The sequence below is a fragment of the Astyanax mexicanus genome, chromosome 5, assembly GCF_023375975.1.
Source record: "Astyanax mexicanus isolate ESR-SI-001 chromosome 5, AstMex3_surface, whole genome shotgun sequence".
NCBI classification, from domain to species: domain Eukaryota; kingdom Metazoa; phylum Chordata; class Actinopteri; order Characiformes; family Acestrorhamphidae; genus Astyanax; species Astyanax mexicanus.
Genome location: NC_064412.1, coordinates 12544926 through 12680000, shown reverse-complemented (window position 1 = coordinate 12680000; position 135075 = coordinate 12544926). Strand labels below are relative to the sequence as shown.

The following is a 135075-nucleotide window of genomic DNA, read 5'->3' as shown; positions in this document are numbered from 1 at the left end:
GTCCAAAACGTTTAACCTTGGTTTCATTAAACCATAACACATTTTCCCACATGCGTTTGGTAGATATCAGATGAATTTTTGGAAAATTAAGTAGAGCTTAGATCAGGGGTGTCAAACTCATTTTGGCCGAGGGCCACGTTGGCATATTGGCTGTCCTCTGAGGGCCAGATGTAACTTATAAATGTAATAAAATGTAACCAAACGTAATATAAAATGAATGTAATTACTCTTTAATGTTAAAAATCGTTTGCTTGTTGCTCTATTAACATAAATCCTTTTAATTTGTCATGTTATGAAATCCAAAAACTCCATCAATCAAGAACCAAACTATTCAAGTGAATAGAAATGACATAAAATACAAGTTATATTAACTTTGATCAAAACGTTTGATACTGAAATAAGGCTTAATAAATATAAAATCAAAAATTGTGAGCTGTTAAGAACATGACAGATTTAGCATTTCCTCAGATTTAGCAGTTCCTCATCCAACCACTAGTAGGAGCTGCAGCAGCAGCAGCAGCATCACAAGCCCGCAGTCTTTACTGAGTCAGAGCTACAGCCCAGCCACGGGCTACAGGGCTCAGCTGAGCCAGTCTGGAGCGTTTTTAAAAATTTTTAAGTTCTTCTGTGTATGAAATAAAGGTTTTAACCCCACTAACCGGATCATACAGCTCTCTACAGTTCATCTTTCAGCCCAAGCAGCTAACAGCAGCAGTTTAGAGCAGCGTCACGGAGGCACTGCTCGGATTACATTATAAACAGGTCAGTTAGCGCGCTGCTAACCTCAGGATGTTTATAACTACGGAGTTTAGTGAACACACCACGGCAGCAGGGTTAGACTGTTGAAGGCTACTGAAGACTATTAAAGATTATTGGAGGTTATTGAAAGGGTTATTGGGGGCAGAAATCAGTAAAGGCTGGTTAGATAAGTGATTCACGTCTTCGTCCTTTGCTGCGGTGAAACTGTGAATAGCGCTGTCACAGTAACATCATTAAAACAGATTTTGTCAGCTATTGTCTTATAAATATTTACACATAACTTATATCTCTCCTAAAAAGCGTTTATTCTGGTCAGTAACACTCTTCGTAACACAAAAGGCATACCGGTCTTTCGCCTTGAAGCACAGCCGTCCGTCTGAATCAGCTTCTCTTTTTCTGGACATTATGGGATAAACATTTCACCCGCGAAGTTACACCTTCCCTCCGGCAGGGTTTCCACATCAATGACTACACTGCCATGTAGTGGCAGTAAGCCGTAACTTCGCAGGTAATACAATCGACAAGCATTGTGGGAAATGTAGTTTTTGGTCAAAGCACGCTTCTGATCCATTTATCATAGACACTAAGATCTTACAAGCTCTCGCGGGCCACATAAAAGGACGTGGCGGGCCACATTTGGCCCGCGGGCCTTGTGTTTGACACATGTGGCTTAGATGTTTTCTGGATGTTTGTTTTGCACAGACATATGAAGAAGTCGGCAGATTGTTGTCACATGTACTACACAGCCAGTACTTGCCAGAAATTCTTGCAGCTCCTTCAGTGCTGCTGTCGGCCTCTTGGCAGCCTCCTTGACCAATTTTCTTCTTGTCTTATCATAAATTTTTGTCAAATGTCTTGTTCTTGGTAATGTCTTGTTGTGCCATGTTTTCTCCACTTGATGATGACAGTCTTCAAAGTGTTCCATGGTATATTTAATGACTTTTGTAGCCTTCACTTGACTGATATCTATGAATAATGAGATACCTCTGATGCTCTGGCATCTCTTTGTGGACCATGGCTTGTGCTGAAAGATGTGGCTACAAAAATATCAGGACAAGCCTACTAGAACAGTTAAACTTTATTTGGAGTTGATCAGAGGCACTTTAATTGTTGACAGGTGTGTGCTGACTCCAATTTAAAGTGAGTTTGAAGGTTATTGGTTAAATTTGAACAAAGCAACACCCCTAGTTATAAAAGGGTGTGCACACTTATGCAACCTCAATATCTCAGTTGTTTATTTTTACTTCACCTCCCTGAAAGATTTCTGTTTGTTTTTCAATTGCATTGTACAGGTTATAGGTCACATTATAGGTAGAAATTATTTGTCTTATTGTAATTTTTTTTACATCACAAAAACCTACCATTTGAACAGGGGTGTGTAGACTTTTTCTATCCACTGTATACATCTTGGCCTGGTGCTAGTTCTTTGATGCTAGTCCTGTGATTATATAACGATGATATAGTCCTGTGATGATATAATGATTATATAGTCCTGTGGCGATCAGTGTAGAGGATGGCTCAGGCATTCTTCCCACAGTGCATTGCTAAAGAACATATCAGATGCAATGTTGATGAGAATTTATGGCCAAACAGACTGCAGCGGATGGATGGCCAGGAAGGTGATGGAGAGAGGGGAGTGACACAGAGTAGTCAGAATGTTACTGTATTGCATTTGTGATGCTTGACTATTTTTTTACCTACTGTAATGTATTTTGTTTTGTTTTTGCAGGTTTTTGTAATTTGTTTACATAGTATAATTGATACATTTTCCTTAGTATTTTCTTTTCTTTCTACCTACAGTAATGTGTAAAAATGTACTTGTAAATAAAAATAGTTACAATTTCCTCAGCAGAAAGAGTGCAGTGTGTGTGGTGTGAACATTGTATTCCTTTAGCTAGACCTCTGCCATAAAGACAAAACATCTAAGCATTTTGACTTGCAGTACTACACAATGCCAAAGGGACAATGCATTTTGGGGGCACTGATGATTTGTGTGAGAAAGGAAATCAGTTTTGACACATGGGTAAACTGTTTTTGGAGCGATATGAGCAGTGATGAGGATCCATGTAGTTTTGCTGCACCGTCCAGTTTATTTTGACAGATGGACAAAATTAATGAAAATGTGCCAAAGCAATTGAGAAGGATCTATGCCATTTTTATGGTACTGACTATTTATATGGGAGAAAGACTTCATTTTGAAGCAAGAATGAACGTTTTGGGAGACATATGACATTTTGCTGGTTATCTGAAGTGTTGTGAAGAACTGTAAGTCTGTTTGGCCAATTTACCTTTTAGTTATAGGAATGTCATCTCAGTTTCAAGAAATGAGCCAAACCAATTGAGAAAAACTGTAATACTGCACAGTGTGCTGGGTTGTATGCTGACATGCACTTACGGCGTCTCCCATGATCTTCTGTGTTCTGTTGCATACTACCGTAATACATTCACCTCATCTACATCAAAAATTTACATCCAACCAATCCAGCTAGCCATTCAGGACACTGCCTTTCTAAAACAACACAGCCACCACAAAGCAGCATGCAACACCGACCAGCTCTACACTTCTAGAACACGTACATGCAGTCTACTGTCTACTGAGCCACAACACCATTACTGCAACCATGACAGAGAAAAGCCATGCAGAAGAGCACAGTGGCGCACACGTTTACGCAGCAAAACTCAGCTCTAACTAACATAGCTACTAACCAACAGCAAAGGAAAAGAGTTGCTTAATGTCAGTTGGAGTGTGTAGAGTGTGTGTGAGTGTGTGTATGCTGCTATATGTCTATGTGTGGAATGAGACAAGCTGCAAAATAAATTCTCTTCACAAAAATATTATCCTACAAAATCTAAACTGAAAATACAAGACTGAAATGGACTCAATCAGTCAATACAGCCTCAGCTCACTTTAAAGGTTCTTCTTTTACAAGTGTGTAGAAAATCTGAATAATCATGTTGGGTAATCATTATTAATCAATGTAAGGAGAGAGATACAAAGGTACTGTGCTGAAAAGGGGCCTGTAGTCCAACGTATACTGAGAGCGAAGAAGAAAATAAAGGAGCAGAGACACATTTGATGTCTGTAGATTCATGCATCAGTCTGTTTGTGAGCGTGCACATATGTATGTGTGTGTGCATATGTCCATATGGTGTATTCAGATGTGTGAACATGAGTGAACATGTGTGATAAGTCCATTTACACAGACCATCTGAAGGGTCTAGTAATCACACAATTGGGAGAAGAAAAAAAAACGTAAACTAAACAAACAGAACCAAACCAAATAATATCGTAACCTCAACTGACCCCACCCCTTTCCCTAAATAAGCCCTCACACCCAACTGAGACCCCCTCACTTCTTATTCTTCAGCTGATTGGCCAACCAGTCGAGGCCCTCGTACAGACCGTCGCCGCTGGTTGCGCAGGTGGCCTGGATATACCAGTTACGATGGCGCAGCGAATGGAGGCCCAGCTTATCTGTGATCTCAGCTGCATTCATCGCATTAGGCAGGTCCTAAAGTCACAGCATTGAGAAGAAGGGGGTTAAAACTGTGAGAGAAAGGCTGTATCATTCAATAACTCTCTCAACAACAGTTTAAATTCCAAGGCCTAACTGCTAAGTTTTATGTAAAAACTAGTTTATTTTATGCCAAACCCAAATTAATTCCATAAACCACAGTTCTCAGTATTGATAAAACTCTAAATCAAATGAGTCAAATTAAATGTGCAGCTCAATCATGTTTTTTTCTTATTGTGATAAAGAGGGCACACGACTGTAAATGTTTTAAGGATAAAATACCAATGTAACATAAATAACCATAATCATTTCATGATTTGTATTTTAACATATTGTTTTATAAATTCTGTCAAAAATAGTTATGAAACATTAAACATTTCAATATAGCGTTTGAATGGTTAATTGGCTGGAACAGAATGGTAGTTTTATGTCAAGCACTAACCCATTAGCACACCTACATTCTGTAAATAAGGTCAGATGAACAAACCCACATTCACATTGTTCTGTGATGCTCACCAGGATGCTCATTAAATGTCACTTTTATATACTGGAAATGTATGAGTTAAAGTGAAGGGCAAAGTGCAGAGTGGAACATCCCCATGGACTCATTTGGGTTAAATAAATACAGAAAATAACTACATTATAATTAATAACAACTGTGAGTTAGAGCAACCTCTTGCTGGCTTATTACTTACTTATTAATCTTAAGATGCATTCTTGAGTAATTACTATAAAATTGTTTGAAAACTGCTGATTTAAACAGCATCAATAATTGTCAGAATGACAGATGGGATGCAGCACAAATGAGGAGAAAAAGACAGAAAGATGACAGTGGCACACCTGTTTGTTTGCGAAAACAAGGAGAACAGCATCACGCAGCTCATCCTCTGCCAGCATCCTCATCAGCTCCTCCCTGGCTTCATTAACTCGCTCTCGATCATTACTGTCCACCACAAAAATCAAACCTGTCAAAAAAATCAAGATAGCATCAGACCTAGAGCTGGGATAGAGCTACATGACATTGGAAAAAAATGACATTCTGATCTTTTGCTGCTCTGCAGTATGTATTGCAGTGCAAAAAAACACATCAATTTTCAACTGATTTTGCTAGAAGCCCTAGTGGAAAACATAGAAGGCTGGTTCTGGAAGGCTTACCTTGTGTGTTTTGAAAGTAGTGTCTCCACAGGGGTCGAATCTTGTCTTGGCCACCCACATCCCACACAGTAAAACTGATGTTCTTATACTCCACTGTCTCCACGTTAAAGCCTGGGGAAACACACACACACACTCAGAAAACCTTTTACATTCGTGTGTTCTACCAAAACATCCTGGATATTAGGAGTTAAAAATGATTTAATCTTCAAAATCTATTCCACAATGATAAAAGACTGATTAGAGAATATTCACAGTCACACTTTCATTATCCTGTATTATCCTGCGTTATCCTGTAAAAAGGGCTTTGAAAAATCTGCCTAATACATTCAATGAATTTGCTGAACAGCAGTAACTGTCTAATGACGCATCCATCCACGTGCCTGCAGAGCTGATGACTTCAGTGCATAGCATCATATTGGCTTTCTGCCTGTTTTTTGCTAGTTGGTCGTTTTGCAGGTAATACATGCTAGCTAAATTACTTATTCTCTATAATGTCAGCGTTTAGAGACTGTATGTTTAATTTGAGATGCACATGCTTATAAGATGATGCTAGTTTTTGCACTGTTTTCCAGTATCAAACAGTGATGTACAGTCAGTGATGGAGGTAGGCATGGGCAACGTGGGCAGCAACACTTGCTGGTGGTGGCATGGAGTGGGAGTTGTCCTTGTCATGTGTAGAATGCTCCATCATCTTAGCACACTTTGCAGCATCAACCAGCAAAGCTCTTTTTAAATATTTTTATGCGATGTGCCGAATATTTGGCAACCGAAATTTTTGTTCCAAAAATGACAGATAATGTTAGTTGAGATAACTTAGCCTTAACATCTGTTTGTTACCAAATGTTTTTTGCTCACATTTGACTTGTGTAGCACTGCTGAGGTAGATTTATCAGAATAGCAGTGCTGTGGTACAATTCTAAATAAAATAGCACTGCTGAGATAGCTAGTTAAATGCTAGCTAAATGTATGGCTAGAATATCACTGCTGAAATAAATTCATGATAAGAATAGCAATGCTGAGGTAAATGTATTGTGCTTTATTGCTATGTCTGATGGGATATGGGAAAGTGTTCAGTAAATATTTTTAAATGGTAGTTTTTCAATTGATTTCTCTTTGACAAGCAATATAAAATACAATTTTTAATTTATTTATCCAATTTTTATTATTATAAAATATACCAAGTTTATTGTGCCTCAAATACTAAGCTGTTTTATACACTCTGTTTACTTACTATTATTATTGTATGACTTTATATTATATGATATAATATATTATATATATTATATATGACTATTACTATTATATGACTTAATTAAATGTTCCAATATCTCTTACTTTTTTCCAGTAAATAATATTTTATATTTAGAGTGTTGAAAAGATGTAAAATAAGGTTGTGCTCTTACCAATTGTTGGGATGGTTGTAACAATCTCACCCAGTTTGAGTTTGTACAGAATAGTTGTTTTACCAGCTGCATCCAATCCAACCATCAGAATCCTCATCTCCTTCTTCCCTATCAGACTCTTCAGCAGATTCCCAAAAATATTCCCCATGATTCAGCACAGAGCTTCTTCAGACCAGCGTACACCTGGGTGGGCTGTGAAGCTCGGTGGTGGACAATCCACAAAGTAGAACAACAGTGAACTGAACAGTTGGTCCAGTTAGGTTCAATAAATGAATGAAGAAACAAAAAAAACCTGATGAAGAGAGAGAGAAATGCATAAATATCTTGACTTGAATATTCATTTATAAATGCAGCCAATATAACAAAGACATACATGTGATCATGCATTCACACACACTCACAAATAGTTAATGAGATGAGCACCCCCTGCCCCAAACCACCCCAACCCCTTTACACACTGCCATTTCTCCAGGCTGTACTACAATCTGTTCATTCTTCTTTTCCTTTTTCATTCACACATCTCTCCAAAGAAGCAAACCCCCCACCAGCACACCCATACAGTTCTTCAAGGCATACATCTTATCAGCTGACCCAATTCATGGCCAACCTAGAATGGATTTAAATTTCATTTACCTTTAATAATGATAGACTTATGCTATTATTCACACTTATTAGGTTTTGCTTGAGGTACATGTACTGTGAGTCTGATACTGGATAACTATTATTAAATGTGAATATACTGAATACTGTTTCTACTTAGTTCTACTTCTGCCTGTTTTTTCCTCATATTACACCTACCAGAATTAAATTCTACATTCCTCCAATCACAACGTTTTTCCAAATTCTGCCTTACCAGAGTACTGATTTTTATCACCTGTTGCCTAGTATTGCTCTGCTAGTATACCTGTTTGTTTTCACTGACCTCTTGCAATTACAGTGGTCTGTTATTATACTAATGATCTTTGCTTTGTAAACTGGTTCTAGTCTTGTCTTTCTGTTTTGGTTGCTTGGTCGAAATTCCTGTTGTTTAGCCTGTAATTGGTTCATATCTCTTCTAGCCATGGTTGTGTTTATTTATCTTTTCATTTAGGTACAGTGGTAATATGACCATAAAATAACATGCAGCAGTTTACAGTTCATACTTTTTGAATTGGTTCATTAATTAACACAAAAGGAACACAGAAAGGAACAAATTAAAAGAACCTAGAATATTACATAATCCCACTGGCCTCAACCTCGGGCAACTACCCAGATGAGTCCTGATGTGAACCCAGCATCTTAGTTCACCCCTGACAGCATAAGGAAAATAAAAAGAAAAAAAGGGATCCCCGTGTTCTTCCTGTCCTCTTGTTAACCCTGGTTCTGGAGTACCCCAGCTTTGCACCAGTTATTGTTTTTAGCTCTAACACTCCACCTTAATGAATGGACTTTATGGATCAGATGTATTGAGAGTGATGCATACACAAAAAAATGTGCAGGATCTGGGTTTGGATTTCGCTCTAGTCTAGGGGTGTAAAACACATTTCACATTGGGCCGGTGTGGATGCAGATTTAATTCCAACCAAGCAAAAACACATATCAGATTTTGAAGGCTACAGAACTGATAAAATACGTGTAATCAGTTGGGCTGCTGGTTGTTTAGGATGAGAGCCTGCTGCCACACCAGCTCTGGTCAATCAGATGCTCTGCTGGTGGTGGTTAATATGGCCGAGTTACTCCTGCCCTGTCCGTGGTGCTGACAGCGCGACATCCAGCTGCATCCTCCCCTGTTTTACACCGTCTACAGATCCACAGGGCGCAAATCCACAATCCAACACCTCGCTGAGAGAGAATATTCCTATAAAAACACTGCAGGTAGCCATGCATTTCCCTCAATACCGGCCGAGACCGGTTTGAGCTGAGTTTCTGTAGCTAGCTAGCTCGCGTGTGCGCACACGCTTTGCGCACAGAAGGCCGTTTTTTCCCTGAAATTAACGCGCATGATTCAGACTCGATCAGCTGTTTTTCCCTTTTAGCTCTTTAATGGGCAAAAACGAAAGAAAACGCTTTAATAGACCAATTGGTGGTCTCGTGCTATTATCCAGGCTCGTGCAGCTCGGCTGTGTGAAGAACAGCCCTGGCGGTGCTACGGTGGTCCATCTATTTGTGCTATCCATCGATGTGTGCTACTGAGCAGCTCTGCGCATGCGCTGACCCAAATGTATTAACGTTTTAATGTGCATTTTTTATGATTATAATACGTTATAATGCGGTTTTTTAGTACAGTGTGATTTTCTGGCATTATAATTTGCTTGAGTTTCACAGAAGTGTAAACAGCGATGATAGCTTAATTTTTTTTTCACCACATCTATTATCTAATATCAACCATGTTATAGATTAATTAAAAGAATAAGAGTACATAAATTACATAATACAAAGACATGTCTTACATTTACGTTTTCTGCTTTCTAATACAATGCTTTCTTTAACTTATATAATAAATATAAATAAAAAGAATGTCTACTGTTTTATTTAGGCGGCTACAATAGCTACAAATACAGCTACGCTATATAGTAGCCAGCTGGCCAGCACGCTATGACAATGAGCAAAAATCGACAGAACACCGGCGCTCTATCCGCACCGGCTCTACCCCCCACCCACAGCCGGAGAATCGCTGAATTTATGCACCGCTTGCCTCAAAAACAACGATAAAAATAAACACACTCACGCACGAGCTTAAACCCAGATTCAAAGAGATCCGCTTAAAAGAAAGAGATAATAATGGAGCAGTACGCGAAGCAGCAGGTCAGGCAGCGTGTAGTGATGCCTGATGATTATCATCAGCCTCCATTCATTCATTCGGCGACATTGAGGAGCTCAGCAAGTGCTGAAACGCCCCATATACGGCCTGCGCTCTGGTAAAAACCTCAAATGCGCCGCGCAACGACGGGTTTCCCGTCTAAAGTGCATACCATCGACAGTCTACACTATAAGGCGTATTTTATTAGTGAGAGAATAGTGATATATTCCTGAATCCGGCTTACCTCTAAGGATGACACCAGCCGTTTTTCGCGTTCGGTGAGGTAGGAGGAGATCCCGCTACAGGCCTGCTAGAAATGCGGGGCTTCTCGCGAGAATCTAGCCCACTCACACTGTGCCACCTCACCACCACCAATCCCCACCACATCCTTCACTGCACTATATTATAACACACTGTGCCGGTCAGGGGGTGCTTTGATAGATGGTCTCAGCTGAGGTTTGATGGACAACTTGGTTAAAAACGTGATCAGCCAGGTGAAAACTTATGCTGGTATGAATGGTATGTTTTGCTCAGATATTTTGTAAATTATCTCTAAACCAATCTCTGAACCAATCACTAAAACATAATTTTGCTGTGCAGTGAAGATATTTCCTTGCTTATTTTGAGTCATATATGTTTTTTTCATGTCAGACTGCTGTTCTGTTGGTGTGAACATGAGACGCAGTATGTACAGTGGAACCCTTTAGAATTTTCTGCATAAATATCCTTAAACATCAGATTTTCCTAAAAGTCCTAAAAGTAGATAAAGAGAATGCAGGCAAGCAAAGTACATAAAATATTATCCTTAGTTATTTTTTAATATTACATATTTGTGAGTGTCAGACAGATGGTGTAAAAATGGAGAAATTTCAAGACAATTGTTACCCTCTGTTGTAGAAAAGAAAATGAAAGGTGGGCTACTCCCACCTCTCGTCCGGGGTACAACTCCCCTGCGTGTTCGTTTGATAGAGAGAGTCAGACGTCACCTCCCAAGAAGTGGTCGACCAACAAAGATCACGCCAAGAGCAAGGCATGTTATAGTAGCCGAGGTCACAAAGGACACCAGGGCAATTTTTAAGCAAGTGATGACCTTTTTCACATTAGCTTTCACGAGTCCACCATCAGGAGAACACTGAACAACAATGGTATGCATAACAGGGTTGCAAGGAGAAAGCCACTGCTCTCCAAAATGAACCTTGCTGCCTGTCTGCAGTTTGCAGAAGGCTATTGGAATAATGTTTGAAAGAGACAAAAAAAAATTGGTTGAAATGAAAAGCGTTATGTTTCAAGAAAAGAAGGCTCCATTCCAGCATAAGAATCTTATCCCATGTGTGAAACATGGTGATTATAGTATCGTGGTTTATGCCTGTTTATGCTACATCTGGGCTAACACATCTTGCCTACATTGATGGAACAATGAATTCTGAATTATATCAGAGAATTCTAAAGGAAATTGTCAGGAGATCTGTTCATGAACTGAATCACAAGAGAAGATGGGTCATGCAGCAAGACAACGACCCTAAGCATTTAAGTCATTGTACCAAAGAATGGTTAAAAAAGAATAAAGGTAATGTTTTGGAATGTTCAAATCAAAATACTGATCTTAATCCAATTGAAATTTTGTGAAAGGATTTAAAGTGAGCAGTTTATGTGAAGAAACCCATCCCAGAGTTGAAGTTGTTATGTACAGAGGAAATGGCTAACATTCCTCCAAGTTGTTGTGCAGAACTGGTCAACAGTACTGGATCATTTTAAACACCACTCCAGCTCATCCTAGATGTATTGGTTGAACCAGCATCACTTCGGAGAATGCAGATCAACCAGTCCTCAAGATATATAGGGTGTGTCTGCCGTGTTACTCTCTGATGAGTCAGTGTCTTGGTGGCAATGTATTTGTGTGACAAAGACAAAGTATTCTGGTTGGAGATCAGTGTCTGAAGCAAACATTTGTCAACATACCAGCAGTTGCCAGCTGTAATTATAATTACATTTGACCTAATTGGGTATAACTATTAAATCAATATGAACTGGTCTGTAACATCACTGCTGCCATTGTCTTGACCAATGAAAGCTACAGTTATTTCACAGACATTAAATCACAGAACAACAGTGACTGAACTGATGATCACATAAAAAAGCCGCTGAGGTTACTGGAATACTTGGGGCATTTAGCCTTTCTGGGAAACAAGTGATGTCACTTGTCATAAACAATTGGCAAGCATAGTAAATGCTGGTGGTTAATGAATTTATCCCAGTTAGACATTTCACATTTAAAAAGCATCTTCTAAATTACTATCTAAACTGTATTGAGTGTTGGAGATAATATAACTAAACACACAACTGAAAAAAAAAACAAGTAAAAAAAAAAAATTCAATTTTCTTATGAAGAAAAAGAGGCACCTCCTACATTTATTACTACTTAAAATGCTTAAAATTAGAGTCATGTGCACCTAAGTTGTAGATTAATTTGAATTTAGGTAGAACAATCAGAAATAACCATTTCCACTGTCTGCGAAATATTCTGAGTGAAAAACAACTGTAAACATGAATAGGTTAGGTCATCCACAGTTATTTTCAAAACACACACATAAGAAAAAGGCCAAACAATTTGATTTTCATTGGATGATACATGCTGCTTTTAAAAAATGTTTTATTAAATTATTGGATTGGGATGTAACTATAACTTTTTGCCTTAGACTGTTGCATAAGTAAACACAAGCAGGTTATTTACATATTGCTTGTTAACTATGGGATCTAGAGTCCATGCTGCAATTTTCCCGAATGTTAGTGACACTCTAAAATCTACTTATGATAGTGGTATGTATCTATATATTGGCTGTTGAGTGTAAGAAAATCTATAACCTAGGACCTTTTCCTAAAAAAATGAGCGTGATGGTAATGATGAGGGTCAGTTGGCCACTTAGCAAATAAATATAATTTATGTCAATGTTGTATAAGCTCTATACATCTAGTCATCATTACAGTACATTTTTACTTTAAAGCATGTGAACATTTTCTTTAGATACAGCGTTACTTACTGTATGTAAGCAATACAAAAAAACTTTATGTAAGTCATACTAAAAATGTTTGTAAGAAATACAAAAACTGTATGAAAGTATGTATGTGGGAAATAATTCAAATTGTATGTAAGTAGTAATAGAAACTGTTTGTAAGTGATATGGAAACGTTATGTAAGTAATAATAAAATGGTATGCAAGTAATAATTAAAAATGTATGTAAGTGATACTGAAAACTGTATGTAAGTAGTAAAAAAAACTGTATGTAAATTATAATAAAGCTGTATGTAAGTAATAATAAAATTGTATGTAAGTAATAATTAAAACTGTATGTAAATGGTAATATAAATTGTATGTAAGTAATAATAAAAAATGTATGTAAAAGGGATAATATAAATTGTAGGTAAGTTAAAACAAAAACTGTATGTAAGTGATAAAAAAACTGTTCGTAAGTAATAGTTAAAACTATATGTAAGTAATATTAAGAAATTGTGTGTACATGATAAAAACTGTATGTAAGTAATAATAAAAGCTCTATGTAAGTAATAAAAACTGTATGTAAGGGGTAATTAAAACTGTATGTAAGTAGCAGTTAAAACTGTATGTACGTGATTAAAAATTGTATGTAAGAGATAATAAAACTGCTGGTAAATAGTAGTTAAAACTGTATGTAAGTGATGATAAGAACTATGTAGGAAATGGTAACAATAAAAACTATGTGTAAGTTATAGTTAAAACTGTATGTAAGTAATGATAAAACTATATGTAATAATAAACATTGTATGTGAGAAATACTTAAAACTGTATGTAATAAAAAAGTGTAAGTATTAATAAAAAAAGTAATAATAAAAGTGTATGTAAGTAATAAAATTGTATGTACTTGACAATAAAAACTGTATTTAGGAAATTATAGTAAAAAGTGTATGTAAGTAATAATAAAAACTGAATGTAAGAGATAATATAAACTGTATGTATGTACATAATAACAAAAACCTGTTTGTAGGGGATTATAAAAAGTAATAATAAAAACGGTATGATAAAAGACAAAAAAAAAACTAAAAGTAATAATAAAAACTGTGTAGCATACAAATTGTATGTAAGGGATAGTAAAAAATGTGTAAGTAACAATACAAATTGTATGTAGGTAATAATAAAAACTGTATGTAAGTAATAAAAACTATGTATAAGGGATAATATAAACTGTATGTAAGTAATAAAAAAACTATGTAAGGCATAGTACGCAGTAAAATCTCCAGTGTTAAATCAGCACTCTTAGTGTTAAATTTTACACTCTCCGGGTTAATTAAAAAAAACGTAAAAACGGTATCTAAGTAATAATAAAAACTGTTATAAAAACTTTATGTAAGTATTTATCCTAGTTGTGTACTGCCACCGCCATCTAGTGACTGAAGCTAGAGGTGCGCTGGTGGTGATACGGCGGCCCTGCGGAGACTTGTGGGATGCAGGCGGAATGTTTGAGGCGGAGACTCCGGGGATCCAGGTGTCGGGACAGAGCCTCGGCTCGGCTGCCCCGTCCGTTATCACCGAGCTATTGAGCTACAGTAACACATCAGCCTTAACTGGCGCCGCGCCGTGCTGTATATAAGTTGGGCGTTTAGCCGCTCGTCTGTGCAGTCTGGCTTAGCGAGCTGCTATCCTTCACGCTGCTTTCTGATTTCTGTAGGAGGATTTTTTTACGGAAGTTAGTTTACTAGTTTTCTTTCTTCTGCTTTATCTGAGTTATTTTAGTAGACATCATGAAGTTTTGGAGGGGGGTTCTTATAGTGGCGCTCGTTGCGTTTAGTTTAGCTGCAGCTGAGGACGAAGAAGCGGAGGTGAATGTGGAGGAGTTGGTGGTGGAAACAGTGGTGAGTTGGTTTTCTTTATTTCTTCATTGACTTGGTTAGGATAGTTTCTCGCTGAGGCTGAAGTTGTTCTGTTTTTGGATTTTTGCTTTCCACCTTAAATGGCGGTGCTACTGCAGAAGGTGGAATGAAGAATTCCATAACAAGACAACTTCAGCTTTTAGTGAGTGCTTTATTTTTTGGTATAATATTCTTTTTTTTCTTATATTCTCATCTACACATATAATATCCAGCCCTTTATGACGTAATTTAACCAAAATAATAGTAACTTTCGTTAAAACACTGTCTTTTTATTCATATATTTTAATTCATAGTTAAAGCCAGAAACATGCACAGTAACCTCAGTGATGGGAGACACGCTTCATATCCATTATACGGTAAGATTGCATATATTATATATGTCTACTTGTTTGCATTTATGTCTTTTTCTTGACAAAACATTGGTGTACACTGTTGTAACACCAGGCACCGCCCAGTACTTTTACAATTATTGTATTAGACTTAAGCCCCAGGATAAGTCAGACTTCATGCAATCGTAAGGTATCGCTTAAATCGACTTAAAGACAAAGCTAATCTCGAATCCAGAGGCTAAAATCTATCTGCTCCACTCCAGCCCGCTGTGTGCAGTGATAGTGTAGCGTTAGCAGCGGTGTTGTGTCAAGTTCTGCTACCCTGTCAAACCGTGCTACCCTAGTGTATATGTTTAATTGTAAAAATACAAATTATTAGAACATGCTGCATACTGTCGGTATGATATTTGAATAGCTCAAATCGCTGTATCAGGATAAAGTTCAGGCAATGTAGGGGATTACAAACATTTATATACAGCTCTGGAAAAAAAGAGACCCCTTTCCGAATCGGTTTCTCTGATTTTGCTGTTTATAGGTATGTGTTCCTGTAAAATGGTCAACATTTCCTGCAAAGGATAACATTTCCCCCAAATTCCAATTAAACATAGTAATTTAGAGCATTCATTTGCAGAAAATGAGAAATGGATGAAATTACAATCAAGATGCTGAGCTTTCAGACCTTAAATAATGCAAAGAAAACAATTTCATATTCATAAAGTTTTTATATTCATAGAGTTCAGAAATCAATATTTGATAGAATAATCCTGGTTTTGAATTACAGTTTTCATACATCTTGGTATCTTGGGTCTTACACGGTTGTAACACTCAAGGCAACGATGATTGTGAGTCCATATTGTACAATGCACCCGGGAAAAAGTTAATTATCAAGAAAAACTAGAGGTGGGTAACCCAGGCCCAAAAGTAAAAATCCAACCCAGGGTTTGCAGCGGCTTTGTAGTTGGTACAAAACCCTGGGGTGGATTTTTTTTTTCTGAACCTAATTTACCCACCTCTAGGAAAAAACACATGAAAACAGTAAAACATTTTGCGCATGCGTACAGCCTCTAAGTAGCACATATCGACGTGTAGCACAACTCGACGGAACACCGGGGAGGTAAGCTGCTGTAGGACCGTATGAATGAGAGAGGAGGAGGAGGCTGTAGTACAGCCGGAGCCACACTGGCGGCGTGGGAATGGTGACGTGTGATTTGGGAGCGTGGAGATAAACCGATTGAGCGCAGGTAAATAAAGCGGCTGTGTCATCAGCAGGGTGACGTGACCTCAGATAAAAAATGTGCTTCAAAAGAAAAAGGAGAAGAAAAAAAGCAGCATTGAGGAGTGGTCAGACTTTCTGCTTTACATTGCTAAAAGAGGAGGAGGAGCAACACGTCAGCATTCTAGTCCAGCAGGGCAGAGGTCCAAACACTGTAGGTAGATAGTATGCAGGCTTGCCAGGTCCAAGAGAAAATTAAACTAGCCCCAAATACAGCTTTAAAAAAGAGACTTAAAATTACGAGTTTCTTTGACTTGAATTGAAAATTGAAAACCTTTAGAATATAATCAAGAGGAAGATGGATGATCACAAGCCATCAAACCAAGTTGAACTGCTAGACGTTTTTGCACCAGGAGTGGCATAAAGTTATCTAAAAGCAGTGTGTAAGACTGGTGGAGGAGAACATGCCAAGATGCATGAAAACTGTGATTAAAATCCAGGGTTATTCCACTATTGATTTCTGAACTCTTAAAACTTCATGAATATGAACTTGTTTTCTTATCACTCTGCATCATTTCAGCCATTTCTCATTTTCTGCAAATAATTACTCTAAATGACAATATTTTTATTTGGAATTTGGGAGAAATGTTGTCCGTAGTTCATATAATAAAAACAACAATGTCAGTTTTACTCAAATATGTACATATAAATAGCAAAATCAGAGAAACTGATTCAGAACCAGAAGTGGTCTCTTTTTTTCCAGAGCTGTAGTCACATGTTTAAAGCAAATTTCAAAACATCTATGAATGTACAACTTTTTATTTTGTAATTTGTTTATAAGGAATTTATTATTAGTATTGGTATTTATCGTAAACTCATCAATAATATTGTAACATTGGTGTTTTATTAATTATTTTATAACAGTTTTATTTCCCAGTCAAGAACATTTAATAACATAATAATTAACATAATTAGCAAAAAAAAAAAAAAAAAAAAGAACTGACTTCTGCTCTTGCCCCTCCTGACCTCTCTTCTTTACTCGTTAACATTTTCACCCATGACTGGCAACTTTAAATTAGTATGTGTATATGTGTTTGAGAGAGAGAGAGCAATCCTGATTTAAACACAGTGCACGCGCTATAAAAAACAAAGTCTGGTTGTGTATTTACTCTGCCGGCCAAATAAAAAGTCGCCACCAAAAAAAAAAAAGGTCACTCTTTCTAATATTTGTTTGGACCACCTTTAGCTGTGATTGTGGCACACATTGGCTGTGGCATTGTTCCAATAAGCTTCTGCAATGTCACAAGATTTATGTCAGTCTAGTTTTGCATAATTTTTTCAACAAGATCTAGCAGCATTGATGATGGTAGAATCTGACCGCTGCACAACGCCTTCTCCATCCAGCACATCCCAAAGATTCTCAATGAGGTTAAAGTCTGGACTTTGTGGTGAACTCTCAATCCATGTGTGAAAATGATGATCTCATGCTCCCTGAACCCTTCTTTCACAATTCCAATCCTGCCACTGTCATATTGGAATATGGCTGTGCCATCAGGGAAGGAAAAATGCATTAACGGAATAACCTGGTCTATATTCATTATATTCAGGTAGTCAGCTGACCTCATTCTTTCAGCAAATACTGTTGCTGAACCTAGACCTGCAGACCAACTGCAGCATCAACCCCACATCATTTACTTAGGTGGGGACTTTTTTTGGCCAGGCAGTGTAATATAAAATGTCACTAAAAAATACAAAAAAATACACTAAACATACTAGAGATTTCAAAAACCACTTAATCCAAAATCATGTCATGCTTACCAGCTCCAAGACTATGAGTAGGAACCTCCAAGAAGGACGTAAAGGCAGTATTAGTGTTAATTTAATTTATATCATACTTCTTTCATTGCCTTTCAGGTTCCTGGCTACTTCTTTGCCTCATTCTTTAGTGAAACATTATTGTGTTTTTTTTTTACAATTGTTCTTTTTTGGTTAGTTACAATTGTGAAGTAGAAATTACTGCACTAATTATATGTTAAACAAACTTAATAACCTATATTGCTACACATTAACCATACTTTAAAGGGTCATTGGACAATACATTTGGATCACTTTGGATAATATTTTAAGCATATAGAGTTCCCAGATATTGTGTGTCTAAATCATCCAAGTTTGAGTTATATGGTAGTTATGGTACAAAAATAAAAAAATCCTTTGTCTCTTTAGTTAATCTGTACTCTACTTTATTTTGCCTTCTCTTAAACGCGTATAGTATGGTAATGGTGGTTTACAACTCTGCAGTGATACTACGATAACAAGACCCTATTGCAATCCTTTAGAAAATGTAATAGTATGTAGTACAGTAGAACAGGGTTCTCCAGTCTTGTATCCAAGGGCCAGTTGAGGATTTAATTCTCCCCAAACAATAGCACATGTGACTCTGCTTGTTTAATCAAATTTTTATGTGTGCCCCTTCTTGGCTGGAAAGAGAACTCAGGTCATCCATACTGACCCTTTACTGTGCTGATGATCTCTATCATAAAGGGTATATTTTGTCTAGTGCTAGTCTCATTTGCAAAGCAAATCTCAACCTAAAAGTGAATTAACCCTGTGGTGTTTAGGGTCGGTTGCTGGATGGGAAGGTGATAGACTCCTCTTTGTCTCGGGAGCCTCTGGTTGTAGAGCTGGGGAAAAGGAATGTGATCTCAGGTATGACTTAATTTCTTCTGACAGTAATATTGACTGCAAGTGTTTTTGATGTTGAAATGGTTGTTGTTCAAAAATGGACAATGGCTATTTATTGCCAGGTTCTCAGGTTCATTTTTAGGTTTTTAACCATGTCTTATTTATCCAACAGGTCTAGAGCAAGCCCTGCTGGGTGTATGTGAAGGGTGAGTGACATAGATTTTGCATACCATAAGGTCATGTTGTTGCTTTAAAGGATTCTGATTTATTCAAACTAGGAGTGTGGAATTACAGCACAGTTAACTGATTTCCCCACTGAAAACACCTACTAAACCTGGTAAACTCTGGCTGAGTTTAAGTTCAAATCTGTGCAGGATCTAGACCTCTAGGACTAGTGTTCTTAACCACTGTTTTGAAGAACACAGTTCCTGAAGCTTTCAGAACCTGTAATTACATTAAAATTGCATAATATTGCCTTCATCAAAATAAAAATCTCTAAAATCTCTGAAATAGTACCTTTATAAAAGCAAATGGGTCTTTCTGTAACTTTCTGCTGTAATGTAACAAAAAAAACTGTTTTTTTTAATGTCCATTTGTCATTAAAACAAAAATCACAGTATTGAAGGGACACGTAAAGCACCTACCACTATATAGGTATATGCTTGGCTAAAGTGTTTGGGAAATTTAGTCCAAGATGATTTATAAATATTATAAATGTATAACTAAGTTTTTGTGTTAATATTAAGTCTGTCCTTTGTATCTCTTCAGACAAAAAATCAAGGCCACAATTCCTGCACATCTAGCATATGGAAAGAGAGGATACCCTCCAACAATTCCAGGTACAATAACAACACTCTGAAAAATATTCATAGTAATAACAGCACAGAAGCGTAATTAAAATATGAACATTACATTACATTACATTATATTTATGATTAAAATTATTTGTGTTGATCTTACAACTGCCTAACAGATCTCATCAGTTTACAGTTGAGATCCTTAGTGGTTTACGTACAGATTCAATACCTGGTAGATTTTTGGGAATAAACAGATGGCATGTCTACACATGTTGTACCAATATTCTGATACCTCATCCATTTTTAGTAACCCTAATAAAAGTCATTCATTAGCAGGGGTGTGCAGAGAATCAGTAGCTGCACGCATTGTATTTGTTTCCAGATATCTACACTGAACAACCAAATGTTAACTTGTTTGATTTGGCATTGCAGTTCATTTTCCATTTCTCAACGGCCACTGCAGCGAACACTTGAAGGTTGTCCCTGCTCCAAAAGATCCAGTCAAATCCTCAATGTGTAGTTAAATGATTGTATTAGAAATTCTAAAGTTAGAAAAGCATTAAAATGCAGCATTATACATACTTACATTAGAGTATACATAGTTCAGAACAGTCTTGCCTACTGTACTGCCATATAGAGAAAAACACTGCAAAATTGCTAGTCTCTCTCCAGTACTGGTAAACCAACCGGTTGCTTTATAGCCCATTTAAATTTGTGAATGGATATCATTCATGCTAGTTGGACAGTGTGTTCAAGTATACAAGGATTTAAGGAGACTTTATTGTCATTCACATCACATGTGGTACATTAGGTGGAATAAAATTGTAATCTCACGGTCCAGTTTACACCCAAAGAGCAATTGTTAAAATAGATAAATATAGATTTGGGACAGCAGCTCTTTCCATCCCCAGGACTTTTTGTAAGTCCTAGTTGCTAGGCTGCCCACAACATTGAATGTGTCTTCTCACTGCCTCATTTACTAATGCGAGTGTGTGTGTGTGTATGTGTGTGTGTGTTATCACTGCCATGTGTAAGATAAGTAATATAATAAAAAAAGATGATATAATAAAATTTAATGGATCTCTATGTGTGAAAGATTACTATGGTGATCAACTATATACTGTAAGCTCACAGTAGAATGGTTGTTACGTATATTGCAATATGTTATAAACATTTAGAAATGCAGCAAACAGACTTGTTAATCTTTTGATATAACTGAGATCTGAGTAACATCTCTACAGCATCAGTGTGACAAGTCTTTCTCTCTGTAGGTGACTCTGCTCTGGAGTTTGAGGTGGAAGTAGTCTCCCTTGTGCAGCAGACTCCCTGGCAAAAGATGGTGAATGATGTCTTTCCACTTGTGTGCCTGGCACTAGTGCCCACTTTACTGGGACTGGTTGGTCTCTACCTCTACAACAAGGCCAACACACAACCCCATGGTAAGAAGAAGAACAAGGACAAGAAGAGCAAGAAGAAATGAGAAGGACACAAAAGGGGAAAAATATTTAAATAAAAAAATGAAAAAATGTGAAATAATTGCCGTTTTGTTTATTTGTGGTTTATCTTCTTTACTTGCTGTGACAGGAAAATAAGGGCGAATAAATGTACAGTATGTTTACATTCATGAGCTTTAGTTATTTTGGTATAGACAAACAAAAAATATAATTTCCATTTGTTTAAGGTAATCAAGAGAATATAATGCCAAAAGCAGGTAGTCATAATATTTCATAATATATGTTCATACTTGTATGTACATGTTTTTCCTTGTAATGTGACTATAATTATTTGCACCAACATTTGTCTTTTGTATCTGTTTAATGTATGATACACATCAGCTTTGTCTTTGCGACTTTATTGCTGTTGGATTTGTTTCTAGGTGTATGTATGTTCTCTAGTGTTGCACCACATGCACTGCTTCTGTGACCGTGTGGCACTTGTGTTTGTGCCTCTGAAGTGAAACTGGATTGTGGTGATGGGTGGGACAGCAGAAGCAGTGGGTTCAACTGGTGTAGGATTTTGTCCCTGTTTCCATCCATGTCCTGCTTGAGAAGGTTCATTTTCTGCCGATTCTCCCAAAAGCCCCTTGACTTGACTTAAACTGCCTTCTGCCTCCTCAGGCTTAGGTGTTCCAGTAGAACCTTGAATTCTGTACTGTTGTCAAACTTTTCCAGTACAGTGTCCATCATTGCCTAACCACAAACCACAATGTGAAATGGCAAATAATGAATATTAAAGTGACAGTGGGGTAATAGGCCTGTTCTAACAGTCTGAGTCAGAAATGAAATTTGCCTCTGGCAGTCAGTGGGATAAGAGTTAGCATCACACACACGCAAAAAAAAAAAACTCCATCTTTGAATAGATTAATTAAAATATTTTTGAACATATATATATATTTCTATTAGTCATGTTATCATGAAATTCTGACCAAATGTAGGGGACAACTGGCATAACCTAATGTGTCAAAAAGTGAAGAATGACAAAAAATTGGACATACAGTGTTTTTTTGTGTGTGTGTCTGACAGAAGCAATTTATTTGTTGGCTGTTAAGCTGTAATAATTGATCCGCTGTTGTGGAATTGTGTCTTTTACCTGGTCCAGTTCTATCCAGCATGTGCACTCTCCTGACTACATAGCTACATATTGTACATATTACTTTCATAATAATTACTTACAAAAGGTTTAAAAGCACTCAAATCAATGGCACACAGTTACAAATGCTTAAAGTTAAAAAGAAACACTAATCTAACTACCTAAATATTAATGTTAGTGGTGCAGAAAAGACACTATACATTAACATTCATGTTATTATTAACAAACTATATTGTTATTAAGTCAATACTGTAAAATAAATAAACTTTTAATTCAGTTATAAACAAACCTTTATTGCATCTAGTATTTGTCCTGATATCACTAAAATTTAGTTTTTGCCAAGCCAGTTGTTCAGTTGATAGATTTTTCTCATTATAATATCAATATTTTAATTTATTCGTGTCTGCAAAAAGGTAGAAATGGAATTATTATCCTTTGTTTCTGGCCAGAATCTGTTTAGTGAGAATGTTTAATTTATACTGTCATTGATTATTTTGTGTGAACTTAGTGTTTTATCTCTGAATTCTTTATGTTTTAACAGAATGTTTAAATTTAATCTCCAAGTTTAATTAAAAAAATTTAAGTATATTTGGCGTATACATGTTCGTATCTACATCACTGACTACATCACAAATTGCAAAAGGTAATTGAATTAACGTTACTTTTTCCCCTAAAGTTGATGTCCGACGTCAGAATTTATTTATTTGTGCACATTGATTTATGTTGATTCAAGGTTATGGTTTTATACGTATGATTTGTATTAAACTTTATAAAATTAAATATGTATATGTTTTTGTGGGAAGCACATTTCACCTAAAAGCATTGTGAGAGTAAATTCAGAGCTCTGACCATTAAAAACCTTAATGAACCTAAATGAACATAGATTTAGTGTCAAAATTTCAAAATTACTAATCAATGCCTATTAGGCCTAATGTTGAATAAAGGTTGTTTAAGGGTTGTTTTTGCATCAACACTAAAAGATGTAGTTCATAAAGTGTAAAATATTACTTGCATCAAGGTAACGACTAAACATGTATACTTTTCATGTTTATATATATTTATTTCCATTTTAAACTTACATCAACAAACAAACTAGCAACAAACAAGTTCACTTATATATAAAAAAGACATCCACCACATTAAAAAGGCTTAATATGGGTTTTCTTTCTACTGAAACCTATTATAAGAAACAATCTTAACATTGCTTAATGAAATGAACCAGAAACACAGAACGTCTCTCTTTTATTTCACTGCATAATAAATGTAATCAGAATCTTGATAAGATAAACAACCCCCTGCACTGTAACTCCCATTACATTAAAATCCAGGAAGGCTGGGGAGTAAAAAGACTGGATGAAGAGCTCCAGCAACAGTATATGATGTATTTTGAGTTTGCTGGTGTAGCTTGAATAAAGACGTAATATTACAATATTAAAGTAATAATAATAATAATAACAATAATAATAATAATAATAATTTAAAATGGAGTTTATTATTATTATTATTATTATTATTATTATTATTATTAATAATTTTAATAAATTCAGTTTAGCACCCCACATTAATGAGTATAATGTTTAGTTTTCTTTAAAATAAAATGGTTTAATTATAACTACATCTTGTTTAGTTAAACTACTGGAAATAACAGAAGGGTGCCCCTGTTAAAATATTAGTGTAAGAAAAAAAAGCAGGGTTTCTGACTGGGGTAATTGGTAGAACTTGTGAGAGAGAAAAGGGGAGGAGCGAGAGAGAGGGGGAGACGAGAGCGAGAGGCTGTGGTGTGGAGAGTGTGCTGAGACAAGAGAAAAAGGGACTATAAAGAAAGTATTAAGAACGAACTCGTGTGTGTCCTTGAGTTTGCGTGTGTACTCACGTCCTCGCTACCTACACTTCTCAAGAAGAGGGTTTACATTAGCATAGAAACAGACTACCACCAACGGTGAAGGTTTGAACATGTTCAGATGAGAAATACAAATAAATTATGTAGAATATATGAAATGTATTCATAAATGTATGAAGGCAAAGTTATATAGTCGTTATATAATAGCTAATTATGGACCACAAGCTCACAACTTTACAGTTCATTACTTTTCTACCAAACTTTGGGGCCAGACAAAACAAGCTTTATTAATATGGCTCCATAAAGAAAATGACCATGTGGTAGGGGCTGTATTGGTAGTGCTTGTTTTATGTGGGTTCCACATATGGATGTCAATCATGGGCCCCATTTGAGATTAGTGTGAGCTGTAATGATAGAACCCATTTGACATGTTGTGTAGTCTGACTGACAATAAATATTACTTTGATGTCCACCTAGGGTGAAATTGTTTTTTATTTATAATCAATATATTCTGTACTGAGCCCACTGGATTTGTAGTGTCACCAGTTTTATTAGCCTGATTTATTATAAGTCCACATATAGAACCATGTGAATCAGTCACTGAGGACTTAAGTAAATCTACAATACTCATTAAAATGATTTTTTACTGGACTGAGAAACTACTCCTCTGTGCATGTTATTTAACTTTGATCCAGGAGATGGCAGTTAAACATACCTAAAATGCCACTAATACCTAAAAATGGGACTTGTCTAACTAATCAACTAATGAATCAACTAACTAATAAAATAACTGCCCTAGCTCAGCTGAGCGAGTAACAGCAGGAAACAATACAGGAAACACAAACAGGACAGAGTTACTGCAGATTCACAGAGCAAATCTAGCTAGATGAAGCACCAATAAGAGTGTAAAACCTGTGATGTTACACACCTAGAAATAATATGTAAAAAAAGTAAAAAATGCATAATACATACATAAAAATACATAATACATACATAAAAATACATAAAATAATCTCATAGCAGTCTTTTCTGCGTACAATCATAATTATCTATAAATTGCAGTTATGGTGCCCATATTCGGTTAAATAAATCTATTGATGAATATAACATGCAAGTCAGACACTCCATATGTGTACACTCTCTTACAATTTTATGCCCCATTTTAACAGAGGGAACCTTATTACTTACCCAAGACAGTAAGAGATTCTTCCATGCTGCATAAGTGAGAATTATTTAAAAAAATGTATTGTATGTTTGGCAGAAAGGCTAAATAACCCTTATTTTCACACACTTAAAACATTGATGTTTAAGCTTTACAGATATGGGGTATATCTGGCATTAATTGTTTTAATGAGAGAGAACATTTTATTTACCACAGAACTGTCCTGAATATGTTGAGTTGCCCAAAACAGAACAATATCCTTCCGCGATAAACAAACGCCTTTAAATGTATTGATTATACATGCGTTTTAGGTATCTGTCAACGATCTAAACAATGTAAATGAAATGTTTCATATTTTTTTGCTTTTTAATCCTTTGCTTTTTTCAGACTTTTTTCAGGGGACTTTTGTTTACAGCGGAGGAATACCGTTACTCCAGGCCGGTCCGCCTGTGCCGATCCTCTTTCCTGCCTGCTGTTCATCATGGTGAGTGCTGAAGCATGCTGTCTAACATCACCTGTGTATTCTGGTCTAGCGTTTATATCCAGAGAAATATACGTTCACGAATCATTGCTGCGGTGGTAGTGCATCGGATTAACCCACTGCAGAAGGAACAGCAGGTTCGTGGGTTTTGTAATAAAGTAAAACATGCAGTGACTGCTGACGTATATTTGAGCATACACAGTTGTAAACACATGGGATATTCACCATATTCACCATTATCATGTATATTTTCCACACAGAATGACCACTGGACCACAGGGAACAGATGGAGTTAGCCCTAACTTAAACACATTTGTTTTTCAAGCATAGACTAGTGTGGGGGAGCACTTCTTTCCCCTCCCATGCATTGCGTCAGACTAACTTGTGTAAGTTCTATGTATGTGCGCTATAGGAGCGTATGTTAAGTGTTTCCAGCTGTGAGGTGTTTTTCAAACATAAAGGCTGGACTTCAGCAATTCCAGTCAGAGAGCTTCGGATCAGATTTGGGAAAAGAGCTCTCTCCCTGCAAAACCGGTTTGCTTGTTAATGATGCTGTTATCTTTTGTACTAATTATTCTTTTTTCTGTAATAAATTTTCTTATATACAAAGAACAGTATCAGCGAAGACTTATTTCATGCATCTACATGGCATCACAGCTCAAGATACTACACTGCTAACAACCGTGCCTTTCCACCAGCCGCAGTCTGGGTCTCAGTATCTGCATCTTACATTAACAAACTCTCTCTTCAGTAAAACAGGTATTGGTAAATTATGTAATGACTTTGAGATTATTCTCATTTTAACATGTCAAAGGCAATGGCTACTGTGTAGCTAGTTAGTGTTTATCATCAGAAGCATGACTTTTGAGTTAAACACATTAAATGTAGTCTTAAATTAGGCTTGACATATAGGACACCATGGGGCCAATGCTTTTTTTATTTACTAGTGCATCTAAAAAAATAGAATATCATATGAAAGTTACTTTATTTCAATATATATATATATATATATATATATATATATATATATATATATATATATATATATATATATATATATATATATACACACACACACACACACACACACACACAGAGTGATCTATTTTAAGCATTTATTTATTTAATTGTTGATTATGATGATTATGGCTTACAGCCAATAAGAAACTAAAAATCAGTGTCTCAATTTTTTTTTTATTACAGCTCTGGAAATAATTAAGAGACCACTTCAGTTTCTAAATCAGTTTCTCTAATTTTGTGATTTAAAGGTACATGCTTGAGTAAAATGCACATTGTTGTTTTATTCTATAAACCACGGACAACATTTCTCCCAGGTTACAAATACAAATATTGTCATTTAGAGCATTTATTTGTAGAAAATAAGAAATGGCTGAAATAAAAAATAAAATGCAGAGCTTTTAGACCTCAAATAATGCAAAGAAAACAGGTTCATATTCATAAAGTTTTAAGAGTTAAGAAAACAGTATTTGGTGGAATAACCCTGGTTTGTAATCAAAGTTTTCATGCACTTTTGGCATGTTTTCCTTCACCAGTCTTACACACTGCTTTTAGATAACATTAGGTCACTACTGGTGCAGAAAGTCAAACAATTTAGCTTGGTTTGATGGCTGTGATCCTCATGTGTGTGTGTTTGGTAAAAATATTATTATTATTATTATTATTATTATTATTATTATTATTATTATTATATTATTATATATAGCTTATTTTTCAAATATTTATCCACATGGTTTCACTTAACATAGCTAAATTGGTTTGAATTTGGACCTTTTACATTAATATTTTTTGATGACCTCAGCAGTGCTCTTTTTAGACAAATCATCCAAACAAAAATAGCTATTGGGGCAGGCCAACATGTACTGATATCATTATGCTATTTTTTAGTTTTGGCTAATACATTTAACAACAGGTTGTTATTAAAATGGTTGGTACATTTGGACATTGGTTCATTTTGGTTCTTTTTTGTACTATGTTTTCTTGCCCTGTCTTTTTCTCTGCTAATACATTGTGTTCCCCTTTTTTTTAATGCCAGACTAAGAAGAGAAGGAACAACGGACGTGCCAAGAAGGGCCGTGGACATGTCCAGCCCATCCGCTGCACTAACTGTGCTCGGTGTGTGCCCAAGGACAAGGCCATCAAGAAATTTGTCATTAGGAACATTGTTGAAGCAGCAGCTGTGAGGGACATCTCAGAGGCTAGTGTATTTGACTGTGAGTTAAAGCTTCTATGAACATTTGCATTCATTTGCTTTTTTTAATCTATGCGTTGCTTTTCTATGTATAACCGCATATTAGTTAATGTCTAACAGAGTATTTTAAGTTATTTTGTGTCCTCTACACAGCTTATGTGCTGCCCAAGCTCTATGTGAAGCTTCATTATTGTGTGAGCTGTGCTATCCACAGTAAGGTGGTGAGGAACCGTTCTCGTGAGGCTCGCAAGGACCGCACACCACCTCCACGATTTAGACCTAGTGTAAGTGTATCTGACAATGTTTATTTTCTTTTTCTGTATTTAAATTTAAATTACAAATGTGTAGTGTATATGTGTACTGAAGATAACACCTAAAAGTAACAGAATGACTTGTGTGCAATTTAAGTGATATATCCTTTGATTATGTGCCTCTACTTTTGTCTCTTACAGGGTGCTGCTCCCAGAGCTCCTCCTAAACCTATGTAAACAATTCATCAAATAATGTCCATTCTGTACAAAAAATGAAATAAAACTGAATATATGAAAATGTTGTGTGAGTAGCAGGTGTGAAGATACATTTGAACAGCCACATGGTTATGGTTATGATTGGTTATGAGTGTTGCAGATTTGTTCTGAGGAGACAGGATTAACAGAACTATGTATTTGTATACATGGAGTATTCATCTTTTTTTATGATTATTATAAGAAATTTGTCATTGGATATCCTTATGCTTTAATAAACATATAGGTAATCAGTAAAGCTACAAATAGTGTCCTAGGATGTTCTTCACAAATATTTTTGATAAACCTAGATCAGATTCGCATATTAAGATTCAAAATAACGAGTCAAATTGGGTCATATATGATCACACTTTCTAACACTGTCCTGTGATGCTCTTGTCACCTCCTGGCCTTGTCTCATGTCTCTGTGTGTGTTCCACGTGACCTGTGCCCCTGTGTTCTGTCTCAGTACTTTTCCACCTGTGTCAATTTGTAGCTCCGCCCCCTAGCCCCAGGTGTTTCCACTTCCCTTGTGTGCTATAAAGCCTTCCTTTGTCACTTGTCCTTCGTCGGTCTTTGCACCAACTCCTGTTGTCTGTCTCTCCGTGTTTCTGTGTTGCTATAGCCCTAGTTCCGTGTTAATTCCTTGTTTGTTTCCCTTGCTCCTTATTCCGTGTTTTTCTCTGTTTATTTCTAGTTCCCTGTTTATATCCATTGTTTTCTTCCTTGCCCTGCTTTGTTTAGTTTTTCCTTGTCTAGTTTAGCTTCTTGTTTATTTTCTTGCATATATTTATCCCTGCCCTGGTTAGCTTAGTATTTATTCTGGTCCTCATTTGTTAGTTTTTAGTTTCTTGTTTATTCTTTTTTCCTTGTTTATGTTCTTAGCTCTGTTTAGTTTCTCTTTATTAGCCTCACTGTTTGTTTGTTAGTTTTATCTCACCTCCGTTTCTTGTTTATTTCTTGTTTACTTGTTTCTTTTGTTTACCGTTGTTATTTATTTAATAAATTATTTATTTCGCCCTTACCTGCACTTGCGTCTGTCTCCTCGTCCCCCTGCCTGGGTCATTTCATGACAGCTCTCAAGTTGATTCATGAGTTAAAACGTTGGACAGAGTGCTTAAGGTCTAAGGCACATACTTGAACATGGACTCTTTTGGGTAAAATTAAAAGCGAACGGTACTTTGCGCACTTGTTACACTTACTCATATATTTTCCATTTACTGATGCCGGACCAGCAGTAGATCACCACCTCTCAGAGCAGTCTTTTACCATCTGGCACCTCCCTTCTTACATAAAAGCCTTAAAAATGCTGAGTGTCACTAAGTCTCGCTGATCCTATTTGTGAGGTGTCTGTTCCTAATCTTATCTCAGACTTTCAGATACACAGATGCTCATTTTGAATTGACTGGCCATGATGAGCTGACAGAATACAGAGGACATAGTCAAACTGATCAGCTTGTTCCTGCGTCTGTTCAAGCAAATCGATCTCTCACTAAAGATTTCCAACCTCAAGTGGAAGAACAGCAAGAGGAGGAAGAGCTGAACCTGCTGACAAATGCGTCAGGACTAGCAGTGGAGGAAGAGCAACACAAGAACATTTCAGCTGCTGGCTTGCTAAAGGAGCTGTTCACTAAAATGGCAGATCATGATGAAGCCACAGAGGAAAGGGAGATGGAAGAGGCACAGGAGTTCCAGAATGAAGAAGAGGCGCTGCTGCATTTTGGTCGGTACAGTGAATCCCGAGCTGCCCTGCCCTGGGAACAGAGAACATTCAAAGAAAAAGTGATGCATCACCTTGATCGGATGTTTCTGGTGTTCCTTGCTGTTTTTTTTGTGATTTTGATTTCAGAAGGTATCTATAAATTCTGGTATGTTACCAACTGGAAGAAGATCATGGATTTTGTTCTGGACTCTGTGTCCTTCTTGTTCACACAAGAAAAGGAGGAGAAGTTGTTTGAACTGTAATGGCCTTTTGGATGTTGCATAAGCGTATTAGGGTAGGCTTGTCTAATGGACATCACCAGACATACAGGTGTAGTTTTTGTACTGTCTGTTTTTGTTTTTGGTTTAAATTGTGTCAGTAACTAAAAAAAAATGTTTTTGTTATCACCATAACTTAAATGTAATAATAAATTGTTAATGCTGAGAATGTATGTGATTACTTATTTATTTATTTAAGTCTTTTTATGTTTTGTTCGAGTAAATTATGATTGCACAAATCATAAAACGTTACAATGTGTGAAAGCAGTTGAGAGGTTTTATGAATTCTATATATGATTTTGTATTTAAGTAACTTTGTCAGTACACTACAAGAACACTTTTGAAAAGCTGGAAACAGGGACAGCCAGAAAGCAAATGGCTAAGGGGTAAGGAGCAAGCTCAAGAGCCATACAGTGGCAGTTTTGTGGGCCCTGCATTCCTGTGACCCCTACACCACCACTGCCCATATACAGTACAAATCACAACATTGTTGTGCTCTTAAAAGTGGCAGTCCGTTAAGCCTGCTAAGCCTAATATATTCTTTCTGAAAACTGTGGGGTTGGGTTGCTTTTTGCGAAAGTTCTTCAAGACACGTCACGCATCTTTTCGTACTTACGTCACATGTACAGCCTCTAAAAGAGTATCCGGCTCAGTTTTACTGAACGCGAGCGGCTGGTGAAGCAATAAAGACTTCAGAAGAGGAAACTTAGAGCTCAGTAGATCATTCCTTTACTCTGACAAAACTTACAAACTCTAACAAACTCTCTTACATTCACTGAAGACATTTCCTTCTGACTGAGCTCACTCTCTATCTCTCTGACGGAACATAACCTGGAATCGGATTCATCTGCTCTGAAAGGAGACCACATCACACCCGCCCAGTTTAAAATGATTCTTCTGCATGTTCGGTGCAATTACTCATTCTCACCAGATAGGGCCCTAAACATGGACATCAGCTTTAAGTTAAATAAATATTGATGAAACTTTCCATTCAGTTAATGTAAAATCAAGAAAAAGGTTACCACCAGAGAAGAATAATCTAATCAGTCAAAGAAAGCATTTAAACATTCAGATGTGTCTTTGAGTGGCCTGTTCCCTACAGAATCCCAAAAAATCATTAAAGAACCTATTGCTTAATGATGCTTGTCTATTAATAAATTAATAAAGGCTTTTAAATAAATATTTTGTGTTATTATTTGTATTATTGATATTCACAACAATCAGTATTAAATGTTACTGATGCAGAAATGTTTACAATCTAAACACAAATAACACCACCATAAGTAATTTTAAATAACTTTATCAGCACACCAGTAAGATGGTGGTATTGCATTTTTAATAAAGAATAATGTACTAATTTTAACACAGAAAAACATTAAATATTTCAGCACTGCAGAGATATATTAAAGTTTTTTTTTTAACTCCAGCTATTAGCCCTTTAAACGTGCTCTGTTTGTATGTCCAGCTTCAGCTCACCAACCAGTACAGCACTCAGCAGTAATGGTAATGTCTTTGTTGTCCAAAAATCGTTTTCTGTAGAAAAAGAGAAATACACAGGTAGGCAGTCTTTGCTTTTTAATAAAATACTTTATTCTACTATTCCAAAGTTAAAGAAATATTCTGCCCAATTGGTTAGTAATTTTTTTAATTCTGTTTTTTAGTCTTTAGCTCCATTCACCCCTATTTATTAAGGACTTGCGGGCTAGTATCAGAAGATTACTAATTAAATCTAACCGCTAGAGGGAGCCAATGAATCCAGAATAAATAGGGTTAAACGTACCTACCCACTTGGCTATTATATCTTTGATTTTGGACAATTAAATGATGTATTTAAAAAAAAGAAGAAGACAAAAACGTATGTTCTCCTGTAAACTTTGCATTACTGCCACTGTATGTATATGCTGTATTATGTGCTGAAACATTTTATATTGTTCGGTATTGAGAAGTACATTTTTTAATTAATTTAAATTATAATTTTTAATTAATTAAAAATTTTATTTTTTATTTTTTTATTTTATTTTACTTAGTTCAACACTTGCCAAAACATAACAGAGCGCATGATTTGGCTTTATGGATTATAGCTGAGGACAATTTTAACATTGCTATATCAAGTAGCAGTGATAGTGACAGCCAGTGTTGGACATTAAGATTATGTCCAACATAATCTTAGCAATATTTTTTTTGCTGAAGTTTGACCAGCAAGACATACCTTAATCTTTTAGAATTAAACTGGAATCATAACAGGGGGTTTGATGATTGGCTCTCCAAATGTGGTAAAAAAAAACTACTACTACTACTAATAATAATAAGAAGAAGAAGAAGAAGAAAAAGAAAAAAAATGTGTAAGAACTACCCAATCACAGGCTACTTTCTTGACGAGACATTTTGAACAGCCAATCAGAGCGCTGAATGCTGCTCCATTATAAGGCTATATCCTGTCAGTCTTTCTCTCCCGTCCGGAATCGCAGCGTGACCTACGTTTCGTGTCTTTCGTAGACTTAAAGTAAGTTTATTTTAGGAATTTCGGTATAATAAACTGCACTATTCACTAACAGCTGTATCTGTACATGAAACTGATGCTTTAGAATCTGGTGTAACTCGGTAGAAGCCAAAGAAATGTGGTAATCATGTTTGGCAGCCTATTTTAGTTAACTAGCTTAGCTAGCGTTAGCTATGTTAGGCTAGCTTGCTGACAGTTAGCGGCATGGCCGCCATACCCTGGCTGTGCCCCGTTTTGTTGGACTGCAACCTGAAAACTTGGCATGAACTAGATAAAACACTGTTAAAACCATGTGGGGAATAATATTAGTAAAATAAGATATTAATCGTCCAGACTAGTTTATTTTAAATGCGGTAGAATGATAAACAATATTAGATATTGGTGCTTTTCTGCTTTTTCTCCTGAATTTTGTTAGCTAACATTAAATATTACATACGTTGTATTGCATTACATTTAGCTGACGCTTTTGTCCAAAGAGACTTACAAATAATGAGGTACATAAGCAATAGTGTAGACAAAAATTTAAGGCATTAAGTAGCTAAAACTGTAATAATAGTTAGAAATTATCACTTGGTAACCCTACATCATGATTTCAACCTTAAAATATTTCTTGTCATGTTCCCACAACAAGAACCAAACATGAATTAGCTGCTTTATCTGATTTAATAATAAAAAAAAAACAGAATTGGGTCTGGGATCTAATGGGTTAACATCACAAACTAACTACCGTCAAGTGCTATTAATAGATGTTTTTCTAATGGTCACTATTTAAAATGCAGTTTTAACTAAGTCCTTATTAGCGAAATTACATGGTAACTATATCAGGAGACTATATAGTCTCCTTTGACTCTCAAACTTGTTTTGTCAGATCTTAGGTTTTCTCCTGTATTTTGTTAGCTAGCGTTAGCTAAATATTATATTACATTACTTTTAGACGTTTTATCTAAAGTGACTTACAAGTGATGAGATACATAAGCAATAGAGGACACAAAAATCCAAGGCAAAAAGTAGCTAAAATGTTAATAATAGTTGAGCATTATAATTTGGCAACTCTAGATCATAATTTTAACCTTGAAATATGTACATGTGGCAATACTTATTTGTAGTTAGAGCTGGACAAGATTTTTTTTTTTTTTTTAATAATTTATATTGTATTGACAGTATACATAGAGTATACCACTGCTTAAAAAAACACTGGCCCAACTGTACATTTCATTAGAGAGTGTAACATTGATTGGTGTGTGTGATAATAGGAGTTTGTCAGTGAGTTAAAACATAACCAAAACTGTGCATCGTAAGTTTGTATTTAAATGCTGTGATAAAATTTGCCATATCAATGCCATATACACCAAGGGCGGTGGCTTTTATACTGTTCATATTGATATCGGAGCTATATCTTATCAAACGAAATTAAGAAATGCATCATGACATTGGCTAAATAATAAGTAAGTTTAAAAATTCCTTTTATGTGAACACATTTTTATGTACATGTATAGGCAAGTGTAGAAAATTACAGAAAATGCATGCATTTTAGTCCACCTCCACTGAGTGGCAGCAAAAAACTTGTAATTGTTATTCATCAGTGATGTGCTGTTTTTTAATAGTCTAAAATGTTCCTTTCAGAATGCGTTACGTGGCCGCTTACCTTTTGGCTGTGCTGGGTGGAAACACCAGCCCCTCCGCCAAGGATATCAAGAATATCCTGGGGAGTGTAGGAATCGAGGCCAACGATGAACGCCTGAATAAGGTAATATTTTAAAATGCCCATACTTTACATACGACATTCAGTTACCCCAGATAGTCTGCTACTGTTTGTTTGACTGCAGATTTTTGTCCTAGGTGTTTGCATTGCTATTTTGTAAAATTATTATTGTGTACCTGAACAGGTGGTCAGTGAACTGAATGGTAAAGACATCAATGAAGTCATGAATGCCGGTATGTTTTTTTTTTTTTTTTTTTTTTTTCTTCTTTCTTCTCCCCCCCTCCCCTCTTAATGCCAGGTTCACACTACACAGCTCAGGTAGTGTCTTTCAGTAGTTCACCCTACGCGACAGTGTGCAGGCTGGGTTAACCCCACAATTTCCCTTTGAGCAACGAAAAACTGTCGGTGACTAAAAAACTGGCCTGAAATCGTGTAGTGTGATCCTGGCATTAATATCAATTCATCAGGCTTATTAAGTAAATGGAACTCTTACTGCAATTTCTGTGAATAAATGATTTAAGCCTGGGATGTCCAAACTTTCTTTGTTGGGGGATAGAAGGAGAAATATATTTGAAGTCATGGGCCACAGACTCTGTAATAAAACAAATAATGAAATATATCACTTTAAATAATACATTTTCCTGATTACTTTCATTTACACACCATTTTACTTGACTTACTATCTTTATCCATCTTTGACAGTGTTGTGTAAACTAAGAATTTTTTAATTGATATTTAATTTCATGATGTCTCTTAATATTAAATTCCTTAATTACAGCAGCTTGTAGACTCTGTAATTGAGCTCTTTCTCCGCTTTTAGACTCTCTTGCCCTTTTTCTGCGCTACAACTGAACACTCTCGCCGCTTTTAGACTCTTTGCTCCATTTCTGACACCTAGCGTTCAAACTTTGAATCTCACATTTTAAAAACCTACTTAACAGCGGGCCCACTTTCATTCTATTTCTAAAATACTTCACGGGCAGCTCCAAAAAAGGAAACGGGCCGCAAATGGCCCGCGGGCCGTAGTTTGGACACCCCTGATTTATGCTTTTGTCTTTCTGTAGGCCTCTCTAAGTTAGCCTCCGTGCCAGCGGGTGGTGCTGTGGCAGTCTCTGCCGCCGCTCCTGGTGGTGGTGGGGCTCCAGCAGCTGGGGAAGCACCTGCAGGTAACCCTTCTGTTTAAGACCTCAGAGCCAAACCTAAACCATTTTTATTTTAATGTTTTATATCATTGAGTGTAACTTTTTTATTTTTTTTTTCCTTTTAGCGGAAGAGAAAAAGGAGGAGAAGAAAGAGGAATCTGAGGAGTCGGATGAAGACATGGGCTTTGGCCTCTTTGATTAATCTTTCTTCTTTTCAGAACAATAAAAATGGAAAAGATGTTTTAAGACTTTTTTGAGTCTCATTATTGATTGGTTTGCATTAGTTATAAATCAATAATAAATAAAGTATATGAAAAAATAACAAGGTATATAAAACTAACTACATTACATTAAAGTTTAAGGAGTCATTTTTGTTCGCATCATAGTGTTAATGCAGCAATTTAGACCAAGATATAATCCTTTTAGACTGCAACATTTGCATTAGTACATACAAATAACTTTTTAACAATAACAATTTGATCATCTTAACTTCTTAATCTTATTTTTATTCTGAAGTAAACAGCTTGATCAAAAATGTATTGCAATTTTCCCTGTTTTAACTAAAATTGCACAACTACATGACAATAAAGTTCTGTGTGCTTATGCTGGTACTGGAAAATGTTGTTTAGGCAAGAATTGACGGAGTTCATCATAATAATGCGCCAGTTGGATGTACTGAAACACTACTTTTATTATTCTTGCTGGCCAGGCTAAGATATTTATATTATAAAGGAAATTTGCTTCACCTGACATGAGGCAAACATTTACACAAGTTTAAAAAACATAAGATAAAACAGCAGTTTGATGGGGAAAGTACCTACCTTCTCAAAGTATTGTTTCTCCCAGACAAAACATTTTTTGTTTTGAGATGAAAGCAATGATTGTAGTCTATGTGGGTTTTCCAGTGACAAACAGAAACAAGCTAAAATAGAAAGTTGTGCTTTGGAATGAGCGGGTAGTGTTTGTTCAGGTAAATGCTCACATTTAAAAAATATATGTATGGCCAGTGTTGTAGAAAAGAAAATGAAAGGTGGGTCAACACCCACCTCTCGTCCGGGGTACAACTCCCCTGCGTGTTCGTTTGATAGAGAGAGTCAGACTGGTGGAGTGAAGTTGAAAGCAAACCAAGTATTATGGTTTGAAATGCTTCAAGCACGAGCTACACAAGCCTCACAATAGATCTCGTGTTATTTGTTAATGTGTTAGTGGCGCGTGGTTAGACCGCCATACAATAGACCCTATGTGTTAGTAAACGCCTTATGTATCGTGTGGGTTAATTTGTCATAATAAAGTCTGTGTTAGTCACATGCCTGATCAAACAATGTTTTACTATATATGTAAAGGATATATTGTGATTATTGGTTAATCTTCTATATAAATGCGTGTAAAATACACTGTGAGTAAAAATGATCAAATGTAAGGTGAGTATTGGTTAATGCATATAAAATACAAGGTTTCACACAATGATTATGTAATTATAGATACTAAGATAAGTAATCATAACTGAAAGATATTTGTCAATACACCCAAAGTGTAATAAACAGTTACTCTTCACCAGCCATGCCAGATATCCTGCACACATACTGACCACAGTTTCTGTCCAGCAGTAGTTATGAGAGTGGTTATGAACTGTACGTAACTTAACCAGTATCATGAGCTTAAAATCTATTTAACTCTTTAACTGTAAATTAAATAGTTCTTAATCACACAGGGTGAGACACTAAAGTTAGTGTATGAATGCTAATGCTAATAGTCAGAAAATTGTGCCGGTATTTGGGAAATATATAGAACAATATAATGAACACATGTTAATGCAGCACTTAACGACAAGCAATGCTTTATAAAAATAGATCAACTGAGTAATTTATTGGCATTGTTGGCTAGACCCAGCAACCTGTAGCCCAGTTTACTCTCTGAGCTTAGTATTGTAGGAGTACCAGGTTGTCTGTCTCTCCTTCTTTTCTTCAAATGAATATATACTACAACATAGAGGTAAGCAGATTGCAGATTTCATCTTACATAGGAACTTTTAAAATAAAAATTTAGTGTGTGGTTATATTACATAGTACAGAACAAGGAAACACACAATGCTATACTAGCAAGTGAGTGTTAAACTTGTAGTTCAAGAATTAAGTATCTTCTTGGGTATAAATACTATGTAACACAGTTAAACACATTTAAAAGAAGACCAAGGGTGCTAAGGCAACACAACTCTTGACAATGTTTTGACACATTCTGAAAAAAACATTTTTTTCCTCATACAGGTCTTTGTTAAGGTCAATAAAATGGAAATGAAGTACTGGGAAAGGTCATGCTTTGATGATAATGGGACAGTACAAAAGTTTCATCCAAAAGAACAGTTGGGAAAAGAGTTTCTACAGGAGCATGAGAAGAAAGAGGGTGATGAGGAAAATGAGAGTGGTAGTAGGATAGTGGAGGAAAGCCTTGGGAAGGTCTCAGAGTTGTCAGAGGAATACTTTCATGGCCTAGAAGATCTACCGTGGAATCTAACCTCACTCGAGCAGTGTGTATATCTCAGTCTGCCAGTGTGGCTACAGGCAGGTATGTTTACCCTTTACAGCCAGAGAGATTACTCATTTATTGACACCATCCATTTGAATATCCTCACTCTGTTCCTACAGAGTGTTCTACAGCTGAACAATAGTGGAGTGTGTTTCTATTCAGTCTGGCTGTTGATCACAATCTTTGCTTTTGGTTTCCATGTCACTTTCTAATTGTTAGCTTCTATCAAATGCCTGTGTTACATAAAGCTTCATTCTCAAACCATTCTAAGCAATATAAGGTAGATTTTTTTAAAGGTAGCTTCAAGTAGCAACTTCCAAATCATTGTGCTTCTCCACTTGCAATAAGAAGAATAACTTTTTCTCCAGCTGCTAATTGCACTATGTAGCTTGGGCCAAGTGAGCAGAATAATGCTCATGAGATCTGCATAAGATAAAACTGCATACATATTTGTGTAAAATCATGTAATGTTATTCTACCGCTTCAGTTTGTATGTTTTTTTTTTTTTTCACTTTTAGGGACAGTTCTGTATGTCTCAGCTTGTACCCCAGAAATGCATGTGTAAAGGGAGTCCTCCTTTAAGGGTAGCTTAACCCTTTCAGACCTTTTCAGACCATGTTTCAGTGTTAAACAAATGAGAGTGCTGTTTTCTGTCTGTAATGTACACAAAATAAGACACTACTATCCAAATATAAAAATAAATCCAATTAACTTAAATGTTATTCCTAAACATGATAAAAACATGTTTTAAATCATAAAGAATTATTAAAAATGATCTTGTATTACTTTGCCTTATTTGTTCTGTAGTGCTGACATGCCTTAATGTCTGAGTTTTTTGTTTGTCCAGTGCAGTGGGCAGGGCTGTTTCTTTGGCTGGTTTATGATCTGGAGCACAGGTCTTAATTAATGTTCTGTGCAACAAAACATTTGAAAAAAATACATGATATCCATTGTAATTAATGCAGGGTCTGAAAGAGTTAAAGTACAAATTCCTGTCCCTGACAAATTCCTGTTGCCTGGGTGCAAGAAATGCCAATTCTCACATAATGATGCTTTAACTATGTGGAAGCTAATGAGTCAGCATGCATAATAATAACCTTATTAATGAAGCCACTGACCCCTGTGTGAATGGGATTTCTCGTAATGCTAATCATGTTGCCTGGTTCGGGACAAATTCTCACCCCTCAGCAATAGCAGCCAATCAGCTTGGAGGTTGTGCAGAGTGCTAAGGAGGGACTGTGTGCTGGTGGGGAAGCCCCCTTTTTGTGGAGATGTGTGTGAGCACAGTAGCCATAACAAGCTGAAAAGTACCTTTTTTGCAACAATGAATCAAACACTATAATTTGTTCATAAGTGTTTTTTTTATCAGATTTTATAATATCATATTTTAAATATGTTTCTTGATAATCCAATGTTTGCTTTCCAGTATTTTCATCTCTCCCCCTTCAAACAAAATGAAGTTTGGAGTTGAAGTTTATTAACTTCCCGGAGCCGACTTGCCTATAGGGCTTTGATAATGAAGTGTAAATATCCTACTGTTAACCTCACTACTTTTTACAGCATGGGCCATTACTCCTTACTGAAACTGAAGAATATACTACAGAGCTAAGCGCTAAAGACGACGGTTCTGCAAATGGTTCTTTTAGTGATGCCATAAAATAATATTTTTTGCCTCTTTTTAAAGCAGCCATGATTGTAAAGAACTTTTAAATTGTTAAAGAGATGTATAAGGTACTTTACATACATATCTGACAAAATAGTTCTTCTATAGTTTTGCTGGAAGAACCCTTTGTAGCAAGTATCCCAATAGTATATGTCTGTTTTTCTTGCACGGATGGAGAAAAAGGGTATCACATTTCTATATGTGTAGCACAAATTGGCATTTTGTTTGGCCAAATTGTCACTTAAAGGGAATGCTGCAATTATACAGGCAGATGGTAATACAAACTATGTGGAAAAACAAAATAGGAACAGATATTTTCAAAGCTGTACTATGGCCTTGCATGTATAAATGCAAAGCAGCCAAAGTGACCTACAGTTGGGATAAAGATAAAAGAGGAAGTGATTTCAAATGAGGGTTCATTCTTGTGGTGCAAAGCCGCAGTCACAAAAAACTGCTCAACTAGCTGGGGTTTTACCAGGAACAGAAAAAAAAAACACATTAGCAAATATGGTTATGGTTGATGCCCGTTCAGAACGGCAGCTGTTACTGGGTTAAATAAAAATGCCAATATAGGATGTGTTCAGGGTCTGTCAGCAGGAGCAGTCCGTCCACAACCACACCGAGGAGAAGTGCAAAGCGTAAAAACCCTAATTACGAGTGTTGGTATTATAAAACTGAAATTGATGTGGAATAAAATGACTAAGTTAACCTTACCTTAAATCACCACTCAGCACTGTGGACACTGGTCTTCTGTCAAGTTGTGCTTATCATTTATATGTGCTGCTTAACCCAGAAATGTTTTAATGTCTTTTTCATAAACATTCTGGTTTTCCCTGGTACATTTCAGTTTAGTTTACTATTTTTATTTATTTGGGTGCTACAAAATTGTTATTGGGGATTCAGATTAACAACAGTACAGTACAGTCTATTAGGCAACTCAAATGTCTTTCCTATTTTTTCTTGCATGGTGCTTTTTGCCTATTGAAATATCTGGTGTTTTATTTAGACAGCATTACTAACAGATATACACTATGGTAACACGTTTTGACAGAGTAGAACAAATTGACAGAAACCTGGGTTTAATTCTAATTTAGCAGTAACTCACCTCAAATAACTAATCAAACAAGTGAAATTAGGTCAAACTTCAGCCAGATTGGAATGAATCACTTTCCTCCTATGAAATATTTCTATAATGACATGAGAGATCACTTCCAGAATGGTGATTAGAAGAATGTATAATTTATGTAAATGATATGTTATATTACGTTTTTATATTATATTATATTATTCTCTGTTTCTAGCTATGCTTTGTAACCTGGCTGGACAGTACGGCATCTGGACTTTCCATAACAACTTCTTGCCTTGCCGCCTGATCTCCTACCTGTTGCTACCCTACACTTTTCCTGCCTTGGTGATGATCTCATTCAGCTACAGGTTAGCCCACATACGCCTCTGCCAGTAATTACTTATTGGTCAGTCTTCACAGAGTAAGACTGCTGACCTGCTATCAGTTTGTGCATGAACCTATAAGGCATGGGCCCATATTCACAAAGCTTGTCAGATCAGGACTTCTGATCTAGGGTCAGATTCTCAGTATTGACTGAGTGATTGGTTCTTATACTGTTGAAAGGTTTTGTTAATATGTGCCCTGATTTAAGATTGGTGATCATGTTCTGTGAAACTTAATAAATGTGGGCCACTATTTAAGAGAATATCAAGTTATCAACACATATTGTTATAACATCTAATGCTACAGACAAACACCACTAATTAGCATTGTGGACATGAAATTAGCATGTATTTCTTTTCAGTTTTGTGTGCGCACTGAACAGGTTGCTGTGTTGGACAAGGTACATTGTTAAGAAGGCTGTGAGTGTTTTGACCGTTCTAACACGGACTATTTTCACCATGCTCTACTTAACAAGACACTTGCTGGACAGGTAAGTCCTGTTTTATTGTAGTTTCTAGGAACCAGGGTGACAATCTCGATACACAGTTCTGCTAGCATAATCCCTTTAACATAGTAGTGAGACAGTTTGACCAAATATATTTTTGAAATATCTTGCAGTCTCCAGTCTTTTTATTTCTCTATCAATATTCTCATTGTAATTTTCCGATTCCTGCTTTTATCTTTGATGTTTTATTAGTTTGTCCACCTTGCCTTTATACTAAGTTTCTGTTCTGTGATTTCCTCCTTTGTCTGCATTCCTTTTAAAAAAAAAAATTTTCTCCTCTGTCTCACTTTGCACTCTGTGCCACGGTGCCTCTCTGCCTCTACTCTGAAGAAGCAATCACACTCAGGAAAGCAGTGCTGTGTGTGCCGCCAGCTGTCCACCACTAACTACTCCTACAGTCAAATCCCCAAACCAGCATCCTTTACTTTCCTCTTCAACCTTAAAATAAAATGTATCTGTCATTATCCAGCAATGGGTGCATGTAAAATAACACCTTCCTCCAACCACTGGGCTTGAAGTAGGTCAGGATGAGCAACCACATGCTTTTACGTGTTGGGTGGTAATTACAGTGCTGCCTCACCTGAGTTACCTAATACAACTAGGAAAGGCCACAGCACTGTCTATTATTCACTATTATTCACTAGCATTCCCAAGGGCTTATATCATTTCCCTAATGCTTATTATGCTTATTTTGCTTTTTCTTCCTTTCTATAAGAGTGGCCTATGTTTTAATACCCAGTATAGTGTGATGATAAATCTCTGTAAATCTCCTTAAAGTCATTGTTTGTCTAGTTATCATCCAATTAGGAAGTTGGTGATTTTTATAAAGTGTTTTCAGATATACCTTAGAAACCTACAAGAAATGTAATAAATATGTACAAAATATATTTATTAATAATATTTCATTGTTATTACATTGTGTACGCCTGCATACACACCTGTAGCATATTTAATGTTTGTTAAATAGCTTACAAGAAGACACTGATACATTTAATGAAAAATAAAAAATAAAAAATATGAAGAATTTTATGGTTTGTTTACTTTGGCTGTAAGAGCTTTAGAGAAAGCGTTTACTGCCTTTGTCACAGTGTTTTTGTTGTGTTAATTTTCTAACCAAGTGCAAATATATTACATACATGTTTAAATAGATTATAAAACAGATTCCATTGGCCTCTGCTTAGGAAAGTGGTTGACACTTTTGCACACAGTACCAAGTCCACTAAGATTGATGATAGCTTACACAATGACCCTAGTTGTAGTATGGGAACTCTCATTAAACAGTAGAATTATAACATGCTAGCAATTTAGCATATATGATATATGATACATTTTACACATTTCTCTCACAACCTTCAACATAGATCAAAGTTTCCAAGCAGTCAGAGACCCATGAAGCTCCTTCAACTCCACGATGAGGTTATATATTTCCACCCGTCCCTCAGTTTTCCTCAGTATTATGGCTTCTGTAAAAAAAATAACACAAAATAGAATTGAATGTTTAGGTTTTACATATTAGTTTCTAAAGGTGTGACGAGATCTCACGAGATTAAAACGTGATGATATTTCTCGTCAGGCTTAAACCTGTCTCGCAGGGAAAAAAAAACAGTTGTGTGGATTTTTTAAGAGTGATCTGGCAGTGTGGATGCTGAGCAGTGAGAGCAGCTCTCAGCAGAAGAGGAAAATTCGGGCATTTGCATAGAAGATGCTTCTGCTACTTTTGAGTTGTATGTCTGGCTGCATTTTGGCTCCAGTGGAAACAATAAACGGGAACAGAGTGACCAACAAGACACAAACCATTTGTAAATACTGTAAGTAAATCGAACGCATGACTGTTTCATAGGCAGTTGTACTAATCCCTTAGCTCTGTACTGTATTCAAAAAAATGTTCTGTCTCTGTTTGCACTTCAAGCATAGTCTTAATATGACTGGTTATGGTTATGCATAGTTCAATTACAAGAGATTTAGGAGAAAAAAACACAAACCATAGGCTTCATATGACTGGTTGTGGTTTGCACTTATTGTTTGAACTATATAAAACCTAGAAAAGTTTTATTTTTATTTTTTTATTCTTATTTCTATGTCTTGTAAAATCAATGTGTGAGAGAAACCAGTCTGTTAAGTGTGCGTTATATGATTTTGTTAAATAAAAGTTTTCAAAGTTTTTTCATTTTTGACATTTTCTTTAACATTTTCGTTTAAAATCTCGTCTCGTTCTTGTGGACCCAATATCGTGTCTCGTCTCGTGATATTAGTGTCTCATCACACCCCTATTAGTTTCATAATAAGTACCAGAGAATTCATACAGTACTTTAAATAGTAAGTCACACATAACAACCGAGGAATACACACAGGGTTCAAAAGGGTAACCTAATACTGCTGCTGACTAAACCACTCCCTTAGAAAACAAATCCATGGTAAAACCTCATATAGTATACATACTCCTATAGTGTGTACAGTACCGTGCAAATGTTTGCCAGACAGACACAAACAAACTAGAATAAAACATTGTTATCAGTAAATCAATACATTTGGCTTTATTTTTTGGAAGATTGTCTAGACAAACAAAGCAATGAATATTAACTATCAGTGTTCACCTATATCTGCAGCTCACCTGATTTACCATCATTTAAACACTGATTTACCAAGCCAAGTGCTGATATGATGAGAGCCATAAATAGAAGGTTAAACATCTCTGACTCACCTGACTCCTTCTTTTTCAGAGTGTATTTCCTCTTGCTTCTGTTTTTCTGTTGTTGTGATGTCACTGTTGTGAGGATGACTCTCACTCTTGTGAGTAAACCTGTCCTTCAAGTACTGGTTCCCGAAGCCGACTATGTGTCCGGGAGCATGGCGAGAGAGACTGGCCACTCTGGCCGTAAAGTCCAGAGTGAAGGCAAACTTCACTAGCTCTGGAGCTGCTACTAAAGGCTGCGCTTCCTGCCTGGGCAGCTCTGACTGTACATACTGGTCTGCCAATTGCTGGAATGAGCCATAGGACAGCATGTTGAAGTATGAGGTGATGGTGGGATTCTCCTTCAGCTGTGGGAGGAAGAGAAGACAGGTTCAGTTATAAGTGACTAAGTGTTTTAGTATGATGACCATGATGATTCATTATGTGTTTTTAATTTTCAGCTTTTGAAGAGCAGTGGGAAAACATTACTTGAAAAAAACATTACCTTAACATCTATGATGTCTCCCTCCTGCTTAATAAGGGCAACAATCCTCTTGATAACTTCTTCCTTAGACACTGAGAAGGCAAGGAAAATAGAAAAGAAATGAGAAGAGCTGTAAAGTCATGTGTCACATTTTGGAACTCTCCAGTATTGCATTATCAGAGCCAGTATTTCAACTCGATTTCTATTTTGAATTTAAAGGAGTTGAAAAATACAGCATAATATATACTTTAATACAGAATCACAATGTTCTCTCAGTCCAGGTTAGTAAGAAGTACTCACTGGATGATCCATTAAGAGACTGATCAAGGAAAGTTCTGTTCTCCTCTATTGGGCTGTTTTTAATCTCATGAACAATCTTCTCCAGTTCCTCCGACATTTTCTCATAATATGAGTTAGTGGGCTCGACTTCGGCAATTGCTGCAGAAACAAACAAATGGACAAACAAATAAATAAAATGAATGAAACTTCAAATTTGCAACAAAGAAGATGACATGACAAAACATGACAAATATAAAAGGTGTTTAAAAAAAAGTAATAATCAGTAATGTGAATGAATATTTGGTGAGATACATAATAATAATACTAATAATACTAATAATACTACTAATAATAAAATAACAATAATATTCTTCTTCTTATTATTATTATTATTGTTATTATTATTTTACTGTATGGCTGTAACAGCTTTTTTATAACGGAGATCAGATTTTGAAATAGAAATGGAATAAATATTGCTACATATTTCCATAAGTGATTTCACTTGATTTTACTTTGTATCTCTTATTTTCACAATACATCAGTTTGGGTATTTTACATTTCCTAACTTTGTTTCGCTAGATTTTATTTCAGAACTATTTGTGTAAAAAATTAACTGATTACATCTCTCAGGTTGGTATGTGTGCATTAGTTGGGTTGCTACTATTATTTTTAAAGTGATAAATGCTTAAACTAGTAAATGACACATATGTAAAATACCTACATTTCACTGAAGTTTCATGGTCAGCAGTAGACAGATCTAAAGTACATGGCCGCCCAGTGGCCTTATCTAGTCCCATGTCCCTGCTGCGTCTCTTTAGTGACAGCTTCCGCCGTTTGGAAGCTCTGCGCCGCTGGATGATGGCATCACCACTAGGGAGAACATCAGGAAAAGGCAGGCAGGAGATTGGGGGACTTGAGGGCTCCTCAGGTGGGATAACTTCTTCAGCTCTTGCAACTTCCTTTTCTTTATCCTCCTGCTTTTCACTGTTCCCTCTAGAGAACCACCCCAGGACACTCTTCCACATTGAAGATTTCTTACTCTTCTTGCTCTCCTTGGGCCTCTTTGCCTCTGTAGAGCTCTCCAGCTCGTCAGTGACAGGGGGATGTGGTAATACCTCATCTCTAAAGTCATTTGACTCTTGTTTCAGAGCTTTGTTTGGTTGTTTACCATCTCGCTTTTCTTTATCAAAGTGTAGGAGCCACTTTTTGGGCTTTCCATCAGATTTTTGAGATGCAGTGGATCCGTCATTTCTTCCGAGAGTGACTTTTTTATTCTTCTGCTTAGATTTGTTCTGTGGTTGTTCCACTGTTGGCTTGAGCTTCCTCTCTGTTTCCGGCTCAGAGAACGCCTCATATTTATCAAGATCCTCCTCTGAATTTAAGGTGTTAAGGTGAATCGAAGTGTCACTGGAATGTTTCCGATCCCTCTTATTCCTCTCATCAAGAGTAATCCACTTGTGTTTTTGGTGCTTTCGGTGATGTGGATGCTGTGCTCCATCGTTAAGGCTTAGGCTTCTCTTCACAAAGACCTCTAGCAGACGCTTGCTGTCCTTCTCACCCACCAAAAGCAGCTGGGGACTGGGCTGTGCAGTCTGATCAGTCAAAGACATTTTTGACAATTTGTGTTTCTAGAAGAAAATAAAAGCAATGAAAATTAACAAACACACTGTTAAAAACAACACATTTTATTAGGACTGGGTATCACCACTGATTTCCTCAATCGATTAGATTCCGAAGTTTATTTGTAATATGTACAATTATAAAATGTTTTCATACATTTATCCGGGAACATCATCGGGAAAAAAAAAATCTGTGTATTTATAACTACTGTAATAGCTTTCTATAATGTAGATTTTAGTCATTAAATCCATCATCCACCACTGTAAACAATTATTACTTTCTAGTTACATAAAACTACTGAATTATTTTGTTTACATTATTTGTTTAATCCTTTTATTAGATTAATTAATACCTTTATACAAAAGAAAATAATTTTACAAAACTACCACAATATTTACACAATAATACTCAACAAACAATATTTTACAAAATTGTTATTAAACATGACCCAATAGTAATGCATCTGAAGGTACAGGTAGGCTTGGATGTCACATTTTAAAGCCCAATTTACACTTCTGTATCGAACCTACCTGTAGTCTATGCGTCTACCCAGCTGAGCTCGTTTATACTTCTGCGTGTGAGAATCAGCTGCGTGTCTCTGCATCACTCTGCAGTTTAAACCGGGAAGGCGGGAATGTGTGGAGGGGGCGCGAGGCCTCGCTGACCAATCACAGCTGCGGCTGTCCACTACGCACGTCGCAGATATATTTCCAGAGAAGTGTGCAGGTGTAGGCTACTTCATAAGTTTGATACAGAAGTATAAATTAGGCTTAAAATTAGGCTTAAATTTTACTTTAATATTTAGACTGTCAGATTTGATAAATGATGTTCTAATGTTCCAATTGATATTAATGAAACCATTAAAAAAATTATTATTATTTGAATAAATTATTCATAAAAACAGTTTTTCATTAAAAAAAAACGAATTTCCAAGGCACCTATATAGGCCTGTCACAATAACAATATTTGTTTGTGAACAATATATTGTCCTGGAAATTATAGCGGTAAATTATATTTTTGTATTTTTAAGACCATTAAATGCCACAAAAATGACATAATAATAATAATAATAATAATAATAATAATAATAATAATAATAATAATAATAATAATAATAATAATATATTAAATAGCATAGCAAAGCATTCATGCAATTGAAAAGACAACACATTTTTCTCCTACTGCAGACATACACTGTGTGTATGGAGCCACAGTTATTTAAGCATTGGTCATTTAGCATGACTTCCTAAAATAATAATTGTGTAAAATACTGTTCACTATTATAAATGTAAACAAACATATAAATAAACTCACAATAGACAATTATCCAAAATTATTGCTGTCATGTCTATTTATTGTACGATAAGTCAATAATGTAATTATTCCTGTGTCGCTCCAACACCCACCAAACCACGTGACTAGTTGTCTAATGCGCCGAGGAGCTGGCAACACCCCCCAGGCAGGCAACAAGGGCCATGTCATCAGCATAGTTTATAAGCGAGATATCTTTCCTGTTATATTTAATCTCATTTGTGTATCAAAGTATACTACCATATACTTTATCCAACAGAACCAGCTTAGCATCTTCCACTCACCTACCAGCTTAACAGGCAAACAGCACGAGCCAGCAGCTGTTTTAACATATATTGCTATAAAACAAAAAGAGCAAAGTTAACACTCAGCTCTTTAAAAGGAAATGAGATGTGGTGCTTACCTCTTCTCTTTTCTGAAGGCTGTCTGTGTGTGAACAGTTCAGAACATATATGAACTTGAAGCCGGTCAGCTGACGGTACTCTTGAGTTTTGTACAGACACATTCCTGTCTATCCGCCCCCACATACTGGCCTGACCAATCACCGACAGGTTGTCAAGATACGTCACGGCCGCTCAGGCGAAACCACGGAACGCGCACAGGTGATGAGGGGAGTTCAGCACTGCTGTTTACCGTATATCCTACTCTTTCTGTACGAGGAAGTTCAGCACTTACATTTCAGAGGACCAGTCATGTTTATTACCGTATAGTGAAACTGTAAACAGGTAAATCCCAGCTGAACTGCTGACTGTCTCAGTATCTCTTCTCTATTACGTCTTTAACACTCCTTCTTACAGTCAAGGACAATCAGTTATAATTAAATTAGATTTAGTATTTATATTTTGTCTCCAAATCCTACTGTATAGATTTGATTGGTCATTAATTTATAATGTACATTTCAGATGTTTTGTATTAGTTCCAACTGTTTTTGAAGTTCTTTGAAATTACATTCACAAAGTTAAATATGGTTTCTGTAATATAGCAATTATAAATTTACAATATAGAGTACCAGTCAAACGTTTAGACTCAGCTCTTGACACACACTGTAAACCCACAATTAGTTTGAACTAATTAACTATGTTTTATGTAAAATTGGATATTTCCAAAAATTAGATAGATAGTAGGGGTGGGCGATATGGCCCTAAAATAATATCACAATATTTCATGGTAATATCGCGATACGATACTCTTGACGATATGACAAAATACTGAATAAAAAAAAATATGGATACACTACTGCACCAAAATGAATATTCAATTTTCTTATTGCATATGATATGATATGGCACACCCCTATCTGAGATATTAAAAAATACAATAAATTTATCAGATTTTTTACAGAAGTCAATGATCCAGAATGTCAATATACTAATAATGCGCTCTACATATCTCCATATATCCAGGATTAAAGTAAAATAAATGATACTGGACAGATAGAATCTGTGTCTAGTAGATATATAATGGGAAATGAGAACAGTGTGAATTTTTCTTTTGCTAAATACAGCAAAAAGTAGTACCCTGATGTGATAATTAGGGGTGGGTGATATGGCATGATATTTCAGGGTATAATATCGTTCACGATATACATTTTTTTTGGAGATATTATCGTGTACGATATGATATGGCACACCCCTAATAGATCCCCTTGGCACACCCCTTGTAGATCATATATATAACTTTTCCAGGTTTACAGTGTGAATATTTATATAATATATATTTAACTAAAATGAAATTTTTAAAAACAAGTAAGAAGAAATCAATAGATTTATTTATTTGGAACACAAGGTACTAAGTAGATTTTGGGACAAAAAATTGGTATAATAAAAATAAAAGAGTTGCCCTAAAAAGTAAGGTAAACTCAACTTATCTGGTCCTACAGTACAACAAAAAAAAGTTAAATCAACTTCCCTTTTGTTGTAATAACTTGCACATTCTCTACACCTTTGCTCTTTATGTTGTCTATTGTATTGTTTTGTGTTGCAGAGGAACATAATTTTGTTACCCTGTGTACCTGTGCTCAGATATAATGACAGTAAAAGCTTCTAGACCTCTCCTCATTTAATGTGTTTTCTTCCTTTTTATGATTGTTTATGTTGTAAATTTAATATTGAAGACTAAGTTAAAGTTATACAGGAACAGATGAAATTTATTGTAAGAAGAAAGTGTCAAACAAACCAGAAAATGTTTTATATTTTAGATTCTTACAAATAGCTACATTTAGGGGTACAGAAGACAGATCTGCACACTCTTGGTATTTTAATCTCAGGGTCTTCATGAGGGAGAGTCACCTAGAATAGTTTTCTCAGTGTCTTGGAGAAGCTTCTGGAAGTGCTGAACAATAGCTGCTGCTTTTCCTTTAGGTTGTGAAACTCCAGCTCATTTCAAATCAAAAATCACCATCTCAGTTAGGTTTAGGTGAAGAGATTGTGGAGGCCAAACACTTTTTTGTAAACTACATTATCTCATATGTGCCCCTTAACTCTTTGCATGTGTTTAATATTAAAATACAATGTAGAAAACAATTATACATCAAAAAGTAAGTAATAAAAAAAAATTATGAAGAATGAAGAGGTGTCAAAACTTTTGACTGGTACTACACTTGTATTATACCTGTTGGGAATAAAGACATATATGCAATTTTTAGGCCATCTAATGACCTAAACATAATATTCTATCTGACATTTCCCAAGCATCTTAAATTAATCAATATCTCATTAGCCATAGTTATATTTTCTTGTGTTTAAAGGTGCCAAAAAGGTGTATAATTGTAGTTACCTTGCCAAGGTGGAACAATGAGAGTAAAGACATATCACAAACATATTGTGAACATTAAACACTGTTGTCTGTTCACTAAGACAAAAATCCAGCAAACTTAAACCCAAAGACTTGACTCATTTTATTTGATTTAAATCCTCAAAATTTACATACGCCCAGCCCACTAGCAAAAACCTTTTAAGGAACAAAGCCGTGTAAACACTGTAAAATGTGAAGGCCAGTTTAGAACATGTGAGAATGTGGATTTTGATGCAAGTCGCACATGACCTCTATACTCTACTCACTATTGGAAAATGAGTTGTGATGTGAACCAGGCCTTGTGATCCTGGATTTTCCCTTTCCCTTTAATAAGGAAGCGAGCAAGTATCTGTTTTGGGTTAAAACAATCACTTTAGGTAGCTAACAGCAAGTAGCACTGAAAGAACAGCCACATTATTGACTCAAAAAAAACTTTAGATACAATAAATACATTGTTCTTGGTGCTTAAAATGAAACCATGCTATGCTATGCTATGCTATGCTACATAGGTCCTGTAATCCATCACAGATACATATAGCCTACCACCCAAAAAGCCCAGCATAAAATGGAAAATCAGTGATTCATTCACAGTCCTAATCAAATAAGTTGTAAATGTAAATGTAATGGACATCTACAGCTGCGTCATGTATTCTATAATGCGTAATGTATAATGTATGTATTCTATAATGTGTTATATTCTGACATATTTTATATTAAAGGATTAGTCCTTTAATAATTTGTTCAAGCTTGGCTAAAATGCGCAATGTATTATGTAAGCTGGAAATAACCAAATAATAATCAAAACATATGTCACACTCACTGTTATCAGAAGTGTAATAAATATAATTGAAAGCAAAATACTAAATAGACCAACTAAACTTTTTGGTATAAGTGTTTAGTGTTGAATTATAACATTTTAAAGCTTTTAAATATTATATCTTCATATTAAAGAAATCTATTTTAAGTTTAAAATGAGGAATTCGTCATTACATGACTATTACATAGGAATGGCTGATTTTTGCATTGTAAAGATATTTTTTTGAAAAACTGTAAAATTAAACACTTTGCAGAAATAGATACTTAGTAGATACTTAGTAATCTAAAATAAAACATATTCACTTTTTTGTTTACTAAATGATTCCATGTGTTCCTGTATAGCTGTAATGTCTTTAGTATTAAATTTACAACGTAAAAAAGAAAGAATAAAAATAAAAGAAAACACATTGAAAGAGAAGAAGTGTATGCACATTTCTGGTACTCTTCATTAAACATAATGTATAAACATATATAATTATATTCCCACTAAAACACAGCTGAACCCAAACACTAAAACTCTGCTCCAGCACAGCCACCAGGGGTCACTAAAAGACATCAAAAGTAGCAGTGACTCAAGTGTGATTTATTGCAATTATTCATCATTATTACTACAGCTTGTGTTTGTCTACCTGATCTGTCTTACTGATCTGTAATCACTGCCTTACTCCACATAGTAAAAGTATGTAGTATACACACTGATTACGTTACCTCTAAACTCCAAAGGAGGACCAGGATGTTGCTCAGTGAGTTTACCTGTCAACACGACTACTGATAAATGGGTTCAGGTTGAAGGTGGATACAAGGGGGAATCATACCTTTGTGAAACTACCATTTCCCTGTCCACCTTCTTGAAATAGATGTGATGACATTGCTTTAATATTAATTTTAATTTACATTCAAAGCTGTTTCATTGGCATATCTTTAAAGTACACATCTAAAAAGAATGTGTATACAATAGGGATAAAAATGATAAAATACATGTATTTTTTGTGCTTTTTTACTGGTCTTATGATGGTATAATTACAACACTACAGTTTTTACTTGGTTCTCCTTAGTAAGTGATTTATTTATAGACAGAAAATAAGATAAGATATATTTACTATAGCTATAGTCCATAATCAACCCCATTGTCTTTATACTTCTTGTATATTGTGGATATTTTAAACCTCATTGACAAGCAAATATAGCAAAGGTACAAGTATGTCCCGTATGTAGGTAAAAAAAACATTTTCCAGTTAATAAAACCCACATAGAAGTATGATTTATTTTTTTACTCAAGTATAACAGTATGTGTTTCAACTTGAATGTAAGTAGTAGTAAGGAATGTAAGGAAAAATACTTTTTAAGGGGTTTAATTTAATTAAATTTGATTTAATAACAGAATAACAGATGAGTGTAAATAATTGTTAGTGCTAGAACCGCAGCACCATCCGCGAAATCATACAAATTACATATTAATATCTTCTTTTTGTATATAATAATTTACAAAGCATTGAAAAAAAGAGGCATAAAAGTGACAGAAGGTACTTTAGTGGCACTTTAGTACTTTACTGCAGTTTGATATAGAAGAATAATGACACACATTGAGATTTTGTTGGTTTTAATTTTAAGTTAAAGCAACCAAATATCATTGTCTTTCACTTCTTACCTGCCAATTTCAGTTTGACATTGACTTTGAAAACCAACTTACAACCATGTCATGAGATATAGTGTCCAACATCCAACGTCAGTCCATGTAAACCTTCATGTGAGCACAGACTGTTTCTGGGAAACACACCACATTTCAGATAAAGCCTTATATGAGGAAGTGTGTAAAATATGAAAATATGAGTTTCATTTTCATTTACCAGTGTATGATCATAAAGAAATATATAATGAGGATTGAGTGTATTTATTCTCTACCCAAGGTGTCTATCTGAAAAGATAGAAAGCGCCTCTAGATCACTGAAGAGTTATTTAGAGGCAGAGAGTGTGACTGTACATCCCAGTCAGCCTGGCCTCGGGATGAGGAATGATCGTCTGAGGTTAAATGAAGCAAAGTGAAAGGAGAGCAGGGCTATTGTTTGTCTTAGACAAGTGGAATTATGATTTATTACACTGCCTTGTGTTACCTTGTATAAAAACAATATATATTTTAATTTATATTTTTAATTTAATTTATTTTTTTAATTGTATTAAAATTGTATTAATTTCATAGTTTGATCACATGGGCAGCAGTATTCATATTAGAGTTCCCTCTAATATAAATATATATTAAATGTAGCTCAATAATTTCAGTTATTTCAGTTATTAACTTTTTTAAAGCTGGCAGTATAATAATGCTGAGACATTTTATTTAGCACACCACATACTTCATTTGTCCATCTACCAGACTTTAAAACTGTTTGATTGATAACAACCCTTTGTCTGTTTTGATATAACATCATGGAACAGAGGACAGTACCCTGGCTGCTTTAACCCAACATAAAAATGCTTTCAGCCATAGCGTTTAGATTATTATTGCTTTATAACAAATACAACAACAAAAACAAAAAACTGTAAAAAAAAAAAAATTAATAAAGAAAATTTAATTTAGTAAATTTACTGTAATTTATTTTTACATATGAGTGAATTTTATCAATTTAAAAGAAAAAAAAACACAATTCTGAATGACGAAATGGATAAAATGCAGGAATGTAAGTATATGAACAAATAAAACTGAACAGAAAAAAAAATCAATTCTTGGATTTATACAGTCTTCAGTCAAATAAATGTTAAAATGGGAAACACTGTACTATTTGCACTATATATGTAATCAAGTTAATAAATTAAATATAACACAAGAATACTCTTAGATATAAATCTTAACATATTCTATGGTTATTTGTTATTTGGTCATAATGCATCCAGTCATATTTTCAATATTATATAATCTTTACAGAGGATGTTTTGAAAATGAAAGCTTTATTTTTTCACTATTTTAGATCAATTTTAAGCTGCTGGGGTTTGTCTTCACTAGACACTAGAGTAACTTGGGTGTGGTCAGGATGGTTTCTGTTTCATTTGTATTCACATAATGAATTTATCAACACATTTTGGTACACTTTTGTCCAAAAAATAATGTTCATATAAATATTTTTGCTGGGCATCTTGTTTAATTTTTGAAAAACGTGGTTCAACATCTGCCTCAGCCTCTGCCTGTTTTTCTCTGAGGTGTATTGAGTTGTAATAAGGACTAAGTCATCAGATCAGCCTGTGACCATTTGAATTATTGAGCAAGACCAAAACGACAGTTAAATAATTAACAAACTGGGTGTAACCAAGGTAGGTGAGAGAGAGAGAGAGAGAGAGAGAGAGAGGGAGAGAGTAAGGCAGGGAGAGAGAGGGAGAGAGCGAGGGAGGGAGCGAGGGAGGGAGCGAGGCAGAGAACGGGAAAAGGAGCAGCAGATGGGAAACTGCTGAGTGAAGCAACAGTGGAAATCCTTTGTGACATCAGTCTCTAATCTTCTAATTTATCATGTCTGTGTATAAATCCAGATAAGAATCCTGCATGAGTCAAAAACATCTAGAATCGTAGTGTATTCTATGAAATACACTACGAAAATGAGTGTTTCTAAGAATTTTTAATTAAAGAGCTTTTGCTCAAAAACCTTGTTTCTCATTTTTTCCCCCATTATACACTTTTCTGTACAATGCTATCATTGTCTTTACATTTTTTCAGAATTTCTGAATGAATAAATCAACAGAAATGCTTGAAAATTACTTGAATCATTTTAAAATTAACTTTAATTTAAAGTCAAATATCTTTTTTTCCTTCTTCAGTAAAGCTTCAGTTTTGAAGATACAAGGTTTTTATGTGTCAGTCAGGTTATACTACTTACATAATAAATAACTGCTTGTCACTATGTAAAAAGGTCACAATGTGTGTGTTTAAAGAGCAGGCTTGCTTATGTCTATTGAATAAAATACATTTATGGTAAATGAATCACGCACCTGCTGGAGAAGCTTAATGTGGAGAAACTTCCTCAGCCTTTATGTGATGGTTTATACAGTGTTCCTTATGTCACCTTGCTGTTAAAATCCATGAAAAAATCCTTAAGTTCTTCCTTACTCTGTCTTATTCATCTGACTCACCTTTGACTACAGGGAAAAGTGACTCAACTGCAAGTAAAAGTTCTGCAGCATCAGCTAAAAATATAGTTTAGTTTTGAGAGGAAAGAAAGAAACAATTTTCAGACAAATAATCATGCATTAGATGTACTTACATTTACATACGTTTGTTATTATTGTTACTGAGAAACTGTTGAAATTAAATGTATTAAACCAGGGAACACAAAAATTAGAAAAAGGAAAATATTAGATTTGGAGTAACTGTGTATTACACCGTGGTGCTACAAGGAGATTCTTGTATGATGGCATTATCTATTCAATAAAAAAGGCATAAAAAGATGTGAACACGAATAACCTTTATATTGTTAAAGGGTTTAAGATTCAAGGATTCAAGGATTCAAGGAGACTTTATTGTCATTCACATCACATGTGGTACATAAGGTGGAACAAAATTGTAATCTCATGGTTCAATGACACCCAAAAGAGCAATTGTTAAAATAGATAAATATAAGATAAAATTAAATAGAATAATGCAAAATAGTATAAAATAGAAATCCAGATAAATACACAAAATAGGGAGAGTAGGCAAGTTGCAGCAACATGAAGTCCAAAGTGAAAGTTGTTTTTTTAATAGATACAATTATCTGTCAAAAAAAATATTTTTAAAGGTTGCTTGTTCTTTATGCCAAAACCAGAATAACATGGAAAATAGAATCTATTTCTATTTTTCACTCATTTTAAATGTTTTTTTTTTTTTTAAGATTTGAGTTGTATGTGACAGTGATGATATTATGTATGCATGGCTGACAGAAGTTGTTTATAAAAAATTACTAAATTAAATTCAGTGCATTTTTTTTTATGTGACTGACCAGACGTGTTACTTTAGCCTATGTAAATGTCCCTTGAAAAAAGTGTGTGGTTACATCAGTGTTGCATGGCAGGTTGTGTTCATGAATATTCATTTCATGAATAAATGTATCATGTATGTCTTATGTCTCGATGGTGTCCTTTTAGTACTGGTGAAGGTTTAAAATTTGGTCAGTTTTAATCTATTTAGTCCTAATTAGAGGAATATTTGTTTTTATTTGCAGCAGCATCTCTTTGGTGTGGTTGTCGTGAAGGACAGGTCTTAAAGGGAAAAGCAGCTTGCTGTGTCACCGACTATTCATCTCTGAGAGAGCCTGGCATAAACAAATGAGCAGAGAGAGCTGGGGAGAGTCCACCTGTCTCTCAGGAGATGTGTAGCTAACAGAACAGATGGAGGGCCCCTCACACATGCATACAAACACACTGGAGACTTCATGGAGATGAGATCACATGCGCACAGCTTCAAACTGCCCTGCAATGTCACACAGGTAATTGAGAACAGAAAGACCTTTGAGGATGGAATGAACATTTAAAACACTCTATTTATTCCATTCAAACCAACAGCTAAATGTAGTATGATGAGGAAATTGTTATGATTGGTCTAAAGCAGGGTTTCTTAAAAATGTTCACCTTCTCCTTAATAAAAACAAATGATTGTGAGTATTGCTTTCTAAAAATAAAATATTAATATTAAATAGAGATGAATAATAATTCAGTAAGTTTATGTAACAGTTAGGTATACAAAGATACACTGGAATACAAAGATGTTCCACGCATGGCTTAGTATGGCTCAAGAACTCCAAATAGTTTACATAATATTTTCTCATATTTCTCATAGTTTCTTCTCACTTTCAGTTCTATTTGAGTGCAATTTTTAAGGAATCCTGGATCAGGGCTGCTGCTAAGGTTTTGGAGGCCCTAAGCATAACTGGTCAGGGAGGCCCCCCCCAAAAAAAAAAAAAAAAAAAAACACACACACAAACACAAAAGGTTTACGCAAAATTTTACTATTTATTAAAATTACACATGTAACTGTGAATATTTACAACGTTATAAGTAAGGCCAATAACAGTGAAGAACAGCACAAGAGTACTATTTATAATGTATAAATAATAAATGAAACGATGCATGTCTATTTTAAGCAGTGGACACGTCATTTACACAAGCCAGCCTTAAAGGTTATGAAATTATCGTTTATATTCGTGGTGTATTTATATCAGCCTGTCAAAATCTATAGAGCTGTCTGATCCTGCTGTCATACAGACCATTTGGATAGTGCACTGACGGCATTAGTCAATAGGTAGGCTACTCTGTTTATTATTTTTTTATTAAAGTCACTAAAAATCTTCAAACTACACTACTACTATTTGCAAACGTGCCACGTGCCTTGCAATACCCAGATTAGTTTCTAGTTAAGCGTTTAAAGCTACCAAATCAGCAAAGCCAACGTTACTAGCTCAGGCAACACCACTGAACATGAAGTAATCAAAACTATTTAAACCTTTATCATCGAAGTTACTCACCAGAAAGGGATGCATGGGCCTCATCTTTCTGTTTTTCTTCTTCTCAGCTCCAGACTCAAACCGTCGCTTCATAGTTGAATTACCATTTAGTAGCAACTTCGCGCGGTGAACTTGTCTCCTGCCAAACTCAAGTAGCGTTGCTACTTTAGTTAGGACTAAGGTTGCCAGATAAGTTACGATTTTTCATCCTATTTGTTTATTTTATTTTAAGTTTTTAACTTACACAAATATTGCACTGGACAAGTTTTTGTATAGAATGGCCACATACACTTTAAAAATGGTTAAACATGCGCAAGATTTAGCGCCTCCATGCATTTTTTGATTATTTATTTGACTGGAAAATCTGGCAACAACCAACAGAGCAAACCGAGCCGTGCCATTTCAGGCAATAGGGGTGGGGGCATTATATTATGCACAAAAATAATAACGTGCCGCTTTTAAGTAGTAGAGTAGGTGCCCCATGCAATGTTTAAAGACAAAAAAGATGAGCGTATCATAAATAATTCACATTGGGTTTTAAATTTAATAATGTCATAATTTCAACACATTTCATTCTCAGTCAATTTGGCTCCCTGCAACTGCAAAATGGTTGAGGCCTAACGCTGGCTGCGTTGTCTGCGTATGCAGAGCGGCGGCCCTGTCCTGGATGTACAAACCCTGGATTTGCATGAGTGAACCTGAATCATATTAAGTCTAAGGGCTCTATTTAAGTGATCTTTAGGCAAGTTGTCAACCATGTCAGCGTGTCTTTGTTAGCAGAATGATGGAAGAAGTGAATTATGTGTCACTTGTCATTCCCTTTAAGAGCCAGGTGTGCTCTGACTTTGGCAGATTGCTTTTTTAACAGCTCTTAGCTGCTAAACTCAGAGGTTGTTCATTCTGTTTTTGTTGTAAAATAACATTCTGTTATAGTGGTGTTTGTGCATTGGGGATGCAACTTTGACAATTAATTTGCCAAGATAGCAATGAACATATGATGGTCTAGGTTGTTTTCAGTCAGTGGTGCACCTGTGTTTTCTGTTGCCAAGGTAGCAATTCACCAGAAATTTACCTGAACACACCTCATTTCCAGACCACCATGCCCATCAGTGTAGATATATTCACAAGCGCTTTTGCTATTTAAACATAGCAGGCACAAGGCTAGAAAACAGACTGTTGGCAGGGTGTAATATAGATACCTAAGATTATAAGTCCATCTGCTTAAGTGAAAGGAGAACTAAAACAAAATATTAGGATCTGATTCTCCACACATTTTGTGGAGGAAACACCCTTAATTAGCATCACTCTCACAACTCTCCAAGGTCTATGTCAGAACTCCCTTGGGGTAACGACTCACATGTTAAGAACCTCTGGTTTAAAGCACCTCTGTACACAAAAATATAGAATGTCAACAAATATTGCATTAAGTATTTAGAAATTACAGTAATGTTTATAGTGTCCCTCAATTTTACTTAAATTTTTCACTTAAAACTAAATCTAAAACTGACTAATAAGCAGTTTCATAACCAGGTGTGGCCTGGTTCCTCATTATTGCATATAAAATTAAGGAGATAAAAATATCAAGGGTTAAACTTGTATTTGTGATTGCATGTTCTATTTAAAAAGGTGTCAATAAAAGTAAGGCCATCAATTGTTTGGTATATTCACATAAAGAAGGTATATTCACTTAAAGAAGCACTGTGAGTTCGGCAACACCTAAACTTGCTGGAGGAGTTGGGCATATCATTGTCAAAGTCTACAATTAGGAAATGGCCTCATTAATGAATTATGGAGGGTTTACTTTAAGATGCGAACCACTGGTATCTCTCAAGAACAGAATGGCCAGATTAGACAGATTAGATCTCTCAGCATAATGCTTCTCAGAATAATGTTTATATACTGTAGATGAAACTGAGATTAAACTTAGCATTGGGAAAAATGAATAAAACTTGGTATCTGGTGTTTATTGCTGTTATTATGGACGTTGATAGAAGAATAAGGAAACATTCTAATCTGTATACAACTGGACTTTCTGCTCATAATCAGTCAAATGCTGTGAAATATCATAGAATGGAATTTGTTTGCATAACCCAAATTAAATAACTTAAATATCTCAATCATTGGATGATGTAACTTTAACACATTTAATCAGCTTTTTACTCAAAGACACAGAAACAAGCAGACACTGAAGGCAGCTGTAGTAAAATCATGGTACAACATCTCAGGGGAGTAAACTGAGCATTTGGACTTCAGACAGTTATTGATTGCAAAGGATTTGCATCCAAGACTTAAAAATAGTCCTTATAATGACGTGAGTTTGTCTAATTACTTTTGAGCCTGTGCAAAGTTTTTCTTTCTCCTGTAAAGTCTAATTATGGTAGAGGTACAACAGTGATTGTATACAGTGCTCACTGAATAAAAGTATTACGATTATTCTAAATTATTTTAAAAATCAGAAATCAAACAAAATATTATTAGTTCGAAGGACATTTTATAAAAAGTTAAAACTTACTTTTATGTACAATATACATTCATACAAGAAACATGGTGAGTCACTATTTATTCATGTGCTATATATCTATATAATAAAACATGCTCCTCCCTCCATACACTTCTAATTCAGACTAATCGAGACTGAAAAGGCTAAATCTCTGATCACCTTAAACAGTGCTCAGTTAGCACACTTCAGTTGCTTTAGTAATCAGCATTGTGTGAAAGAGCAAATTGCACCGTGTCAGGGTTATAAAGGCCAGTATCTGTCACTTTCTGCCTCTTGTAGATGTAATCAGTCTTTCTGCGCCCTTAATGAGAGAGTAAAGTTTTCCAGCCTCAGAAGTAGACAGACCCAGCCGCCCTAAACACTGCAAGACTAGAACAAAATGGCTGGTCATTAATTGTTGATAAGCACGTCTCTCCGTCCCGAGGCTGACCCCGTGGTGCACCTGGCCAGTTAAGTATATGAGAAGGAGGAGTGTGGTGGTAGCGTATTAAAGTGATTACGTGTGCTTGCGTGCTTTTTTTCTTTTCTCCACTTTCCTAATTGGCCCTAACAGGGGCTATCAGCTCAGTGTCGGGTTCTAGAGATAAAGCTCAACGTGCCTGGCCGAGGCTAAGGGTCACCACAGGGCCATTCCATCACCCCCAGTTCACATACATTCCTTTTGGAACCATTTAGATGTATTGTGGACACAACAAACAGGTATAGTCTTGATTTATTATTGTTTTTATTTTATTACACTGTGAGAGATGCTGGAGAAAAGGAGTTTTGATTGTGAGAATGAAAGAAACACATTTTTACAATGAGTAAATATGTATATATAAGAACATTCCACTATTTTTTTTTTACCTATAATCTAGCATACCTTGGATAGTAACGTTTAGATTATGACTTTGCCCTCAAAAAAAAGAGGAGAAAACCTTTTTACTTAAAATACACTTATTCTATGTTCAGACTGCAGGCATATAGAATTTGTCTCTTTGTCAGTTCTGTCGAGATTACTGTCAGTTCTGTTATTTGCAAAGGAATAAGATCAGATTTGCCTGTCTGAACATCACAAACATATTTGCACAGTTTGCTATGGTAATAAGGTTGGTGTTATTGATTAACTCTTCATTCATGCTGATGCAGGAACTCCATCTACAGAATGGCATTCAAAATTAATCTGTACAAATCTGTTAATTAATCTCATAATTTCAAATCATCTTCAACTGTGATTTGGATCTGATTTGCTCAAATTTTATGTTGTTTCCGATTGTCCATACTATTAAAATCCATCTATATACAATCTAGATATACTAAAAATCAGATTTGGATTGGCAGTCTGAACACAGCCTCAGAGGAAAAAGTGAGTAGCTGCTGAAATGACACCGCTCAAATATCTGTCACTTAAGGACTGCCCACTGAAATGACTGCCTGCCTACACACCGTCTTACATAACCGAAATATTCTCGCAGCATTCTCTTACATATCATATAAATACTACAGGGTAGCGTTGCTGTCCCAGTGGTCAATTTTTCATAACCCGTGCTGCACTTTCACCTTCAGACAGGGACGTTCCTCATGAGTAAATGTCAAACAGACATTGTTCTTTATTTTAATGATTTGAGAATGTCTGAAAATAATCATTCTACATTTGCTTGTGCTGTAAAAGTTCCTTTACGAGATGACATTAAGGAACCAATATTGGTTCCATATACACAATTTGTTTTAAAGACCTGTAATTGTGAATGACCTTCAAATTTACAGTTTTAGGGTTTACAGTTTTAAAGTTGTAATTTCTTTGACAACCAGGCTTTTATATGAAACAAATAAACAATTGTTGTTGTTTTTTTATATCACTTTCAGAAACATTGATAGCAATTTCTTTTTAATATTTTAAGCTGTTGAAGAAAAATGGCCTTTTTCTAGAAATTAGAAATTTCAGAAGAATTTCCTTTTCAAAATCTGTCCCTGCATTTTAATGTTGATTCTAACATTCACCAATGTTTTCTTTTTTGGGATATCTTCAATTCAAGATTATACTGTCCCTACAATAATTCTGACATTGATGTTCTGTTGGAGATTTTATGAAGAAAAACATGAATGAGCAAAAGGAGACCCAATAAAATGAATAAACTACTGCCCAATAAAATATGGCTAATATGAGTCAGTAAAATATATATAATTTATTACATTTAATTGATTCAAACTAGTACATAGACTGCACATGAATGAATCAGGCACATCACTATAATTGCTCTGTCAATATATTTAATTTGTTACAATGCATTTTATTAATATATCATTTATCAGCCTGTATCACCATTCCTGCCATAACATTCAAAGATAGGTGAAAAGAAGGTAAGGTGAGGAAGGTAAACCCTGTTTATCACTGAACTTTGTTGGATTTGGAGTGACGTCAAAAATAGAAATTTTGAATAGATTGTTCTTCATATACAGTCACTGAGAGAAAAACACAGCTTTAAAAAATCCAAACTCCAATCTCATGCTTTTCCAAGAGCTGATCTGTTGGTTCAGCACCTGGACTGCATTGCTGTTTCTCATATCTTACTGCTGAGCTTTGTTGTTTTATTTCAGATTGCTCCTATCATTTAACCCTATCCCTTCATTTTATGTGTTAACATATAGGGGTAGGGTGTCCAGATACTTGTTGAGATAGAGGGGTTTACTAAACATGAGTTTATATGAGTACATTGACCTCACATAAATGAAACAGACACATCAATAGAATATCTTTCCCACAGCTGCCTATCATCATTATGTCATAAAAAGCATTTATTTATTTCATCATGCACCAGCTTTTATCAACCATTACGTTTAAAATAAGGCTTTTATTCTTCACATTAAAGGAAAAAGGTACCGAAACGAAACTAAATCCTGCTTGCGATTGAATTTTCTTCATCTGGGCATCAGTTGGACTGTCATAAATGTAATGCAAAACCCAGATCGAAACATACTGCCTCAGCAAAGTCACACAGTCTCAGTCAATGGCTGAAGGCTATAGTATATGTGCAATGAAGGCAAGCTCTGCGCCCCAATCAAAATAGGGTTCAGGAAGAAAAAACTGCGATGTCAGCTGCTGGGCAAGTTCAGATGTGGGTTTTCTATTTCACCAGCACCAGGAAAATTCAAGACAGCTAGAGAAAAGGCCACTAAAGAGTATTTAGCTGAACTTGATAGAAATGCCACTCAAAAATGAGGTAGCAGTGGACAGTTTTCATGATTCTATGGAAACAGACTGGATTTTTTTTTGCGCTCATGTTGATGCAGGTACTCTGTCCACAGAATGGCATTCAAAAGCTGCTGACCTTTACCAGCAATGCTTCTCTCTCACAATGAGATCTCTGGGATTAATTCACGCACACAGAGGCATACAGAGATGCACAATGTGTAATAAAAGATTAATGCTCACTCATTGTACACCAAAGCTGTGTTTTGTCTCTGTCACTGATAAAATCCACACAGCGTGCCAAAAAAATCCTAGACCCTGGTTCCAGTCTTCCTCTCAGCAAGCAGATGACTAGTTAGTTAGGTTTATTCAATTATTACTAAGTATTGAGAATACTTTAGATAAAGGTTGGATGGATTATTGTCAGTAATTTTTAGTAGCAACACTTTAACATACAGTTTTAAAATTCAATAAGCCATGTTATAAATAAAGCCTTTGAATAGATTGTTCTCTATATGAGGTTCATGAGGGGAAACCACGATCAAGTTAAGTCTTACTGCTGAGTTTTACAATTTTATTTCAGACTGCCCAATCACTTTGCCCTGTCCTTTCATTTTGTGCATTCACATTATAATTTTTCAAAGGCACCCTCCAAACATTGGGTTACAAAAAATCACTGTCAAGTTGCGCACCACAAAAGGCCAAATAAACCCACAAATGAAGTATTTTCTTTGTTAAAATTATCCTAGTTTAATGTAGTTTTGAAATGACGCATCATGGCCTATTATTATTGCATAAACAAAAGCAATTAATGCATCTCAGTAACTAGCTAGCCAAATTTCCAATTGTAAGTTTGTCTGTTTAGCTAGCTGGCTACAGAGACATGTTATAAGTGATTTTTATGCTTTATATGAAGAATAGTGCCATAATAAATTAAACTATTTAATTTTGTGGTATATTTTATGTATTGATCTGCAAATTGGAAAATTGCAAAGGTGCGAAAATCCATGGTTTTCAGAAATGGCAAATGTCATTTTTGAATACCATTTTTTTCATAGTATAAAGGCAAATCAGGAAAACATGTCCTGAATTTTTAATACAATTCACCTTTTTGGTCAAACCCAAAAATCATGCCCTTGTAACTCAGTTTTATTAGGAAGAGTGACACTCAAAACAAGGTGTGGGGATACAAATGGGGGTACTTTTGTACTCTGTATCAAGCTGTTCCTTGCTAGACTAGTTTTAATTTTATTGCAGTCATTGTTCCAATGAATTTTCAATATTTAACTTGGGTATGCATTAAATGTATCCACTTTTTCCAGTCATCATTTTAAGATATTGTAAGTCAAAAAGAAAAGTTTAATTTTTTTTGTTAATCACTGATATGCACCCAAAAAAAATAAATCAATGACACAAAAACAAAAAGAGGCTCTATCACTGTTCTGTATGTCCTCCTCTGGCACTGATGACTGCCTTCCATCGATTTGTCCTCGAAATGATCTAAATGAGCTGTTTCCCACACATTCTTCATGGCTGTCCACACACCTCCTACAGCAAGTGAGTTCTTGTTTTCCACATAATTCCCAATACAGTCCAGCAAGCTCTCAATGCTGTTTAAATCCAGTGATCCATGACATAACCGGAGCCTTAACTGAACATCAGATGACTCCATTACTCACTGATAGGACAGTGTGGTGTCTTGCATTGAATGACTGAACTGCCAGATTAAAGAGATGTATGGAGATGATAAAATCAGAAAATCAGAAGAGTTGATGAAACAACTGCACAACAAATAAACAGCAGCAGTTTTGTTCTCCAACACTTCACCATGCATAAACTCTCTGCCAAAAAACAAACGAGGAGCCTTCTAAACAGGATAAATGTTTAATAAAAGGCACTCAGAATATCATGAATAAAATATAGTGCTTATATGATCAAATTTATACAGCCATTGCATACATTCATGACATACTAAATGCTACTGCAAATTCTAGGCCCTACACTATCATACCCTTGTGTCATTTCTGTTATTGAACTGAGAATTCAAAGGCATCTCTTCAAGGCTTGCAACAATGGAATGATTATAAATACATTTGTAGATATTGACACGTTTTGACATAAAATGCATGCATGAGTGTTTTGTTTTGTCAAATTGACATGGCAGAGAATATACTGTGAACTGAGACACTCAGAGAACCTTACAATCTTTGCAGTGATGTCTGAATATGTCATGGTTTGTCATGCATTGTTATAGTTATTTTTGTTTTTTTTATATATAATCCCAAGGAGCTGCATCATAAATATATTAATTCAGTGTTTTAGTTAAGTACTGTATTTATTTAAAGTACACTACATGTTCAAATGTTCGGGGATACCCATTCGGATAAATTATCTTAGATATTTAAAACTGAACCCATTGCTGACACAGATTGTCTAGTCAGTGTGGAAAAATATTTCCTAAAGAATAGGACTCTGACTAATGGTGCAGATTAATATGAGCCTATTGGCACTGTGTCTAGTTCCAGGCATGGGCTAGAGGGCTGTAAAGCCCCCAAGCATTGAAAAAAAAACTGTGTTCTTTGGAATGATGGTGCTCCATCCAATACTTTTGGGATGAGTTGGGTGATCATCCAACATCCCGACCTCGCTAACACTCTTGTCACTGATTGCAATCAAGTTGTCACATCAGTGCTTCAGAATCTAGTACAAAGCCATCCCTGGACAGTATAGACAGTAACTCCAACCAAATACAGCATAAACTCTTTTTAATACCCTTAATTGAGAACATAACAATGAATGAACAGGTGTCCCACAAAACTTTTGTCCATATAGTGTATTATTAACTGCTGGTATAAATGACTCAATTATTAATGGAAAACATTAATTGTAGCCCTTAAAAGTGCTGTGTTATATTGCTTTATCTTCAACATGTATGCATATAAATGCTTTAATATTTTTAAAAACATAAAATGTGCAAGTCTGAGACAATACAGTATGAAAATAATTAAAAAGGAGTTCCAGTTTCTGGTAAGTGCATAGTTAAAAGTCAGTAAGTTGTTTAAAGGGTTTTGGAGGCTATGCATAATCAAACATTTTGCAAAGTGTGACCACAAACAGCAATAAGTAACATGTGCTGTCTTTAAAAAATTAAAATACATTTAAAAAGTTGAACCAAACCGCCACATGTTATAGGAATCGGGACAACAAAGTATCGGGTAAAACGACACCTGCATGAGTGTCTATAACTGTTTTTATATCTATTGTCTGTACGGCATGACAAATTGATGATAAAAAGTCACATTATTGCAAACAATACATATCTCTTTTTATTAACATTTTTAAAATGTTCATGGCTTGGTTTTTTTTTTCAGTGTGTAACACCATGCACAGTGCTATCATGCTGTCTGTCATAAGAACACCTACTCAGATCAGCTAAATACAACTTTGCAATGCAGTTAATAGAGGCCACATCTGCTTCCCATGTGGCTTAAGACTAAATAAACCTTTTCTACTATATCGTATTGTATCGTATATTGGATCTAAGTTAATTCTGTAAGCGTATCACTAACGGAGATAACCTCATGCAAGATGTGCGTTATTCAGCCATATCTGTGTGCATGGAGGCCAGTGTTCTATTAACTAATATGTGTGTACTGTATTGCTAGAGATCTATTATAAATATCAAAACCTACATTATTTGAATTACATCTTATTAAATGTTGAGTGCTCGTTTATACAGTATATACTGTATCTTTAAATTTTAAGAAGAGAGATGATATGGTGCGTGGCACAGCTGAGAGGTGATTTACATCAAGAACTCTTCACTGTGTGCAATTAACACTAGTTGCTAGAAGTAATGCCATGTAAATTTTGAAGCCTTCCAGGCTACAGGCTGCTGCTGTTCATGTTTAAGTAATTGTTGTTATGAATAGCAACACCTGTATAAATGTGGGACAACCAGCAGATGCTGCTGTGACAGAGTGGGTCGTGTAAATATAGCACAGCAGTATGCTTTAGATACAGTATTTAAAAGCAGGCCTGATTATGTATGATATGATAACTAGCAGGTAAGACATTGTAGAGGACACATTTAGTGACATTGAACGATGGATGGTAGTTTGAGGTAAGCTTTTTCTTTCCACAAGCAGCAATGTCAAAGGTGGTGTCAGCAAGAAACTCTAAAGGAATGACATGTTCAGCAAAGTGCAGTGGTGAGAGGAGGCTTAGAGTGCAGAATCATGCTTCCCTGCCGCTCATTTGAGGGGATTTGCAAAACTAACACCTGAATTCTGCTAAATTAAATGCTTCAGGCAATTGCAAGCAGGTTTCTCACAAAATGTAGTGTAAGTCACTTTCTACTTCTGACTGTTGTTTTTTTTTTTTTTGGTTCGGCATTTATAGTCTCTTTTGCTGTCAAACTGCATAGAAAGCATTAAAATGAAACTCCTATTAAAAAGTATTTGACAGTCTCCCACAGACCCTTTATGTGGCAGATCTTCACGAAAGGTTTTGAAGTGCAGCATAGTTACATTTCTGAGGTGTTTCCTGCCACCTTTGGCCAGATCTGCATCATTCATGAGGTTTCATAATATGACAGCACTTAGCACAAAAGGTACTGTCATCATGTGCATAGCATTAAATACATACATGGAAATCTACATTGCGATTCGTCGACCCCCCCAAAAAATGACGCTCTCTAAGTGCATTGTTGCTCAGTCTTATTATTGCTAGTCATGCTAGATTCAGCAGCACTGCATTTCTCAAGGAATGCCGTTTTTCTCAGTCTGCCAATTCCCGTTGCTCTTGTCCAGAGAGTAGTTGCTCTCATATTTCTCATCTGAATTTTTCTGGTTTGCAGCAGCCTCTGCAGCTGCCTCCATGACTTGCTTCTCTGCCTGCTCTGTTTCACGGTGGTAGAAATAGTTGAAATTGGAAACAATAACAGGAACAGGAAGAGCAATTGTCAGCACTCCAGCGATGGCACAGAGAATGCCCACCATCTTACCCCCTAAGGTGACTGGGCACATGTCACCATAGCCAACTGTAGTCATGGTAACCACAGCCCACCAGAAACCCTCTGGGATGCTCACAAATTGTGTTTCGGGTTCGTCAACCTCAGCAAAGTAAATGGCACTGGAGAAGAGGATGACTCCGATGAAGAGGAAAAAGATGAGCAAGCCGAGCTCCCTCATACTGGCCTTCAGTGTCTGTCCAAGGATCTGCAGTCCCTTGGAGTGACGTGAGAGCTTAAAGATCCTGAAGACTCTCACCAGCCTAATGACTCGCAGAGTGGCAAGAGACATGTTCTGATTAGCTGCTTCATTTTCATCTTGAGTGGCCATCAGCTCAGTGATCACAGTGATGAAGTAGGGCATGATGGAGACTATGTCAATCATGTTCATGATGTTGCTGAAGAAATCACTTTTGCTGGGGCACACAACGAAGCGCACTCCTACTTCAAAGCAGAACCAGACTATACAGACACTTTCTACTACAAAAAAGGGGTCTGTGAAGGCAGACTCCCGTGTCTTAGTCATAGGGTTTGTGGACAGGAGTGTGCCATTAACGCTACGGGTCAAGTTGACAATTTCATGAGAGAATTCTCGATCATCGCGGAACTCTGGAAGAGTCTCAAGGCAGAAGATACAGATGGAGATAGTGATGACCAGAACAGATACTACAGCCACGGCTCTGGCTGCACTAGAGCTCTCTGGGTACTCAAACAGGAGCCAGAACTGACGGTGGAGCTCACTTGTTGGTAACTGAGGCTCAGGCTCCTTAATGAAACCTTCGTCCTCCCTGAACTGTTCCATCACCTCGTGACCCAGCCGGTAGAACACAATCTCATCCGCAAAAACATCCAACGGCACATTTGCTGGTCTGCGGATCTTGCCACCAGACTGATAGAAGTACAGGATTCCATCAAAACTGGGACGATTGCGATCAAAAAAATACTCGTTTTTCATTGGATCGAAATAGTCAATCCGTCTCTTAGGGTCCCCGAGCAGAGTGTCAGGGAACTGGTTAAGGGTTTTGAGTGTCGTCTCATACATCATTCCTGAGACGTTGATGACTACCCTCTGGTCACCCTCCTCATGTTTCTGCTTTTCCCCAAACAAGTCCTCACAGCAGTCCTTGGCCACTTTTCCTAAAAGAGCCTCGCTTGGACTGCCTTCGCTGTTCATAAGTACTTTCCAGCTAGAGATGAGACTGTTGCAGCTCGATGTCCCTTTCTTCGTGAGCGTTGAGGGAGACTGGGGTGCGTTCCCAGGCTGCCTGTGCCTCTGTGGTGAGTGCGTTGGTGAATTCATTCCAGGTGTCATCTGGATTGCTTCCGGAGCCTCCGAAACTGGTGAGGTGGGATATCCCGAATCGCTGGGGTCTCCAAGGTTGATTCCGATGTCATCCAGGTTCTCAAAGTTGACAAGAGGAACCTCCATTGCCTCCCTCCCCTCCACGGGGTGCTAACCCAGGGGAGCTGTCTAACCCAGGATGAATGACCAAGGGGTAACCACGAGCACTGGCCAGCCTGTTCACTGTACAGTTCAGATGGCAGCAGGCTCAGGGAGGAATCCAGGCTTGTTCTGACTTGTTCTGTAGCAGAGAGATGATTCCCAAGACACCGTCACCTGATCTGCAGACAAAGACAAAGAGAACAGAACAGCTGTGTCACTGCCCAGCTGGTACAGGTGGACGTCTGAGTGGAGTTCAAATGAAACGTTCTAAGTCAATGCAAACTGCATAACCAAGGGTAGAGATAAAACCAAAATGCTTGTAAACATGCAGTGTGTGGTAGTTGCAGGTGGAACAGCTTATTTTATGTACCAGTAAATGTGAAGCAATTTAAAGAATACAGTAATATCTCAAATTATGAGTAAAGTGCTGCAAAGCGTGCAATTATATGTATGCCAACAGGTACCACATAACATTGGAGAAATGGTAAAATCTTTCAAATATTTGGGAATGTAATGTCAAGTATTCCAGTACAGAATGGAAACATTTTCTGGCTTCCAAGAACAGTAAAGCTGCTGCATTACTGAACTCAGTAAGGAAATGTGAAGCACATGGCACATGGTGATATCAACAACAGAGATGTGTGACAAGTTTATTCTGTCAAAATGTGACTATTTAGAGGTTTAGTATTTAAAATGACTAACTCTTTCTGCTTTTACAATATGTTAAATAAATGATGCTGTGCTATCTTATTTATATGTTTATTATGGTTGCCCATTGCTTTAGTTAATATATTGTTATCTGCTTTATACTATTTTAACTCCATTCCAACTCACTTATTCGGTTTGATTGTGTGATATGGGCATGTATACAACTTTTTAATTGGGTGCAAGTTTTTCCATTAAAAACTTTGCTAGCATTTGATTTTTATACTGTACTTCTACTTGACTGATTCACACCGTTTCAGAGTTAATCATTCAGGGCAGGCCCTTGAGAACGAATTCAAAGTTTTTTTGACCCGCAATAATTTCTTCATCACCATAATCATATTATTTTCATCTCATGTTACTCTCACTCAGATTTCCTCTATGGACAAAGACAGACACTAAACTGCATGCACTCCTTCACAGCAGGGCTTTAAGCTTTAGTCCACAGACATACTAAAGAGCACTGTTCTATTTTTCATGTTTTGCATCCCTTGTACCTCCAGCTTTGGTCCCTCGCTCAACTATTCTATTTTCTTTTTCAGGAAATGCACTAGTCTTGTTTGTTGTTATTGCTATGTTTCACTGATTTATCCTTTAGATTTATATAAATAAATTTCTTTTTAATAGTAATATTCATTCTGATTATGGCATTCCTGACCAGTTAGCTTCTTCTGGTTGCCATGTCCTCCGAAAAATCTGTACAGATGAAATCTCAAGTAATCACTCCACTGCGTCCATTTCTTGGATACAGACATACAGTTTTCCATTCCCAAAATGTTCAGTAATTCTGTATAATTTTGTACATACAAACAGCTGTACTTACATTTACTTTACTAACAGTACTTTCTACTGACTTCAGACAACAATAAAGCAGAGCTACTGTCACTTCTCTAATGCCGTCCCATTTGAGGTCCACCTCAGCCAAAGTCAAAGGTGAGAGCACTGACGGTCCAGTTCAGGTGCCTTATTATCAGCCATCAATTTTCCAGAGAGTTTAGTGTAGACAGGTAACCATAGACTAAACAGAGGACTTAAACAGCTAGCCCGCTTACCATTTGACACCGCAAAACCAGCGGCAACTAAAGAGAAAAGCCACTGGCTCCATGACAACTTGTGCAGAGACACTGCGCAGCAATGCACCTGACACCTCTCACCTTCGCTCTGTGTGATATTCCACTGACCCTATTGGTATACAGCAGGGCCTGTCCTTTCCACTGTAGTAGTCTGAAAGGTGAATTACACAGACGTTGTAGTTTCATGTGCTCATGCGGTTTTTGAACGTGGGCAAAAAAAGATTTAGCTTCGTTTATTTGTTGTTAGCAAAAATGCATGTCTGTTTATTCTTGGTGTACAGTTGCACAGAATGTCCTGAGCTTGCTATTTTTCGGTAAAACACAACAGACTGAAAAAAGTGTGTGCTGTTACGGCATAAACTAATTTCACGGTGTTTCTCAGGTATGGGAAATCAATTTGGAGTCAGATTATGTTGCCATGTTTTTAAAACTCCTGTTTCATGAGGTACAGTGTTTGTTAACGATCTTGTTTTGTTGTTGGAAATAAAACTAATATGTATTTTAAAAAAGGTGTGATCAAATGTAAAATAAAAAAGACCATTTCAACATTTCATTTTAAACTCAATAGATTTTGTTGAAAACAAAAAGGTAATTTGTTTTTGTTTATTTTCGTTACCAAATATCATCTAATGGCAATCAATTAGCAATAACCAATAGTATTTTACAATATATTTAAATCTGCTGATTTGTTTGTTAAGTTGATGGTTATTTTTAGTCTCTCTTCGCTGCCCAGTGAGAGTACATTATATAGAGCCCAGATATTTTGTCTGTGTGGGGAACATAACCTAATTCTGGAAGTTTCTGGGTGTGCTAGGTTTTGTAGGAAACTAAATCTTACAAAGCAAAAAGACACTTCATACTCTACAGACACTTAATCAAACAGAGCTCTGAGAATGTTCTCGAAACCTGAAATCAAACTAAATAAAACCAGACTGGCCATATGACTATCAAATGCGACTTTCATGTCATTGCTGTGCAATGATAAACAAGTATCTCCAAAACAGCAACTTTACAAAAGAGAGAAAACTTATTAATAGCCTAATTGGAAGTTAATGTAAAAAGCATTTATTTCAGGTAATTTTATTGAATTTCTATTGGTCCATTCATTAAGAAATTCTGACACAGTGCAAAGAACAGTTTGTGAGTTTAAATTATGTATTAAACTAAAAATCGACAGAAATGGAGATAAAATGCACTGTTTAAAATAAAGGTGCTGCAAAAGGTCCTTATTTATATTCTATAATATTATTTTTTATAAACCATAAGTTTGTGAATAATCTTTTTACCTTTAAAAATGGTTACAAAATAGTTGATTATTAAGGCAAAAACAGTCCTTCCAGGATATGTGTACGTGTACGTGAATATCTGACAGCAGCATGGCTGGTCTGCTTTTATTTTGTCTTCATCAGGCTCATTAGGAGCTGTTTTTAATTATGTGAGTTTACTAAATGCTCTAGTTATCTCAAAAATCGAACGGTACGCAGGTTTATTGAATTCTACTTGTCATGTTCACATGAAGAGTTCACCAGGTTTACAAGAAGAGGATGAGGAAGGTGACAGCAGCATCTATCTTTATCCCACAGCATGCCTGTTCTGCAAAAAATGCTGAAGATGTAAAAATGTATAGAAACACTATCTATACCCCTTTGTGGGTTCATGTGTGTGTGTGTGTGTGTGTGTCAGAATGGAAGGACCATAAAATGATGAGAAAGTTTCCCTAGATACAGCACAAGGATAAATCCATTGTTTTTGTACTGGCCACATCTGGTATTATTTGCTGACTCTACATTCACTGCTGCACCATAGAGGACGGTTAGAACTTGCAGGCTCTTACATCATTTGTCATGTTTATCATTTGTGCTAAAGGCCAGGGTTATAGCCTAAAAGAGGGGGGTATAGAAATCTGAGAAGAATGAAATTTTAAATTGTGCCTTTGTTTCTTATGCTTGTACTTGATACTTTCAATTCAATTTTATTTAATTCAATATTAAACTAAAGGTTTTAATATGGTCACAAAATTTAGGATCTAATAAACTAAAACTATTAGGAGAGTGCTTTAAAGGCAGTTTAACACATACTGTAGATTAGCTTAGTGTCTAATTGTTGTCATTGAGAAAGTACACTACAAAGATATGCAATTATGCAATTAACAACTACTATATATATACTACTATATATATATACAGTGCAATAAATGCAAAAAGCCTATTCCTAGTACCATATACTGTGTATCATATTCTTACTTAACATCTGTTAAGAATGTAAATATATTTTAGATTAATTCTGTGGCCACAGTTTTAGGAAACTGAGCTCTCGTTAGAAAAACATCTTTGCTGTCATAAAAAAAATATGTATTGTTAAAACTGTAACTGTACAGTAGGAGGAAAAACCTTCTAAATGTTTCAATGTCACTCAGTGTAAAAAGTCCCACAATTTGAAGCATCTCTATAATCCTATTTATCATGAAATTTTGACACAATATATAAAACAACTGCTTTACACAACTTATACAAACTTTAAAATAACAAAAGAAGATAACTCATAACTTCATAAGAAGGCTTTTGAACCAACATCCTCATTATATTAATAAGAATTCAGTAAATACAGTACAAAATTGGGTATCAAACTAAAAGTGGACTGGGTGAATCCTTCCAGAATGAATTTGATGCCATATCATATGATGCACTACAGCAAGGCAAAATTCATCAGTCTTTCAATTCCAGAACATCCATGCAGTCCACAAACAAAACACCATGCATCTGCACAAAGACTACATTCTAAGAGCATTTTAAGAGCATTTTAACAGAATTTTAAGTGCTCTATATGCTCTAAAATGAATAAAAAAATATTTTTAAAAAGTCTCCAAACATAAAAGTCGTAGTAAGTTTTTGTAAGTTTTTACAAGGTAAAGTTGCCCATTTTGAGATACATGTGTTTGTTTTTGGAGAGCGGATACATGCAAACAAGCACACTCACTTCCACACTTTCAGACAGGGTGGGGTCTAAAGAATAATACTCACCGGGGCGTCCCCTGGTCTGAGCTCTTCTGTACCAGCTTGTAGCTCCAGGTGCTTTGGGTCTCTCTCTCACCCTCTCTTTCTTTCTCTCATACTCACTCACTCTCTCTCTCTCTCTTTCTCTCTCCTTTTCTCCCCCTCAGCCTGCCTTACAATCAGATCCCTCCAGCCCTGGGACCGGTTAAAGCTCTCCCTCAGTAATCTTATGCCTCCTGAGTAACCTGAGAGCCATGGCTTCCACACACAGTCTTGCCTCTTGCATTATGCTCAGTTTGAAAGTTGGTGTGTGTAGAGGTCACCTGGTCTGGTGTCCCCCCTCTGCCTCTGTGTGTCCCAGGGCAGAGGGCTGCTGGGGGGGACTGGAGGAGAGACCCTCAGCACTGGAGCTGGTTCGCCTCTCACTGAGGCTCCTCGGCAGGATGGAGAGGAAAGAAAGGACGGAGAGACCTGAGCTCTTGCAGAGTAAGCAAACAGTGTACCATCTCAGGGGTGCGCGCACACACACGCGCGCGCACACACACACTCAGACACATTCATCTAACTTGCCCCACCCCATACCCACTTCAACCCCCCACCTTTATTCCCAACCCAGGGGATCTGACTCGGCACCCAACATCCCTGTCAGGCACATATACACACTCACACACACACACACACACACACACACACTCACATCTGCAGCAGTGCTCGGCAGCTACGAGAACACAGCCAAAGATTTCAAACTGCTTAGTCTGTGCAGTTCCATTCTGTTTAACTGAGTTAAGAAGGGAAAGCGCCATTCGTCAATGCTTCGCTCAGCTTCTTGCTAATGCCCAGAAAAAAACAGCACTTTTAACCATACAAATTCTAGTCTTATTACTCAGTTATTAACCATAGGATTTATGATTCATTATCCAATTTTTAACACATGGATATATGCATGATACGCTGTTGATCATGCTGAGATTTCACACCTCAAAAAGTTGCATACTTGAAGAAAGTTACTAGTTAGTACAAAACATTTGGGTTAAAATTCTTCCTAATAATTTTTTATATATGTTTTGTTGAGAAAGGTCCTAAAAAAAGAAAACACTTGAGGAGAAATGTATTTTTAAGAATGTTAGGTGCATAAAGTCTAATGGTTATAATGGTTTAAATTGATCAGAAAACTTAAAACAAATTGTCACAGAATATTGTGACAGATTATATCCTTTAATGCAGTGATATTGATATGTCACAGATTCTATAATGTTTATTGTCATGATTTTAAAGCAGAATTATAGAATCAGCTGCAATCAGGAAGTTTAATTTCTGGTTTGAGCCTCCCTAGATTAAACATGCATTTCTGTTTAATCTGACAGATCCAGAACTGTCACAAAAAGAAGCACATGGCCTGAGGAAGTAGAGTAATATTACAGGATTTTACACCAGTATAAATCAGGTTAAGCAAAGTTATACAGCTCTTGGGAGTTTGCAATGACATTAATGCATGTCTCACTGTTACAAGTTGATGTTGAAGGTGTTATTTTAAGGTACACATGCTCCATACTGTTGCTTTAAATGGAACTCACTGGTAATGGCAACTTATTATTATTAAGGTTCTTTAAATATTCCTTATTTATATGCGTTTAAACACTTACACAGCAAAGGTTTTGACCAGGTCACAGAACTGCTGATTGTACACAGTGAATCTCTCATAATATGAGGAGAATTTGAAAGTCACCCAAATATTGATTAGCCTCTGGGAGGATGAGAGGGTGTTTTCAAAGTAGCAGTACAGATTAAAGGGATATCTGTTACAGATTCTCTTAGTCATGTCTTGAAAGAGAAGAACAGACACTGCACGTTTCTGTCCCTCAGACCGTTTTATTGCTGAGTCCATCTAAACACTCAAACTCTCTGCAAAGTACATCTCATCCAGTTACACTGAACCTACAGTAATTAATTGTACCACTGTTTCAGTACCAATAACATTTTATACATTGGCATATGTCAATGTATCACAACGAAACATACATTTAAAATGGTGTTCCAGTGTAAGCTATTTTATGATGGCAGGAGGAAGGTTCCTCCCAAAGATGATCATTAGCATCTTACCATTGAACTGAATCTTTTTGAGACTGTATCTGCACACCCATTTAAAACACAAAGAAGGGATGGGAGACAATTATTGCAATGTCATATCATTCATGTATAATGGATAGAAAGGTCTATCTATCTATGGCTAAAATTTCATGAGCATGGGGTGACTGACAGTACCTCTATCTGGATGCCCTTGCCAACTCAAGCAGAACTCGTGCCAGCAGGATAGGGTTTGTCAGATTAACAGAATGGCTCAGTCACGAATTCACAAAGACAGCCAAAGGGAGAGAGAGAGAGAGAGAGAGAGAGAGAGAGAGAGAGAGAGAAAGAGAGAGGGGCCGATAGAGAGAGAGAGAGAGAGAAAGAGAGAGGGGCCGATAGAGAGAGAGAGAGAGAGAGAGAGAGAGGGAGACAGAGAGGGAGAGAGAGAGAGAAAGAGAGCACTACATTCATTCTGTAGCCTTCACTTGTCTCTGTCTTACTGAATCATTAGAGAAAGAAGATGTAGAGGCAGTACGTCTCTGAGTGATTTTGCCACTCTGTGCTGTAAATGAATGAGATGTGAAATGTCCACTTTTCTCTTCAGATCTCCATCCATCCAGCAGAAACAGAAAAAGTACGTGGTGCTGTGAAATTCTTCTACTTGTTCTTCTTTGGGCCTTTCTTACATATGGTATAAAATGTATCCCATGCTATCCAGTTCTCATTCTCCTAAATGATTGTGTACAGCTTAGAGAGATGTAAATTGTTTGCCTAGAGTAAAACATTCTCTTTGATCAAAATGTCGCTGTTCAAAATGTCGCTGTTCAAAATGTCGCTGTAAAGTGTATTTCAGGAGAATTTCTATTGGTTTATGTATCAAGATATTTTAACATGGGGGAAGGGACAGTTTGTGTGTTCAAACTATGCAGTAAACTAAAAATCAACAAAAATGGAGATACTGATTTTTTAGTAGACAGCGAGACTGACACATTTTTGATTCATTAGAAAAGGTAAGTATTTTAAAGAATGTTATAATTACACTATGGTCAACAGTAATTTTGAGTTGCTTGAGTTGTACAAGAAATAAATATTCAAATGAAATGATATACAATACTGATATACTAGCAGGAAGAGTAATCCTATAGCATCATCCTGTACTGAAACAGCCTCTGTATACATAAGCCGCACTGCATGGCAATGTTACATGACAATGTTACCCAAAATAGCTCCCACGGACAGTATTTAAGCTTGGACTCTGTGCACTTTGTTATGCTTATTGTATTTCAATGCAGTAAGTGCCTTTTCTATTTCGAATCCTAATAAAAAAGTATAAATAAATGTTAAGGATCAATACTTGGAGGACAAACAAATTTGGCATTCTTTGCTCTTTTGCAGTTTCTTTCCCTAGTGTTTAACATGAAGTAAAACATGGAGATAAAATCCAAAAAAAAAACTGACATATTAATTAGTGAGACTTTGATGCATCTCCGAATAGCATCTTTTTAACATTCTTCATTAGGCAAAGAGGAGCTGGCTCCAGATGCACTGCAGTGTTGCATCCATTAATAAGATTACTCTGCGGGTTTCTGATGAGGTCCACTCCCACCCATGGCCACTATCATCTTAAGCAGAGTAATAGAGATACTTGGACCTGGTCCAGAACATCACTTTAAATGTGTGGAAAGATCCTCATGGTCCCAAGACAGAATTATCTGTGAGATACATGCTTAATGTCTGTAACAAGGTTTTAATAACAGAGACAGTGTTAATTGTTTTGAGGATGGGCTTTTTTTCTGAACTGTGTATTCATGCATTATTTTCAGCAAGATGTCTCTTCATTTGTTGTTCATTGTTGTAGCTTTATCACACAAGCCCTGTTCTTTATTTATATTTCTGTACTTAAATTTAAAACACTTGCTAGTAAATGTATTTGGTAACACTTTATAATACTGTTCCATAGTTAATAGGTAACTAAGCAGGAACTAAGCAGCAACTAATTAATAGTGCTGCATTAACACCTAAATATTTTCTATTAACTACCAGGGAGTACTGAATAATTACTCAGTAGATAGTACTGAACTAATGATTATAGTAGTTCACTAATAACTCCACAATAATTACTGAGACTTACATATCTCCCAGAGAACTGCTTACTAATTATGTCTCCTTTATAATAACTATTCATTAATTACTGCTCAAATCAACATTAATTACTGAAAACCCTTACATCCCACCTGGGGAACTATAGATCTAAATCAGGCATATTTGAGTTAAATGCATATTAATTGAAGGCATATTTGAATTAAGCAAGTGACAACATTTGTAGTAGTGGTAACCTTAATTACCTTATTATCCTCAGTTCCTTCCAAATATTAGCAACATATAGTAAAATACTACAGTGTGTATTACTCTGCTTAACCATCAATTTTTGGAAGAAAAAAACAACATTATAACGTAATTATTATTGCATAGAAGACATTGATGAAAGTTCTCCAGAAGGCATCTAATACTCTAAGAATGACTGTAAGACTGTAATAATGTAACAATCATTGCTTTAATATTAGGTATCAGCCTTATAAAAGTGTATCTTCAGCGTTTGCAGTCTCACAGAGATTTATTTTACTGCGCACTATTAGGGCAATTACGGTAATTTCACAGCGGACGCAGCTCTCTAGGTCCTTCGTGTAAATTCTCTGCTGTGCTGCTGCTGCTGCTGCTGGAGGAGGATTAAGAGAGACTCTGCTGCTTTCATATTTCTGTATTTGATTGAAAATAAACTAGTAATCAAGATATTGAGATCTTTTCCAGCTTATTTTACCCCCGGATCAGAGGAGGACTCTTTGTGGGTTGTTAACCAGCTTTAGGATGTGTGTTAGCTAGCTAAGTTAGCTAAGTTGTGTGTGTGTGTTAGTTAACTGGCTAAGTTAGCTAGGTTATGTGTGTGTTAGTTAACTGGCTAAGTTAACTAGGTTATGTGTGTGTTAGTTAGCTAGTTTAAATGTGTGTTAGTTAGCTAGGTTAAATGTGTGTTAGTTAGCAAGCTAAGTTAGCTAGGGGAAATGTGTGTGTGTTAGCTAGGTTAATTGTGTTAGCTAGGTTAAATGTGTGTGTTAGTTAACTAGGTTAAATGTGTGTGTGTTAGTTAGCTAATTTAGCTAGGGGAAATGTGTGTGTGTTAGTTAGCTAGGTTAAATGTGTGTTATTATTATTATTATTATTATTAATGTATATTTCCCTTTATAATACTGTGACATGATCTGCAGTAACTCCTAAAGAAGAACACAGTAACTCCTCAGTAATTAGTAATTAGTTACCATGTTTCTCACTTTATAATACTGTGGTATGATTTGCAGTAACTCCTAAAGAAGAACACAGTAACTCCTCAGTCATTAGTAATGGGTTACCATGTGCTGCTGTTAACTCCCGAAAAAAGAAGACAGGGATCCCTTATTAATTGAACACAGGGATGCCTAGTTCGTTATCTAACACAAATATTTATTCATTTAAACATGATTTCCCCCAGAATAAGGATGTAGGACACAGCCTACAGTAAAGCTGTATGTGAGCCATCACTTCTACTGAGCACATCTCCAGGAGGACTGAAGAAGAGCACAGGTTTAGAATAAACACCTGTAACACACTGACAGAACATTACAAAAATGGGGGTTAAGCAGACTACTGCACATTTCAGTGTGTCTAACATTTGGAAGATATTGAGCATACTAAGGTAAGTAAGGTTAATATATGATAAGTGGTGTCACTGACTTTAATATCACCACTGATAGAATAACCTGCAGCAGCAGACAAACACACTGATAGAGGCTAGCGGTCCGGCGCTGTGGAATTACCGTAATTACCCTAATAATGGGCATTAAAAGTCTGTGAGACTGCAAGGCTAAAGATGAACGTTTATAAGGTTGGTGCTGAAAATTAAAGCAGTGACCATTAAAACAAAATTGAGTACAGTCAGTCTTAGAGTCTTCTGGAGAACATAAATAATGTCTAACTACTATGTAATAATATTACGTTATTAAGTTTTTGTATTCTTTCAAAAATGGGGTTTAAGCAGATTACGACACACTGTAGTATTTTACTATATGTTGCTATTATTTGGAAGATAATGATGATAATAAGGTAATTAAGGTTACTACTACTACAAATGGTGTCACTCAAATATGCCTTTAATATCACCACTGATATGAATTGTTTGTGTAGACTGATTTAGATCTATAGTTCCCCAGGTGGGATGTAAGGGTTTTCAGTAATTAATGTTGATTTGAGCAGTAATTAATAAGTAGTTATTATAAAGGAGACATAGTTAGTAAGCAGTTCTCTGGGAGATATGTAAGTCTCAGTAATTATTGTGGAGTTAATAGTGAACTACTATAATCATTAGTTCAGTACTATCTACTGAGTAATTATTCAGTACTCCCTGGTAGTTAATAGAAAATATTTAGGTGTTAATGCAGCACTATTAATTAGTTACTGCTTAGTTACCTATTAACTATGGAACAGTATTATAAAGTGTTACCAATGTATTTAGTTTCATAAGTACAGAAATTATTTTGCATTCTAAAAAACACCTTGCACAAAAAATTGCTACTACATTTTCCCCAAATCTGTTCTTAATAATATAGTCATTCAAATGTTTTTTTCATTTGGATTACACTGTAGTTGGGTCCTGGTGGCCCCTGATCGGCACATTGTCATGGGTTCCCTGCTTAAGCACTCCTACTGCACCTCTAATGCTTGTCCTTCTGCTTGCTAATAAGCTGATTAGTTAGAACAGGTGTGTTGGGAGCAGAAAGGCACTAAAATGTGCAGGTCAGAATTAAGAACCAGAATTGAGAACCACATACATTCAGTCAGTATGTTCTTATCTGAACTGTGAGGTACGTCACAGAAATCTGTATGGGTTTTAGCCTCAGAATCTGCCCACTGCCATTCCCCAAGTACAATTTCCACATCCCAGCTTGCCAGGTATAGAACACAACAGCATGGTGAACAGTAGGGTTATCAAGGCCAGGGGCATAGCAGCAAATTCTGGGCCCTGTACACTCTCAATGTTAGTGGGCCTCTATCCATGCCAGCACAGAAGGAACGTGAGCAAAAAAATTAGGGAAAAAAAATAGGATTTTCTTGGGCCCCTCTACCTACTCGGACCCTGGGCAGTCAGGCCCACTTTTCCCCCCACTACCCACGCCAATGATCAAGACAGCTATTATTTGAGATAGCTAGCAAAAATGGGTGCATCAAGCTAACATTTGAGGAGGGCCTAGTGGAGCAGATAGCTAAAGTGTTCAGAAATTGGTCTGCTGCAACCATTTCACACACTCGTTCTTATTTAGTACTGAGTGTTTCTTTTATAAACTGATGAAAATGAATTAGTGTGTAATTTACTTTTTTCCACAGTTGGTTTATATATGTAAGTACAGTATGTATATCTTGGAAAATATATTATATTATATTACTTTTTGTTACATCAATTATTATATTATATAATATTATATAATATTATATTATATTATATTATATTATATTATATTATTTGTATATTATGTGATATCAATGCATATGAAGATTGGGAACAGCATTCCTTTTTCTGTAACTGTTCTTTGTCGTGTTTTGGAGAATCAAGGTTTATTTACAAAGGTGAAATATGCTGCCACAGAGTGGCAGACATAAGTCAGACCTCTTAGAAGTCTGGCATCTCCATTCCTCCCCCCACCGTTCTTAATTAGTGTTCCACCCGGCTTGGCCAATCCCACAGCACCCCTCACAGGCACCGGGCAGCTCGCCTCGGCCTCTCCACCTCCACGCCTGCTACCCACTGTGGCACCATCTGTACAGCCTATGGTCCAGCATAACTCTATTGGCTGTGTGTACCCATGCTGTGTGTTTTGTGTGAACCATGTTGACGATGATAACCATAGAAAATCCCTGTAAGGATCCATCGCCATGTTCAGGTCGAGGGGACTCGTGGAGGCTGAACTGCAGTTTTACCCGTCTTGCTGGTGGGTTATTTCCAGCTTGTAAATATGAACTGATATTCTTAGGCACAATTTCACAGAACGGCAAGCTGTTTCACACCGGCTGCTGCTGCCAGCAGCACAAAGCTTTTCTTTTCTTGCGGCTGGGAATAACTTTGTTGCACATGTATGCTTTTCTCTGAGTGGAAGAAATTATTAAATAATTTTTAGCTTAAACACTACTGGAGAAAAAGCTTTCTGAGGGCAGGTGGTAGTGCAATGCATTAAAGAACTTGCTTTTAAAAAAGCTGTCTTCAGTTGCTGTTTATCAATTTTAAGCAGCATTAACATATTCATTCACATGTGATATTCGAGTTGAATTAACTTATTTAAGTAATTTAAATAAGTTTAGCTTATTTTCCATTGGCTTGTTGCACCATCTATTTGTAAACTGGGTGTGTCTTCCAGTTTCTGACACTCACCATCAGTGTGAAGTCCTTTTCTGCAGGCTATCTTACGGAAACTTGTAGGTCATATACTATGATTAACTACCTGACCTTAAAGTTGTAAAAGGCCAAGGTAGGCTGTAAATACAAGCATCATGTTCTGAGCTGCTAATTCTGTGTTGGCTGTGTGCTATTCTGTTAACTCTATAGCATTTTCTTTATGCATCTACTTTTTTATGAGTATGTAGTGAAATCAAAAGAAGATTAAATCCATATCAATTTAATTCACTTGAGCATAAAATTAAAAAGAGAATAATAACAAAAACAATCAATTTAGGCAATAATTTACTTATTAACTTACTTATTAAATTGTCATCAGAAAATTACTTAAAGATCTCACATCAAACTATTTAAGTAAATGCAACTCATCCAGGCTTATAGTGTATGACGTTTGTAAATGGTTTTTGATTATGAATGTGTAGAATCAATTCAAGATTATTTAAACTTTTCTAAAAGGTTATATACTTATAGAGCTCTATGACCATTGCTCTCTATTGAACCAAAGGTGTTTTTTTCCATGACATCACTCAAAAGAAATACATTTTAACACCTTGATTTTTTAAGAGTTTAGGAAAACAATAAACTTCAGTCACTTCTATGGACAGCTGGATGCTGTGAAAGGCTGCAATGATCCATTTACTCATCGATAGCCAGGAACCACCAATAAACCAGTTACAGACTAAAAATTACTGAGGGCTAAAAGTATGCAGTATAAATGTGCTTATGGATGTGACATGCTATTTTCTAAAAAGATGTTATTTTTTCTTGTTAGTTTCCAGTGATAGACGTTATGGACTCCAGAGTGGAATACTTTTATGGGCCCTTTAGGAATAAATCAAAAGATTGATGAGAGAGTAACTACCATGTTTCCAATTTGTGACATCTTGTTTATGACTCAAACAAGTTATAGCCTATTGACCTGTAGAGCCTATATATAGCATTTTACCTGTCTCTAACCACAGGTATGTGTTCAGGCGCTTAGGGACTCGTCCAGGGCCATCCTGCCCTTCTCGGCTACACGGTCGATAGAACTGACTAGGGCTGAAGGTAATAAAATGAAGTATTGATTTTATTCAGACCAATTCACTTACAGAAGGTTAAGGTACTCTGTCAACAAATGAGTATGAGAATTTGACACTCTATGTTTTTGTGTGTGTGTGTGTGTTAACTATGCTGTGCTTAGTGTGGCTATGTCCTCAAATAGTGACTCAATGTCACTCATTGCCAACATTTACAAACAGCTTACTGTTACATTCCCTGAGATATAATAAATTAATTATTGACACGGCGTTGTAAAATTGCTCCCAAGGTTGCATAATGCATTTTAACAGACAACCATAAATAAGAATTAAATACATAATTCATTAAAATGATAATTAAAGTGGTATTTAAATAATTAAGTTATCTTCTAAAACCTGATACTGTGCACATTCAAATGGCCCGGGTAGGCATGGAATCAATCCTTTCCCATTTCTCTAGCTCACTGTTTCTTAATCCACCTCCTGAGGACCCGCTGCCCTGCCCTCAACTTTTCCTTGCCCCAACACACCTGATCCAGATCCTGGAGGGCTTGATAATCAGTTGATGAGATGGATCAGGTGTGTTAAAGCAGAAAAAAGCTGAAACTATGCAGGACAGCAGGTTCCTACAAGCAGGATGAAGAAACACTATAGTAAGTAACACTGTAATACGTTTGGTTAGTCAAAATTATGCTCTATATTTGCCTCTATACAAACACATACATAGTTCTCCAGCAAGTGCAATCTAGGGTCACTCAGGTGATTGGCAGAGCATCTTTTTAAATTTCAATTTAAAAGCCATTTGACCAGTGGTAGGATGGTCCCCCCTTAAATGTGAGTCTTGGTCCTCGCAAGGTTTCTTCCTCCTCCTGCAGCTCTGAAGGAGTTTTTCCTTGCCTCAGCGCTCACTGGGGGTTCTGTATTCTGTATTTTCTATGTTTATAGTTTTGCCTGATTCTTTGTCCTGTAATCATGTTTCTGTAAAGCTGTTTTGTGCCAACACCAGTTGTAAAAAGTGCTATACAAATAAATTTGATTTGATTTGGTAGCTTGTAGGACTCAAGCCTTTTCAAGTTTTTTCAGGTAATAAACTTTAAATAACAAACAAAAGAAATCTATAAACGAATAAAATGGCATCTACTGATCTGTCCTGTCATGAGAAAGAGCTAGCAGGAAGCTAATGTTGGTGTGAGACAGCAAGTTTAGTTGTAATTTTGTGTTAATGCATCATTTATACTGAGGGTCTTTTATTTTGACATGGTGGGGGTTCTGAGTTGTGTGGGGTGATGTGATTGCAGCTCTCTTTGTGTTGTGTGGATTGCTCCTGCTTGCAACCTGGATTAAAAAGTTAATAGTCCAGTAGTTTAGTTGCTCTAGTGTGAATTTTTGTTAGATACATCCTTTTAGAAGTTTATTTTAGAAGTCTTACATTAGGTTTACTATGGGTGAACCACAGCCGTTCAGCAGCTTCAATGTCCACCAACAAACACTGGAAAGATGATTCAGGTGAGTAATCAGTGAATGGGTGATGTGTAAAGCATAATAAACCTTTAGCTGTGGCTAGCTAGCAGGTTAACATCAGAACACGTAAGATTTTTTCACATAAACTTCTTGGAACAATGATGATTATTAGATGTCTGAGCAAGCATCACACTGAGCTTTCTCTCTTCATGTTAAGATGGGAAAACACATCTTCTGAGGTGAGTGTGGTTCTAGACATATGGCCTAATCCCTAGATGTTTAGAATATCTGGTTTTGCCCCTGACCGCCTCGCAAAAACAGCTGCAAGGTGGAGTCACTTCAACAGCAAGGTGTGGAAACATCTGACCTAAGAAGCAAAGGTGCACCAGCATCGGGGTATGGAAACTGAGTCGGGGTATGGTTTCTGAGGCTGGTAACTCTGATTAACTTATCCTGTGCAACAGAGATAATTTTGGGTCTTCCTTTCCTGGGGAGGTCCTGATGAGAGCCAGTTTCATCAGAATATTTTTGATGGTCTTTGCACATGCACTTATATTTACAAAGTTCTTTAAAAATTTCTGATTGTCCTTGACTGATCTTCATTTCTTAAAGTATTTTATTCATTATTTAGTTATTTTTTTAGAACTAATTATTGATTAGAAAATTACTTGAATAGAGCTATTCACTGTATACCAACTGTACCTCTTCACAACACAACTGATGTTCTCGAACACATTAGGAGAGCAAAAAATTATTGTAATTAGCTATTGAAAAGGCACAGCTGTTAAATGAAAGCCATTCCAGATGGCTCTACCTTATAAAGCTGACTGAGAAAATCCAGCCAAGATTCTAAATCTAAAATCTAAAACATATAAACATATTCTGGTTTGTTTAACAAAAATAATTAAACAAAGAGAGGTTGGTCCAAACTGTTGACATTTGGTACTATTACACGCATGCCAAAAATGGTTTTCAGCCCTCTGCACTTGGGTATCCTGGGTATCAAACCCATAACCTTGTCATCAGTAGCTCGATGATCTAACTGCTGAGCCACCACTGCTTCATGTTGACTCACTCTGGCAGCAGGGTTTGAAAAGTCTTAACAGCAATGCAGAGTCACTCCAGCATCAACTGCTGCCTCAAGCCTGGGATAAATGCTGCCATGTCACTTGGGAGGCCTGCATGGGAAGAATTCATAAAATTAATTTTGGCAGTACAGTAAACATCACAATAAACACTTAAACAATGCAAACAAAATGAGACTGAGACTTTATGGCAGCTAAATTGCACCAGCATACTCAGACCTGAATCACAGGTGATGTGTGATGCGCCGGCAAAGCTGTGGTGTGGTACAGTAGTTTCCGTGGTTGGGTGCTACTGGAATATCTCTTGTATCTGCTGACCTTCACAGCCTCCGTTGACCTCAGTGACACCTTCTCTTTTATTGGCTTATAAAATATTTCGGCCCTCATCACTCACTTCATCCCCAGTGAGGATTCTGGTTCCTACTGCAGCAGACGTGACACACACACACACACACACACACACACACACACACTCAAATGTAGTGGGGAAACCTGATCTGAGGAACTGCACGTGCTGGTTCTGATGTAATCTTATATACTATGTCACAGACTGTTACGTTTCCATCAGAAGCTCAGATTTTAGCTTATTTTACAACTAAATTGTGCAAGCATTTCATAATAGATAGACATATAGATAGTTAGACCTACACACGCATACCTACAGACAGATAAATAGAAATTTAAATGTCACAGGAGCGAACAGGTTCTTTTTACTGTCAGAAACAGTACTGTGCAAAATAGTGGATAGACAGACAGATATACAGACAGATAATAGTATAATAATAGTTTGGATTCACATAGTTAGACAGATAGATTGATGAATAAACAGACAGACAGACAGACAGATAGATAGCGAAACGGGTTCCTTTTACTGTCAGAAACAGTACTGTGCAAAATACTGTAGACAGACAGACAGATATTTTGTCTGGTAGTATAATAGTATAATAATAGTTTGGAGTCACATAGTTTGCCAGTCACAGTGACCATATACAGTGTGAACAGATTGGATATTGTTGCTGGTGCTAAGTAGCCTCTCTTACTGGGTGGGAAACGGAAACATACACTTGGGAAAAAGAGGAGTCTGTAACAGCAAGGCATATAATTGGTTAACTGTTATGACATCACCTGGTGTAAAGGACAAATCTAAAGGATGCTGGTGGGGTGGGCTGCTGATGCTTCAAAGGTTGTTCTCAGTAGATGACGCACTAAGACCACCAGGGGTACAGTTTTACCCACAGTGATTAATAAAAAAAAGACTCTTTGTATTAACAAAGTTCACTCAGAATGCTAAGACCACCTCCTCATTTTTACACTTTTACACTTACTGTCCATCTTATTACTGACCAAATAGGAGCACTTTGTTGTTCTATTATTACAGACTGTAGTCCTGTATCTTTAATTTTATCTGCATACATTATTATCCTCCTTTGACCCTGTTCTTCAGTGGTCAGAACTTCATAGGACCACCATAGAGCAGCTATTATTTGGGTGGTTGGTACATCATTCCCGGCACTGCAGTAATTCAGTGACACTAGCATGGTGGAGGTGTGTTAGTGTGGGTTAGGGTGCTGGTATGAGTGGATCAGACACAGCAGTGCTGCTGGAGTTTTTAAACACCTCAGTGACCACTGAGGAAGGACAAAATATATGCTATTATGTCTGTCTCTGTCTTTACAAATATAAGGTGGATAAGCTAGGTTGGTGTGTCTACTCACTAATGGACAGTGAGTGAACATAGTGTGTAAAAACTGCTGTATCTGTTCCACTCGTCCTGACCAGTAAAGAACAGAATACAAGGAGGATAATAAAGTATACAGAGAAACAGATTCAGGACTACAGTCTGTAAATATTATAGAACTCAGAGTGCTCCAACATGCTAAGTAGAGCTGATCAGATGGACAGTGAGTGTAGAAACAAGTGGGTGATCATAATATCCTGACTGGACTGTTTATATTTATCATATTACCTCTATGTAATATGATTGTTTAATTGTAACTTAAAACCCGAGTCTAATCTTTCATAAAGGGTCTATTATAAAAGATGTAACAGTGTAGATTTGGCCACGTCTTCCTTTGGTTTTCCTACAGTCAAGATGTTTTTGTCCTGAACTTGTATAAAAACAAACAGACAGTCAGACAGACAAACAGACACGCATACACAAACCACTCAGACACCTACGCTACTGTATAATTTGGTGTTTGTGTGTGTGTGTGTATGACCAGTAGTCATGCCCTTTTTTTCGAGAAGCCTGAATTATGCATTAAGATGAAAGACGGCCTCAGAAGCCTGTCATACATCCAAGCAGCTCATTTCTCACCCCTTCTCACCTCACACCTCTCTCCATCTCTCAAATTCTCCCTCCCCCCCTCTCTCTATTTCACACACATGCCTGGCGGGAGGGGTTCTACTCCATCCTAAGCCATCAGTGCTCTGTTTGAGCCCTCTGTAGGCCTTCTTCCTCACTGCACATCAGTTTTGCTCTCTGGACTACTGGCCATTTTTCTCGTCTCTGTGATGTGCCTCTGTTTCTTTCCTATTGGCCCAATTTCTCACGCTTTGCGCTAAGCGAGATTGTGAAGCTGAGCGTGCGGCTAGTGATAAAATATTAATTCATGTGGGATATTTTAAGCCTTCTTGTTTCTCAGCTAGGGATGAAGCTATGGTGCCGCCCAGGATCTTATACTTCATTTATAGTGTGTGGGGACATATGCACTCAGCATACACAAGGCATGTGGGCCAGAACTGCATCCTTTTAACAACACACAACATTTTAACAATATATACAACATATACAAATGCATTTAACTATCATCAAATAGCTCTTTGAGTCATCTTGTGTCCATTAGCTCCATTTGAATGGTTCTTAGAGTGAGTATTCTCTATCATTGAGACACTGTGGTTTATGTAGTGTTTTTTAACCATCTTTAAAATACGTATAAGTATAAATTGTAGTGCTTTTGTACAGCAATACAATGGGTTCCACTATTGTTATAAATCAAAGAACGTTTTTGGCACTATAGAGAAGCATTGCGTTCTTGCTAAGAGTGTAGCCAAGGGGATATATATCATCCACAAATGCACTGTAACAAAGGTGCTGAAAGAAACAAAGCCACAACTTCAGGTTTGGTTTGTGAATGATTGTTGAGGGAAACTATAGCATTGTTCCTCGCCCACGCTGATTATTTCAATATTATTGTCTTTCTGAAGACAATTTAAAACATTAGCGTGGCGGGCTTTGTTGCAGGACGTTTGGCTGGTGTCCCCTGGCCTGTGAAGGACCACATTTGATAGTCTAAAGAAGCTGAATGGATGTTCTTTCAAGAACATATCTTTACATTTACATAATCTTTACATTTTCTCCTTTTTTAGACTGTCAAATATTGCATAAACATATGCAGCTAAATATTGCTTGCTGTGTGTGTAGTCAGGTGGATGTCTCCTTTAAGAACAGTGTGTGTGTGCTGTGCACTGTCTCCCCTGGCTCACTGTTTTCCACCACACCCTTCACTGTGAGTGAGGGAAGTGTGGTGTGTGGAGCCTGTGTTCTTGGATCGAAAACATGACCATATGGCACTGGAGGCATCACGTGGGAAAGGAGATCAATGAAAGCTTATAGCACCGCAGCTCAGGTTTCATTGTACGCCATACAGGAAAAATGCTGCCTATGAGAGGTTTACACTGCACAAATTGTTTCCAGATGTTATGCTGTTCTAAAAACTGGCCTATTAGAATAAGAATGGCTTTGCTGCACTTCAGAAAAGAAAGAGATCAAAGAGACTAGAATAGATTATACTGCAGGACACCGCTAGGGGGCACTAAAGGCGAACCAATGGAAATGGTGCTTCTTGCTTGAGCATCCCTTAGCAGCAGCAGCAGTGTTCCCTCTGCTTTGTCTGAAGAGATCAGAAAAAAACACACTGAGATCTGAAGCTGACCTGCTTTGTGTTCTGCTGTAACTTTGTACTAAGGTACAAACAGCTTAATGAACAGCAACAATTCTAGAAATATTACAGGGAGAATTTCTGAGATCATTTCAAAAGAAGATGATTCTTTTCCACACACAATTCACACACCAATCAGTCATAACCTTTAAACCACTAACAGCTGAAATAAATAACAGGGGCTACAATACAGCACCTATTAAGGGGTGGAAATGTTTTTTTTTCCCCCTGGAGATATGAGGATCTGAGATGTCTGGTTATTCTGGATTATTATTAGTCAGGTATTTTGAGGTGTGCCAGATAAGCAAAAGTCAATACTTACCACCAGTGGTAGACTTCCAGTATCCATTGATATCCAGTGATCCATGGAAAACTCACCTCATAATTTACAGGACTTTAAAGTCCTGCTGCTAATCTCTTGGTTTTAAATACCACATGACACCACCAGCTGCCTTGTGGAGTCCATGCCTTCACGTATCCGAATAACTTGGTTGCTAGAGGGGAACCTTCTCAATCTTTTTTAGGAGGTTTATATGGTGGGTGACTGCAGACAGTAATTTTCATTTACACTTAAAAAACTCTTAAAGACAAAGTTGCTACAAAGAGTTTTTGGTTCCATAAAGAACCCTATTTGAAAAAAAAAAAACAGAATTATACAGTCAATCTTTTTTTTTCTTCTTAAAATTACAAACTGTAATGGGACGAATACAGCTTCCATCTTTGATATTCCATACTTATTGTGCATCATATTCACTTCAATTCTGCTAGTATAACTCTAAAAACATGGAGTTTAAATCTCCCAAACTATGAAATGCATGTGAAAAGAGTGTTCTAGCAGACTCTAGAAGTCGCTGCCACTATGATCTGAGCATCGTCGGCTTGATTCCCAGTTGCTTGCCATGAGCAGCCAGAGTCTGAGAGAAGTACAGTATATATTCCAGTCTAATACTGGAAGCATTGTTAACATAAAAATGGGTGATTGCAATATAACACAAAAAAGAGGAATATCTAATCAATGCTGTTCATAAGAATCCAAATTTATAGTGTGGTGGTAACATCATTTATAGCTTGGTGCCAACACTGCCTCATGATGAACGTTGCGCAGAGGTGTCATATTCTTTTCCACACCTCATTCCCTCCCCCTGTCTCGCTCTTTCATCTATTCCTGTCTTCCCTGAATATCCCGTCAACACCCCCCACCACTCTCTCTCTCTTTTTTTTCCTTTCTCTCCCCCTCATCTCCTCAAAGCGTGCCTTTGAACATCTCTCTCTCTTCCTCTTTTCCTCCTCTACACACCCCCTTTTCCCTTCTCTCTGTCTTTCTTGTTCTGCTCAATGAAGGGTCTATTTATAGCCCACACTACCCCCATGAAAGTACACAGGGACAAATACTGCGCACTTAAAGCTGAGAAAGATGCCAAAAGGCTTTCTAACAGGCTTCTCCTCCTGAACAGTTCAGCTACTGCAAAAGCTTCCCACTGGAGGCTCTGACAATACCAAAGGTGAAGAAGCTCTCCTGATTGTCTTGGAGGGCTGTGAGACAGTGCGTGTCGTGATTCCTTTTCTAAAATTACCTAAATGACAGTCCAGAGCTTGCTCTGAGCAACACTGTGACATTCAGACAATGCACGACAATACCCGACAATACACAACGTTCTTTTACACTCTTTCTCTCTCTCTCTCTCTCTCTCTCTCTCTCTCTCTCTCTCTCTCTCTCTCTCTCTCTCTCTCTCTCTTTCTCTCACACAAATGAGCTGGATTTACACAATGTCAGGTCACAGGGTCACTGTCAGGTATCAAGCTCCTTGTATCTCCATTTTTCCCATAACATGACATAATTTATCGCAATATATTGCAATACACTGAATCAAAACCGCTGTTTTATGAATCACGTTATTACCACCTTTTTGCTAATACACAGTTTTAATATAAATGCTACAAAATTACTTGATACGTGCGAAAAATATATTGTCACTGTCATCCAAAAATCCTGTTGTTATAATTGTTCACTTTTTGACATAACTTGAATGTGCCAGTTGTTCTGTACATTCTGCACATTGTAAATTATGTCAATATGCAATGATGAGTAGACCAATAGAAATGCTCCAAAATAACTCTGAATAAAATCTTTTTACATTGACTTCCATTAAAAGTGTGACCGTGACAAAATGCTTTATATATTTTTTTCAACAATATATTTTCACTAATATAAAATGCTGGATGCTGAAAAATCAGTATCTAAATCATTCTAATGTCTTATGCAATCATTTTGGCATAATGTTTAAATTGGGTTTCTGATTGGGTTTCAGCCCAATTACTGTTTATTTGCTGAATTTAGCATATTAGAAGAAAAAACAAACATGAAACATGACATGTACAGAGACACAAGCCATTATTTCTATAATATATAGAATAATGTATATATATATATTATAATGTATATGTTGTTTATTTTTTACAGTTAAAGTCAGCAAATAAACAGAAATGTTTTAATATAGACATATGTTCGCTCATTATTTACACACAAAATCTCAAAACAAACAAGCACACAAACACACACATTCCATGTGTTAAAAAAATGGAAACACAGGCTTGAGTTTTTTTGTTCATCTTCATTGTTGATGTTGTTTTAGGACATTAATGAACATTTGGAAAAGTTATATGAGCAGTAATTTCAGTCATTAGATTGTCCACTTATTTTACTATTAAAGTGCTTCTTATTCAGGGAGATAGATGACATAGATTTTCTTCATTTTTCCTCCACACCCCATAATCTTTTTTGTGTATTTTCTTATTGTTAAAATAGAAATAGCTATAGTATACTATAGTGGCTAGTTCTCGCATATGGTAATGGAAGGTATGAGCTACATGTCAGAGGATGCCTATGCTAATGGCCTAAAGCTATTCTCTGCAGCTAATCTAAGAATGTGAGCGAGTGTGCCTGAATTACAGATTTCCCACAGATTATCTGCAAACCCTTATGCATATTAGTTCAGTAGAGATCTGCCAGAAATCTGCCTTATTTTGAACACACTTTCAGGCTGGATTTGAAGAAATCTAAGCTGCTTGTGTTGCCTCAGGAACACAGTTGGCTAAGAGTTCTGAAAGTCTTCAGTCAAGCAGTGGAGCACAACACAGATACACAGTTTACAACGCATGCCGAACACACATACACACACATACATAACACACAGTGCGTTATAGACCAATGGGTTGGGTTTTAACTTTAAGATTGTTCTGATAGCACTGTATGCAGTGCTGAGGATAAAACAAAAATAAACATATAAAAATAAAAAAATACTAAACAGACTCTGGACCAAAGTAAATGGTTATGTCACAGGTTTGGCAGCTTGTGCTCTATCACATATTTACATACTCAATCAAAGCCAATCCTTGAATCTTACTCCGCATATTGATGCATGGTTGATGCACAGTTAATGTCTACAGCTTTTGTGATTGGCCTTCCAATGATAAGTTCCGAGAAAGTGCATTAAACAGAACAGTGTAAATGTGGGAATCACTTCAGTTTCATACCCTGGGAATTAGTTTGACATTAATGTTTCAGACATAATAACCTTTTCTCTCCATTTTGAACCAACGCCTTGAACAAGCAGATTGCAAGAATGTAGAGATGCACTGATATGGGAATTTAATATGGGATGAAGCTAATATTGGTTATTTGTCTATTTATCTATAAATGTATATACCGTAACCAATTAGCAAATCTGAAATCGGGAGAAAACTAAACTAAAATAGCAAAGGCTTTACAGCAGCATTTTGTGTAGCATTTTACCTTAAAAAAACAGCTTCAAAATCATTGTAATACTATACTAACTCATAATAAGCACACTTTCTTATTGCCACTCTGGTCTAGGTACTGCTAACGGCAATATGCAACTTTGGTAAAACTGGCAGAAAAATTCTCACAAGAGCTGCATAACGCAGGATTCTTTCACTTTCAGTGACTGTTCAGTATTTCAAATTTCAGTTATTGCATAGTACTACTTTAACTATATCATTTATGTCTTTAGGGTAGTAAATGCAGTAAAAGAATAACATTGTAAATTTGGCGGCTTGGCAGCACTGCAACCAATCACATAAAGAATCATAAATGCATAAAATATTGGTTTAAATATGGGACCGTTCTAATAACAATATATCGATTCCAATATCATTGTGCATCTCTAATCAGAAGTATTCTATTAACAACCAGTACACAGGAATACACAGTATGACAAGAAGTTAACATTTTTGTTAATAGGCATCCTTACAGTCCTTGACAATGGAATGATCATAAGATGCTTTAACAACAACAACAACGCCTCAAGGCATTTATTCAGTGCTTCAAAGAAAATTTTTAAATGCCTAAATGGACAAGTTAATTAAAAAATTACAAATAAAAAATATTTATAAAAAATAAAACATTCAAAACCAAAATAAGCACCTGCAACCCATGTGATGACACTGTTTTGTGAATCCTCCGTTTATAAAAGTGCTAAATGTGCAATGAAAAACAGCAACAACAAAAAACAGTTCCAGTGTTGCACTGGACGCATGATGCTTCCACATGGACCAACTGAGTCATCTGAGTCTCATGTGAAGTGCTAAATAACAGCAGTGAAATAATAAAACATGCAATGTGTGCAAGTTGCGCCAGAATTGCGATGATACATACTTTTCATGTACAATATACACTGTACATATCTATGCATAGAATAAAGCTCCCTGTCTGCTTGCATGTATGTTATTATATATGTCATTTCTGTCTATAGGCACTGGCTATGCACAGCATGAGCAACAGTTTCAGCCAATCTGGTTTTAAACCTCTACCTGTGACCCTGGCTAAACAAAACAGGCAAACAAGAAAAATAACAAAACAAAATAAAATATATCAGCAACAACAACAAAACAACAATAGCTCTACAGTAATGCCCTTCTGGCCTGAGTTAAAAGCATGACTGACCGCTAACTGCTGTGTAGAATTTCACTACCTCTATTAGAGCAACATCGGCACTTACAGCCTGTAAACAAACAAACAAACAAACAAGCAAACAGAAGCAAGCAGACGTCTGCAATGCAAGCAAACAAAATGCTTAAAGCAACAACAAACTGTTGTCAGGAGAGGGACAAAAAAGCCTGTTCGCAGACGCAGTGCGAAGGTCAAGCGATCCTGCAGTCGCTGCTACTGCAGTGTGCAGCATTAACTCACTGCAGCTGTGGACTGTTGCACAGCCACTGCCTATGGAACTGTGCGTATCGCAATGTCTTTGGTACCCAAAGACAAAAAACAACTAAATATAAATTTAAAAAACTAAAATAATTATAATAAAACTGAAATCAGCAGCACCAGTGCTCAGGTTCATCACTTACAGCACATACAGTAGTCGTGTAATGCAGATATTAAATCTATGCATATATACATACGTATAGTTTCAAAGCTGTTTAAACATCATGAAGATGAATGGCAAAGCCAAAACTACAGACTATACCAATGCTACAATTCTAGTGTTTGGATTAATTACTCATCATTTGCTAGCGTAGATTACAATGTAAACTATGTATGGCTTATTTAGCTGCAAGACAATCGAAATATCAACCATATATATCAACCAACACTCTGTCAAAGCCCTGGCAGAAGCAGATAATCAACATATAGCCTAAGCAGAATGCCATAAAATGCAACAATAACCTGTGAGCTCATTTTAGTAGCGCTGCTGTTCCGTCTCTCTATAGCTCCTTTCACACTACTTCTATTTCCCTTACATATCAGTGGTACAGTCTCTATGTCTATGATATTCAAGAATAATTTGCTGAAATTTCATCATGGAAGTTCTTAACATCTGTATTGTGCAATTGCAATTGTATTTCTAAAAAATAGTGGCATTTTGTATAGGGTGAGATGACATTGACCTGAAGGTCATTAGCAAGTAAAAACAAGGTCTCAATAAACAGCAGTGTAATCGAGTGTAATATGCTAGATCGTGCCATTAAAAAGGTGAAAAGCTAACAAAATGCATTTGTTCCATGTGTGGCAAACAAACTACATCCCATAAACATAAATGATGGCACTGAAACATTCAATCTGTCTTAAAAGCTTTTCCATAAGACTTGCATTTGTGAGAGCATAAATGTTAATGTGGTCCATTTAGGCTACTGTGAGTCTGAAAACAATAGTTCAAAAAACATAAGCAGACACTTGTAAAGGACAATCTCAGTCTGGAGGCAAATATTGTAATGGTGACATATGAGAAAATCACTGGCTCTTAGCTAAATGAACTTCTTTTCTGAGTGCATTGTGAGAATTATTATGTTCAATTATCCTTTTTTATCAGACATCTATTATAAGCAGCAGCAGCAGCAGCAGTAATGGAGGATGTTCTTGTATCGCTGTTATTATACCCTCCCCCATGGGGCAGAAGAAGCACACAAATAACAATTTCTTTGGAGAAGCAAGTAGATGTAGCTGGGCTTTGAGGGAAGGTTACTTGAGTGATGATGCATACATAGTTTAAAGATATTTTTGGAGGTACAAAGTCTATAACCCTTGTGGTGAGGTCTTACCTTCATCCTCCTCTACTTTCTACTGTTTGGCTACTATTGTGGGATGTTTGGGATTTTTCAATGAGAGCAGCAACGACGAAAGCTAACTGCATGCAGACTCTAATTGATAGTTGGATATGGATCTTATAGAGAGGGCTGGTATGTTCTATGAGTGGTCTCTGAGTGGAATAGGAAATCTCAGGTTAATAGCAGAGGTTCTGACACTTCATGATCCTCTTTAGTGCATTGCTTTACAGTTTGAAAATGTCTGTAGTGTGAGGCTGCTGCCTCATGTTCCCTTAACATTATCCCAGCTGATTACACATCTGTCAGCATTTTTTTGATATTGACATAGTTTGTGTTGGCCAGTGTGCAATTTCCCTTTTTAAGGTCCTCCTCCTGAAGGTCCTCATTGCTGTTGTTCACCCCTTCTTGGATCTCCATATAGTCACTTTTGCTGATGGTAGAACCGCTTCGACTTCTTTTCAGCTCTTCTTGAGAATCAGCTTTGGGCACGTTAACCTGAAGATACTGGGCCTGCTCCTCACCTTCTGTCTCACGATGGTAGAAGTAATTGAAATTTGAGACAATAACAGGAACAGGCAAGGCAATGGTCAGCACACCAGCGATGGCACAGAGAGAACCGACAATCTTCCCACCAATTGTAGTTGGTACCATGTCTCCGTAGCCAACAGTTGTCATGGAAACTACAGCCCACCAGAAGGCGTCCGGAATGCTGTAGAACTGGGACTCAGGTTCGTCCGCTTCAGCAAAGTAGACAGCGCTGGAGAAGAGGATGACTCCGATGAAGAGGAAGAAGATCAGTAAGCCGAGCTCTCTCATACTGGCCTTCAGCGTCTGTCCAAGGATCTGCAGTCCCTTGGAGTGACGAGAGAGCTTGAAGATCCTGAAAACCCTCACCAGCCTGATGACTCGCAAGATGGCTAAAGACATGGCCTGCTGCCCTTGCTGACCGTCCTCTGCTTTCTCTGCCAGTTCTGTTCCCAGTGTGATGAAATAGGGAATGATGGCCACCACATCGATCATGTTCATTATATTCACAAAGAAACTGGCTTTGCTGGGGCAGGCGAAGAAACGAACCAGGAACTCAAAGGAGAACCAGATTATGCAGAGTGTCTCCAGGATGAAGAATGGGTCAGTAAAATAGGTGGATGTGTAGCTGGTGGTGGAGTTGGAGTTATATGTTCGAACTTTGTGCATCTCCTCCTCATCACTACGGAAGATAGGCAGTGTCTCTAGGCAAAAGCTGACTATAGATATAAGAATCACCATAACAGATATAATGGCTATAATCCTTGCAGGTCCTGAACTTTCCGGATACTCAAACAGCAGCCACACCTGCTTCTGGAACTCATTATCAGGCAAAGGCCGTTCCTCTTCTTTAATGAAACCTTCGTCCTCCCGGAACATCTCGATAGCCTCCTCTCCAAGCTCATAAAACCGGATCTCCTCAGAAAATATATCCAGAGTCACATTCACAGGGCGCCGCAACCTTCCTCCAGACTGGTAGTAGTAGAGGATGGCGTCAAAGCTTGGCCGGTTTCTATCAAAGAAATATTCATTCCTTAAAGGATCAAAGTATCTCATCCGCTTTTTGGGGTCCCCAAGCAAAGTCTCTGGAAACTGCGAGAGGGTCTTGAGCTGTGTTTCGAAGCGCAGGCCAGAGATATTGATGACAACCCTCTCGCAGCATTCCTGCTCGGCCTCGCCGTCATAGTCTTGAGGGTGGCCAGGGTGGGCCGCCGCCTCGTCTGAGGGGTCGCCCGTGGCCACCGTCATGATGCTGGAGAGTGAGGCCTGCACTTTTCACCTGAGCCAGGCACCGCAGGGTGGGAAAATGGAGGTAGGGAAGAAGGGAAGGTGGGGGCTCAACACTGTACAAAGCCGAGGGCCACAACGTGTCACCGCAGGAGTCACTGAAATAAAGCAACCAGAGAGACAGTTGGAAAACTGTACTGTACTTCATAGATGTATTTCATCTGCAGTCTGTGTGGACAATAGACTGATCTAAAACACTGAAACCATGCTGAATCAATATCCATGTCTTCTGAGGTCTCACACTAAAACAAATTATTTCTATTTGTAATTATCTGTTGTTAAGGTCTGGAAAAATCATCCTTTTATCCAATTTAATCCTTCACACCTACTTTCCAGAGTTTGCTTCACCTGGCTTTGTTTTCACATTTCTGGTCATTTCCTATCATCTGGTTAATGGTCGTATCATATTAAAAGTGGCCAAAAGTACTAGTTAACATTATTTGGAGCTAATTGGAGCATAGCTAACTAGATTTTGAACATAACAAAGACCATAGTGTTATAGGGCCAATATCCTTATATAACTTGCATCCAATGCCCTCCAAAGAAGAGAAACTGTGTGTTTTGTTGAAGACGCTAAATTTACCCAACATTCACCCAAATGTCCACATGCCTGCTCTTAACATTTTCTTTTGTAGAGAAACTCTATAAAACTAAGGTGAAGTGTATGTTTCAGAGGTTTATGAGGCTGTTAATTGAGACATTAGCTTAAGAGCTAGCCAACAACCCTTATAAGCACCTGGTGCTTCCATGTCACTGGAGCTTGTCCTTTCTTTATGTAATAATTTTCTGGGTTTTGTTTCTCCTACAGAGATAAACTGATGTTTGGTTGGATGCTTCAGCACCTTCAACCATGGATGGAGGTCTTCCTCTTTGGAAGGTGAGGGTTAGAAGTTATATACTGACACATAAAGACCTGTAATGAATATTAACATATTGTACAATATATGGACATGACTTTTATTATCATAAAATTTCCACCCCCACAAAAAGTGAAGTGAATTTTGAATATTTTAGCAGTTACTGTGACAAGTGAGCAAACTATAATAGGCCTACTAATATTACACATCAATTCCTGTAAATGTACACTATATCAACGGATCCACTATCGCACAAGAACTTCTAACACAAAGTAAACAAAACTCCCCTAACTGTTGGTAGATATGAAACAAGGTGGATATATTTTTATTGGGGAAGTTTAAGCTCAATTTTACAAAATTAAGAAGTAAACAGTTTGATTTGATGTGAAATGCTCCACTCGTAGTTGTGTAGTCTCAGAACTACATTGTCATTTATTATTGTCATTTAAGACCATTTTATGACACTAATATAGTGATAATGTGATGGCATAAAAATTCGGTAATTTTAAAGAGCAATTACATTTTATATATCAAAAAGATTTAGACATTGGTATTATAAAATATCCTACATATATAAAACATGAATAAAATAAAACCACTGTCTTCAAACAAAGACAATATAGTGCCACATTCAGGTTAATGGGCTCTCCTGGCTAAGAAAAACATAGTGCACAGTACTGAGGTCAGCAAATATTATTGAGGTCATGCCCATATATTGTATGAAAAGTCAATAATGTAATTATTGTGACAGGCCTAAATGTAATCATTCTGTAAGTCATTTATTAATCACAGGCTACAGAGTTAAATGCATCTAAACACTTTTAAACATAATGCTATACAACAACATGATCATAAATATGTTGCTTGAGACATTGTTGTTAGATACTTCAGTTCCTAGTTCCTAGCCTGGCTTTAATCCTGAGGGCTTAGGTTTCTCTCCTCAATACACCATTATTTTTTATCAAATCACAGTTTGCTGTGATGTGAAATGCTTCACTAGTAACTGTGCAGTTTCAGAACAACATTTTCATTTATTATTATCATTTAAGACAATTTTATGCCACTGATATAATTATAATAAGAAGGTGTAATAATTAGGTAATTTTAAAGAGCAACAAACTTTTATATATAAAAAATATTAAGACATATTAATATTAAGGTACTGAAATAACCAAAATATTGTAAAGTATCCTAAATACATAAAACAGGAATAAAATAAAACCACTGTTTTAAAACAAAGACAATATAGTGGCTCATTCATGTTAATGGGCTCTCCTGGCTAAGAAAAACTTATTGCACAATACTGAGGTCAGCAAATATTATTGAGGTCATGCACGTATATTGTATGAAAAGCTGAAAATGTAATTATTTATAAATGACAGTCTACAAAGTCAAATGCATCTAAACACTTTTAAACATAATGCTATTCAACAAGATGATCATGAATATGTTGCCTGAGACATTATTTTTAGATACTTCAGTTCCTGGTTTCTAGTCTGACTTTCAATCCTGAGGGGTTAAGTTTCTCTCCTTAATGCACCATTATTTTTTATCAAATCACTTTGAATGACTTTGTGCACATCTCCTTACTGAATTATTCAAAAGGTTGGGGAAATGCAGTAAAAAAAAGTAAAGGAGAGCATTCGTCATGCAGGAGATCATCACTTGTCCATCCATTCTCTGCTGTACTGCACTGGATGATCTTCATTCATATAACACTGCGGCTCTCACAGTGCAGTCATGCGAAAGAGGCCCATCTCTACGACACTCAGAGTCATGTACACCCCCATCCCACCCCTCACCCTTCACACATCCAACTCTGCTGATTTTCTGCTGATTTATCTCTCTGCGTTATATTCGAAACTCAAATATTATGGAGCCCACGTACAGCCAAGACATTCATAAAAACATGTTGGTTGGGGCGTTTTTATTTTCATGGATGCTGGTCCCAAATGGCGCAAGTGGGCTCTAAAATATTCAACAGCAGCAGGCGATGAAATATTAAACTGCAGGAAAATAGATTTCAAGCATTTCAAGACTATGCCGTTGTAGACCCCTCCTCAGGAACACATGCATACAAACACGCGCATATATACACGCATGCACATGTCATGCTGCATGCTTCGTATACGCGCAAATGCTGTTACGAAAGAAGAACTTGTGCGAGACTTACACTAAACTCTAGCCGGTATTTTAAAGCACAGGTAAGCACAGCTGTAAAACGCTGTAAAAAGACCAGTACTGCAATCTCAGTTACTGGTGTACTGTACCTCTGTGCGCAAACTTCTGTAGGCGTGCGCCCGCCGCTTCTTCTGCACGGGGACGGCGGCGCGATGCTTCGAGACGCGTAAACGCCGACCGCCAAACGCGCAGGGCAGCGGCGTCAATCCCGGCAATGCCCGGGCTGTGGGCGCGCGCGTGGTGCAAAGGGAGGGGTGGTGGTAAGGGAGGACGAGGAGGAGGAAGAGGAGGGGAGAGAGAGAGGGCAACACGCGGGTGTGTCCTCACCTCCCTCCAGAGCGGCACACTCTACCCGGCAGGTTGGTCTGTCTGAAGGGAGGAGATTACTGGAGCAGGGAGGGTGGAGAGGATGGAGGGGGCGGTCGTGAAGATCGCAGAGAACGCGGGAAAATAAATAACGGTGCAAATAATAAGAAGCGGCGCTTCACAAAGGTTAATGTGGTTGGCGCGTGCACGAGCCCGGCTGCAGGTGGCCACCACCATCTATTACCTGACTCGTTAGAATTAAAAATGTTTTATATACTGACTCTGAATAGACTAGAGAGAGACATCATCAGGACAAATTTTGAGTCCCCATGTTCTTGCCTGACGTCCTTTTCCTCTGCTCAAGTTGCATTCAGAACATTTACCAATAACCTTTAAATAAGTTCCCAAATGTGTTGTTGCTCCGCCCTGAAAACGAGGATGCATCGATTGGTGACTCCAAGCAACGCACAGAAATAGTCTTATTCTACTTTAAAGCAATGAGTTAAGAAATCAGTTGTAAAGTTGTCAAATCTAAGTTAATTCGATACAAACTAAAAAATGAAATGAAAAAGTTTAGTTTGTTAATTTGTGAGACTTATATGCCCATTGTGGTAGCCGTAGCTAAACTGGTTAGCTTTGTATAATAGCAACTAAATTAAAAGGTGCTTTTTAGTATTGTAGACTAATTAATATAGTAAAATAGCAAGTACAACGCATATCAACATGTAATCTCCATGTATATGCAAGTATGTTATTGTGAGGAACAGTCTTCTCAAGAACACTAGTCTGTTATATAAATCTTTATTTTGAGAGACACCAATGGCAGCTTCATGCAGCAAAACTTTACTGCTTGGGTTTTACTTGGGTAGCTATAGCTGGTGATTTTGTACCACCTTTCTAACTAAGTTCACAGACACCCTCATAAACTTATTTGTCCTATTTTCCTCTGATGTGAGCAGCTCTCCAGCTAACAATTTTGTTCCTATGACATTTTATAAACGTTGTTTTGTTTTTTGTTTTCTGAAATGATCTGAGAATGAATCATTGTTGATTGGTCGTTGGTCCTCAAGAAAAGTTTTTTTCTTTACCATTGTAGTTCTGAGAACGTCCCTGAAACGTTCTTGTTTTCATAATTTTTGATGTTGCCTATTTAAAGAATGGCAAAGCCTTCTGTGAATGTTACTGAAACGTTAGTTCATACACGTGAAAAATAAAACCTAAGGCAACCTTTAACAAACGTTATTTGTCAGTTGTGATAAAAACCATACAAGAACGTAAGGTTTTTATAGTTTTTAGAACGTTTTAACAAAAATTGAACGTTGACACGACGTTGTGGAGTGGTTCCCTAAAGATAACCATAGAGGACCCAACATCTAACGTTGCGGGAATGTCCAACGTTAGCTTGGTCCATCCAAACGCATTCCTCACGAGCTGCTATAATCTGCTACAAGTGACAGCCAATCCATGCACAAAGCAAAGTGTGTGGTCGCGCGCGTTTGCAAATGAGCCAAAGCCACAGAATGGGAAGCAGCATGCATGAAGGAGAGTTCCTGTAAAAGCCTCAATAACAGACAATGAATCAGTTCTCAGCACTGCGTCTCAGCTGCCTAGTGCCCTACCTGTCTACCCTCCAGGTAAATCGCAGTGGGCTTTGTTAAAAGAAGACCCTAGATCTTTTTTTCTTTCTCTCAGTCTTTTTCTCTGTCGCAATATGACGACTCTGACTTATCGCGAACAGACATTAGGCATATAGTTAACGCGTTCAATCCAATCTGCAGTCAGGCAATGCCGTGCATACCAACAAGGACCAGGGCGCAGACGCCTGAGCTGAACATACCCGCTTTTCAGCCGCACTGTACCGCGTTATTTTTTTACCCACCCGTTTTCAGGACCAGCTCTCACCTTGTGCGCGGATTGGCTTCTAGTTTCCCACTCTCTGCACCGAGAGTGGCTGGAGGCTTCTATTCACAAGCAGTACGTCCATTAAGCGTTCATTTCCACCCAATCCTGGCGCAGGGGGCGGAGCCATCCTGAATACAGGTGTGGAAAAACACGCCACTATACCACTCCTTACTTTTCCGCAGAGTGGGCAATTTTAAAGGGGACATGCTTCAAGTGTGTGAGCAGAGTGTCCTCATAACCTGCCTGAGAGTTAGTCTCTTACGTTTGTGTGCTGCCATCACAAAGAAAGCCTATTCTCCAGACTAGTCTTCGTTAAACCTGTTGGGCGAAAGTATTATACTATAAATATTTGTTTATCTTAAATGCAAATTCTTATGATTGTTCAGTTAACTAATTGAAACGGATTAAGAGGGAGTCACTAGACCAATAGATCATCAATATTCCAGCATCATCATTTTTATATAATGTAGGATTGTGCCGAAATGAACATTTAGTTTGACACTGCAGGGCTGCTGCTAAGGTTTTGGAGGCCCTAAGCATAACTGGTCAGGGAGGCCCCCCCCAAAAAAAAAAAAAAAAAAAAACACACACACAAACACAAAAGGTTTACGCAAAATTTTACTATTTATTAAAATTACACATGTAACTGTGAATATTTACAACGTTATAAGTAAGGCCAATAACAGTGAAGAACAGCACAAGAGTACTATTTATAATGTATAAATAATAAATGAAACGATGCATGTCTATTTTAAGCAGTGGACACGTCATTTACACAAGCCAGCCTTAAAGGTTATGAAATTATCGTTTATATTCGTGGTGTATTTATATCAGCCTGTCAAAATCTATAGAGCTGTCTGATCCTGCTGTCATACAGACCATTTGGATAGTGCACTGACGGCATTAGTCAATAGGTAGGCTACTCTGTTTATTATTTTTTTATTAAAGTCACTAAAAATCTTCAAACTACACTACTACTATTTGCAAACGTGCCACGTGCCTTGCAATACCCAGATTAGTTTCTAGTTAAGCGTTTAAAGCTACCAAATCAGCAAAGCCAACGTTACTAGCTCAGGCAACACCACTGAACATGAAGTAATCAAAACTATTTAAACCTTTATCATCGAAGTTACTCACCAGAAAGGGATGCATGGGCCTCATCTTTCTGTTTTTCTTCTTCTCAGCTCCAGACTCAAACCGTCGCTTCATAGTTGAATTACCATTTAGTAGCAACTTCGCGCGGTGAACTTGTCTCCTGCCAAACTCAAGTAGCGTTGCTACTTTAGTTAGGACTAAGGTTGCCAGATAAGTTACGATTTTTCATCCTATTTGTTTATTTTATTTTAAGTTTTTAACTTACACAAATATTGCACTGGACAAGTTTTTGTATAGAATGGCCACATACACTTTAAAAATGGTTAAACATGCGCAAGATTTAGCGCCTCCATGCATTTTTTGATTATTTATTTGACTGGAAAATCTGGCAACAACCAACAGAGCAAACCGAGCCGTGCCATTTCAGGCAATAGGGGTGGGGGCATTATATTATGCACAAAAATAATAACGTGCCGCTTTTAAGTAGTAGAGTAGGTGCCCCATGCAATGTTTAAAGACAAAAAAGATGAGCGTATCATAAATAATTCACATTGGGTTTTAAATTTAATAATGTCATAATTTCAACACATTTCATTCTCAGTCAATTTGGCTCCCTGCAACTGCAAAATGGTTGAGGCCTAACGCTGGCTGCGTTGTCTGCGTATGCAGAGCGGCGGCCCTGTTGACACTGTTTCAATCTGAGCAAAAAGAAACATTTGGCAACATGAAACATAATTTGCAATATGCCACTCTTTTCACCATCACATAAATTGCCTCTTGCTTTTGAATAAAATCATTGTTTGATATAAATTATAATGTTATTTGTTTTTGTGTTTGGAAGAACAACGAAAATGCTTTTTAGATTTTTGGCGTTTTTGGCTGAATAATTTTAGGGGGCAAATATTTGGTGCATCTCTTTTTTTTTTTTTTTTTTTTGCATCTCTAATATTATGCCAGCGAGCCTAGCTCCAAATTAAATCACAGATATTATATAAAAGATGCACATTCATTAGCGGCATTGTTATCATGTGCTAAAGGTTCTTCACATTCATAAATCTCTGTTTTAAGATGTTGACATCTTTGAGCGTGCAAAAGTTTTTAAGTCTGCTTCTAGAGACTGTACTTTACTGTCCACTTCATATTTTCAGCTATTCCCTGCCCTAACAAACCTGAGCCAGCTCATAATCAACATCAACATCAAGTTATTTCATGAGGTGGACAGGATATTCCATAAAATGCAGGCAGGTCAGTCAGTAGCTTTCCATGACTGTACTTGAGAACCACTGGTCTATGGGATAATTCAGACAACTCTGTATAGAGTGTAGGTGGTTCAGTCTGCATGTTGAATAAAGAGGCCACTCCTGTGAAGACCTAGACAGAGATCATTCAGAAAAAACACAGAATAAATAATTTCCACTTATCCACTTGTCAGACACTCAGCAGCAGAACACTCTTTAAATCTTTGGACAACCTGCCAAAATGTCCCTCCAGCTGATGAGTCATATGCACTAGTTTTACCCTGATGTATAACTCGGGGACTGGCTACTTCTGTTATACAGCTTCCTTATATTTAGGCTTGTGTTGGCACCCCTGATTTCATTCATTAGAAACGCATTAAGTCCTTTATTAATCGATTTAGAATTGATGGGTGGCGAATGTGAGACAGCAGTGTCTTGTTCTTTCAGTGAATAGAATAGAGAACAGAATGCAGCATAATAGCCATTCTCTGTGCAGTCAGAATTGTTCTATTCATTTGACAGCCTTTATTTAACATCAGAGCTCAGTGGCTAAAGGACATCTTTATAATTTCTTCTGTTCAGAGACTGGAGAAATGAGAAGTATTGAGTTCTTAGCCAGGTTTTTTTTTTTTTGTGATTTGCGAGTCTGCTTTCCACTGTGTTTCCAGAGTAGACAAAACATAGTGTATCTGGCAAACACTACTGATATCCCCACATTACATGAGCCTTAACAGCTGAGACATTTTTATAAGAATAATGTCCGTTAACGTCTTGCTAATACAGTCTCAAAGACTGGGTTCATACTGCAAAAGCCTTTATACTTTAATTACAACTGAAAGGCTTACACCGGTACAATGAGCCAAGTGACTCTGTGTGGGGAGAGAGGGGGAGTATGATGTATGCATTGTGGCGTGGTGAAAGAGGAATAATACAAACATGGAGCAAGTGATATTGATTCCAAGTCAGCCTAGGATGACCACCAAAACAGACATACTGTGTACCAGTGGCTTATATGTCAATATACAGTATGTCAATATACAGCTTTAGCAATGTCACCAAACCGTTCAGGATCAGGATTGTCCTTAAAATGTCATTCACTCTCTTTATGCATTAACATATCGTCACTGTCCAATGAAAAACACTTATCTCCAAAACAGCAACTTTACGGGAGAGAGAAAAAACCTTGTAAACTTTCTAAGGAAGTCAATGTAAAAAGAGTTTATTTCAGGTCATTTTGAAGAGTTTCTATTGGTCTGTTCATCAAGAAATTTTGGCACAGTGTAAGGAACAGTTTGTCTGTTCAAATAATGTAGTAAACTAAAAATCGACAAAAATGGAGATAAGTGTTTTTCACAGGACAGTGACAATATGCACTGTTAGCCCAATATTATATTACAGTCATCATGACTGTGTATTTTATCTATAACAAAAATAAATACATAAATATTCTTATTCTTATATATTTATATGCATTGTTACTTAAAAATGCCAGAATCACAATGATGTCCCTACAATCATCTCAAGTTGAGTTCTAGCAATGACTGCACTCTAGATTTGTTCAGTTTGGCTTGAGCACGAGTGAGGAAGGTGCAGACGGTGGCATTATGCCAGGCCCCAGGAGATACTCAAGGTCACTTATCCGCCCACTGCTGTGGCACTTGCAGTAGCAGAACCTGTCTACAGAATGAAGGACAAATACAAGCTCCTCCCACACACCAGCAAAAGAGAGCCCAATGAGCGCACAACAAATAGCAGTGTTACTTTTATGAGGAGTTGAAATACTGCAATGTCTTGGAGAGAGATAATTTTCTCTGAGGAACACATAATTTATATTAATGGCATTTGGCAGAAGCTGTTATATACAGTGACTTATAGTTTAATGATTCCACACAGCCTTTCGAACACAGTGCCAGGAGTCTTACCCCAAGGTCTCCCCCTGGAATAATGTGTGTTCTTGTCTAGTCTGGGAGCCAAACCCCAGCGCACCACAAGGAGGCCACCGGCAAAACACTATGATACACCAACTGGTACATTCACTCCTTACACACAGCATTGGACAATGAGTTCTGAAGCATCTGTAAAAAAAAAAGTCACAATTAATGTCTGAAATTAAAGTCATAATTAAAAAAACAGTGGTGCTTTAAGTGAAACAACCAAACTTGTTTTCCTTAAAGAACCATGCTTGTAACAGAGATGAGTGTGAAAAGCCTATAAAGGTCTAAAGTTTCTTCTTCTTTTTTTGTGTGAATACTCCCTCTCCGAAAGATGGCATTAAATTAAGTAAACATATGTGAATGTGTCTACAGTAACACACACCAGGAGCTGTAGAGGATTAATTGTTAAGTTATAATATATGAATATATGTAATCTAAATACTGTAAACTGCTGCAAACAACCTACAGGGATACCAGCAGTTATTTGGTGCTCATCTTAAAGCATACCATACACCCAATCCTCACCGTTTTCACTGTTCCTTGAGTATAAAAAGAGCCTGAAGGTATAAGGTTTCTTCTAGTGTGACTCAGAAACAAGGCATTAAATTGATCATATGTGATTGTGCCTATAGTAAAAAAAGTGGTAGTGTGTTATTGTTGCACTAGAATGAGTGAGTCAGTAACATCAGTACTGCTGGAGTTTTAAACACCCTAGTGTCAATGGACTAGACTGAGAAACATCCACCAATAATGTCCTGTGGTCAATGGCCTGTAGGCAGCATCCTGTCACAGCTGATAAAGGACTAGAGGATGGACAAAACAAACTGTGCAGCAACTGATGAGCTTCTGTCTTTGATGTTTTACAAACTATGTAGGAGTAAACAGCAAGTGGACACAGTGTTTAAAAACTCCAGCAGCACTGCTGTGTCTGATCCACTCGCAGAACAACACTGGTGAGTTACTACTATGGTTTGTATGTTCTTCATAAAAACAGTTGGGTTGGAGATCCTAATTCTGAGCAAAAGAAGAACCAAAATGTTTGTGCCCTTGCTGCATTGTCTTACAAAAGATACTAGCAATTATTTGGTTATTATTTTAAGGTATGCCACACACCCAATCCTCACCAGTTTCTTCATGCTATAATCAGTGCATGGATGATATTATCCCATAAATAAAACTTAACCAGAGAGCAGGTACACAAAGTGCTGTTGTCATTGGATGGTGCTCGTCTTGTTACTATGGTGACAAGCACCGGGAGCCCTTCTGCAGGCAGTGTGAAGGGAGAGAGTGCAGCAGTGACATCACACAGGACAAGGAAATGCTGGCAATAAGCCCAAGATGCTGTGTCATGCCTGCAGCTTTTCTGACAGATCCATCACTGAGGTTGAGGTGAAGCACCACGAGTCAGATTTTTATGCTTCTTTTCCTCAAGGACATGCTACAATCTTCACAATAGTATTAATGTACGAATGTTCCTTTCAGATCAGGATGCTCTTGGTTCCACTCGGTCCTCCCATGCTGCAGATAACATGCATGCTCAATTTGGTTAAGGTCTGGAGATTTCCCCTAAAGTGTTGGCAGTGTGTTGAAGGTTGCTGTCTTGCTTCATGAGGGAGTCCTTCTCAATTAAAATGGGTAGACAAATGTTTCTATGAACTACTCAACTAATTCTTCTACTACAGTCATGAGTTATGACATCAGTAAATATTAGTGAGCCTGTTCCAGAAAAAGAAGTGTAAACCTGAGGCATGGCTGTACCTCCACCATGCCTAACAGATGAAGTTTTAAGTTGGGAATAATGAGCAGATTTTTAATTTCTCCACCATTTGTCCTTTCCATCATTTTGGTTGATGCTAATCTTAGTCTCATTAGCAGTTTGTGACCCTCATAAAAGAATTAATTTTGGAATTTTGCCTAAATGATCATTTTATTATTATTATTCTATTTTTTAGTCTGCATTTTTATCTACATTTTAGGCAGTACAAAATCCATAAAGCTAGATACAAAGCTCTACAATTTGTGGCTGTTAAAATGTTAAAAATGTTGGCTGGTTCTACTGCTCGTCCGTATAAAACCATTGGTAATTTATAAATAACCATAACAATGGTCATGTATTTTTGTGTTTCCTGAAAAACGTAGAAACGTATTTTTGGAAGGTATTGATATAAAACTGAATGCGTGTTTAATACATAAAATCAAGGAAAAGACACAATGCTTCAGAATACACATTTTCTTGTCACTTTTTGAAAATTTGTTGCTGCTGTTTAGCTGTTTTTTAAGATCTAAACTTTCTCTATCCCTGTCTAATTGGCATTGACCCCCGGTGCCAGTGTCAATTTAAAAATACATTCTAATGTCTCAGGTCATCCGACTCATCTTTCTTCTGAGTGGTCTTCTGAGAGCTATTGTATCTGTGGGGATGATACTGCCACTGTAGCTTCAAGGGCAAAAACTCCTCTGGATGCATCAATGTGAGTGGTCCCTACAAAGCCCTGGCTGGGTTTTCAGTTTCACACTTCATTCCCTGCAGAGCTGCAGTCCATAAATACTAAATAATTCCTGGAACAATCTAGTGCACCATTAGTGAAGAAAACCTACTTTTCTGTGAATCTTAGAAAACATATAAATTACTAAACTAACTTCTTACAACAGGAATCACAGGTTAGAAGAAAAACAGGCAGTGGTTCACTCAGACCTAAAGCACCTGTTGCAGAACAAAAGGCCTGTGTTGTGGTTAAAGGTTGTGTGGCTAAAAATGAAAACAAAAATATATAGATATATAGAGGCATTATTAACATACTTTATTGCAAGAAGGGGCACCCTAAAGGGCACTCAAATTCTTTTTTTCCCTCAAGAAGGGCAGATAATAGTAAACACTGTCTCTTTTTTTGCCAATATAAAGGGTACTTTATTGATGCTTTTTTAGTGACTCTGGGGGCACCAGGGGGGTGGCTGTCCCCCCGGCCCCCTTGAAACTACCAGTGATGGCAGGGAAACAAACTATCATCTACATCTACTTAAGATATTAGAAATGTTGTATAGTCTACCATATTTTCCCAAGGTGTATAGTGACTTATTCACAACACACAGGTTAATTTTTCTGCCCTGCCTTTGGAAATCATAATTGGAAATTAATGTCACAGACATAAGTCCTATCTCTATAATGATCACTTTTAAAAAGCATTTAAACACATTCCGAAGTTTATAGTGTAAATACCTCATTACTAGAAAGAGACAGACTCCTTAAAATCTAATGAAACAGTGATTAATTATTTGCTTAATGACCCCAGTAAAATCTCAAGGGTTTCTTTGGCAGAGCAATACCTACCTTGATGCTGTAAAGTCTGCTTTGGCAGCATCGGCGGTATAGATCCAGAGTTAGTGCACTCAATACTTTAATGGCTAACAGTCAACGGCCACCAAAGGTAGACGAGAGAAAAAAGGAAGAGAGGAAGAAAAAACAGACAGGGTTGTTTTCATCAACTTCCATATGTCTACTTATTACTCAGGGTTTAATAGTCACATACACACAATATAATACCCACACACACAATTGTAGCATTTGTACAATGAGTACTGAATATAATTTGTCCCTTATGCATATGTACAAATCAATGATGCAACCCAGACATCCAGAACTTAACCTACTACCCCACAAACTACACCTAAATTTAGCCTACTACCCTTCAATCTACATTCAGATTTAACCTTCACCTCAAACCTAACCTAAACTTAACTGACTACCCCCAATCTAAATTTAACCTACAACCCCTCCTAAACCTAATCTTTACCTACAACCCATCAGCCTTAACATAATCTGCCAACCCTCAATTTACACATATATTTAACTTACTACCCCTCAATCATAAACATACCCTTTAACATAAACTTATTTATATAACCTATTACACCTCTGTCTACACCTAAACTTAACCTACTACATCACAATCTAAGCCTAAACTTAATCTACATCCCCTAAACTTAAACGCCCACCCCTAAACCTAAACTCAACCAACAACCCCTCAACATAAACCTAAACATAACCAACTACCCCTTAATCTAAATCTAAATTTAACCCTTCTACTCCTCATTCTAAACCTAAACGTAACCTATACCCCTCAATGTAAAGCTAAGCATAACCTCTTACACCTCAATCTACATCTAAATTTAACCTACTACCTCTCAATGTAAACTTCATAACCTATTAATACCAATTGATCTACACCTTATTTTAACTTTGTACTCCTCATTCTAAATCTAAACTTATCCTACTACCCCTCAACCTAAACCTAAACATCAACTCAAATACAAACCTATCTAAATACAAATGTTACCTACTACCCCTAAATCATTTAATTTTATCATTACATTTAAAATAAAAAGCTGCATAACCAGAATTGTAGTAGCGCCATATCCTTCTTAAGTACATGGTAATTTTGTTGCATGTTTTTGGCAAAACAATGCCACCAGTGGACAGGGGTTGTAGTGTAGATTGTTAAATATGTTTAAAACATGTTGCAAGTGTTGCAGATTTCTTGGGGTACATTTTAGTGGGATATGTATGAATAGTATCTTGGGAAGTTAATGTTGAATTTTGAATGATTTCTATTTTTTCAATCATCATTTAAGGTATGTTTAAAAACAAAGACAGGCAGTGTCAGTGGTGCAAAGCATTACAACTGTATTAGTAGCACCCCCCTGTGGACACATCTCAGCCTAATAACAATGACTTTCATTATATCTGTACAGTGCAATATAATGCCAGCTGTAGACATATTATAGCTATTTTATGTGTTTTAATAGTTAGCTTAAACAGCTTTAGTGTAAGTGCAGGGTAGTGTAAGTTTCATTCTGAGATCAAGGTGATTCACACATACACACTGATACATACACATTCACACATACACATACACACATACACATTCACACATACAATCGGAAAACAGAGTAGTCGGCTGAGCTTGAGCTTCTATTTTTAGGGCTGTAATAAAAAAACAATGAATGCTCTTAAATGATTAAACATGTATGTCGTATCCACACATGTATCTTGTATCCATCTGACATAAGTAAACTATAAAACTAAGACACAGATGTAAAGCAGTATATTTTATTTACATGGAATAAATTATTAGTAATTTATAATGCACAGATTTAGATGTTTAGATGTTAAGTGAATGTATCTAGATTAGTCTAAGATTCACCCTCAGGCAGTCATACAATGACAAAACAACCCTTCCATTCTGTGTACTCAGGGTAGTTTTATATCACAGTCATTATAAAACCTGTCTGACCATACAGAGTGTTATTATACTGGGAAATCCTTGCGAACCTCTCCTGCAGCTTCACAGCATGTCAGTGATGGATACAGCAGCAGCATCAACACTGTGATGGGATGGGTTTGGTTTGTATTTTTGGCTGTGAGAGAGGGAGAGAGAGAGAGAGAGAGAGAGAGAGAGAGAGAGAGAGAGCAGGGAAAACCCTGGGCCTTAAAGGGAGTCCTGCACAATACAGGCACACACACACACACACACACATACTGCTACACACATGGTATGTTCATGCCCAGTGAACTGTGCTGGGGCTCAGCTGTTCCAACCAAGCAGCAGAGGGGTTCCTCATTATTGCATACAAACACACACACACACACACACACACACACGAAGCTAGAGGTCCCTTGTCTCTCATTCTCTCTGCTCTGCCAGCCTCTCCTGGGATTGGGCCAAATATACTCAGCGATAATGGTTTGTATTACACCACTTACTAAAGCACCATTTGAACAAAGCATTAATCATTGTCAGAGTACAGTCAAGGAAATTATGTTTAGGCTTTGGTCCACAAAGTTTACAGGTAAGTGCAAAACAGAAAAGTGAAAGCAACACCTTGCCTTGTAGTTTGGCACATTTGCCAAGCATGAGCACTGTAAAATGCTCCAGACAGAACTGGAAGCCATATTGTGGAAGCAAAGAAAGGAAAGAGGGCAGCGTGTATCCTATCATTAAGTCTTGTATTGTATTGTAATCTCTTGGGTTTGCATGTACAGCTCTGGAAAAAATTAAGAGACGACTTCATTTTCTGAATCAGTTTCTCTGATTTTGCTGTTTATAGGTATATGTTTAAATAAAATAAACATTGCTATTTTTTTCTATAAACCACAAACAAGATTTCTCCCAAATTCCAAATAAAAAATATTGTCATTTAGAACATTTATTTGCAGAAAATTTGCAGAGCTTTCAGACCTCAAATAGTGCAAAAATAATAATAATCAAGTTCTTAATTATGAAGTTTTAAGAGTTCAGAAATGAAATCACAGTTTTCATGTATCTTGGCATGTTCTTACACACTGCTTTTGGATAACTTTATGCTGCTCCTGGTGCAAAAATTCAAGCAGTTCAGCTTAGTTTGATGGCTTGTGATCAACCATTTTCCTGTTAATTATATTTCAGAGGTTTTCAATTTGGTAAAATCAAAGACTCTTCTTCTTTTAGGTGGTCTTATTCTATTTTTTTCCAGAGCTGTATATCCTCGGTTATTGCTGACTGTCTGGTCTCAATGTTGAAGGCTGTAAGAGCAAGTTAACCCTTTCTCTGCTGCTAAGAGGTGTCTAAAGAACACAGCATTTTTTTGAATTGGCATTTGTTAATGTTTCAATCATCAAATTTCTAAGAGCTTAACTAGGCCTAATTTATAGTATAAATGTAAACTAATTACTCTTAATTGTGAGGTGTATACTAAGTCAGAAGTGCATCTGAAGTACATAATTCAGTAGCCTATAATTTTTTTTTACGTTTATTAAACTCTGGTGTAAGTAAACTATACTTAAAACATTGATTAATACAACATATAATACCTAACTTACGTTACTTAGTTTATTTAAGGCAGTTGGTTTGCATGTGGATTTAGGTGAGCTAAACTAATTCGATTTTACAGTGAAGTCAAGGTAGGGCCTAAACTTTTTACAGGTATATTAATACACACTATTATCAAGCATGTGCACATGAACACACATACGATAAAAACCTTTGCTGCTTAGTGTTGAGACAATCATGCGTGGCTAACAGCACATCACTGCACTGATCATGTACACATTATATAAGGAACAGGATGCTCTAGGTCATTTAAAACCATATTTGCTCACTCATTTAGAAAAATGAATAATGCAAGGCTTTGAAGTTCTTTTCCATTTATATCACATCTATTACAGGAAACCAACAGATGGATGGAGTGTATAAAGTTACCTAAAATTACCTTTCTCAGTATCTGTGGCTTATTAGTTACAGTGTTTTGTGTTCTGCTTAAGAGGACACATTAGTTGTGACATTGAGTATCTGGCTCCTCTTCTTGGCAAGGCTAAGAATAGTGTGTTGGGATGTCTGCTGCAATGATCTGGATGCAGGAAGTTCGTATCTTGCACAGAAACAAAATGAGAACAGGGTGACTCAGCAGTTTAAACAACACCTGCTTTGGCCTCGTCTCGGATGAAGAAGTTTGAACATCTGTAACCTACTTTACTGTGACCTACAGACCATACAGGTGCAGCAATGTGCCGTTTTATTTCATTACCATGTGATAATGTCCTGCTCAGTCCTGGTGATTTACTCACTTATAGCGTATAGTGTCCCAGGAACCAAACTGGTGATCTGCAGCATTTGTTTATGTGGGTTTAAAGCATTAAAAGAAGGAACAGGGTTGGACACCCTAGTGAAAAATGCATTATTGCATTATTATTATTATTATTATTATTATTATTATTATTAAATGCATTATTAATCAGTATATTTAAAGAGTGCTAAAATGGAACAGCTTTTTTGTACTTACTTAAATTGAGCTACTTAACTGTACTAAAATGGAACTATTGTAAATGAGGTAACATTTAAAAATACTACTTCATGTATGTAACCCCATATTTTAAATATGCTTACAGTAAAATTATAATACATTTAATTTAATTTAATGACTATTACAACTGTATCACTAATATACACTGAGTATAAATGTACTAAGAATTGATGTTAAATATATATTTACATTAGAGTACAAATATGCTTCTTGTTCCTGTCTTTTGTAAGTAGCACACTTCTAGTACACTTTATTGGGTATAAAAAATATATTTTAATATACTGTACTACACTTTTTTGCATGTTACAAATTTACCTAAAATGTTATAAATGTAGTAATTTAAATTACTTTCTAAAAAGTTACATGATACATTTTGCACTTTAAGTGAACTAATGTAACTGTTGTTTTTAACACACTTACTAAAAAAAGTACAAAAGTATATTTGAAAATAAATATTATTTTTTTTTAATATTCACTATATTGTACTTTTTTAAAAGTATGATCAAACTTTATTTTCAAACATTTGATGAAAGCATAATATTAATGTACTTTTAATGTATTTTAGGTAAATACATAAATCTGTTAGTATATTTGCAGCATATTTAGACATTTGTCAATATGTTTTAAGTACTTTTTACCAGGGCAGCCCTTATTCAGTCATAATTTTCAATGAATCGAAAACTATGTGATGTTGCATTGATTTAACAGGTTGTATTGTGTTGTTGGGGAGTATTTACACCAAATATGTGCAGCCAGAAACTAGGCGGCCTTAAAGGCAAATAAAACAGTGATTATTGATTTTCTTAATGTCCTCAGTGAAAGCACAAGGTGTTTTCTAACAGAGCAATAACTATTATAATGTGTGAACCTTGTTTTGGCAAGATGAGAGGTACAGATCCAAATTGTGCTCAATTTGTAAAACTTTTAACTGAAAAATTACTGAATAGTGAAAAAGCCCTTAAAATAAAAAAGAGAAAAATGAGAGAAAACTCCAAGTATAGCATAATAAACTTTAATATTCTCAGTTATTCAGTGATTGGAATGTCTAATATAGTCATTAAGTAGGCAGTGAGTTACTGTATATAGTAAATAATTAGGCAGTATTTTTATAATGATGACAAATCTATATGCAGACATCTGGTTTGATTACAGCACAAACTCTGAATACATGAAGGACACATTGAAAACCTCTGCAATATATGTCCCACAGCAGTGGACAGTTATGCCAAAGATGGTCAGCTTTTGTCCCACTTTTTCAAAGTTTAACAGCTGCCATCATTGTATGCTGATATCTTCTGGCTAATCTATATTCAGCCTGGCAGTGAATCCCTAGAAAAAGGCCACTTCTAGAGTGTGGATCTGGTAGAGAGGACGATATTGAGCGTTTCGGACATCATTCCTCTGTCCTCAGATGCATTTTTGTCCTGTGCTTTGAAAACCTTCTTGTCAGTGGAATGGTTGATGAACAGTCCTAGGCACGGCGTGGATCTACCTCAAAGGTCTGTGGAAACAAAACACATTTTGAGAAAATGCAATGTGACATTTGGGACTCCATGGAGGACAGTTGGCCACAGGCCATTTTCAGTGGCAAGGGAAGTGTGTATATTGCCACATGGCAGAAGGAAGAGAGGAGCATCTGTGGGTTGCAGTTTTTGGACACAGCCAAAATGAAGTAAGATACGATGGCGAAACACAGACAGAGAGTCAATAAAACTAAAATGTTTCACAATAATTTAATTAGCAACAATTTAATTACAGTTTTATTTAACAGCTGGACAGATTTGTTAAATTATACTAAAAAAGATTATTCATTTCCATTTTTTTTATTTCTTAACAATTAATTTATTTTTAAAGATACCAGAGGATAAATGTAATGACAATTTAAATCCTGCTGTGATGCCAGAAATGACCAACACATATCCAACTAACTATTTTTGGTTAGAAAAACATTTTCTGAACATTTGATTTTTAGAATTCAAGGAAGTTTAATATGTCACATTTTCTAGAAACTTTTTATTTAACATTTTAAATGTAATTTTTAATTCTAGCTCTGGGAATGTTACTTTTTAATGTTTCCATAATGTTAGCATTTTTCTAGCTGGGAATGTTGTGTGAAAAGCATTGCAATAACAGTGATACAAACCATTATTCTGTCACACATTTTCAGAGTGTTCATGAAACATTACAGACTTACTCTACTGGAATCTCTTACAAATGGTGTTAAACATTCTTATATTATTCTTTGTTAGCTTGGGGTATGGTTCGTTTTTCACTATTGCAGGTTGAAAAAAAAAACAATTTTTATTTTTATTATTACTGGTCATTTATCATTTATTATTAGACTGACAAACATTGCAATAGTAGTTGAAGAAATATTCATATATGTGTAGTTTTTATTTTTTTGTCATTTCTTTACATTGCAAAAATATTGTACTTTTAATGGAAATAAGCTATAACTCAAACAAGATAAGTTAGGTACTGTAATATGAGTAAATGAACCAGAAATCAGTTTCTTTTCAGTTCTGTATAAAATAACATTTGTTCATATCTGGCAGCAGAAATGACAGTTTGTAACTTATGTCTCTTTTTCCAAAATGTCTCTCCCTCTCTCCCACTGCTCACACTGAGACCTATCTCTGTTTAACTAATGAACTGAAGCAGATACAGCACCTCCAGTGCTGTAACACCCAGAGTGAGTGTGAAATGACTACTGGAGTCTATCATCACACTGAGGCCCCTAGTGGTGGAAGCAGCAAACTCAAACACACACAGAGACATGCAGTTGCACACAAACTCACAGTACATGCACAGATGCGCACATAAACGCTTGCACATCTATGCATCTGTATACAATCAAGTATAAACATATTTGCACTCACACACACGCACACTCGCATGTCCATGAATACCAGTGTATCAGTGATAACTCAGTAATGCGAGAAGATTTCCGGACCTAATAAAGAATGTAAAAGCTAAAACAATATGATGCGCTCCAGTTCCTCTCAGCTCCAGGGTTCAACAACAACGAACAATGAAGATTCTATGCTGAAATAAACAAATCTGGCCCACTTTACTATATTTGCTATTGTCTGCTGAGCTGTAGGTATAGTATATAAAATAGGAAAACTAAAATAATAAAAAAAGAATGAAAATAGAGCTTGTTTCTATTAATCGAACACTTGTGTAGTGCCTTTAGAGCATGTGAAATCTTTTTTAGCCTTTACAAGATCAGGGCCTAGTTTCCCAAAAGCATCTTAGCATTAAGAACATCTTAACATGGAGAGAGAGAGAGTGCTCAGTGTGAAGCTTGCTCAACCATTTAAAAATAATCTTATCTTAGTGCTAAGGAACTTTTTGGAAACCCACCCCCATATTAGTAGAAACAAAAAATCTAGACTGCAAGAATCCAAAAATGTGAGACTTTTGATTCTGTATATAAATATATGTATATATGGAAAGATATAGAGGCAAACATGTGCAAAGTTTGCATGATACAAATAATTGTAATGAGGAAATGATGTGAAAAGTGATGCAAATTGAAAAAGACAGTAAATAAAGTGGCCTGATACAAACTCATTACCAGGTAAATCCAATAGGGGCTGCTAATAAGGCACTTCATTTGTAAAACAATATACTTAATGTTGACAAATGTAAAATTGAGACTTATAGCTTGTCCTATACAGCTCTGGAAAAAAATTAGAGACCACTTCAGTTTCTGAATCAGTTTCTCTGATTTTGCTATTTATATATATATATATATGTTTTAGTAAAATGAACATTCTTTTTTATTCTATAAACAACATTCAACATTCCTCCCAAATTCCAGCATTTATTTGCAGAAAAATGAGAAATGACTGAAATAACAACAAAGATGCAGAGCTTTAAGACCTCAAATAATGCAATTAAAACAAGTTCATATTCATAAAGTTTTAACAGTTCAGAAATCAATCTTTGGTGAAATAACATTTTTTATGCATCTTGGCATGTTCTCCTCCACCACATCTTACACACTGCTTTTGGATAACTTTAAGCCACTTCTGGTGCAAAAATTTCAAGCAGTTCAGCTTGGTTTGATGGCTTGTGATCACTTTACTTCCTCTTTATTATATTCCAGAGGTTTTCAATTTGGTAAAATCAAAGAAACTCATAATTTTCTGTTGGTCTCCTATTTTTTTACAGAGCTGTATAAGCTTATATATGTCATTTGCCGCTATAAGCATGGCAGCATTAGTATAAATCACAATATGGTGACTACAGAAGGAAGAATAATAATAATAACATCAGATTCTTTTTATACTTAATGGTTTATGGTCTTGTATCTTACATCTTTAGATTATAGCTGTGACACCAGCTCAGTTATATCTGCATTATTATAGCTGTATCTGTTTGCCCAGAGGAAGAGTGCTCAGATGGATCATATGATAACAGATTTAGTATCTCTCTCTCTCTCTCTCTCTCTCTCTCTCTCTCTCTCTCTCTCTCTCTCTCTCTCTTCTCTGTTAAACACACACACACACACACACACATACATGCATACACGCTCACATGCCCACAAATTGGCACAATAAACAGGCCATGTGGAATACTGGGTCAGTATCATCAATTAGCTTTAGGTACAATGTTTGACCCATTTCTTTAACTACATCTAAATGTAAGACAGCATTTAGAGCACAGTCACACACTGATAAAAGCATTTCCGAATTAGTGAAAAGATCCACACAATCAACCCCTTCAAAAAACAAAAATATATTGACCATTTCTCCCTTTTGCCAGACGTCAATCATAACTTTTCATGAAAACACATGAAACACATGAAATCAAATAGATTACAAATGTAAAGAACAGAACTAATTTCTTCCAAAAGATGAGAAATTATTGAAATATTGTTAAGGGCTCAGGTATTGACAAACATAAAGTGAGAGATAGCAATCCAGTTATTTCATGTGAGAGTGCTAAAAAACTGAAAAAAGATGGTTTATGATTGCATTTAAAATCTTTAATGTTTTTTTTATATATATTATATATATATAAATCATAAATCTGTTCTTTACATTGTGTGTAATTTCATGATGAATAAACAGAAGTGATTCAAAAGTACTTGCAATAATGTAATCTATACATTCCTGTAGATTTTTGACAGTTAAATATTGAGATCTGTTGGCTGTACATATTTTACTCTTTTATGAAATATGCACCAGATCTTGTTATTTTTTGCAAACTGCATCCTTCATAGTAAAATTTTATTACGGTGTTATTAATACATTAATAATTCAGTTCTACTTTTGCCATGTATGCATGGTTGGTTTAGATATATTAAAATTGTTATAATTGACAACTGAATATTTTATTATTTTACTAAAATGAATTTTACCACAGACATGATTTAGGTTTTAACTTAGGGTAAATACAGTTTAACCCAATAATCAGAGTGTTTTAGAAGCCAGGCTGTAAAGAGATGCACAGATTGGAACAGGGAAAACAGAAACCCTTCTGTTTCCCGAAGTAAGAGAAAAATGTTTTTTGTATTGTTATTTAGCCAAAAATGAAAGAAACTTGCCCAACGTAAAATGTAGTAAAGTGTGAAATGACAGTAGATAAGTACATGTAATGAACATTTCTTACCTTTGAAACTGTGTTGCTGTGACCGTTTGGAATAGGGTCGCAGGTCAGTTGATTGTGTGATATTGACGCCCATCAGCAAAACCCTCCATGCGTTTCTTGCTTCCTAATACAAAAAGGAAAAAGACAAAGAGAAAATTCAGCGCTCGCATCTTTTATTGACTAAAGCCATCCAAGGCCATCTTTGATTATGTGTGAAAGGGGGCTCATGAGTCCAAGGGCCTTGGAGGCAGAATGAAAGCAGCAGCTTATATCACATGTTATCGGCTGACAGCTTGAATTTCCAGAGACGTCAGACAGCTCACTTCACACCTCACACATCTCAGCTCTGTGCCATGAAACGTCATGCAGCAGCTGGGGCCTGTGACTGTCAGCGCAGGAGCCAAAACCCAGAATAGAATTCTGAACACCGAATAATGACAAAATTGGTCTAAAATCTGCAAAATGCAGCCACTGTATTGAAGCTTACAGTTGTTTTTGCTATGCGAATAAAATGCAACAAAAAACACAATTATAAAGCATGCACAGCTACAATAGAAGCCATTTTTAATAAATCCTCTCAAAGTCTCTCACACAGAAGTTTTCTCAGTTTACTGAGATGAACTATGAAATGTATTGCAACTTTTGAAGTTCATATCTGTGCATCATATCTCAAACTGAAGCTAGAGCAAGACATTTCGAGAGCTCATACTATCATCGAAAGCACATTTCATTCACTTTTTAAAAGCTTTTTGTCAATAAGACATATTAGTTTAGTCTTGCATGGCCTCACGCACATCACTGGATGGCAGCACTGAGCTTTTCTACATGCAAACAAAATAAATAAACTTGAACAAAAAAGCTTTTAAAAACATGGGTTAGTGCTCTTCACGTCAATTCCGTATATGCCTCTTTTAATCTTTTAAGGCAAATTACTGAAACTGAACAGACAACATTCTTCCAGCTGCTCTTATCATAACATGACTAATGACTGCCATGACTGATACTCAGGCCTTTAATCCCTTTATGTATATCTGCAATGTAAATTATCTAAACTATGTCAAATTTCAAAATGGCAAATGAATGGCATGTATTCTGATGCTGATGATTACACAACAGGCAGAAACACAAATGCACACTCATGCAAAGGAACGGTCACATATACACATTCATGCATGCACATAATTCCATGGATGGTTCACAATGATCTGACTGGCATTTTGGGCATCGCTGGACAGTGTGGTGGACCCCTCAGCACCTTTTAAAACTAGTCAGTGGGAGAGGCAGCGTGTGAGACTGTGCAATCAGCTTGCTCAGTCAGCCAGGGCCTATTTTCTTCAGACTGACAGCTACAGGAAATAGGCCTTCGCAAGATACTCTGATAGTGGCAGTCTTGCTATATGGGTCTGCTGTTGGTCAAGTCTGCTATGGCTCAGTCCTCCCAGGACTAGACTGATGTCTTATTGAATAATTTTTTGCATTACTATAATCAGATTATTTGTCCTAAATTTTAAAAATGAAGAGCTGGAGAACAGTGGCGACAAGGTCTCTCCAAAGGAAGAGGAAGCTGATTAAATGCTAACTTGTATAGACTTGTAGCATGTGGCAAGACATCTTAGGACTTAGGAGTGCTAAACTTGGGGATACCAGAAGTCCACCAGAGAATAGTGTGAAAATACAGTAAATTTTTTGTGTGGATGCCTTTATCATATGAGAATCAATATCTATATAATGTGCCTTTTGTATCAGCAGAGGTTCCATTTCATGCAGACACTGTGTAACAGGACATTTTTCAAGATTTACTTTAAATGAACACATTATTACAAAAATAGAATACTTCACTCTGAACTAGTTTTTGTACATTCTATACAGCTTTCTTTAATGTTAGTGACATGGGGGTTTGCATTGTCCTGGTTAAGTTAAAAAAATATTCTATGTGGTAAAAAACATTAGGCATTTCAATGATTTGTTTAGCTATTGTCATGTAAATAAATGTCTAGCTATTAAAACATGTTCAGGAATTCTCTGTCATTAAGCCATGTCATCTTGGGATACATGCCCCTTGTGATCAGTGACATCACATTCTGCATACTTTTGTTAAGGGACTGAAGACACTTGCTTTAAAAGAGAAGAAGGTCACCATTAACAATTCAACATATCTGCAGCTGTAGGTCAATCACGTTTTCATCAAATGCCAATTTTCGTTAAAATTATCCACTTTGTCATGAAGCTTGCCATGACAGGGTGGACGAATGTATGATAGGAAATTAAAAGTGAAAATATAAAGTGATTAAGCTGGAGAAGATATGGTAGGTAGATTATGTGTAGTCTGTAGTCTTTTAAATATGATTAATAATCAAAAGGCACACTATTCTGATAATGACCCAATAGTAAGGATTGTCTTAAAAGGCCTTTAATAGAGGGTTTTTAAAAGAAGTGTTTTTTACTCTCTCTCTCTCTCTCTTTCTGCTCTCTCTCTCTCTTAGTGCCAGCGCCTGTCTCTCGCTCTATTTTGCCAGTCAAGCTTTGTGAACCATCTCGAGCGTTGCTGTAGCAACGAATAAGGGTGCCATGGCAACGTTAACTGGGGTTACCCAGGAAACTGTAGTCGCTATGGAGACTGCATCACGAGGCGGACTCAGGGGCTTCGACTGGGAGGCGCATCCTCGCTGATCTTGCGTCTGTTTCCCAGGCCAGAGACGAGATGAGTCCAGAGTGGGCTTTTTTCTCTTTTTTTTTAACGCCACACCCCCCTCCCCCTCCCCCTTCTCCCTCAGTTCGCGGGAACATGGCCCTTTCTTTATAGCATTACACTTCCTTCGTTTGATCACAGCCCCCCATTCCCATCCCAACAAAATATAATATCTATTCTTTGAGTCGATATATATATTAACTTCATTTGGTATATGTAAAGGCAATATGCTTAATAAAAACATACAATAACCTATATGTTTATATAGATTCGACTAGTACTTGACTATTAACAGCGTAATGGATTTACCCCCACAGACTTTCATTGTGATAAAATATAGAATCTGCACTTGGATATATGATTAAAATACATGGTGACATTCTAACACGCGACCCCCGAGAGCAGTCCGTGTCCCCCCCGCGTGAACAGACCTTCCAGAGGGGGTCTCTCGGCTTCGCCACGAAGCGGGACACGCCGCGGACACTGAACGCGTTATGACGACCACAGATAAACACTGAGAGCAAAAAAACGCACAGCAACGATCACGACATGGTTTGTCCGCGTTTCGTTCCAAAGTTGTCTTCCCCAACCTGCCCCTTCTCTGTCCCCCCGCATGTTTAACGCGCTGCAAGTAAAACAAAAAAAAAGACAGAGCTGAACGCGCTGCGCGCCACCAGCAGCTTAACTGGGTCTGCTGTTGTCTTGAGGGGTCTTGTGTTGGGGGCGTTTTTACGCGCCCTCTTCGTGTTCTTCATGCGTGGAGATTTGAGATAAGTTTGCTCGCTCTCACGCGCTTCTAGTTGTTTACACGTCGGTGAAAATCTTCTTGACGCTCACGCAGTTCTGGCTGTTCTGGTTGGGGTAGACGGGCTGCCTAAACGCGCCGTGCAGCGCCTCCTCGATGGCCACATACTCCGGCTTGCTCAAAGAGGAGGTACTGTGCGCGCGCTCCAGTAGCTCGCCCTGTGCCGAGTCTACGCGCTCGCTGCTGCCCGCGTTCAGGCACTGTGCGTGCTCCTCGCCGTCCGTCTCGCGGTGGTAGAAGTAGTTGAAGTTGGAGACTATGACAGGCACGGGCAGGGCGATGGTCAGCACCCCGGCGATTGCGCACAGGGAGCCCACGATCTTGCCGCCGATTGTGACCGGGTGCATGTCGCCGTACCCCACCGTGGTCATGGTAACCACGGCCCACCAGAAGGCGTCCGGGATGCTGCTAAAGCTCGAGGCCGGGTCGTCCGCCTCGGCGAAGTACACGGCGCTGGAGAAGAGGATGACCCCGATAAACAGGAAAAAGATAAGCAGGCCGAGCTCGCGCATGCTGGCTTTGAGAGTTTGTCCAAGAATCTGGAGGCCCTTGGAGTGGCGCGAGAGCTTAAAGATGCGGAATACGCGTACCAGGCGGATGACGCGCAGGATGGCCAGGGACATGGCCTGCTGTCCGTTGCCCTGGCGTTCAGCGAGCTCCGTGCCCAGCGTGATGAAGTAGGGGATGATGGCAACAATGTCGATTATGTTCATGATGTTTTTGGAGAAGGTGGCCTTGCTCGGGCATGCAAAGAAGCGCACGAGCAGTTCGAATGAAAACCACACAATGCACAGAGTCTCGATCACAAAGAATGGGTCAGTGAAAGCGCCTGGACCATAGGGCGCCGTGCCATTGTTTAGTGGAACGGCAGCCGCCGCGGCAGCCGCTGCCGCCGCCGCCTCGCGGTCATCGCGGAATTCAGGCAGAGTCTCGAGGCAGAAAATGACAATGGAGATGAGGATGACGAGCACGGAGACGATGGCGATGCCGCGAGCCGGGCCCGAGCTCTCCGGGTACTCAAACAGGAGCCACACCTGTCGCTGAAACTCCCGGCTGGGCAGCGGACGCTCCTCCTCCTTAATGAATCCCTCGTCCTCGCGAAACTTTTCCATGGCTTCCTCGCCCAGTTGGTAGAAGCGGATCTCCTCCGAGAAGACGTCGATGGGCACGTTCACGGGCCTGCGTATGCGCCCACCCGACTGGTAGTAGTACAGGATGGCATCAAAACTCGGTCGGTTACGATCAAAAAAGTACTCATTGCGCAGCGGGTCGAAGTAGCGCATCCTCTTACGCGGGTCACCCAGCAGCGTGTCCGGGAACTGGCTGAACGTCTTGAGCTGCGTCTCGAAGCGCAGACCCGAGATGTTGATGACCACGCGCTCGTGGCAGCCCGGTTCAGGCTCGTAGCGCTCCAGCGACACGTGCGCCGGCAGCGCGCCCGACTCCTCCAGCAGCTCGCCAACCGCCACTGTCACCGTGGCCGCGGCCGGGCCGCCTCTGTCCGCGTCTGAGCCACGGCTGTCTCCGTCACTCTCCCGCCGCCGCGTCGACGGAGAGTCGATCAGGTTGAAGTGGTCGTCCATATACGCGCGAGATGATGCCTCCCTCGGCCGAGCCCGGAGGACCTGGGGTCCACCGGAGGAGGTAAAGGACGGGGTTTACACAGAAAGAGAGAGAGAGAAAGAGAGAAGGAGAGAGAGAGGCGCGCGGGCGCCTGCCTCTCCCGCCTGGGTGCGGAGTAAAGAACCGAGAGGCTCGTCGCGTCTCCCCCCCCCTCCCTTTCCCCCCTCGCTTTTTAAACGCGTCCTTCTCTCTCTCTCTATGTCGACGGCGCGGGGCGCACGCGGGGCTTTATGAGCGCGCGGGCACTCTCACCCGCCCACGGCGCGCGCGCGACCCCTTCCCGCCACACCGCCGAGTGTCTCTCGCCCAATCGGTGACAGAACGTGACGTGACGTGGAGGCGGCGGCGGCGCCCAGGATTACCTTTTGTTTACCGTCCGCGGCGCGCGCGCGCAACCGACCGTGGAACCAGAGCCTGTTTTAGTGAGAAAGTGAATAATGGAACAGTGAAAGTCCACTGGCGCGCTGTCCGTAGAGGCCACCTAGGCGGTTTGCAGATCTAACCAAAAAGAAAAACAAAACAACAAAGAAAGAAAGAAAACGACATGATGGAGCTGTTTTCTTCTCGCGCGCACCGCTCAACAGGCACTAGGCAGCCAAGCACAAGGGAGGAAAATACAAAGGGGGCGCAGGGGCTCGTCTGTCAGCCAACCAGATCATTAATTATTTTATTATTTTCCACAACAGCTGACAAACCCAACTGGCATGTCTGAGGTCACAGATCCAGTGAAGACTGTAAGTGAGCGCTTTGACTGAGATAGATGAGATTTCCTCTCAATTTAAAGGTGGAGAAGAGCAGGACGGTGCTCTCCATGGTGCTGAAACGGGAAAAGCCCCAGGTAGGCTACGCTGAACTCCAGTGGCTCGTCTGCTGTATCGTGACTGGTGCTGATGAGTCGTGATTTGGAGCGAGAGCAAAAACGGCTTATCATTTAGAAATGCTCGCTGAAATACAAAGATATAAAAATGTGACAAAAATAAGAAACGGGCTTTTAAGAAACAATATAAAATAGAAATATTTTTAAAGGTCAGTGTAACCTCAGATTAGGGTAAAACTGGTAAAATTCTGAACGTCCTCAAAGCAATGAACGGGAGATCCGCAGACGCTTCAGCTTCGGTTTGTTAAGTAATCAGATATAGGTAAATATATAAGTGAATAAGGAAGCTATATTTTTATGCTTCTACTAAACGCCCTGCACGTGAATCAAACCACAATCTGCATAATTCACATGTACATCCAACATACACGTACACGTTAATAATGTATGCATAGCTTAAACAGTATTTGAAATTGCGTGAACGTCTATAACCCCGATGTAATCCCTCAAAACAGCTTTAGAAACATTGTGGATAGAAAACTTGCATTGCATACATTGATATCTTGAGTATAACATAAAATCCAATTACACACCTTACAGCTGAAACTGAAGTGTTACTAATTATAGGGTTTAATGTGTGAAAACAGTTTGGTGGTGTAAGAGTGTGTTGATATTTCTCTAGAAACTGATGTTTTTTATGTAGATTGGCATTTTTATGAATAGCCACCCACTCCATATGCTGTCAGCTGAGCTGAGCTGTGTAGTGTATTGTGAATAATCCCTCCTACAAATGTTTGCTTTTGCATTATGTTGTTCTGTGTATTTCTGATGAGCAGCACGATACTTCTCCCAAGACAGTTTCCTCCTACATGAGATTAAAAACGTGATTCTGATTCTGTAGTAAGATATGACACATTTGTGGAAATGCTTTGAACAATGCAAATAAAATGATATATTTCATCCTGTCCATAATGCATATTTGTCCATTGTATGATTTTTATTGTGGAATTAGTACTTTTGTTTTACTGTGTGAGTGAAAAAAAGCTTTTACAGTTGATTTAATGGTTTAAAGGGTTTTCACACTCATACTATCTTTTTTGTTGTTGTTGTTTTTACAAAATTTCAGGCTTTCTATGAGTGGAAGGTTCAAGATTTCTGTCAGTTCAAAATGGTCCAGCCATTTACTGATGACCTCTTTCATCACCAATGAGTTTCCATCTGCATAAATTATGCTTACTGGATGTGTTTGTCTTTATCACACCATTCTAACTAAATTCTGAGGCTGCTGTTTATGAAAATCCCAGGAGATTTCAGGAAAAATGCTGAAACCAGCCCAAAATCATATTTCCCCACATTCTGATGGCTCCTGTGAACAATACCTGAACCTGCTTGCCCATATCTGATATCTTATACTCCTTTTTATATAGTTTTAATTTTGCACATTACACTGGCTAATATAGATATACAGACAAGGTCAGCAGCTCATCTCTGAGGTCCAGAATTATTTCATGTGCTATTTCAATAGCACAGCCTCAACTTGTTAGAAAATATATTATGTCTGAAAGTGAGGGAGTGGTTGAATTTGTGCATGTTACACAATACTGGGCAAATGCCAAGGACAGTGTACATTTCTCCTTATACAAAGCTGTGAGGATTTCAGTGCTATGAATAAGAAATGTCTCCATTGCACTCGATGCACTACGATCATGTAACTTCTAGATCAACAGCCAGAATAGCCAGTCTAGGAACCAGTGACACTTTTCAGCACCCTCTAATGAAATTTCAGGGTCGATAAAGTGGATGTTCTTTCTTGTCTTTACTTAAAACACACTCTCTTCTCTCTGGTGATATTGCTTTTCAGTTTCCCTGAAGGCTTCTCCTTGAATTTGGGTTCACACAGTATGAATGATTTTGTAAAAATTACTTTTGAGATTAATTAATGAGAACGCAATGTGAATGTATGTAGAACATTTCAGACATAACACAACAATGTGGTTTTAATAGATGGTCAAGCGCATGCATGCACATCTTTTTGATGTTAAATAATTTCCATTTGAATGCTTTTCTACCTATTTGAAGAATATTTTATCGGAGCATAAACCATTAAAGCATTTGTCTTTACTTAAGAATCCTTTAAGAACCTCTTTTAAGGAATATATGACAAATAATGTTAGGTATAAACATTCAAGGTTATGCACTGTTGTTTGTAAAAAATATCAAAATAAATCAAAGGTAAATCAATATGTTATTTCAAACAAATGTTTGTGCAGATAATTATTTTTTTTAATGGAAAAAAATATACTGTTCTACATTAAATTAGAGAAGAATACAAAACAGATGCATATAACATGCATTTAACAACTTGAACAAATACCAGGGTTCTTAAGTGTATAGTTATTTTTAAGATATCCTTTACACTGACAAGCCATATGAACTGGAGTCAATTAGTGTGTTTGTTTGCTCAGTGTGTTTGTTTGGTCTTTAATCACCCAGCTGGTGGATCCAGACTTAATTTTTTACATTCCTAATTTAAAAACAGCTTGCAGTGTTACTCAATAACAGCTTTAGTGTGTAGGGTGTTGGGAATTCCAGATGATTATAATTTGCACAAAAAATCCTATAATATGATGAAATAATTTTCTGCTAAATTAAGCAAATAATAATGATTTGCTTAAATTAATATTATTGTTGTCATTGTTGTGGTAGCAAATTCTATAGAACTCATGTATCTTTTAATGCCTATAAATGTAAGCACAATAAAAAGTTAATGTTTTCAAACATTGTCTTCTCCCTTCCTGACCTTCAGACCCTCCGAACTGAAGATACAACCCTTGATATTTTTGATTGGTGCTATTATTTTTCTGAAAATGTACAAACACATACACATAAACAAGCAGTCTAACCATGATGTACAACAGTGTTTAAAAAGTAAGCATCACTGAGTTATATTAATGGCAAATGTATACATAAATTTAACTTAAGTATGAAGGCTAACTTGTAATGATCTGGTAATGATTTTTCAGCATATAGATCTCCCAGTCTTAGTTTGAGCAGAAAAGCAGGAGGCAGGGCAACACGTTTAACAGGTTATTTAGGCAGCAGTAATCACTGGAAACCCCCCACATGTGATTTATCTCCTGCTGAAACAGCTCAGAGGGATTGAATATTAAAGGGCATTTCTAACTATGCCCCCCAAACTGCTCAATATTGCATAGTGATGCATATTTAATAAGGCTTTAATGTAAATGGGGCTTTCAGTCATGTCTTGTCAGACCCACAGTCAACTAACTGTCACACAGTTTAACTGAAAGGCTTTTTTCTGTTAGTAATATAAGAAACAAAATGCATTTTTGAATGCAGTTCCAACAACACTAATAATAATAATAATAATAATAATAATAATAATAATAATAATAATAATAATAATAATAATAATAATAATAACAATAATAATTTTCTGTATGTCTGTATATAAGATATAAGATACAGTCGTAAGCCCAATTATATGGATTATGTAACTCCCTAATGTACCATTAAATGAGGGAACAAGCCATTAAACTTAATTACTTAATTGTGCAATTACTTTTGGATCATCTATGTAAAAGTGTTACCCCCAGTGGAACCAAACCGTGAAAACAGCGTGAGATTAAAAAAGAAAGACATAAAACACAGAAATCTATAATATTTAATAATGAAGGTGTTGCATGTGTTGCATCTTAACATTCACTGATCGTTCAGCAGCTTTTATTGCCTCCACTCAGACATATCCATGCTTTTGGCGGGTGGATATTTTGGCCTGTTGAATGTGATCATGCTTTGTTTTTTTGGAGTTTTGGCTACTGGCTGCTTTATACAGGATAAAATCGATAAGGTTGTGGGTTTGGGGTCATTGATCAGCAGCCTGTTGGCAGAAAGGATCATTACACGCTCACATTGACCAAGGTCACATCAGCTGGTGACTCACCAGCATTACCAATCGCTACAGCCTGCGTGAGCAGAGCACGAGGAGAAAACCGAGCAGTGCCTGGGAAACTGAGGCATCTTAAAAATTCTATCAGAAGAATTCAACAAAGATCAAATACACTACTACTATAATTATAACTAATAATAATAATAATAATAATAATAATAATATACTGTTACAATAATAATTATATAAGAAGAAGAAGAAAAAGAAGAAAGAGAAAAAGAGAAGAAAATGATGGAGAAGAAAAAAAATAAGACTGTGCTGTAATGAGACAGGGGGCACTGTAGAAAGATCTGAGGAAAGGTTGTATACAGCAAAAAAATAGTTTATAAAAATAAGTACACTAATATGAACAGAAATCAAAACATAAATTCTATTCTACTCTACTCACTATTAGTAATGCATGGTACTCAATATTACTGAAGTGTCATTAATAAAATTGTATTTAGTTTAGCTTTAGTTAATATTCAAAAAACATAATCTTCAGCGGGTAAAAGGAGGAGAACACAACAACACTGAAACCCCTTTTCAATCATTTTTAAACAAAAAATACACCCCATAGAGAGGCTTATCATTTAGTCATGCTTCCCACATATTCTATAAATTGTCCTATGCTATAGAATAACTGTATCATTTGGCTAGAGTAGCAGTAGCTTAAAATCTGAGACATGATGGTGTTAGCATTTTATTCTCATTTGTAATAATAACTCTAACTCTAAATACACTTATTCATCTTGTATCAATTAAGTGCTCAGACAATAGTTGCTCCCATGAGTGTATTAATCACTACATGTGTTAGAGTTGGGTTAGTATTATTTATCAGTTTTTAATTAGTTCGAAAAAAAGGACAAACTGTAACAGATTAACCTTTTTTTTATACAGTGCATGGAATTATGTTGTGTAATTTCCATATTTTAACATATTTTAATCATTAGAAACAGATTGTTACAGATATGTGAATCTTGCTGTTGGAAACAGATAATTTGCAGGTTAATTGCAAACTTTTAAAGGAGATGTAACTACAAGAGTAACTGAAGCCCCTGCATTATAAGGAGTCGCTTGTCTTTATGAACAGAAGGAGGTTCATGGAAGTGTGTTACGTGGAGGATGTGTCTCTGAAAATCACCTCCACTAATGAGGCTACGCCACCACTCAGAGGCGAACAGCTGCTGCCACAGTAACCACCAAAACAAACATGACATGCATCCCCATCGTCATGAGAATAGGAGCTGACACTTCATCAACTGCCACCATGGTAGAAGCAAATCTCTCTGACACACACACACACACACACACACACACACACACACACACACACACACACAGTATGCAATATTGCCAATATGCAACGTTTTTAAACCCCTTTTATATTCTGGTCAACTTTTTGATTGAGCACATTCTATATTTCTGTGTGTTACATACAGCTCTGGAAAAAAATATGAGACTACTTCAGTTTCTGAATCTGTTTTTCTGATTTTGCTATTTAGGCACACGGTATGTTAGAGGAAAATTAACATTGTTTTTTTATTCTATAAACTCTGGACAACATTCCAAATAAAAATATTGTCATTTAGAGCTTTTATGTTCAGAAAATGTGAAATTTCTAAAATACCAAAAAAATGCAGGGCTTTCAGACCTCAAATAATGCAAATAAAACAAGTTTGTTGAAATAACACTGGTTTTTAATCACAGTTTTCATGCATCTTGGCATGTTCTCCTCCACCAGTCTTACACACTGCTTTTGGATAACTTCATGCCATTCCTGGTAAAAAAAATTCAAGCAGTTCAGTTTGGTTTGATGGCTTGTGATCATCCATCTTCCTCTTGATTATATTCCAGAGGTTTTTAATTTGGTAAAATCAAAGAAACTCATCATTTTTAAGTGGCCTCTTATTTTTGTCAGAGCTGTATATCTTATTAAAGATTAAGTTAAACGTCAGGATTGTGCCGTCTCTACCTATCAGCAGATGTATGTATGGCAAACCAGCACTGCTTTATAATAAACTGCACTATAAACTAAACTAGAAAATGCTGAACATCTATTTTTTTTAAATCTGTTAAAAAAGTTGTGTTTTTTAGTTGGCTTTGAGTGATCCAGTAAACCAAGGCGCTTTTTCTTGGTTGAGAAAATTAAAGTGTTAACATTCAGTTCAGCGGAGTCATTACAGACACAACACAACCCGAGAAACAAGGCAAGTTCCTCTAGCGCCATCTTTTCCTTGTCAGACCACCCACATCCTGCAGGTATATCATATTTCTATGCCAACCCTAAAGGTGTGTCACAACTTATTGGTATCATCTACAAATTTATCCACCTTCACATGACCTACAGAGAAAGACAGAAAGCCCCCCCCCCCGCACTAACAGATGATTCCCTTAGTTGTGTATTCTATAGCGCAGGTCGGCTATGTGCTCTGGAGAGAGTGTGGGGGGTCTCACTGCATTTTAAACACTGCTGTGTTTGACAGCTACACAGATGAAATGTGAAGGTCATGGTGGAGATATGAATGGAGGTCCCAGCCCTATGGATTAGTCTCTCTGTCAGTATAACAGATTGGCTGAGCTGCACACACCCAGCTCCTGGGGATTGGGTCAGAGTTCTGTACTTCACTCTCCTTGCAGCAGAGGTTGTAGAGGGTAAAGTGCATGTTTGAGACCTGGAAGCTAATGAAGTTGTCTTCTCATG

The 135075-nt window shown here is 37.0% G+C and overlaps 8 protein-coding genes across 9 annotated transcripts; 3 read left to right on the top strand and 5 right to left on the bottom strand.

Moving 5' to 3' along the window:
• Positions 1-3073: 3073 nt before the first annotated feature.
• On the bottom strand, positions 3074-9959 carry arf3b (ADP-ribosylation factor 3b). The gene is made up of 5 exons (XM_007253332.4): positions 9856-9959; positions 6833-7124; positions 5430-5540; positions 5115-5239; positions 3074-4271 (listed from the first exon to the last, which is right to left on the bottom strand). The coding sequence occupies exons 2-5, from the start codon at positions 6978-6980 to the stop codon at positions 4110-4112; spliced, it is 546 nt and encodes a 181-aa protein (XP_007253394.1). The 5' UTR covers positions 6981-7124; positions 9856-9959; the 3' UTR covers positions 3074-4109.
• Positions 9960-14088: 4129 nt separating this feature from the next.
• On the top strand, positions 14089-21071 carry fkbp11 (FKBP prolyl isomerase 11). Its single transcript, XM_007253335.4, has 6 exons — positions 14089-14496; positions 14808-14870; positions 18675-18762; positions 18911-18944; positions 19507-19577; positions 20807-21071. Exons 1-6 carry the CDS (start codon positions 14386-14388, stop codon positions 21013-21015), a joined length of 576 nt encoding a protein of 191 aa, XP_007253397.2. The 5' UTR covers positions 14089-14385; the 3' UTR covers positions 21016-21071.
• A 4434-nt stretch (positions 21072-25505) lies between these two features.
• rps26l (ribosomal protein S26, like) lies at positions 25506-30468 on the top strand. Its single transcript, XM_007253336.3, has 4 exons — positions 25506-25610; positions 27661-27838; positions 27970-28100; positions 28269-30468. The coding sequence occupies exons 1-4, from the start codon at positions 25608-25610 to the stop codon at positions 28302-28304; spliced, it is 348 nt and encodes a 115-aa protein (XP_007253398.1). The 5' UTR covers positions 25506-25607; the 3' UTR covers positions 28305-30468.
• Positions 30469-32696: 2228 nt separating this feature from the next.
• Positions 32697-35889, top strand: rplp2 (ribosomal protein, large P2). Its single transcript, XM_007253337.3, has 5 exons — positions 32697-32802; positions 34423-34546; positions 34686-34734; positions 35566-35667; positions 35769-35889. Exons 2-5 carry the CDS (start codon positions 34424-34426, stop codon positions 35843-35845), a joined length of 351 nt encoding a protein of 116 aa, XP_007253399.2. The 5' UTR covers positions 32697-32802; position 34423; the 3' UTR covers positions 35846-35889.
• A 6763-nt stretch (positions 35890-42652) lies between these two features.
• Positions 42653-48660, bottom strand: LOC103030054 (uncharacterized). The gene is made up of 6 exons (XM_007253338.3): positions 48553-48660; positions 45940-46846; positions 45240-45377; positions 44961-45031; positions 44486-44823; positions 42653-43247 (listed from the first exon to the last, which is right to left on the bottom strand). Exons 1-6 carry the CDS (start codon positions 48652-48654, stop codon positions 43223-43225), a joined length of 1581 nt encoding a protein of 526 aa, XP_007253400.3. The 5' UTR covers positions 48655-48660; the 3' UTR covers positions 42653-43222.
• An 18156-nt stretch (positions 48661-66816) lies between these two features.
• LOC103030365 (potassium voltage-gated channel subfamily A member 10) lies at positions 66817-75551 on the bottom strand. Its single transcript, XM_007253339.4, has 2 exons — positions 75139-75551; positions 66817-70519 (listed from the first exon to the last, which is right to left on the bottom strand). Exon 2 carries the CDS (start codon positions 70323-70325, stop codon positions 68646-68648), a length of 1680 nt encoding a protein of 559 aa, XP_007253401.2. The 5' UTR covers positions 70326-70519; positions 75139-75551; the 3' UTR covers positions 66817-68645.
• Positions 75552-93751: 18200 nt separating this feature from the next.
• Positions 93752-104690, bottom strand: LOC103030675 (potassium voltage-gated channel subfamily A member 2). 2 transcript variants are annotated; one of them, XM_022675688.2, is made up of 2 exons: positions 104502-104690; positions 93752-99636 (listed from the first exon to the last, which is right to left on the bottom strand). In XM_022675688.2, exon 2 carries the CDS (start codon positions 99497-99499, stop codon positions 98018-98020), a length of 1482 nt encoding a protein of 493 aa, XP_022531409.1. In that variant the 5' UTR covers positions 99500-99636; positions 104502-104690; the 3' UTR covers positions 93752-98017. The 2 variants fall into 2 exon arrangements, with proteins under 2 accessions (XP_022531409.1, XP_007253402.1); XM_007253340.3 differs by lacking the exon at positions 104502-104690 and adding an exon at positions 102666-104483.
• A 13193-nt stretch (positions 104691-117883) lies between these two features.
• On the bottom strand, positions 117884-128197 carry kcna3a (potassium voltage-gated channel, shaker-related subfamily, member 3a). Its single transcript, XM_007253341.4, has 3 exons — positions 125080-128197; positions 122510-122612; positions 117884-118388 (listed from the first exon to the last, which is right to left on the bottom strand). Exon 1 carries the CDS (start codon positions 127563-127565, stop codon positions 125982-125984), a length of 1584 nt encoding a protein of 527 aa, XP_007253403.3. The 5' UTR covers positions 127566-128197; the 3' UTR covers positions 117884-118388; positions 122510-122612; positions 125080-125981.
• Between the last annotated feature and the right edge of the window lie 6878 nt (positions 128198-135075).

Excerpts from the sequence above, each read along its gene's own strand:
- arf3b (XM_007253332.4), bottom strand. The coding sequence starts at position 6,980 with ATGGGGAATATTTTTGGGAATCTGCTGAAGAGTCTGATAGGGAAGAAG. Across the intron at positions 5,541-6,832 it reads TACAACCATCCCAACAATTG|GCTTTAACGTGGAGACAGTG; the intron begins GTAAGAGCACAA and ends GTGTTTCCCCAG. Across the intron at positions 4,272-5,114 it reads TTGTTTTCGCAAACAAACAG|GACCTGCCTAATGCGATGAA; the intron begins GTGTGCCACTGT and ends CTGTGACTTTAG.
- fkbp11 (XM_007253335.4), top strand. The coding sequence starts at position 14,386 with ATGAAGTTTTGGAGGGGGGTTCTTATAGTGGCGCTCGTTGCGTTTAGT. Across the intron at positions 18,763-18,910 it reads GAAAAGGAATGTGATCTCAG|GTCTAGAGCAAGCCCTGCTG; the intron begins GTATGACTTAAT and ends TTTATCCAACAG. Across the intron at positions 19,578-20,806 it reads ATACCCTCCAACAATTCCAG|GTGACTCTGCTCTGGAGTTT; the intron begins GTACAATAACAA and ends TTCTCTCTGTAG.
- rps26l (XM_007253336.3), top strand. Across the intron at positions 27,839-27,969 it reads AGAGGCTAGTGTATTTGACT|CTTATGTGCTGCCCAAGCTC; the intron begins GTGAGTTAAAGC and ends TCCTCTACACAG. Across the intron at positions 28,101-28,268 it reads CTCCACGATTTAGACCTAGT|GGTGCTGCTCCCAGAGCTCC; the intron begins GTAAGTGTATCT and ends TGTCTCTTACAG.
- rplp2 (XM_007253337.3), top strand. The coding sequence starts at position 34,424 with ATGCGTTACGTGGCCGCTTACCTTTTGGCTGTGCTGGGTGGAAACACC. Across the intron at positions 34,547-34,685 it reads ACGATGAACGCCTGAATAAG|GTGGTCAGTGAACTGAATGG; the intron begins GTAATATTTTAA and ends GTACCTGAACAG. Across the intron at positions 35,668-35,768 it reads AGCTGGGGAAGCACCTGCAG|CGGAAGAGAAAAAGGAGGAG; the intron begins GTAACCCTTCTG and ends TTTTCCTTTTAG.
- LOC103030054 (XM_007253338.3), bottom strand. The coding sequence starts at position 48,654 with ATGTGTCTGTACAAAACTCAAGAGTACCGTCAGCTGACCGGCTTCAAG. Across the intron at positions 46,847-48,552 it reads GCCTTCAGAAAAGAGAAGAG|AAACACAAATTGTCAAAAAT; the intron begins GTAAGCACCACA and ends ATTTTCTTCTAG. Across the intron at positions 45,378-45,939 it reads CCATGAAACTTCAGTGAAAT|CAATTGCCGAAGTCGAGCCC; the intron begins GTAGGTATTTTA and ends TTGTTTCTGCAG.
- LOC103030365 (XM_007253339.4), bottom strand. The coding sequence starts at position 70,325 with ATGGAGGTTCCTCTTGTCAACTTTGAGAACCTGGATGACATCGGAATC.
- LOC103030675 (XM_022675688.2), bottom strand. The coding sequence starts at position 99,499 with ATGACGGTGGCCACGGGCGACCCCTCAGACGAGGCGGCGGCCCACCCT.
- kcna3a (XM_007253341.4), bottom strand. The coding sequence starts at position 127,565 with ATGGACGACCACTTCAACCTGATCGACTCTCCGTCGACGCGGCGGCGG.